The sequence below is a fragment of the Pelodiscus sinensis genome, chromosome 19 (genome assembly GCF_049634645.1).
Source record: "Pelodiscus sinensis isolate JC-2024 chromosome 19, ASM4963464v1, whole genome shotgun sequence".
NCBI lineage: Eukaryota > Metazoa > Chordata > Testudines > Trionychidae > Pelodiscus > Pelodiscus sinensis.
The window spans coordinates 15,663,467-15,776,352 of NC_134729.1; the positions used below are offsets into that span (position 1 = coordinate 15,663,467).

The 112,886-nt window shown below is 55.8% G+C and overlaps 4 protein-coding genes across 8 annotated transcripts; 1 reads left to right on the forward strand and 3 right to left on the reverse strand.

Moving 5' to 3' along the window:
• Window positions 1-17,393: 17,393 nt before the first annotated feature.
• C2CD4C (C2 calcium dependent domain containing 4C) lies at window positions 17,394-21,158 on the reverse strand. The gene is made up of 2 exons (XM_075902579.1): window positions 20,954-21,158; window positions 17,394-19,520 (listed from the first exon to the last, which is right to left on the reverse strand). Exon 2 carries the CDS (start codon window positions 19,454-19,456, stop codon window positions 18,164-18,166), a length of 1,293 nt encoding a protein of 430 aa, XP_075758694.1. The 5' UTR covers window positions 19,457-19,520; window positions 20,954-21,158; the 3' UTR covers window positions 17,394-18,163.
• A 13,956-nt stretch (window positions 21,159-35,114) lies between these two features.
• Window positions 35,115-60,423, reverse strand: SHC2 (SHC adaptor protein 2). 5 transcript variants are annotated; one of them, XM_075902582.1, is made up of 14 exons: window positions 60,182-60,423; window positions 50,676-50,846; window positions 46,052-46,122; window positions 44,049-44,109; window positions 43,668-43,787; window positions 42,584-42,637; window positions 41,288-41,339; window positions 40,409-40,535; window positions 39,763-39,937; window positions 38,807-38,873; window positions 37,754-37,909; window positions 37,132-37,433; window positions 36,906-37,040; window positions 35,115-36,354 (listed from the first exon to the last, which is right to left on the reverse strand). In XM_075902582.1, exons 2-13 carry the CDS (start codon window positions 50,841-50,843, stop codon window positions 36,912-36,914), a joined length of 1,482 nt encoding a protein of 493 aa, XP_075758697.1. In that variant the 5' UTR covers window positions 50,844-50,846; window positions 60,182-60,423; the 3' UTR covers window positions 35,115-36,354; window positions 36,906-36,911. The 5 variants fall into 5 exon arrangements, with proteins under 5 accessions (XP_075758697.1, XP_075758699.1, XP_075758698.1 ...); XM_075902584.1 differs by lacking the exon at window positions 60,182-60,423 and adding an exon at window positions 53,225-53,383; XM_075902583.1 differs by lacking the exon at window positions 60,182-60,423 and adding an exon at window positions 53,183-53,339.
• Window positions 60,424-62,799: 2,376 nt separating this feature from the next.
• On the reverse strand, window positions 62,800-68,858 carry CIMAP1D (CIMAP1 family member D). The gene is made up of 4 exons (XM_075903392.1): window positions 68,807-68,858; window positions 66,393-66,524; window positions 64,221-64,334; window positions 62,800-63,655 (listed from the first exon to the last, which is right to left on the reverse strand). The coding sequence occupies exons 1-4, from the start codon at window positions 68,856-68,858 to the stop codon at window positions 63,174-63,176; spliced, it is 780 nt and encodes a 259-aa protein (XP_075759507.1). The 3' UTR covers window positions 62,800-63,173.
• Window positions 68,859-82,818: 13,960 nt separating this feature from the next.
• LOC102462124 (hippocampus abundant transcript 1 protein) lies at window positions 82,819-99,517 on the forward strand. The gene is made up of 12 exons (XM_075902585.1): window positions 82,819-83,159; window positions 87,040-87,135; window positions 88,467-88,529; window positions 90,315-90,442; window positions 90,992-91,106; window positions 91,720-91,938; window positions 92,699-92,812; window positions 93,392-93,463; window positions 93,748-93,860; window positions 94,200-94,297; window positions 95,037-95,200; window positions 95,295-99,517. The coding sequence occupies exons 1-12, from the start codon at window positions 83,076-83,078 to the stop codon at window positions 95,502-95,504; spliced, it is 1,476 nt and encodes a 491-aa protein (XP_075758700.1). The 5' UTR covers window positions 82,819-83,075; the 3' UTR covers window positions 95,505-99,517.
• The last annotated feature ends 13,369 nt before the right edge of the window (window positions 99,518-112,886 follow it).

Sequence of the window (112,886 nt, forward strand, 5' to 3'; positions counted from 1 at the left end):
CCTGTAGTGGGGATTCAATAGGTTCACTCTAGAGAATCAGGCGGGCAGAGACCTCAGGAGATCACCTAGTCCAGGCCCCTGCCCAAAGCAGGACCAACCCCAACTCCATCATCCCAGCAGGGCTTTGTCCAGCCTGGCCTTAAACACCTCGGCTGTGTCTGCACTGGCACGATCTTGTGCAAAGCCTTGCTGCCTGTCTACACTGGCCGCGAGTTCTTGCGCCAGATCACTGGCGTTCTAATGTGTGAAATCAGGGCTTCTTGCGCAAGGACTCTGACGCCCCCGCTCAGGACTAAGCCCTTTTGCGCAACTGTCTAAGTGTAGACAGGCAACATGAACCTCTTGTGGCTAAAATGGCCCTCGGAGCTTTCTTGCGCCAGAGAGCGTCTACACTGGCACGGATGCTCTTGCGCAAAAGCACAGGCCAGTGCAGATTCTCTCTTGTGCAACTACTTTAACGCAAGATCTCTTGTGCTAAAGAGTTTTTGCACAAGATCACACCAGTGTAGACGTAGCCCTCTAGGGATGGAGATTCCACCCCCTCCCCAGGGACCCATCCCAGTGCTTCCCCCCTCCTAGGGAAATCCTGTGTCCTACTATCCAACCTAGAGCTCCCCCACTGCAACTCGAGACCAGTGCTCCTCGTTCTGTCATCTGCCACCGCTGAGAACAGCCTCTCTCCATCCTCCTTGGAACCCCCCTTCCAGGGAGATGAAGGCTGCTGTCAAATCCCCCCTCACTCCTCTTCTGCAGGCTAAATGAGCCCAACTCCCTCAGCCTCTCCTGGTAGGTCATGTGCTCCATCCCCCTCGTCATTTCCCTCGCTCTCTGCTGGATTCTCCCCAATATGTCCACACCCTGTCTGTAATGGGGGGCCCAGACTGGCTGCAGTCTTCTAGAGGGGGCCGAACAGAGGGGAATACTCACTTCACTTGCTGGCACACGGACCCAGGGACTCGCAGACGAACGGGGGCAGCTGACACCCGACATTGCTGCCGAGAGGCCGCCTGGGTTCTTATCCCAGGAGCACCATGGGCATTAGGTACGGTGGGACGTCCCACAGTTTCCAGAGTGACAGCACCCAGTGGCCAGCTGATTGGCCCGTGCTGCATATTTCACCTTGGAGGCTGCCCAAGGAAGATGTCCGGGTAACCCCAGAACCTGCTGCTACTCCAGACCACACCTCACTGTCTGATCGCCAGGCTCCCTCCCCACCCCTGGCCCTTGCCTGTGCACCCCAGGTCTAGCGATTACTCGGAGCTGTGCTCACTCATGGCCACTCTGGACACGTGGACACCAGACCAACTGAGACTCCTAGGCCAGTCTGCCTACGCCCCAGCCCCTCACAGCTAAGGCCAGAGGCAGCACTGTGAATCTTGCCTCTTGCTGAGGAAAGCAAGCCTGAGGCAGGCCAGTTAAAGATCTGGGGAAAAAGGGTTTGTCCTCCAGGGTTTGCTCCGGCAGCACTGGGAAAGCAACTTGCAGCGAGTGTCCCTGGGGATTTTCCTGGCCTGATGCAGTTAGTGCCATCCCTGACCGGTTTGTTTGTCAGGAAATCCGCCTGGTTCTGCACATCACTTGACCTCCTCCAATCCAGTGTCATTCGCGGCATAAGGAGAGAGGGGGGGGGGGGGTGAGCTAATGTCTCTAGCTGGACTCAATTCCCTCGGTGAAAGAGACTTTCAAGACCTGAAGCAGAGCAGAGGAGTGAGAAAGCTTCTCTCGCAGCTACAGAGGTTGGGCCAATAAAAGATATTCCCTCACCAACCTTCGTGTCTCTCTTGCATCACAACAGTTCTCTCACACTCCAGGCCCCGCACAGCTATAACACAGCAAACATCTCAGTGTAACTACTCTAGTCCGTCAAGCCCTGAGCAAGCAAACATGCACCTTCAGAACTTCCCCCGTAAGAGCAATGCCATTCAAATCAACCGGGCGACAGGCCTATGCGACGCTATTGAATCACGTCTCTGCCCACACGCCCCAGCCAGGATCCCCGCACCCCATCGAGTCTCTCCACGCAGCCACCCCGCTAGCGTCTTTGACCCTCGCCACGGACGAGCACTGCTCCAGTGCAGGCTGGATTCCAACGCAGGGAACGTTTCCAGCCCTCGCGCTGAGGCTCGCCAGGCCGAGGGATGTTAGACACACAGCCCGTTCCGCAAGGAATGGGAGATACGTTTTGCAATTGGCTGCCCATCTGTCCTCACGCAACGAAGGTGCCTTGGCCCAGGCTGTGTGAGTAATCTCTGTTTGGGAGCAGGCCACAGGGATGTTACTAGTGAAGGTGCCAGTCGGCAGCACAGAACGAGGTGGCTTCTTCTCTACATACAATTCTTAATGCTCGTACCTACCCTGGCGGCTTCCCATGAACGCTGACGTGCCTCTGTAGCTTGAAGATTCATGAGCAGCCAACTCCGGAATGGACCGAGTCCAGACTGACTTCTGAAGCGGAACAGACTTTTCCAGACGGGCTTCTCCCTCCATTGCGGGCGTGTGCCCAGAATCCCTACGTTCCCTGGCTGTTGCAGTCGGAGAAGGGATTCGTCTTGCCTCGCTGCTCTGAACCCTTCCATGCTGCTGCTCTGGGCTGTGTGGATTGCCACCTCGTGCCTTGTGAAGCAGCCATGCATTGCTGCATTAGCCTTGTGCTGGTTTGGAGTCTCGCGTGCACCGCGCTGGGATGGGAAAGTCAATCGCATTGTGTCCAGAGCCTGAGAAGGGGTGTCAAGACCAGGCAGTGATGCAAGGGGGCCTTGGGGTCTGCCTTGCCAATCGGAGACGCTGTTAGCCTGGTTTCCAGAGACGCCGACCCCCCCCCCAGCCTTAATGGGATCTGTGGGAGTGGACGGTTGCTAAGAATCAGGTCTCCCACCAGGAACCCAAGAACTGACACGACCAAAACGAGCAGCCACTTCTGAAAGCTGGGGCCTGGGTGTCTTCCCAACTGGGCACAGAAGGAATCAGCCAGGAGGAGACCCAAAGAGGCCCTGGCGCCGTCCTGTGCTCAGACTGGGGCTCGCAACCTCTCTGGACTAGTGTATCCCTGGCAGGAGTCTGAGGTCTCTCACCTGCCCCAGCCCACCTAGCGTCTGGTCCAAGCCCTCGGCAGCACAGAGGAGAGGTGAGGCCAGGGCCCTCTGGGCGTGGAGAGGAGACTTTTCCTGAGATGAGGGGGGCGCGTTTGGTGCGGAGAGGCAAGGGGCTGCTGGATGCCAAGGCTGTGGCAGGCGCTGCAGCGGAGAAGGCAGGGCTGCGGAGGAGGGGAGCCAGGGGCTGGAACAAGGCGAGGCAGCGACTGAGGGCGCTGGGTGGACCTGAGAGAAGAGGTTTCCTGCTGCCGGTGCCGGGTGGGATGGGGAAGCCACAGAGGGAGCTCGGTTACTTTTCATCCCTCTGTGAGCATCATCCTCCCGCTGGTCCCTTCGCCTGCATCTCTCCCTCGCCCCACCTGTCCCAGAACTAACCCGCCCCCAGGAACTGGGTCTCCAGGCTCCATGCCCCAGGGCGGGTCGCTAGGCAACAGGATGAAGCTTTACTTGACCCAAGTAATAAGCATCCTTGATGGGCCACCAGGACGGGGGGGGGGGGGAGCTACAATCAATGGCCGTGGACGGGGACAGACCCTTTCCACTGGCTGTCGCCAATCCGACCTTCCAGCAGGTGACTGAACACTGGCCACTCTCCTGCGGTGAGGCTGGAGGGTGGGGGCCAGAGCGGGGGGGGGGGGGGGTTAAGCAGCTGGCAGGCGAATTGACCAGACTCCGCCTTTAGGGACAATGGTCGTGATTGTGTTTCCATAGCCACTGTCCCTGGGCTGGACTCCCTCAATTCAGAGAGCAAAAGCTCTTACCATTTGAACAGCTGTAAATGTGCTGCCGGCCTGTCTTCATCTCCCCTTGAAATAAACAGCAAATCACCTGCAAAGGGTGGAAAACAGGCCCTGGCCTTATGTTAATCCCTAGCTAATTACCGGTGATAATTAGACCATAGGGCTGCTTCAGCGGCTCCATGATTGCCTATTGTTCGCCTGCCAAGAGAGTCTGGGAGCCCTGATTCCTTTGTATCTCAGACGGGGCGGGCGATGCTTTGTGCAGGGAGAGCTTGGACCATAAAACTCCTCCAGTCTCATCTGGAGTGCTCTGAATGTGGACTTTGGGCTGTACCTGCCGACTGTTTCTGAAAGACTCTTTGTAGCTGATCTGTGACCAATACACCCTTCTCTTTCTAGATAGCTGTTAGTGTAGCTACACTGGCAACAAGCATGTGTTTGGGTACCATCTGAAAGACGCATTAGCCTGGGCGGTGACAGGTCTGACCCTGGGAGACTGGGAGAACTTACTTACGTGACAAAGATTTTCCTTAATCACCATCGTATTTGACTTGGGGGTCTGGGTGGCAGGATGAGGCGAGGTCACTTTAAGGCAGGGATGGGCGTTAATTTTTGATGGGGGGGGCCACTCCAAGATTTTGGTAAGTGGTCCACGGTGGCACTTTCCTAGGGAGAGGGTGTGGGGTCTGGGACAGCAGGGGGGTTAGGCGCCGAACCCCCTTAGCACTCGTGTATCTCCCTGTAAGTACCTAAACAGCTTGGAGGGTCTGCGCTCGACCTCGGGCGCTGCAACCGTGTCCTCCCCCAAGGCTGGGTGGGAGAGGGGAGGGTTTGTTTAATGCTTTCCTTCTCCCAGAAATGACAAATTACTAGGTTGGTGGGAATTAGAAAATGGCATTTAGATCACAGACAAACCTCCCTCTTTCCTTCAGCGGCATCTGGGCAGAGCGCTAAACCTGAGGTAGAAGGGAAAAAATAAATCTAATCAACACAAACAAAAATTACGGGCTAGATTACGGGTGAGTTACGGGTGTGACTCAGCAGCGGGCTGGCGCGCACAGACACACACACACTAGTAAAGGAGGAAAAGGCTTTGGACTGAGAGGGTTGCTGGGTTCTCCAGTCTCAGTTAAATATCCTGGAGTCGGATACTGGTGCCTGTGGCTCCCAGGGATGGGGCAAGCCAGTGCGCTCCAGCCCCACTCCTGAGCAGCCCTGTCACCCCACGCTGCTGCCTCTGGGTATGTCTACACTACAAAGTTAGTTCGAACTAACGGACGTTAGTTCGAACTAACTTTAATAGGTGCTACACTAGCGCTCCGCTAGTTCGAATTTGAATCGAACTAGCGGAGCGCTTGGTTCGAACTAGGTAAACCTCATTTTACGAGGACTAACGCCTAGTTCGAACTAGCTAGTTCGAACTAAGGGCTGTGTAGCCCTTTAGTTCGAACTAGTGGGAGGCTAGCCCTCCCCAGGTTTCCCTGGTGGCCACTCTGGCCAACACCAGGGAAACTCTATGCCCCCTTCCCAGCCCCGGACCCCTTAAAGGGGCACGGGCTGGCTACGGTGCCCGTGCCAGGTGCAAGCCTGCCAGCACCCAGCTAGCAGACCCTGCACCTGGCACGGCACAGAGCCACCCACCCGATGCCCCCCAGCCCACCCCCTCTTGCCGGGACCAGGCTGGCGGCTCCCGGGAGCTTGCCCTGGACCGCAAGAGGCGGGCACCTTCCTGGGCTAGTGCGGACATCGTGGACCTCGTCCACGATCTCCGCACTAGGCACAGGAAAGTGGCCATCTAGGGCAGGAGAGCTGCCAGCCTGGCCACCCAGGACCAGGTGTGCATGAAAATCAAGGGGGTCCACTGAGACCCCCGACCCTGAGCCCTGAGCTTACAATGGCCGTCCTGGGTCAGACCAAAGGTCCATCTAGCCCAGTAGCCTGTCTGCCGACAGCGGCCAACCCTAGGGACCCTGGAGGGGATGGACCGAAGACAGTGACCAAGCCATTTGTCTCGTGCCATCCCTCTCCAGCCTTCCACAAACTTTGGGCAGGGACACCACTCCTACCCTCTGGCTAATAGGACTCCATGGACCCAACCTCCATGACTTTATCTCACTTCCCTTTCAACTCTGTTCTAGTTCTAGCCTTCACAGCCTCCTGCAGCAAGGAGTTCCACAGGTTAACTATTTGCTTTGTCAAGAACAACAACTTTCTCTTACTAGTTTCAAGCCTGCTACCCATTCCTTTCCTTTGGTGTCCTCTAGTCCTTCTTTATGGGAACTCAGGAAGAACTTTTATGAATGCACCCTCTCCACCCAACCCCTGCTTTTAGAGACCTCTATCTTGTCCCCTCTCCGTCTCCTCTTTTCTAAGCTGAACAGTCCCAGTCTCTGTAGCCTTTCTTCATCTGGGACCTGTTCCCAACCCCTGATCATGTTAGTTGCCCTCCCCTCTCCCAGCCTCTCTCTTCCCCTCTCCCACCTCCTTTTCCCAGTCTCCCCCAGTTTTTTTCAATAAAGACAGAGTCAATGTTGGAAGAAACGTTATCTTTATTTTGTACATCAATAAGAAGGGGGGCTAGGGAAGGGTAAGTGGAAGGAGGTGAGGGAGGAATGGGGTACGAGCCCCCGATGGGGAGGACTGGGCTGGCTCTGCGGGCTTCTGGGGGTGGAAGCTCTCCTGCAGCCCCCCAATTACTCCCTCTCCCCAGATGGCAGCCTGTGGCAAGTGCAGCCGGGCTGATGGCCGAGTGGTGTGATGTGCCCAGTGTGGGTACTCCGGGCAATCCAAGCCAGAACTTCTTTGCAAGCGGTGCACCCCTTAGAACTGTGTGTCCGGGGTGGGGGTCGGGACCCTTTAAGCGCAGCCCTCGGCTAGCCTGAGACAGCATCTCCATGCTCTAAGTCCTCCTTTTATGCCCTGCCGGCACTGCTTCCGGCCATCCTTAAGCCCTGTTCAGAGTCCACTCAATGTGGACTTACTAGTTCGAACTAGCAAAACGCTAGTTCGAACTAGTTTTTAGTTCTAGATGCGTTAGTTCGAACTAGCTTAGTTCGAATTAACTAATTCGAACTAAGTTAGTTCGAACTAGCGCTGTAGTGTAGACGTACCCTCTGTTACTGGTACCAGCACGAGCCAGAACTGAGCTAGGCTCACAGCCCACCTGGCTCCCAATACACTTGAAATACAGAGCTACAGGGGGAGGGGGGAGAATAGAGCCTGGACCCAGGCCAAGCCAGGACTGAGCCAGGCTGCTAAAAAATCTACTGGTGTTTGGGGGGAAGGGGGGAATGTGTGTAGCCTATGGCATCAGCCTGTACACTTGTGCATATCGGCTAGTGAGCTGCACGGCTCCATCCCCAGGTTGGGCGCCTGCGGTTTCCCACGGCATGGCGGGGGAAGGGGACTGAAGGGCCCAGCCCCAGGAGCGCCATTGCAAGGTGGATGAGCCTGCCTGAGTTACCCCTGGGGGACGCCTGCCCTTCGGCAAGGGGGGCTGCCGGAATTAGCAGGCAGGCTCCTGGAGGAGAGTTAACGAGCGAGGGGGAAGCAGGGTCTAAGCCCTCTGGCCTGCCAGCAAGTCACTGAGGGCCCCCATGGCGTGTGCACAGCGACTGGGTCACAGCCTGCTCCCCACACACCCAGGCCTCCTCCCAGGGCCGGGCTGCGCTGCAGGTCCCACACTTGCTCTGGCCACACCCCTTCAGGCTCTGGGCGGCAGGGTCCCTCTCCCCAGAGCCAGCCCCCTGCCCCGTTGTGGTTACGACCCCTTCCCAGTCCTGCCTGCAAGGGCTCCTGGCTGGGGGGCATCTCCCTGTGCTGGACCCTTTGCCACGGTCTCCCCTGCTCGCCCCAGCTGCTCACCGCACCTGACTCCAGATTGCTCCAGCTCCACTCTGCTGCTGCTCTACCTCTTGCCCCAGGGCTGCTCCTCGGGGTGGCCTGGCTTTGCTGCCCAGCTCAGCCCCTCTCTGTCTGACCCAGGCATCCAGCTCGCACAGAGGATCGGGCTCCTCAGCTCCCTCGTTAGCCTGCCTGCCCTGTCCATCAGGCTGACCTGGAGAACTGGCCTCTCCCCTTTGCCCTTGGGGACTGTCAGTCCAGGGATCTAATACCCCCTTGACCCTGCCCCTTCCTTTTGGGACTGGGAGCCAAGCAGCCAACTCCCACCCCGAGGGGCCAGCAGTCCCCTTGCACCCCGCTGCTGCTCCAGGATGAGACTAGGGCTGTGGACATGCGACTGCTGAGACCCCCCCCCAAGACAGGAGGCGGCAAGGAAGCCAAGAGGCCTGGGTCTGTTTTAGAAATCACTTTATTGCACCAAAAAGGTAACACCGGCTGGAAACAAACATTCCATTAATTGTTTTCCACTCCAAAAAATGCATCATGTTCAATCCACACACAACGATAGATCACAGCAGGCACAGAGCAGGGGGTGGGGCGTGGGCAGCGACGAGAAACACGCTGCTCTCCCCGCTGGCGCCACGGCTCAGAGCCCACCCGGCCACGCTGGGACCGTGCTTGCCAGGCAAGAGGAGCCCTGCGAGGGGACCGAGCGCGCGAGCCGGGACGGGCGACTGACTGGCCAAGGGGAGTGTCTGGGTTTGTCCTCGCTAGTCCCCAGGGCTGTCTCACGAGGCCTGGGGAAGCCAGCTGTGATCTGCAGCACTACAGCGTGGGGGACCCGGACTTCTCATAGAATCCTAGATCTGGAAGGGACCTCGAGAGACCCCCTGGCTGCAGCAGTGCTCACGGGTCCGGAGGAGGGAAAGTGGGGGGCTAGGGAGAGGGAATTGTATCCTGGAAGCCGCCACTTTGGTGAGACAATTCCTAAAGTGCCCCTGCTGGGTTCAGCGTACAAAGTGTTGCTGCATTTGCGCTCCCTTGGGGTTCTCCCCCAGCCCCCTAAAAGCTCAGGACAAGGAGCAAGGCCGAGGTGTGCAGAGCAGCTGCTGTTCTGCGGCCTGGCTGCACTCCGTCCCCTTGAAGGGAAGGGCTGGTCTGCACTAAAGACAACGGCAGCCCCCAGCTACGTCGCTCAGGGGGGTGGAAAACGCCCCCACCCCGCGTGGGATGCAACTGACTGAGGGGCTTGTGCAGACAGCGCTAGGCACTTGGAAGACTTTTCTTCAGCCTCGCTACTGCCTCTCGGGGCAGCGGGCGAGGTAGCGTCACGAGCAGCAGTGCAGGCTGGGGTAAGCCATGGCCACGCTGCGTGGCGCTGTCCCCTCCACTATGGCTGGGCCCCACACGGATGCTGAGCCTGCCACAGGCGGGAGGGGCAGGTGTCCATGTTAAACTCTGAAAGGCCGGGGTCAGTCCTTGACCACTGAGCCAAGCAAGAGCTTAGCATGACCCTGCTGCGCAGCTGCCTGAGCCTGAGCCAGTGCCCCTAAGGGCTGCAAACCTGCGGGAGCAGGTCTAAAAAAGGCCACTCACCCTTCTGTGAAACGTCGGCGTTTCCTCCGCAAGTGTAGGGTGTGTGGGCTGGGGGCGGGGCGGGGCAGGGAGCCCGACAGCGTTTGGTTTGGGTTTTGTTGAAGGGCCACTTCTCAGAGTTTGGAAATCAAATGCAAAGTGTTTACTGCACTTTTAACCCCCCGGCTGGCAACGCTAACCAGCTCGCCGCTCTGCAGGCGCCACGTCCTCTTGGTCAACAAGCGGTTTTGCTTTTGGGAAGAGAAAAGGTTTAGAGGAAAATCTAACCCACCCCTGCTAGAAATAAATCCTGGAGGCTTCGCTGGCCCTCAGGACAGTGCCTTAAGAACCAGGCATCTCAACTGAACGTCTCATGCCTCAGGAGGACTTGAACTGGGGCCGGGGTGGTGCGTGTGGTTGGTCCCTTGGGTGACAATAAAGCCTGTAGAAGAGATCAGCCCAGAGCCGGCCCTTCAGAGATGCCTGCGAGAGGGAGCAGCATTAGTGACTCAGATGCAGGAAGAAGGCGGAAGTGGGATAACACTGTCTGCAGCGGGGGGGGCAGTAACTCCGAGAATTTGGAAATGGTCAAGGGCCACACTCCTCCATGATATGGATGGAGGAGGTGCAGGGGCTGGGGTGGAGAAGCGACTGGGGTGTAAACGAGGGTCTGGGGTCTGGAAAGGAGTTTGGGTGAAGGAGGTGGTTGTGATCTGGAGAAGGGGGCTTGGGGTTTGGGCTGTAAGGGGGGTTGTGATCTGGGGCAGGAGCTTGGGGTGCCATGCATTTCATCCCCATTGCTGGGAGGGCTGCACGGGACCCTGGTAAGTAGCGCTCCAGCACGGAGACCAGAAAGGCAAAAGCAGAGCTGCTGGATGACCCATCTCCCACCCTAATATTCATGCTTTGCCAATTTTTCTTCCAAACCCCAAATTGGGACAAAGTCTAAATCTCAAACTTCATGAACTGAAAAAGTCTAAAGAAGGGAAACAAGGAAAAGTCAAAAGCTTCAGAGTTCGTCTGTAACAGAGAAAAACTGAAAATATAACGAATAGTCTGGTAGCACCTTAAAGACAAACAAAACCTGTCAATGGGATCATGAGTTTTCGTGGGCACAGCCCACTTCTTCAGCTGACCGTATTAGACGTCCAGATCCAAGAATAAATAAGGGCAGGGGAGACAGTTTGGGATAAATGAAACCTTTTGGTAAATTTCTACTTTTTTGGATTGTGACCATTTTATTTGGGTTTTTAGGGGTTTTTTGGCTAGCTTAAATTTCAAAACAAGAAACTGGTTTCAAATCAGAAAAAAATTATTTTCTCACTAAAAAAAAATGTAGCCACAGGACATTTCAGCAACTTCTAAACTTTGTCCCAAGCTGAGGACGTTTGTCCGAAACCGACTTCCCTGGGAAGAGTTTCAGGGAGCCAACATCTTTCAACAAAAAGTCATTCATACAAAGTTCCTGACCAGCTGGAGTCAAAAGGACCCACCTGGGCAGATTTGCAGAGCAGGCAGGGCCTGGCAACATGGGAACAGATGGTTCCCCTTACGCAGCAGGCCCGAAATACCATCGCCGGAGCAGTATGGGCCCGTGTCTGCCAGCCTGAGAAGCCGTGGGCACAGCCACGAAGACTGTAGCAGAAGCACCAAGAGAGCGAGAGCCCAAACCTCCCCACATGCTGTGACCAAAGCCTGAAACCCGCCTCTCCGCACTGCACAGTGGAGAGCCTGCAGCTCTTGCCAGCAGCCTGGGACGCCGCGCGAGGCGGATCAGCGCATGAGTCAAGTGTCACAACACAGAGCGAAGGGAGCAATTAAAAATAACGTCCCACGGCGAGCCGCTGCCAGGCTCCCGTCGGGCCCTGCCTGTCTGTTGTCAGCCGACGCTGCGCAGCTTCCCAAAATGGAACAGCTCGGCCATCGCGTTGCTCTAAGGACAGCGATCCAGGGACACGGCCCCTCAGTGGGAATTCCCGGCTCTGGGAGGGAAGGGGAGAGGGCCAGCAGGGTGTTTTAAAGGGGAGTCATTTGCACCAAATGCCCCGTTGTTTTCTCTGCCAACTTGTAACACTGGGGCCAAATAGTCAGCTGGCCTGTATTGCAGGCAGGTTCACCTTCCCAGCCCCACATGATCCCTGGGACTTTCAGTTCATGGGGGTTGGTTTTCACATTGGGGTGCCCTGCCGCCTCCCGCTCGCAAAGCAGCATAAAAGCCCCCAGATTTACCCTGGTTTAGAGTGACGCCACAGAACGGCACAACATTGCCACATACATGCCAGGCTAACCCAGCTCCTGGCTTAGGTGCAAGCCCAGGTTTTCAGCCCACGTTTGCAAGTTTCAGGGTCCTAGCTCAATTGTGGCGTTTGTTTCGGTAGCAGGTGTAATTAAGGGAGGCAGCTAAAAATTCACCTTTTAACGCACAAAGTGACTTACGCTCTAGAACTTTTACGGTGACTTCCTAGGAGGACTCAAGTACAGCTCGGTCTGCAAAGGATGCATGAGGAGTTCTGGGGCATGCGTGGCTCTCGTTGACTTTAACAGGAGCTAACACTCCTCTGCCCCACAGCTAGGGGGGAGTACTCTAGCCCCGGGAAAATGAGATTTAAAAATAAAATATTCCCCATCTCAGAAAAAACAAAAACCAGATCAGGTCAAATATTTTTAGAAAACAAACGCGGTTTTGAGTCTCCTTTTTTGTGACGTCTTAAATTGCGAAACAAAACAAATCGCTTTGGATGTAAACGAGTGGAAGTTCTCATTTGGAGAAGGGGGCTGTTTGTTTGACTTCTCCCCTTTAAGCGGATGCCTAAATGATAATCGAGCCACATTGTGACTATAGTTGTGGGCGCTCAGGTGTGTCCCGATCACCCCTCCGCCATGACGGATGGATGGTGGAACCAAACCCAAGTGGTGCTGGAACTCCCCGCCCCACGTACCAGGTCCTAATGCCGGGAGGCAAGTCCAGCCCTGGGGGCCAGGAGCTGCCTCCGGGGGGTCAGCTTGCTATCCCATCTCCCCTTCCACATAGAGACTCTTTTGGGCACCTCTGATTCAGATTGTGTCCTGTGCCCCCATGAACTTCGGGGCAGCCTTTCCGTAGGACCAGAGAATGAGACGCCTGGGGCATTGTGTCGAGCTCACAACCTGGCTTTCGGGTGAGCTGCCCCCAGCTATTTTCTACCCAGAAAGATGGGGAACGTTTCTGGGCAAAACTCATTTCTCTGCCCAGAATAGGCCCAGCTGGAACAGAAGCAGAGTCAGAAACTCACGACACACGGTCACTTGCAAAATGGCCATTTGGTAGAGTTCTGCTGGGAAACGGGGCGTGCACACACACTCGCGCACGCACGCATGTACACACACACACGCATGTACACACGCACGCATGTACACACGCACGCATGTACACACACTTTTACACTAACCCCTCTTCCAGCTCCATTGCCTTGTCATCCATGGAACCAGAAAGTGCAGGAGAGTTTGTCCTACCCCGGACCAGGGATGTTACGGTTAGATTAATTGGCTAATGGAATTGCAGATTGCATTGACTCTTCGATTAGTCGAGAAGGGCACCTCCGCCTTTGAAGTGCAGCAACAGCCCCAGATATCACCAGTGTAACACACAGCTCCCCTCACGGACCCGCCCCATGCTGCTGCCTCTGCTGCAGAGTGACAGCAGCTCCTGTCTGGAGGGAAAGCGGGGCGCAGGGGGCCTGAGCTCTCAGACCTGGGGTGAGCCAAAACTGAGCCAGGCTGCCTGCCCGTCTGGGTCCTGCTACCCTTTAAATGCAGAGCTGCCCAGCCTGGCCCTGGCAAGGGCGGAGGTTGGGGTAGATGCGGGTCGTCTGTAGCATTGCCCTGTACGCGTTTGTTTAGCAGTCAATCGACTGCTCTGTTCCAGCCCGACTCCGAAGGGGCTCGGCAGGTCACTCGGGGCATCAGGGGTCCAGTGGGGCTAACAAATGCAGCTTTCCAGAGCCTGCAGCTTTGTCCGAAATTCCCCAGCCCCCTTGTGACTCCAAAGCTCTAAGTTCGCGGCCTCCCTTCAAAGCCCCATTCGCATTCCCGGCTGCGCCCAGGGAAGCGCACATGCCTGCACTCCGCAGAGGGGGTCGGAATCCCATTGCAAAGCAAAGAACGACTTGTTAATTATTCGCGTTTGTTGCAAGTTATTAGAAAATGAATAAATATGCCAGGAAGTCTCCTAGCCACGCTCATTAAACATCACTCTAAGTAAAGAGAACACACATCAATAAAGGAAATGCCTTCGTCAGTAAACAAATTAATTAGCCTTTGATTACTAGGCATTCCTCTCATTGAAAGGCTGGAGTGGCTGAAGCACAGCGCAGTGGGCAGTGTCTGCTGGCCAGTCTCAGCAGTGGGGCTGACTTAGCTCTATGGAGCAGTGACCCCTATTCCCCCCCTTTTGTGCCTTTAAAGACGCGAGCTGAGCTGCAATTCAAGAATTTTCTCATGAGATGAGCCACACAGACCGGTCCCCTGGCCAAGAGCCCTGGGCAGGTCACGTCACAGGTCGCCTGGTCCTTGCACCCGGAGCCCCACCGCAGCAAATGGGCATCTTTCCATTCACAGCAGGGAATTCTGGATTGGGCACCACACACAGAGCTCTACTTAGCTCCTAGAGCTGGAAGGGACCTCGAGAGTCAGAGTCCAGCACCCTGCCCTCACAGCAGGACCAAGCACCATCCCTGACAGATCTGCCCCACGTCCCTCAATGGCCCCCTCAAGGATGGAACTCACAACCCGGGGTTTAAGCAAGCCAATGCTCAAACCACTGAGCTAGCCTGCCCACCGCAAAGTTTTTGGAGCAGTTAGGATGGTCCCCCCCTAGGGTTGCCAGAAGATTTCAGAAAAAATGCCGAACCAAAAAAAAACCAAAAAAAAACCCCATGGGCCCTTTAAAAACCACATGGTGACGCTTTTTGGCCCTAACAGGCGGCCGCCCGCCACCTTGCCTCCCTGCGCCAGGCTGGACAGCTCCCCAGCAGAACCCGGTAAGCACCAGGGATGCCAGGCTGCCGCCGTATTGAGCCGGAGAGCCCGGGATTTTCTCCTCCTGGCTGGGGAAAAATACAAAATAAAAATCAGAAAGCACCGGACGTGTTCAGTATTTTCTGAATTATTTTACCAGACAGGAGGTGAAGTTACAGACTGTCCAGCTCAATACCGGACACCGGGCAACCCTAACCCTCCTCCCCCACCAAGGCAAGGGCAGCATCCTGCATCCGCTGAATTAGATGGGCAAGTCCTCACAAAAAGGGCCCGATCCTGAAGTTCATGTCTGAGTTAATTAATAATGCCGGGGGGGGGGGGGGGGGGGAAACTGAGGCATGAAGCAGGGACGTGGCTGGTCTGTGGCCACTCAGCAGGCCTGGGCAGGAGCTGGAAACAGAGCACTGTCGGCAGCTGTCCCACTGGCACAAACCCCAAGTTCCCGCTGACGCATCAATGAAACTTTTGCCTGGGTAAGAACCAGACCAGGGCTCCAGCAATCAGCCCCCCAAGGAAGCTTTTCCTAAGTAACCATGAGAACCAAGCCTTCCTCCATCCTGCCGCAGCCCCAGCCCCAGCTAGCCGACTGCAGGATGCTTCCTGCTTTGCATGCCCCACACACCACTGTCACGCACACAGAGGGGACCTCTCCAGAGAGCAAGAGGCTTGCAACAAATCCACCCGAAAGGAGGAGGCAGCTGCATAGCGTAATCCTGCACCACTGAAGTCAACGGGAATGTTCTCATCGATTTCCAGGAGCATCAAGCCCATGCCGTGCCCAGCTCTTTCTGAAATGGATCAGAAGAGGCAGCAGCTGTGCTAATTTACCCCCTAAAGGTCTCAGGGCTAGGACAGGGGTTGAGGGTTTTTTGCGAGGGTGTCTGTTTTATTCCTCTGTTTTGTTTAAAAAAAATAAAATTACAAGCTTGAAAAACATAATCAGTAACAATCATATCAATATAACGGCGAAAAAACCCATGCAACTACTGAGCTATTAAAAACCATACCTTGGGTATCTCCAAAACCATATTTACAGACAGAAGTAAAATACAGTGGGAAATAGCGGCTTTGAATATAAATAGCTTACACTGAAACTTCTGCAGCTGCCATCTGCTGCGTAGTATAGGAAAGTAACATCAAACGAGCCAAGAAAGGGGGATACAAGAAAAGGAACAGTGATCAACATGTGCTCATGTGTGTGCTGGCATGTGCACAAATGCATGTATGTGCATGCGTGTGAGGAGGGGGTGGGGATGTTTGCTCCTACAACACCTCCCCCCCGGAAAAAGAAAACATGCAGCGAACCTGAAGCCACATTCAGATCACAGAGAAGGACAAAGAAGAGCGGCGTCTGGTTTTCCCTGCCCCAAACACTCCCCCACCCCATAGGCTGCCTTCCTAGCTCTGCTGACGGCTCGTTCCAGAACCGCAGGGGGAAGGAGGAGGTGGGGGAGGGGGAACCAGTGTGCTCCCTAATACAAAACTTAAGGGGAGAAAGGAACCGAGAACCCCCGCGAGCCCCCTCCTCAGCCACTGCCTAATTTCCCTGCACGCCAGCCCTGGGAAGGGGAAGGGGTTTCTCTGCACACGGCAGGAGCTCCGATTTCCCTGGCCAAGGCTGGAGAGATGGGCTCCCCCTCGCCACCAGACTATTGTCTCATTTGATTATTCTAATCAGTCTGCAGCAACAGAGAAACAGAATGGTAATGGGATGGGTGGGGAGGGCAGACACGCTCCCACCCCACCCCACCGGCTGTGTGTCAGGCCAGCGTCCGGGTGCAGAGCCAGGGAAGAGCTGGGGGGCTGATGCAAGGATTGGTCCCCGTTTTACGATTGCCAAGGGAGCCGCTGGGTTTCCCCCTGGTGCTTCTCGAGTGGCTGGAATGGTGCGGAGCCCCTGTTGTCTGTGTCCCTGCACCCCATCTCCTACACACGAGGAATGCGCCGGCGAAGGCCGCCAACGAACCCAGAGGCCGTTCATGCAGCATCACCACAACGGCAGCTGCTGGGGGAAGGTTTCTGCCCTCCCAGCGCAGGTTCTAAGCCAAGAGGATGAGCCCCCCCCCCCCCCCCACACACACACACACCCTGCAGCACCTCCCGCCACGCTGGGCTCAGGCCAGGACACAGCCAAGTGGGTTTGGAGTTTGCACGCGGGAGATTTCTCTCCCGACAGCAGTCAGACCAGTTTGGGCCAGGCTCAGAGCCAGGTTCCACCACCCGGAACGGGCCCTGGGGCTGTTGCTTCCTGCAGGCCTTGCTTTGTGCTGCTCTGCAGGCGATCCCAGAGGGTAACACGCCAGCGTCCCTGCCGGGGGAGAAGCTGGTCCTAGCCGGCAGGTGCGTGCGTTCCTGCTAAGGGCCGTGGGGTTAGGTTAAATACCAGTGCTGCTTTGACACAGTCTACCAGACTGCTCCCCCGCCCCCCGCAGTGTGGAGGACATGAGGTTTCCCAGAAGTAGCTGTGGCAGCTGCTGGAAGCAAAATCTCCTGGATCAGAGGGAAGAGGCTGCCACTGCAGAGGGGAGACATCACTTCCCCAAGCTGGCCCCTTCCCCCGAGACCAGGGAGCCCCCCCCCGGGATCTGACACGCTGGAGCCGGGGGAGGAAAGTGGCCTCTGGCGCACGAGTCTGATCCAAAGGGCAGACCCTCACGGAGCTCAGAGCGGGTGCAGCGGGAGCTTTTCACGTGCACTGGGTATTAGACGCTCCCTCCGGCAACCGGGCCCGGGGGAACGGGGGGGGGGGGGATGCTTTCATGCCGTAGCCAGGTGGGCCTGTGGGGTAGGGCGACACCAGGCACAGTGGGGCCACCACAACCCTTCACAAATCATGAGCTAGGCCTCAAAAAAGAGCCATGAGTGATTGATACAAGAGCGGCCAGGCCGGGTCAGACCAGCAGCCCCTCTGCCGACAGTGGCCAATGCCGGGTGCTCCAGAGGGAGGGAGCAGAGCAGGGAACCATCCAGCGATCCCTCCCCAGACGCCCATTCCCAGCTTCTAGCAAATCATTTAAGGGCTGCATTTGTGGCTCGTTGTATTTGTCTGCTGAGCCGCTCGAGTCTCACCCGCAGGCTCGGCTCCGCAGTCGGCGGGCTGGCCAGGCCGGACTGACGCCATCCCCACACTCCCGGAGCCGGAGCCTGCCGAGAGCCAGCAACGCGGCGGGTGGTGCAGCGCCCTGGCCCACGGCCCCTGCCCACTCGCTGCCTTTCAGCCCTGAGGAGACGTCCGAGATGGCGAGGCGCCCCGGAGCGGCCGTCTCCCCGGCTCCGGAAAGGCCCAGCATGCTCATGCCGCAGACACGGCCCGCAAAGGGGCCCAGTGGGGATTCAGCCCCGGTCTCCCAGCGCTAGGCTCCGTCCCTGCCACATCAACTCCCACCCCGGGTCGTGGGGCAGAGGAGGCCTGACCACGGCACCAGCGACCCGCACACCCATGCCAGGCCTGAGCCCACTGGGGACAGCTGCACAGGTCACTGGGAAACCCACTGGCAAAGCAAGTGGCAGAGAGGAGGGGCTGAGCCCTCAGGCCTCCCTCGCGTGAGGCGTCGTCAGGCGGCCCACAACGCTACCCGCCCCCCCAGCACGGCCCCAGAGAACGGAGGCCACGAGCCTCATCCCCACGACTTCCTAGTGAAGAGCATGCGACCCCCCAGTGCTCGCAGCCTCCTGCGGAGACACAGGGCAGCCACCGCCCCAGCCACGCCCATGCCAGGAAGCACCCCCCTTCGCCAGCAAGAGACCCATTCTGGGGGAGTCGGAGGAGTTCCCCCCCAAGCCTGGGATGGACGGGCCACGACCTTGAGGAGGACCCCTGGCCCCTCATGGTGGCCTCTGGTCCCTCCCCCACACCTCCCTGCCCATCCCCTCCCCGCAGGGCGGCGGAAGAGGGGCTTACAAGAAGGGCAGCAGGGAGGTGAGCGGCAGCTCCCTCTCGCCCAGCAGCGTGTCCCGCTTCAGGCTGCTGCCCTTGTTGACCACCTTGACCTTGAGGGCCATCTTCTTGGCGTGGCCGGCGCCCAGGCAGTCGAAGAAGAAGTCCTCGTTGAAGACGGGGGTGCGGCTGTTCTTGATGATGGTGCTGCGCTGCTTCTGCACCTTGCCCGGGTTCAGGCAGAGGGAGACGCAGCAGTTGATGCTGCGCACGTCGCAGAGCTTGTCGAAGAGCCCCTCGGCCGCGACCACCCGCACCCGCAGCCGGGCGTTGGCGGGGTCGTACTCGGCCGCCAGCCGCACGCTGCCGCCCTTGCTCAGCCGCAGGGTGTGCTCCTTGTGCAGGCGGTCCGCCTCCAGCGGCGGCAGGGCCGGGGCGCCGCCCGCGGGGGACGTGGCCCCCCGGGCGCGCCGCTGCGAGCTGGGGCTGGTGTCGGCCGAGCTGTCGTCGGTGGAGAGGGAGCTGTTCCGGGCCACTGAGTGCTTGAGCTTGATGACCTTGGTCTGGCTGTCCTGGCTGAAGATTTTGAGCAGGGAGACGGAGCGGGAGAGCAGCGGGGAGCTGAAGGGCGAGGACTCGGCCGAGGAGCAGGTGTCGCTCTCGCCGCCGCTGAAGTAGCGGTAGGGGTTCATCAGGGACATGCCGATGTCGGAGGGGGCCAGGTGGGCGCTCTCCCCGTTCACCTTGGCCCCGCTGGCCCCCGCCTTGCGCTGGGCGCCGGGAGAGGAGGCCGGCGACTGGCACAGGCTGCCGTGCTCACTGTGGAAGAGGGACTCCTTGCGACGGGTGTGGGGGCTCTCCAGGAGGGTGGCGAAGCCGTAGGAGGTCTGGGCCTTGGGCACGTAGGGCAGGGACATGGCCGTCTGCGCCTGGGGGTCGGCGTTGGTGCTGAAGTCCTCCTCGGAGGCCCACTCGTCGGCGCTCTCGATCTGGATGACGTGCCGGCTGGCGGCCTTCAGCAGGTTCTTGCTCTCCGAGGCGGCCTTGACCGGCAGCCGGGGGCTGCGCTGGGGCTTGCGGGCCAGCAGGTTCTGCTCCGAGGCAGAGGTGCCCAGGCTGGGCTTGGCCTTGCCCTCCGCCCCCTCGGCCTCGGGCGGCGCCGGCACCAGCTTGGGGGGGATGAAGAAATCCGGGATCTTGTCGGGGGTCAGCACGTTGCTGTACAGGGGGCCCTTGGACGACTTGTCGCCCGCGTCCCCGGCCCGGGCAGCCCCGTTCTCCGCCGAGCCCCGGATCCGCTCCAGGAGCCACATGCTGCTGCTCCGCGAGGGAGGGGAGGAGCGGGGGGGGGGCGTTTGGGGCCCCGTCACTCACCCTCTGTAAGAAACAAGCAAAGGCCCAGGGGCCGTCACGCCCAGGGTCAGAAACAGTCTCCAGGGACAGGGCCGGGACAGCAAAGAAGTTACCCCCCATCCGTCAGTGGACTTGGGGGGCATTGGGCTCACTATGGAGTCAGGGGGATTGGGGACCCCACCCTTCAGGGGGCTGCGGGGGGCCACCTCCCTGTGTGGTGTGGGGGTGCAGGGGCACCTGCCAGCCCCCCCTTGCGGGGGCTCAGAGGGGGGCTGCCCCCAGAGCTGCCTCTACCCACTGCCCCATCTCCCCGCTGCACCCTGCAGGGCGCCCCCCTGCGCAGCGTCTGGCTCGCCCAGCCCCCCAACTTCGGCCGACCCTGCTAGAGGCGGCGCCGCTCCTGGCCGCCCGGAGACACTAGCCTGGGGGGGTCTCCCCAGTCCTCTGCGCCTGGCTCTGACACGCTCCCTGCCCCGCATCGGACTGGGGGACGCGCCGCCACGGGGCCCTTCAACTTCTGTCCCGCGGCAGAGCGCCCGGGGCCGGGCCCGGCTCGATCCCCGGCGGAGGGAGGGACGCACCGAGAGCCAAGCAGGTCCTGGAGCATGTGGCCCGCGCCCCTCTCCTGCCCTCGGGGGCACCGGGCGGTCTCTGGCCCCGCCCCGTCGGCCGGGGCGCCCGGAGACTGCGGGGCCGACCCGGGTTGGGGTCCCCGCTCCCCACCCGGCAGCCCCGGCCCCAGACTGCCTGGCGCGCTCCCCGACGGGCACCTGTGGGACGGCTCCGCGCCAGCCCGGCCTCCGACTAACTTCGGGGGGCAGGACCCCCCCGCGCGGGGTGCTACGAAGGAAACGGACCCCGCGCAGTTACGCCAGCCGGCGTCGCGGGGCTCTTCTGCACCGGGGCGCCCCCAGACCCGCGCGGATCGGACCCCAATGGGGGGAGCCGGGCGGGTCGATCGGACCCCAATGGGGGGAGCCGGGCGGGTCGATCGGACCCCAATGGGGGGAGCCGGGCGCCCCCAGAGCCGCGCGGATCGGACCCCAATGGGGGGAGCCGGGCGGGTCGATCGGACCCCAATGGGGGGAGCCGGGCGCCCCCAGACCCGCGCGGATCGGACCCCAATGGGGGGAGCCGGGCGCCCCCAGACCCGCGCGGATCGGACCCCAATGGGGGGAGCCGGGCGCCCCCAGACCCGCGCGGATCGGACCCCAATGGGAGGAAGCCGGGCGCCCCCAGACCCGCGCGGATCGGACCCCAATTTGGGGGGGGGCCGGGCGCCCCTAGACCCGCGCGGATCGGACCCCAATGGGAGGAAGCCGGGCGCCCCCAGACCCGCGCGGATCGGACCCCAATGGGAGGGAGCCGGGCGCCCCCAGACCCGCGCGGATCGGACCCCAATTTGGGGGGGGGCCGGGCGCCCCTAGACCCGCGCGCAGCGACCCCCAGCTGCCTACCTGCCGGCGGGGAAGTCAGCAGGCAGAGCCGGAGGGGCGGCGGCGGCTCCGCGGCTGGCTCGGGGCTGGCACTGAGGGTGCCCGAGCCCCGCCGCCTCCTTTTATACCCGCCCCGCTGCCACAATTCATTCATTACGGGCGCGAGAAACCTCCCCAGCCCAGACCGCAGCGAGCGGAGCCGTATTCCTCCTAACACAGCTGCCCCCGGCTTTTTCGGCTTCTCCCCACCTCGCCACGCGCTCCACAGCGCAGCCGGCGTCCGGGTCCCCGGCTCCCGCTGCCTGCAGGCGTGGGGCCTGCTGGAGGGCAGGTAGAGAGCCAGCGCCCCGGGAAATGGGAACCCTCCTTTCCTAGGGACCGGAGAGCCAAGGGGCCGGGGTAACAGGTCCCAGGGTGCAGGGCAGGGGAGAATTCAGCGGGACCCTCTCCCCTGCGCCCAGCGCTCCCCTCTGGCGGGAGGCCGTGGCCGGGCATGGACGTGCAGAGGTGCCAGCCAGCAGCCAGACAACCCCCCCCCCCCCAATCTGGCCTTGCTCTGAAGAAATGAGCAGCAGGATGAGGGCCCAGATTTAGGAGTCAGGGACTCCTGGGGGCCAGTCCCAACTCTGCTACTGGCTCCCTGTGGGGCCTTTGCTGAGTCACCCACCTTCCTTCCCCATCTGCAAAATAGGGTTAATAAATCTCCGCTCGGACTTGGGGGCTTTTCCAGCGTCCCTTCCCTCCCCCCGTGCCTAGAGGTGCCAGGACACCGGTGTTCCCTGAGCGCTGGGCATGGCCCAGCCATTGTGCAGCTGCTCAGGGGAGATTCCAATGCTGCCCAGCTGATTAGCAGCGCCCTCAGCCAGCTGTGTGTTTCTAGTAGTGGTGCACGTCCACACATGCCTCGGTGCACATGGAAAAATTCATTCTGCACCCGGATGGAAAAGCTTAGAGGGAACCTTGTGGGACAGATGAGTCCTTTAGATGCTCGGACCAGACAGGATTAGGGGTCAGCCCAGGAGCAGATTTGGAGACAGGCAATCGAGGCCCAAAGCCTGGAATCTGCACCTTGTATCTGAACACTGTGGCTGTGTCTAGACTGGCAAGTTTTTCCGCAAAATCATCTGCTTTTGTGGAAAAACTTGCCAGCTGTCTACACTGGCCACTTGAATTTCTGCAAAAGCACTGACGATCTCATGTAAGATTGTCAGTGCTTGTGCGGAAATACTATGCTGCTCCCGTTCAGGCAAAAGTCTTTTTCCAAAAAACTTTTGCATAAAAGGGCCAGTGTAGACAGCAGAGATTTGTTTTCCGCAAAAAAGCCCCGATCGCGAAAATGGCGATCGGGCTTTTTTGCGGAGAAGTGCTTTTGCGGAAAAGTATCCTGCCGATCTAGACGCGCTTTTCTGAAAATTCTTTTAACGGAAAACTTTTCCGTTAAAAGCACTTCCGGAAAATCATGCCACTGTAGACGTAGCCTCACTGTGCTGGGGGTCCCATTGAATTCATGGACGCCTGGGCCTGTGCCATGCATTCCAAGGACGCCTGGGCCTGTGCCATGCATTCCAAGGACGCCTGGGCCTGGGCCATGCATTCCAAGCGGTGGGGGGGAGCGTAACATCCCCTCCAAACACTCCAGCTAATCCGAGTGCTTCACAAAACTCAACAGCCCTCCAAGGGCCCGGCCTCAGCACTCAAGGACCCGCCAAGTGCCTTAAGTGGCTCGCTCGTGCAGATGGCAGCGCAGGGTGGGAAGCAAAGCACGTGCTGCCTTTGGCTCCGGTCAGGCAGGAATCCCCCGAGAAGGGCAGGGGCTGCCGTGGCAGGAGGAGGTCTCACTGGGCTCGCTCGGGGAAATACCACCCAGCTGGCAGGAGGGCACAAAGAACAGGGCTTGGTTTAACGATGTAGTGCTGCTAAAAAGGGGCCAGCGACGGGTGCAGCGAGCGTGCTTCCCCCACCCGCTCTCTGCCCCCTGCGGCGTTGGGAGGGGGAGATTCTGCGCAGCACCCAAAGGGCTCAGAGCCCATCCTGCATCAGTGGTTTACAGCCAGCCATGTCACTGACGGCTTGTGAAGTGGGCTCACACGGGGAGCACAGACAGGACCTGGGGCGCATTAATGGCAGGTTGCGGGTGAGATGGCCCCTGGGTCACACCAGCTTTGAAACCAGGCTCCAAAACTGACCCTAGCAATTTGTCATACCTGGCAGGGGGCAGTCTTACCTAGTGGCCAGAGCAGGAGTCAGGGGCCAAGATGGGCCACAGGGCAAACAGCGAGTCCAGTGTCAGGAGGCCAGGCCGGGGCGCATCACCAGGCAGCCAAGCGGCAGGAGCAGGAGAAGCAGGAAAACCACTTCAGTGCCAGGCAAACAGGTAGAAGCCAGAGTACAGCTCAGAGCCCCGGCGTAGGGGGAAGAGGCAACAGGGCTCTGGAAAGAAAAATCAGGCCTCACCCCCGTACCAGGATTCCTGGAGGGCGTCAAAGCACATGGGCAGGGGGAGCCAGTGCACTTGGACTCAGGGCTGTCCCTAGTCAGGGGGCAGGGCCTGGGACAATTCCCCCTCCATCCCAGGCCCTGACCGTCCCCCCGCCTCTTCCTGCCCCTGCACGTGCGAGCCGTGCGCTGTCAAGAAAGCAAACAGCATGTTAGCAGCCCTGGGGAAAGAACTAGAGAACGAGACAGAAAATATCCTTGTCCCAGTGTATAAACCCTGACACCCTACACCCTGATTTCCTGCGTGCAGCTCTGGGCTCCCCATTTTCAAAAGCAAAAGGTCCAGAGAAGGGCACCAGAAACAAGCAGGGAAGTAGAGCAGCTTCCATAGAAAGGTTGAGTCTATTCAGCTCAGAAAGGAATGCCATTGTGAATGGCCTGGGGAAAGTCAATAGAGACGTGCATGACGCAAGAACTAGCGGTCATGCAATGCAATGAATAGGCAGCAGGTTAAGTGAACAAAAGGCAGTATTCACACAGCGCACAGTCAATCTGTGGAACTCCCTGCCAGGGGATGTTGTAAAGGCCAAATGTATGACTAGCTGCACAAAAGAACTAGGGCAGCTCCGAGGACAGATCCATCAATGGCTACTAGCCAAGATGTCTAGGGACTCAGCCCCATGCTTTGGGTGTCCCCAAACCTCTGACTGCAGCGACAAAACTCGCTGGGACAGGGCGAGAGAGGCCCGGTTCTGCTGGATCTCTGGCGCACAGGGTACTGGGCTAGATGGACCATTGGCCTGGCCCCGTCTGGCCAGTCTCATGTCTAATATGGAAGGGAAAGTCACGTGTTCTTGTGCTGAATCAGCCTAGAGCTGTTCTCAGCTGCCTCCAGTCTCTTCCAAGTATTGCATTAGGCCAGTGAGATTGTCATTACCCCCAGCGTGGCAGAAGGATGCCTTGGGGAGGGGTGGATTCAGACTAAACGTGGGCTGGGTGAGTCCACAGAATCCTCCACAGGAATCTCTCAGGGCTCCCAGACCGGCCTTCCACCCTCCCTTCTCCAGCTTGCCAGCAAGATGGCTGGGGCCAAGGAGGACCCAATCCTGTGGGATTCTGGGCACCTCCAGCGATGCTCAGAGCATCCTGCCCTCCCCTTGAAGCCTCTGAAAACTGAAGGCACCCAGCATGTTGCAGAACTGGACTCCAAATGAGCCCATCTGTGGTCCGGATGAACCCAGATCAGTCACATCCCTGAGGGACCCAGGAGCCCTTCAACCTCACCCACCCCTTCCCCTTTCATCTCCCGTGTCACGTTACTGGATCTTGAGGGGAGCAGCCAGATCACTGATGCACCCATAGGTGGGGGTGTTGGCCCCAAGAATGGTATAGATGGGGGCCATGTGAGGTATTGAATAGAAGCTTACTGTCTGCTGATCCTGTGTACGCTATTTATGTGAGTGTAGAATGTCTGTGTGTGTGGGTAGGGATCTGTAATCTGTGTGGAAACTGAATATTTCTCTGAATGTGGTTGAGCAGTGGGCAGAGCCTGGCCTGTGGACATGCTAATTAGCGAGGCCCTGTGGACAATGGCTCTCAATGGGCCAAGGACACACCTAAAGCAGGAGGGCGGCCTAAGAGCTGCAGCAGAGAGGTTGACGGCCAGCTGACCGGCTGCGGCCAAGGAGAGGCCAGGAAGGATGTATAAAGAGGCCATGTGGAGGACTCCATAGTGTTCTCAGCTCAGCACTTCATCGCAGAGGCAGCATTGCAGGGATCGAAGAGCTGGAAAGACCTGTGGACCCATCCTGATCCTGGGATGCACAACAAGAACTTTTAAACCAGCAGCTGTAACATCTCTGCGAGAGCCTGCATTGAGAACTGGGAGATTCGGTGCATGTAATGTATGATTCTTTACCAACCTCACTCTCAGGCTTTTCTTTCTTGTGATAATAAACCTTTATTTGTTAGATGCTAAAGGGTTGGCCCAGCGTGGTTTGTTGGTAGGGTCCAAAGGGTAAATTGACCAGGGATCTGTGGCTGGTTTCTTGGAACCGGACAGAACTTGTTCGGGGTAGGTGTGATTGGGTGCTAGGACCCCCCAGCTGTGTATGAGGCCCGGGGCCATCTGGGGCACGGATATTGCTGGGGTGTCAGAGGGGTTTTGCTCTGTGGGACTGGTTTGTGGCCTGTTCAGAAAGGTCTCCAGTCTGGGGGCTGTAAGGAGCCCGGGATTTGAGCAATTCACCCTGAGCGGACGCCCTCAGCTGTGCCCAGACACGGCCCAGTCCGTCACATCCCGTACAAGCTATTTTGATCAGCAAAAAGCCCCTCCCCCCCAACACCTCCTGCAAGCGAGCCGCCGCTCCGGGGTAGAACAAACCTGTGTGATTTATGAGGTGTCTTCGCACGTTGTACCGCATGACAGCGGAACCAGCCTAACGAGCCGCAGACCTTTCACACAAGCAGCGGGACGGAGGTTCGTGCTCTCTCTCTGGTGTCACGCGAAGATGCTCAGCCTAATTGGCAGCCAGCAGCCAGGAGACGTCTCCGGGGGAAGGATTCAGCTCAGCACCAGGTGCCATTGGTTTGGCAAAGGGTAAATTTGCTGGAAAATGCTTTTAAACCGACCTGTGAGGCCAGCGACCGGCGTCGGCTGAAAAGCAAATGGAGACGGCTTTCCGAAAGAGGAACCAGTTCATTTCAAAATACCGGTTTGACTAGAGTTGGAGCTACCTCTAGATTGCAAAAACTAAAAGGGTGAAACCAGCCCAACAAACCCCAAGCTAATGGAACCTCCAGTAAAAAAACCTGTTTTCTTTTGGGCCTTGTGCCCCAGACAGACAGTCAGTGGATGGTGCCTGGATCCCCTCAGAGATTCAGTGCTAGCCCCACAGGTCAGCCCCAACGACAGAAGACTCTCAGAGCTACAAATGCCCGAGTTATGAACTGACCAGTCAAGCCTGCGCCCAGAACTACACAAGCAGGCGGCAGCGGAGACACCCAAAAACCTCAAATCCAGCACAGTCCGGTTGAACCTCTCTAGTGGGCACCCTGGGGCTCTAACCGGCACCGAACCAGAGAATGTGCCCGACCACAGGAGGTTAATATTGTCTAGCAGCATCCCCAGCACTTCCACTGCTTACTGGGCTCGGAGGAGACATTTTGGGTAAATTGGAGCTAAACAAGAGCACAGAGCACTGAGAGCCAGGGCTGGTGGCTGTAAACAAACTTTATGGGACTGAGGGAAACTTGGCCATGCCCATGATAAGTGGCCATCTGGCAAACTCAGATCCTGCCGGACCACGGATGTTGCCGGACCAGAGAGGTTCAACCTGTACTGTGTTAAATATCAACTACTAAAAACTAGAGGGAAAGCAGCATTTTTCTTCTGCACAGGAAAAGCAAACAAAGCTTCCCCATGGAGGATCAGAAATGGGGGGCCCAGCACTTTGACTGAGGAGGGGTGACCCCTGCGAGACCCGTCAGCGGTTTGGAGACATGGGCCTGGCAGCCCATATACAGGCCCAGTCCTTGGGGGCAGCCAAACGACACCAAATGAAACTAATGGGCAGCAGGTTTAAAACAAATAAAAGGAAGCTCTTCTTCACACAGCGCACAGTTAATCTGTGGAACTCCTTGCCTGAGGAGGTTGTGAAGGCTAGGACTAGAACAGGGTTTAAAAGAGAACTAGATAAATTCATGGAGGTTAAGTCCGTAAATGGCTATTAGCCAGGCTGGGTAAGGAATGGTGTCCCCAGCCTCTGTGTGTCAGAGGGTAGAGATGGATGGCAGGAGAAAGATCGCTTGATCATTACCTGTTCGGTTCACTCCCGCTGGGGCACCTGGCATTGGCCACTGTCGGCAGACCCAGTCTGGCCATTCTTACGTTCTTAGGAGGTAAACTGAGGTAGTCGCCTCAGGTGCCAGACTGGGGAGGGGGGATGCCATTGGGACCCAGAGGGTTGAAAATTGTGTCTGCTGCTGGTGGAGATGTATTGTCTCTGTTCTAGATGCACAGAGATGGTGGAGAAGAGTAGGACAGGAAGGCGGCAGAATTGAGACCTTTCAAAGTTTTGGCCCCAGCGAGGGGGCATGGGGGCGTCATTTGAGCTCCCCGCCTCAGGTGCCAAAATGTTGCGGGCCGGCCCTGGGGGCAGCATGTGGGAGGCAGATCAGCAGGGGCAAATCTCTTACCGCAGCTGCAGGTAAGTCCCAAATCCAGTCTATGGGGAATGTAACTTGGCCCCAACAGATCCAGGGAATGGGGAAGCTGTCCAGCTGAGCACTGGAACAGCCTTTTTAAGCTGAGCGTCCGGCTAGTGGCACGGGGGGCTCCGGATTCTGCCTCTCCGTGGGGAAAGAAGCTCTGTTTTCAGGGCCTGAGGCTTGTCCTGGGAAGCCTTGAAACTCAAACCCAGCTCGCGACCTTTTCCCCTGCCCCAGAACATTTGAAATGTCGCCAGAGAAGCTAGTTGGGGTCAGGGAGCCCCACAACACAAGTGGGGGCACCTAAGCAATTGTGCACAGTCCCCTGCCGGAAGGAGCCGCTTGCCTTCGTCCTCTTGAGCCAGCATATGGAGATCCTATTCAGAGCAGGACTCGGTCTGGAGCCTGGGCAGCCGGCTAGCGAGTGGCTGCATAAACGGACTCAGTGTCACTCAGTGAAACAACTCGTCTCCCAGCGACTCCCTGCCCGGGAAGCTGCGTGGAAAAGCAGCTCTGGATGGATGCTCCAGCCGTGGCCCGTGGCTGTGGAGTGATTCCCATGGGGCGGGGCTGATGGCTGGTTGGAACCCTACAGGCACTGGGAACAGACGCCAAGGACCAGCCAGCCTGAGTCGATCTTTCAGCCACTAAAACGATGGCTTAGGAGTGAGAAAACAGCAGTATCCTCAGCTAGTATCAGAGCCCGGAATTTAGCCCTAATGTAACATGGGGCAGGGGGGTGCTTACCAATAACAAGGCAGCTGGTAAGTATCCAACCAAGTAGCTGGTGTGCAAAAGACAGAGGAGGAGAGTGAGTTGGTGATACGACCCCTTGGGTTGATTTCTTACCAATTCTTTTTATTTAACTGAAAAAAATCCCACGTTTTACAAAAGCAATTATTTGGGGTTTTTTACTGGGGGGTTTTCAACCTGAAGTTTGGACCACACAAGCACGTGAACACACTTCTTATGTTCATTCAATCCATTACATTGGGCAGACTAATTGAATTATTAACCTAAACACATCCAAGTGTGAGCGTTACTCTGTTAAAGCAAAGCAATGTAGTGGCAGATTCAAGCGGAGTGCCCCAAGGATCGCTTCTAGGGCCGGTTTGTTCAACATCTTTATTGACCTGGCTGAGGGGATGGATTGCACCCTCAGCAAGTTTGCGGATGACACTAAGCTGGGGGAGAGGTAGATACGCTGGAGGGTAGGGATCGGGTCCAGAGTGACCTAGAGAAATTGGAGGATTGGGCCCAGAGAAATCTGCTGAAGTTCAGCAAGGACAAGTGCAGAATCCTGCACTTGGAATGGAAGAATCCCAAGCACTGTTACAGGCTGGGGACCAACTAGCAGTTCAGCAGAAAAGGACCCGGGGGTGGCAGTGGCTGAGAAGCTGGATATGAGTCAACAGCAGGTCCTTGTAGCCAAGAAGGCTAATGGCATATTGGGGTGCATGAGGAGGAGCATTGCCAGCAGATCCAGAGACGTGATTATTCCTCTTTACTCGGCACTGATGAGGCCACATCTGGAATACCGCATCTGGTGCTGGGCTCCCCACTATAGAAAGGATGTGGATGTATTGGAGAGGGTCCAGTGAGAGCAACCAAAATGCTGAGGGGGCTGGACCACGTGGCCTACAAGGAGAGACTGAGGGATTTGGGATTGTTTAGTCTGCAGAAGAGCAGAGCGAGGGGGGATTTGAGAGCAACCTTCAACTTCCTGAAGGGAGGTTCCAAAGAGGCTGGCTGTTCTCAGGAGTGCAAATGACAGAACAAGGAGCAATGGGCTCAAGTTGCAGTGGGGGAGGGCTAGGTTGGATATTAGGAAAAACGATTTCCGTGGGCAGGCGGGGAAGCGCTGGGCTGGGTTCCCTAGGGAGGGGGTGGAGTCTCCAACCCTAGAGGTGTTTAAGTCCTGGCTTGGCAAAACCCTGGCTGGGCTGATTGAGTTGGGCTGGTCCTGCCTTGGGCAGGGGGCTGGACTGGATGACTCCTGAGGGCTCTCCAGCCCTGGGATTCTCTAACTCTAGGCGTGCTGCGTTTGTTCTATACTGCGGTGCTGCCGTGATAGAAAGCACAACCTTAACTAGCTTCCACATTCAGTCTTCTTGCTTTGTCCACTTGTTTTTATGTCTGTCTTCCATCCCTCCCTAGTCGCCCTGGTATTTACCCAGACAATGTTGATGGTTTTTTGCACAGATCGTCACCTGTTTTTAATATTTGTAATGAGCACGGATACATTCCCGGGAAGTGGTCAGGGACAAGTTGAGCGATACATTCCCCAGAAGCCCCAGGGACAAGCTGAGCAGCAGACAGGCCCGCGGGCCATGCCCTGGGGCCAGTATTGCCTGTTTGCACTTAATTATGAATTTTGAGATATTTGGTGCAATTCTTAAAACCTTGGCTCCTGGAGTCGAGAGGAGGGGAGACTCGCAGCCATTTTCGTTTTTACAGAGGAGGAGAATTGCCCTTGTCTGCAAGCTTTTCTCGGCTGCCCATAAACCTGAAAGGCCACAATTCTGGAAGATAAATTCAACCACCCCAAAGTTCCCATTTTGAAATCTCATGATTTTGAGAGGGGTCCAACTCCTGATTTCTGTGTCCTTGGGGGGATGCCAGGTTCAGACAGAGGAAGAACAATGGGTTAATTCAGATGGAATCTGCCATTCAAAGCTTGCCAGGTGCTCAGACTCTATAGCGAAGGGCACCAGGCTATGCATGGCAGACTGCTAGAAGGCCGTGTAGGGGGACAGACAGACACTGGGGAACAAAACTCAAGAGGAAGCTGGGAAGAGTGGGGTAGGAAGGGAGACTCTGGCCCAGCCAGGGGCTAATCAGCCTCTCCCAGCTGTTTGCCACATGTCAGGGGTGCAATGTTGCTGGCCTGAGTCCCCAGCCAGCTGGACAGAACAGCTCTGAGAGGCGGAGCCAGCCCAGTCATCTCAGTGGGGTGTTAACTCTGCCTTGCTACTAGTGGGATTAACCATTTAACTGCTGCTAATTTTAGTAAATTATACAGGTAATGTGCTTAGCCCATCTTCCCAGCTGGACTCTCATGCTTCCCCAGCTGCCAAAGATGCCAGCAGCCCTACCCCAGCATCCAGCATCAAAACCCCCCTCCCTGCACAAGTACTGATGCGCCCCTCTGGCCTGGTGCTACAAAGCCCTTTGTCAGATCAAAACTGAAGATGTGCAGAGACATAAAATAAATTGAATTGAACAGCAAAGTGCTCCCGAGGCTGCTGTACCAATTGCATGAGTCAGGTCCCTGTTTAACTCCATTTTATGCGTTGAATTAAGACTGCCGCAGGATTTCCTGCCTGTCTCATTAGGGGCTCTGCCGAATCCGGGGACGCTGCTGAAGGATTTAAGTACAGCTGGCCCCGGTGCATAGCCAAGGAATTCGTGGATCCTCTTGTCTGGCCACCGGCACAACACAAGCTGTGGACTAAGCATGCCAGAGCCTCTGCTGGGAGTCAGAACTGGGCTAATGTCTCGGGGCAGCTGTGACGTAGTGGGGGTACCTGGCTGGTTTCTATGCTGCGGGCTCTGGGGTAACCCCCACTGGCTGCCGTGGGTACCACCCATGGAGAGGAACAAAGGGAGGTGGATGCTGCCCTGGCTGGGGGGCAGGGCTGGGAGAGGTAGAGTTAGTTCCTGGCTGGAAGGCAGGGAAGAAGGAGCTGGGGAGGGGGGCTGGGACTCCCCTATCGCAAGGGGGGCACTGAGGCCTCTTAGCCCCAGTTCCTGTAACCAGATTACATCTGTGCTGCGCTGTGCTGGAGGAACAATAAACAACCTCCATTCTACTGGCTGGTGAAGTCTGTTCATGCCAATTCGGGGGTGCAGGAGACGGGAAAATCCCAACGCGCCGTCACAGCAGCTCGCCTCCCCATGGCACCGCCGTCACTTTCTGAGTTAAACAAGGAGCCCTGGGCAGCTTGCAGGCAAACCGATTTACCTGCCTCTGCCACGTCCACTCCGTGCACCTGGCCAAGTGGGTCTTTGCCCACGTAAGGCTGGCACCAGCCCCCTCGCTGATTTTGTGGACACAGATTGACACCCCCTGTTTCTGGCATTACTTCATCAGCTTGTAGGGCCTGATCCAAAGCCTTCCATTGACTTCGCTGAGCTGTGGATCAGACCGTTAGTGCTTCTGCTCCTACGCTGGCGCCTTTGCTGGCCTGGGGTCTGTACAGAATCAGACACTGGAACGGGAAGGGACCTCGAGAGGCCAGGTCCAGCCCCCTGCCCCCATGGCAGGACAAAGCACCATCTAGACCACAGGTGGGCAGTAATTTTGGATGGGTGGGGGCTGTTGTACTCCCCCCCCCCCCGGCAGCTGTTGAGCCCCTGGGGCTTTCAAAATGCTTCCCCAGACCCGCATGTATAGTACTTTGGCTGTTGTCCTAAACCCACGGGCCTCTCACTGGGGCAGTGCGGCCTAGTGGCCAGAGTCAATAGCACGTGCTCCCCCTCGCTGGGCCAATAGCAACAGGTTCAGGCCCCATGGGGCCCCGGGCCCCCCTACTCCACCGGGTCCCAGCCCAGGTAGCAGTGGCACGGCCCCCTGCTCGCTCAGCGGGGAATCCATCCGCAACCCACTGAGCACTCGGGATCCCATCTCCCGCCCCGGGCTGCTTCCTACCAGCCTCCTCCGGACGCCTTCCAGGGTCCCTCCTCCAGCTCCCTGGCAGCACCGCGGGCGTCTCGCTGGCTGCTCTCCAGGTCTGGTCCCTCTGGCGGTTCACCTCCAGCAGCCCTGGCTGGGCCTCCTTCCTCCCTGCCAGCCGGCCCAAACCGAGCCTCTGGCCAGGCCTTTATACCTGGGCTGCCGTCCGAGCCTGGAGGGATTTCCTCAGCCAGCTGAGCCCAGTTAGGCCTGGCTTCCCCAGGACGGGGCCAACTCACGGCTTTGGTAAGTGGCCAAGAGCTGCACTTCTCCACGGAGGGGGTGCAGGTCTGGGATGGAGGCGGGCTGCCGAAGGGAGCTCAGAGTAGGTGCCAGGGCTGCACGCAAGGGTGTGGGGTTTGAGGGGGAGCTTGGGTGATGGAGAGGGTTGTGACTCAGGGCTGGGGATTGGGGTGCAGGGTCCAGGAGGGGCAGGCGAGGATTCTGGCCTGAGGGAGGGATGTAGGAGGGGGAGGCTTAGCACGCTGCCCCGCCCCCAGCATAATCTCAGATTCCATTGGCTGGAACTGGCCAAATGGGAACAGAGGTTGAGCGGGGGCAGGGAAGTCAGCAAACTACTCCCCCCCCCCCCCCCGCACAAGGAGCAGCTAGCCGCTTGGAGCAGCCTGGGGCTTCCTGCCTGAGGGTCCCAGCGAGGCATCTTGCCCACCCCGACTAGCCCACAGATACGCGTACTCACGTGGAAACGTCAGGGGTTAGCGAACCACAGAGCCAGCGAGTCCGTGTCGGTAACAGTGAAAGCTCAGTTGTAAATCCCCAAGCCCCTTCTCTGGGCAAATAAGGAAATCAACTTTATTTCAAGCAGATCCTCAGTTCTCGGCTTCTCTGTCGGTTTCACAATAGAGCAGCAAATTCCTGGCGGGGGTGTGTCACGGATCCCATGCTTCAAACAACAGGTCACGCTGCTTGAGCGCTGGCACCCGCAAGAGGAGGATCGCACACCAGGGCTCCTTGGGAGCCGTGTGCTTGGGCAGCCACCCAGGAGAGATTCAGGTGCCACCCAGCTGATTAGCAGAGCGCCCACAGCCGGCAGCAGGTGTTTCTACTGATGGTGCACATCTGCACATGCCTTGGTGCACAGAACAAATCTTATTCTGCTCATGGATGGAAAAAGTTAGAGGGAACATTGTCAGACAGTCCAAACCAGGACTGGACACTGCAAGAGGCTCTCTCATGAGATTCGAAGCCCTGCTTGGCAAAGAGGAGAAATTCATCTTAAGCAACCAAACTTGCAAGTGCTTATTCATCTCCAACTTAGCCCACCATTAACCCTCTTGGTTACTGCTTCCCAAGCTGGCGTGGGCTACAGAGATGCAGGTATATTGTGAAGCAATTAATCCCTTAAAAAATCCCCCATGCATCAGATTACAGCATCCCTATGAGTCGAAAGGTCTGCGCTATGCAGACCCAGCAGTAATTGGTAGACGGCACCGGCTTTCTTTCTGCGGTGACAGAAGAAAGTGCGGCTTTCGCAGCCTTTTCATGCCTCTGCTATAGAGGGACGATGCAATTATCTTGGCAACCGCATTACGATACTGCAAAAAATAGAATCGGAGATGGAAGTGGCTCGTCCCCACTTGTGCTCAGCGATAGATGGAAAATTACCTGTGCATCACTGGGCTTTGTTAGCTCCTTCATTCAGGGCCTCGCCACACTTACCTCGCTGGAGCACCAGCCGCTTCCCCAAATGGTGCTTTATTGACTTGCTCCCCACCCACAGAGCGAGGCAGGGCTGACTCCTGCCATTCGCATTCAGGGGCTGCTGTTATTAAGAGTGAGATTTGCCCGGCGTTGCTCAGGTCCTTCACTCAATTCTTTTGGGGTTGGGTTTTTTAAAGGGAAAAAAAAGGAGGAAATATCCAGGCTCCATTGAAATCATTGCTCTGGGGCAGGGCTGGGGTGGAGGGTTCAAGCGCAGGCTGCCCCGTGGAGAGAGGGCAGCCCCGGCCCTCTCCCCCCGCAGCAGCTTGGGGACAGGTGAGAAGCGCTGTGCCGGGCAAGATGCACCGGGCTCGTTCTGCCTCTGCGAATGAGCTACGGCCCTGGGGGGGGCTTCCCGCTGGCCCACCTGCCGGGTTTCCGTCCCCAGTTGGATGCGACTGTTTAACTAGCGATGAATGGCAGCCCAGAGTAGGCAGAGCCAGCCGCGGCTGCGTGGACACGAGGCCCTGCACACGGCGAGGGAGCGAGCCAGGCTAGGAAATACCGCGTACGTGTGTCCCCGCCCCACCCTTGGCTCGCACCCACATCCTGGGAGTCGTTGCCCCCAAGCCTGCAGCAGGAATAAGAGTGAAGGCTGGCGTGCGCTGGAGGACGAAGGAAGGAATCAGACGCGCTGCTTAGTGGGGAGGGGAGGGTCGTCTGGCCCCCCCCACCTGAGGCTGTAAGAGCAGCCGCAGGGAACCCAGTGGCACAGGGACGCGTGAGCCTGGAGGGGGCTGAGCACGTCCTTGAGCCAGGCGCCCTTGGAGACCGAGCCGGGGAGGTCTAGTCCAGGCAGTGGTGGTGCCAGCTCCCCCTTCCTGCCAGTGGGTCCCCTCCCGGGGCAAGAGGGTGGGTTGCCGCCCGTGGCTTGGCTGAGGGCTGGCGCTAGCCCGGGGGGAGCGGCGTGGGCAGGTGGGCACAGCCGCAGTCATGGTGCCGTGTGCGCGGCAGCTCCAAGGGAAGGAGAAGTCACCACAACTGAGCAGCTCGAGAGCCTAGGCCATACCGGGGGGCAGGGACGGGGCGGGGGTGGTAGCGCTGCAGGAGCGGAGCAGAGGCCAGTGTCTCTGTTCGTCTCCCCGCAGGGCCCGCGCTGCCCCGGGCTCTGTCACGCCGAGGCAAGAAGAGGCTCAGGCCGGGGACTTATCTCCACCTTTAATTAGAAACGTATCCAAATCTGCGAGCCCGCCCTGGGCCTGGGGCCACGTGCCACGCCTTGGACAGAGGCCTGGGGGCGGGTCAAAAGGCTGCAGGTGGCTGGGGGAAGTCCCGCCGTGGCTCCCCCTGGGCCGGTAAACTCTTGCTACAGAGCCCGAGAGGAGCCAGCTCCCCAAGCGGGAGAAGGCCCCTTCCTGCGGTCCTCCCTCGGCACGCCGGCGGGGGGGTGGGCAGGAGGGGCTGGAGCTTCCAAAGGGCCGGGCGGCACCACCTGGCAGGAGCGGCTGGGCTCGGAGGTCGTGGCCACAGCTTGCCAGCTCCACCAGCCAAAGCAGCAAGCCCCGGGCCCCCACACCTGGCTGAGGCTTGTCGCCCCCAGGCGGCTGGGTGGGAGAGGTGCCCCGGCCTCGCCCCAGGGCCGGACGCGTCCCCGTCCCGCTGCGCTACATGGAGCGCTGAGAAGCTGGATGCCAGGCCGCTGACGCCAGGACAGGATCGCCGCCCCGGCTGCCCGGTACTGTAATGGGGGGTGGGGGGAGCATTGGGCCGGCTTCAGAGAACGAGGAAGTGGCTCCTATTTTCTTTGCTAATGGGAAGGAGGCCTAGTGCTTCTGACACCCCCCAGGCCACACCAAAGGGGGTTCCCTCCGTCTCTGCAGGGCTCCAGCAACGGACGCTAACCGCTGAGTTGGATGCCACTTAGCCCTCCGAACGCCAGATCAACCTGAGCTCACTCCTCCCCGCAGCACCCTGCAATGTCATCCTCCCCATTTTACAGATGGGGAAACTGAGGCACAGAGCGGCAAAGCGACTTGCCCAAGGTCACCCAGCAAGTCAGCAGCAGAGGTGGAGGCAAAGAACCCAGGAGTCCTGGCAGCCAGTGTTGTGCGTAGGTCACCAGCCCACCCTCCTCTCCTCGCTGTGGTGAAAGAGGCTCCTGCTTCGTTTCCTTTAATTAGCGTCTTGTCGGAGTCGTGGGGGGCAGGTCCGATGCGCTGCACGTGCTCCTGGTGGGGCGCACGCAGCACAGAGCCGAGCGCAGTCTGTGCCTCCGGGGCCCTTGGCGGGCGAGCACCAGGCCACGTCCCGATCTGTGTCTCCTCAGCACCTGCGCAATAAACACAGAGGCTCCGTCCCAGGCCGGAGGGAGAGAGGAAGAGTCCGGTGGCTCGTGGCAGCAGCCGGCAGCTCAGAGGGAAGGAGGGGACGCAGCAGCAGCCTGCAGGGGAGAGCGAGAGGCGGCAAGTGACCCAGGGCGGGAGGAGAGCGAGGGGGGAATGGGCCGCCCCCCCTGTGGCAGCGAGACCACGACTGGGCAAAGGCCATGCCACAGGCACGGCACAGGCGACCTGGGAACAGCAGCCCCAGAGGCGAGTGCCAGCCACCCACGGGCAAGCGGGGGGAACGCAGGGAGGGGCAGCCAGGCCGCGAGCGGAGGAGGGGAAGGGGATGCCCCAGGAAAGAGAGAGGGTGACGGGCACTGGGTGGAGAAGGGAAGCGGGGGGCAGAAAGGGGCTTGCAGGCAGGGAGCAGAGCGTCCGAGGCCCAGCTCCTGCCTCTCGGCCCAGGTGGGGCAGAGCACAGAGCCGGCCTCCCCAGGAAACCCCCCATGCCAGAGACCCCCCTTCGCCCCACCCACCCAAGGGGAGCTGGGTTCTGGGCCTGGACACCTGCCCAGAGGGGGCCGATTCCGCACTGCCCTGCCTGGGGAGAGAGTCCGGCGCCTGGGCTCCGGCCTGCCCCCCGTAAGCCGCTGCCGAGGGGACCCACCCGCCGTCACGGCTTCTTCTGCACCACCTGCCGCAGGTGCAGCTCGCTCTCGGCCGCCAGGATGGGCTGCTCGCTCTGCAGGTGGTGGGTGATCAGGTGACTGATGCTCTCAAACAGGACGTCCTTGGTCCTCACCTGGTGGGACACAGCGGGGCGGGCGTGAGTCCCAGAAGCCGCCCTGCACTGCTGCGAGCGGGGGCCCCCCCAGGAGGCAACAGCCCCTTACCACGCCCTCGGGGTCCACCAGCAGCAGATGCTTGGGCTGCCCGCCGTGCATGCCCGTCAGCACGTACTGCCCCGGGTTGGTGAGGCTGTCCCGCACCAGGAAGTCCCCGTCCACCCGCAGCAGCTTCTCGGCATCTCGCCGGCTCATCTTCCCGTGGTACCAGGGCTCCTGCTTCAGCTGCTCCTCCGTGGGGGCGACGGGAGCCTTCCGGGTGGGCGGGCTGGGCCACTGGTCCTCAAAGGGCGGGCTGGCCCCCCCGGCCACCGAGCACTCATGCAGCTTGAGGGCGTCCTCGAAAGGCCCTGGGGAAGCCAAGCACATCAGGCAAGGAGGGGACCGCGCCCGTCCCAGGAGCTCCCGTCGCCAGCCAGGTCTGGGGAGAATTCCCCACCGCTGGCCCGGGGGTGGCTCTTCCCAGGCCTTGATCCAAAGCAAAGGAAAGTCCCCGCTCTCCTGTTCCAGGGAGGATCTTACACTGAGCCCGTCACCCTGGCCTTGAGCACCGTCCAACATGCACCCAGCACCACGGCTAGTGTCTGCCGTTTGGTCTCCAGCCCTTTCTCCCAGGGGTGACTGAACCTTGCCCCATTCTCTCCAAAGCCGGGCAAAGCTGCCGTCTTACTCATGTCAAAGAGATCCTTCGGGGGGCTCTCCTCCGGCCTCCGCGCGTCCGCCTCCCAGCCGTCCAGGCACTGCGTGTTGACGTACATGTGCTCCTCGTAGTCGCGGCACGCCAGGGGCTGGCTGTCTGCCTGCAGGTAGCCGTCGCAGGACTGGCCTGGAAGACACAACCGTGTGTTGTGGGGCACGCCGGCAGGGTCTGTGCCAACACACCCAGGAGCTGGGCCTGTCACTCCAGGGTCCTCCCTATGATCTGTCTTCTGGTGCCTTGGCCAGGCCAGTTGTACCAGCGGGTAGAGCCCTGCATGGACACAACATTTGTATCCCCATAAGCAGAAAGATGCCGTGGACGGCTGCCCAGACGGCTGCTGAGCCGCCGGTTTGCAGGGTTCTAGGTGCGGCATTTGTATCCGTCACCACACGAACGCGCCGTGGCTGGAGGCCTCCGCTCCTGCCGACGTGCTACCCACGGACGTACAGCGGGTCCCTGTGGGTTTGCAGGGCTCTACCAATCGGCCCCACCACTTCCCTGCTTGGGTGATTTCCACCTAAAGCCCCTCTCCCTGCGCCATGCAGCCTGACCTTCCCCTGCTCACCCCCTGGCTCCTCCCCTTCGGGTCAGCCTCTCCGGGTATCACTCTCCTACGCCAACCTCCCTGCTTCCCGGCGCCTCCCCGGAGCCGGCCCTGTCACCCTGTCTCGCTAGGAGAGGAGGAGGAAACCGAAATCACCTCCCATGGGAGCAGCTGCTGCCACGTCCGGGGAGACTCTGAGACTCGTTGGGGACCAGACCCTCCCCCCCATAGCTCCCCGGCCTCCCTGCGGCGATGCAGTGGAAGGGTCAGCTGACACAAGGCTCCGACTGGTGCCAGAGGGTCGGTCACGCCCCACATGGGTCTCATCTCACTCCCCCGGTAGCTGAGCAGCTGGGGCCACTGATGCCCCCTCCGAGGATCCCTCCCCCCAGCCATCCGCGGCGCGTTGGGCCGTGCAGTCCCGTGCCCGCAGGAACGTCAGGCCCTGGGTTAAACTGGGCTCCGGCGGCAGCACGTACCCTGAGTGTCGCTGTCCCAGTGGGAGCCCGCGTGGCTGCTGTGGTCTCTCCTGGCAGGAAACCCAGCCTGAAACAGAAGGGTCAGAGCTCGCTCCAGGCCCACGCAGGATGCGGGCGGGCTCCCTCCAGGCGTGGGGAAGGGCTGAGCATGTGGCAGGGTGGGGGGCGAGGACAGCAGTGCCCCAGCTCTGCTCCCTGCCGCCTGCCCTTGCTGGTGAACGGAGCCTGGGAGGTCACTGCTCACAGCCGCACGGACAGGGGCAGCCCCCCCCACACTGACAGTCCACAAGCCCAGGGGTCAGAGCCACGAACCCCACTGCCCTCCCCCTGGCGGGGCACGTCACGTAAGAGATCCGGGGGTGCCATGGGCCGGGCGCAGCTCAGCCCCTTGTTCCCTGCTGCGGGGGCTGGGACCGGTCACGTGCCGGAGCAGGGGTGGCCCCGTGGCCCATCCGGGCAGCCGCAGTCAGGCCACGAGGCGCTTTGCTGGCCTTGACCGTCCATGGGCACCGCCCCCGCCGCTCCCATTGGCCGGGAACCAAGAACCGCAGCCAATGGGAGCAGCGGGGGCGGTGCCTGCGGATGGCCAGCCAGAAAAACGCCTGGTGGCCTGACCCAGGCTGCCCAGCTGGGCCGTGTGCTCCCGTCCCGGGATAGCGGACCTAGTGGCCCTTCCGGCCGCAGGCTCGATGGCCCCGTGACTCTGTGGCTGGAGGTTTTGGCAGAAGCCCGGGGGGGGGGGGGGACAGGACACCCCAGAGTGGTCAGGGCTGCCCCGATGGACACGGCTCCGCCCCGGGACTGGCCCCACGCCAGGCACTGACCCGGGGACAAGAACCCGTCTGGTCTGCAGCTGCCAGGCCCAGGGAGAAGGCTCAAGACTCAGCACAGGGGAGGTTCGAGGGCAGCCGTGGGGGGCGGCGCTGGGCATGGGGCGGGCTGACTGCAGGAGTCACCTGGCTGAAGTGAGCCGCGCCCGAGGGCTGCGGGTGGCCCAGCAACGCCCCGTGCCTGAGCCGCGAGTCGACGAGTCCCCCTGGGGGAGGCTCCTTCCCCGGGATGCTGTTGTAGTAATCGTGCTCGGCCAGCTCCTCTTCATCCCCCCACGCGGACTCCTCAGGCCCCAGGACCCTGCGCCCCAGAGAATGTGGGAGTTAGACGCCACGGCCACGCACAGCCCTGGTGTCCCGGCACCTAGCACCCCAGGGCGCTGGAGCACCTGGCAGCCAGGCCCGGAGCACCCCCAGACCTGGCACCTAGGGCCTGGCAGCACCTCGCCCCGACCCATGGCTATGGTGACAGAAGCACAGCCGGGCACAGCAGCCCCCAGAGCCAGTGTCGCGCGGAGCAGGCCACAGGGCCTGTCTCGTGACGCGGGGAACAGGGACACCCCACAGCCCCTCTGGGGGCTGGCAGCCTCAGGTGGGGCCTGTCCGAGTAGGAGAGCCCTGGGGGGGCAGTAGGCCGTGCTGGGTGCCCGCCGGGGTGTGGGCTGGGGGGATGTGGGGTGGGAGGCTGCGGGAAGATGGCTGGGTGGGGCCGCCAGGGTGCGGCGAGGGGGCGCGGAGCTGCGTGAAACGGGCCCATCTCTCGCCCCCCTACCTGTCCGGCGGCACCACCACCTTGGGGGGGCTGTGGAGATACTGCTTGAAGCGCAGCTCGAAGGCCTGCCCCACTGTGCTGATGACGCTCTGCGCCAGCCCCTCGCAGCACTCCAGGATGTGGCACGCTGCCCGCGGGGAGAGAGACCCGTCAGCAGGGCCGTGCGCCAGGCCCCCGGGCCACCTCCCATGCTGAGCCAGACGGGCTGCCTGTCAGCAGGGGCCCCAGGGCTGGAGCGGAGCCCCCTTGCCTCTGAACACAGGGGGGCTGGATCTAGCAAATGGCTCCAGCGCCGCCACCGCCCTCCTCATCCTCTTCAGCGAGCCAGACGGCCGGGCCCCAGCTCGCGCTAAGCCCCCGGCTCCCACGGCTCCCCCCGAACACCCCTGAGCCGCCTCCCCTTCCCTGCCTGCCCCGGGGACCTGCCCCCAGCCCGGGGGGGGAGGAAGCTTTGGGCAGCAGGCCCTCCAGGCGGGGCTGTCGGAAGCAGGGAAGCCCCTGTGAGAAGCACCCAAAGATCCAGGGCAAGGAGACTGCGGGGGGGGGGGGGATCAGTGCTCAGCCTAAGGCGCAAAGAAGGGCCCGGAAGAGCAGGAAGCTCCGACACGCTTGTTTGGACGTTCCCCGGATTTCCAGCCGGCCGCTGGGCCCCGGAAGGGCCGGCACTGGGAAGGTCGCCCGCCCACAGGGCTGGGCCATGGAAAAGCAGCCACCGCGGGGGCAGCTGAGTGGGCAGAGAGGGTGCCCTGTAAGGCCCCGTCCTGCCAGCGATGAGCCCCCCCTGCAAGAGGCCCGGGTGGGGGGAACCCTCCTCCATACTGTGGGCCAATGTGGGTCTCCCATGTAGCCTCGATCCTCCCCCCCAGCAGCCCCGCTCACCTCTCTGGTTAATGGGATCCTTCGCCACGTAGGCCACGTAGTCTGTGGTGTCCTGCACGGAGAGAGGGGGTCGGGGGAGGGGGGTTTGTGGCCATGGCGCCCGTGGGCTTTCGGCAGAGCCACGAACCTGGCTACAAGCATTAATGCATCCGCCCCCTTCAGCCGCAGGCGGCCTGGGTGTGGGGGTCCCAGCTCAGCTTCAGGGGGCTGCAGAGACCACCAGGGCTAGCGGTGCTGGGACTCACCCCGCAAGCCCCAGGCAATGGAGCCGGAGCTGTAAGGGACCAGCTCCCTGCGGCTGGCTGGGGGAGGGCTGCCCTCTAGTGGCTGCAGCCCCACGAGGAGATAAAGGACCTACTGCCCCCGGCAGCTGCAGGAGCTCCCCTTTGGGCAGCACAGGAGCAGGGCTCCAGGCCCCGATCCCTGAGGGTGTGCGCGGGGGGAGGGGGATGGAATTTCCTTGCAGCCTCTGGCTCCGTGAAGGGGGCAGAGCAGCGAGCTGGGCCACGGGATCCAGCAACGGGCTCGTGTTCAGCGACCCGCTCTGGCGAGTCAGGTTCGGCCGGGCAGCTCACTGCTTCGTGGGCAGGGGCCGATGCTCCTCTGTGGGAGAGCCCGGGGCAATCCAGTCCCCCTCCGCCCCTTTCGCTGGCTCCCCAGGGCCTGTCCCTGCTGCCTTGTTCTCCACGGGGCCGGGAGCTGTTGCAGCTGGGAGAGGCAAGGCGGGACCCGAGCCATCAGGGTAGGAAGCATGTGGAGGGGGAGAGGAGCTGCCTCCCCTGCCACGGGGGTTACCACCTCTGAAATGCAAGATCCTGGCAGCCCCCCCGCCCACCCCGGCCAGGCAGGCCTGTCATCACCCCAACCACAAGGCAACTGCAGCGCCGGAGACAGCAGGACCCTCGGCTCTCGCGGGCCGGGGCGGTGGGCTGGCAGGCAGGGGGCTGCCGCACTCACGGCCGTTCTCAGTGGGAACACGGCAGCGTCCTTCGTGGGCGCAGGGCGTTTCCCGGGCGCTGTTTCCCCCCCCCCCCCCCCCCCGTTGGGAGTCGCGCAAACCTGGTTCTGGCAAATCCGTAGCAAACGGCTTGGCCCCGCTGGTCAGATGCCCGTCAGGCCCCTGCCGCTCCCGGGGCCCAGGCCTGAGGCCCCACTGACACTGGGACTCAGTCAGAGGCAAACCCGGGTGTGGGGAGAGAGGGGGATGGAACGGGCAGTGGGGGCGGGGGGGGAAGGGATGCAGAAGGGAGAAGGGCTGGGAGGAGCTCGCGTCCCCCCCCCGAGGGTGGCTCTTACCGTGTCCCCCCCCGAGGCGAAGGAGATGGACTGCATGTGGTGGTTAGCGATGATCTGCGGGGGACAGAGGCGGGCGTTATGGATCTTTGCCGAAGCTGCGGGGAGGCTCCGGAACGGCTCCGTGGGGCGTGGCCGGGGAAAGGGGATTCCCAGGGGGAGGCCGGCTGGGTCGAGCGGCAGCAGCGACACTCAAATTCACCACCCCGGCTGGCCTGGGGCATCTGAGCTGCAGCACGTCCCGCGCACCCTCCTGCCCCGCTGGCGAGCGTCTTGCCAGTGCAGACGTGCCCCCCCCCCGATCACACCCAGGAATCCCCCACACCCAGCCTATAGCCGCCCTGTGCAGCCTGACCAGCTTGCCTGATGGTTTAAAGGGGACAAAGCACCATGGGAGATTGCACAGCGTAGCCTAGTGGTTGGAGCCCAGGGCTGGCAGCTGGGCCTATGGGCGTTCTAACCCCGACCCGGACACTAGCTCCCTGGCCCACGCAGAACTCAGGGTTACCCTTGTGCTCGGAGGATAAGCAAGGATGCTGCTTCCTCCTCTCCCCCCACAGCTAGTGACCCCCAAATTCGGGGGGGCCTGATGTGGGTGTCGGTCACCTCTCTACAGGGACAGGGGTTGGGTGCCCGTGTCACCCCCGAGTGGACTCTGCGTTTGGGGGAATGACGCTGGACTTGCAGCAGTGAAGCTGAGAGCAGCAGAATTTTGCCCCGGATCCGAACCAGGGAGCCGGTTTCTCGTGTTCCCCGTGCCTGGGGGTGGAGCTGTGGAGGACGGTCGGGGGATGCCCAGGGAGGATGAGATGAAGCTGAGCAAAGGGGGGGGGCGTGTGGAGGCTGAACGGCACCGGCCGTCCCGAGCTGTCGGCGTGGAACGGTCCCTGCCGGCGCCCCACCGCTTGGGACACGGAGCACCGGCGATGGGCCCTCCTGGGGCGAGCCGGGGAGGCCCGACAGCTCTGCCGCTGCAGAGCCCCAGAAGCAGGCCCAGCTCAGAGCAGTCTCAAGGCTGCTCCAAGGCCCGCTAGGGGCCGCGCAGCTCCCCAGAGCCCGGCGGGGGCGCGATGGCGCGGGGACTCACCTGCCGGGTGGTGGGGATCATGAGGTTGAGCCCGTCGATGGAGATGTTGACGGCGATGCTCATCCCGGCGAAGCGCAGGTTGCTCTTGCCCAGGATGGAGAAGAGGGCTCGGTTGGGCGCCTGGGGAGGGAGAAAGGGCTGAGGGTGGGCGCTGCGCTCGGCTGGCCCGGCGGGGCCACGGGGCAGCAGGAGGGGGACAGCGCAGGAAGCTTCTGCAGCTTGCCAGCGCGCACCGGGAAGGTGCTGGGGAGACTCCCAGGGAACCGGGCCTGAGGATCCCAGGGGCGAGCCCCCAGGGCCGGTGCCATGGCCACGTCTGCACGGGGTCTGCCAAGCCGAGTCGGCATCGTCAGATGAGGAAACTGAGGCACGGTTACCCACCTTCTTCTTCCAGGCCCCTTTCACCCCAGGCACCGCCTCGTACAGTCTGTTGATGGCTTCCCTGCGAGCAGAGAATCAAGCAGGCTGGGTCAGCGGGACTCGCTCCCCCCTTCCCCCTCCCCGCTGCTAAAACACTGCTCCTGGGACTGTCTGGGGGGCCCTAGGGTCAGGCCAGCTGGGGCAGGGACGAAGGGGAGGCTGCTGGTGCGGGGTGGGGGAGGGCAGCACGGCTGTGTCTCTGCCCAGGGCTTTAATAATTCAACACCAGGCACTTTGTGCTCAGGCTCCTCCCTCTGAGCCGCAATCGGCTCCCCCCCCCCCCACAGGGCCCCAGGCCACAGAGCAGCTGTAGGGAGGGAGTCATGGGGGGGCTGGGGGGGGGCTATTTGCCAGGCCGGTTCCTCCCCCGGCAGGAGATGGCGAGATGAGGGTGCCTGTGACGCGCTGGCAGGAGATCGCCTGGGGGGGTCCCCCAGAGGGATGGACGACCCCCCCCGACGCTGCCCCTGCGAGCACGTGTCCTTCCCTAGCCGGGGTACTTCTGCTACTGGGACCCCATCCCCGCGGGGCAGGGCCTGGCCCAGCAAAGCCGAGGCAGAAAGCCCCCGCTCCGCGCGCTGTGCTCCCACCCGCGGCCTCGGCAGAGGGAGACGCCTCGGGCTGGGCGTGGGACGTGCCTGGCCCCGGGGCCCTTCCCAAGGCGGCCGGGTTAGCAAGCGAAGCCGGGTCGGAGCCGCCAAACCGGCCCTTTGGCCCAGGATCCAGCTGCCAGCCCCGGGGAGGCTGCGCTCCACCCAGCGTCTGCACGGACCCAGTGGCCTCCGCGGGGACCCAGGCCTACCCTGCCCCCGGGCGGTGTTCCTCGGGCCACGGCTCAGAGAGCTCTTAGGGGCCCGGCCCAGGCTCTCTCCTGGGGCGTCTGCTCAGCACAGGCGGCATCTGTCCTGCTTGCCGGGCGCCCGGACCCAGCGTAGGGGGATGTGGGGCTCCCCCTAAGGGCAGCACTTTTGCAGCCTGGGCTGGTGGCTCGGAGCCGGAGGGCTCCTTCCACGGCTCCCCGGGCCCACGGAGCCCACGCGCCCGAGAGAAACGTCTCCTGGGACCTCAGCCCTGGGACTCGGACGGACGCTGCAGCCTCCTCGCGTGCGCCCCCGCGCCTCCTGCCTCTGCTGGCCCCCGACACCGGCCGTGGGACTCTGCTCTCCCGCCTCCTTCCCTCTCCCCGTCCTCGTCCTCGCTATCGATCTGCCCGTGGCTGCCCTCCCTGCAGCAGCCGCCGCCTCTGCAGTCCCCCCCCCCCCCACCTGCCTGGTTTGCAGACGGAGCCGCTGCAGCAGAATCTGCCTCCTTCACCCCGTCCCTGTACCCGCCGGGGGCGTTGTATTGGGAATGCAGGACAGGGACTCGTGGCTGGTCGGGGGGGGGGGGGGGGGAGGGACGACTGGGCCACGGCTCAATGTGGGCGCCAGAGGTCAGATGAGCTGTCCTTAGGCCTATGCTCTCTGCCGTGGCTCGGCGTGGGTGCCACAGGTGGGACAGGCTGCCTGTAGGGACAGGCTGCCTGTAGGGACATGTTCTGTGCCGTGGCATGGCTGGCACAGCGTGGGTGCCGGGGGGGGGGGGGGGGGGAAGAGAAGGGACAGGCCACCCATAGGGACACACACTCTGCCATGGCTCAGCATGGGTGGTCGGGGGGGGCGCCCATAGGGACACGCTCTCTGCCACGGCTCGGCGTGGGTGCTGGGGGGGGCGTCCATAGGGACACGCTCTCTGCTGTGGCTCGGCGTGGGTGCTGGGGGGGACGCCCATAGGGACACGCTCTCTGCCGTGGCTCGGCGTGGGTGCCGGTGGTCAGTCGGGCAGGTCAGCTGGGCTGCAAGCTCTGAGACACCTGCAGTGCGGGAGAGGGGGGTGGGGGGAATGGACCCACCCCCTGGACTGTCTCCACCTTGATTCCCTGGAGCGCTGGTGGTTTCCGGGGCCGGGCGCTGCGGGGCCCTTACCTGGTGACCTGCGTCCGCGTGTTGAAGTCCAGGGAGCGCATGGAGCGCAGCACTTCAATGCAGCCCATGTACTGCAAGAGGAAGGGGTCGCACGTCAGGCCGGCTCCCCCCCCCAGCTCACAGGAGGTGACCGGAGACCCAGCCAGCCCACCCCAACCTGGCTGCACCCCCCTGGCCCCTAGTGGGAAGCAGGGAAGGGAGGCTCCCTGCAGCCCAGACCCTGCCTCCACGTGCTGCCGGTGGGACCTGCCCCCGTGGCGGGGAGTGGCCCCGGAGCCCAGCAGCACAGCTGGGCCAAAGCTGCACCTGCACGGCCGGGACGGGCCCGCGGCACCGGGAGCCCAACTCAGCGGGTGCCGGCGGCAGGGCCAGAAATAGCAGCAGAGGGTCGGGCTTGGGCTGCCACCCGGCTCTGGATCCAGCAAGGGGTGGGGGCGCCCCCAGAGCGGGGAGCAGGCGTCCCCAAGGCGCCATGTCCGGGAGCACGGCTCCAGAAGGGACTCCCCCCCTTCGCCCGCCTGGCCTCACGCAGAGCCGGGGTGGAGCGGGCAGGGCAGGAGCAGCAGAGGGGACGAAGGGCCGGACTGGAGACCGGGGACCACGCAGGCCTGCGGCTGGGGGACAGCCCGGGACGGCGGGGGCGCCGGGAAGGATCCGCGGTGCTGAGCCAGGCTGGCGCAACGCTCCCGTGGTTCTGTGCTGGACGGCGTCCCTAGGACTCCGTGACCCTGGCAGGTCCCACCAGCCGCTGGAGCCGGCCACAGAGCGCGGGGGAGCCGAGCCCAGCGGACGTGCCAGGCCAAGCCGCAGGCAGAACTCGCTGTGCGGAGGGACCAAGCCCCAAAGGGGTCGAGGAGGCTGGGGCCAGGCAGAAGGGGGCCAGGCTGACAGCTCTGCAGCCCCACGGCTCTGCACCGAGCAGCCCGCTCCAGGGCAGGGTGCCCAGGCACCGCCCCCGACAGGCATCAGAGGGTGCCCCCAGTCAGGGGTAATGGGACTTTGCCTTTGGACCGCTCCCTCCAGCCCCTCCCCCCAAGCTTTTTCAAGTAAGTCGGAGCATCCCAAGGGCCCTGCAAATAATCGTCTCCGTCCCCATTTTGCAGGGGAGGGAAGCGGAGGCAAAGAGGCGGCCGGATAAGTGACTTGCCCTAGGTTGCCTGGCAAGGCAGTGGCAGAGCTAGCGCTGCCAGCTGAATTAAGGACTCCTGGGAGCTGGTCCGGCCTGGGACAGAGGAGGATCCCGATTCCTTCTGGCCTTACATCGTGTCAGTCTCTGACTGGGCCAGGCCCCTTCTCCCCCGAGCTCTCCCCCACAGGGATCGCAGCTGCTGCCAGCCTACAGCCTCCCCTCCCCTTTTAGCGCAGACTCAGGCCTTCCCTTCAACGGGCACTCACGCTATCCCCTTTCCATGGCTTTGCTCCCTGTTCTATGCTGCAGTACCGAGGCTCTATTCCACCCCAGAGGTGGCTGCATTTCTGTGGTGGGCAAAGAGAGCTGTGCTTTGGGACCCTGGGTGAGGAAAGGGGCTGTTCCCAATGCAAGCTTCTCCTGTGTCCCCAGCACCAGGCCCCTCTCTGCCTGCTGCCTCCTGTTGCTCCTGCAGTAACTGCCAGCACTGAAGGAGTTAACCTCTGTGGATGCTCTTAGTCCTGCCCCACACACATCAAACCTCTGCAGCTGATCTCTGGCCTGGCAGGGGGAGGAGAGACCGAGGCCAGCCAGGGATGTGCTGCCCTGCAAGGAGCCAAGTGCCCGCAGCAAATTCCAGCCTGTCAGTCCCACAAGCACCAGCCCTGGAGCCTGGCGCCCCCAGAATCTCAGCGCTTTCGGGGTGACTCCTTTGGGAAGCGGGGACTTATTACCGTGCCCCTTTCGCAGGTGGCAAACTGAGGCACGGCAGGAAATTTCTCCCCAAATCCAGCAGCAACTCGGATGCAGAGGTCAGAATAGAATCAGAGTCCCTTCCCCCCAGCCCTGTGCTCTAACCACTAGACCCACTCACCCTGCTGGGACGGGAAGCCAGGACTCCTGCTCCCCACTAGACCCTGAACAATCTGGAGGGGTGGGCCACATTAGAGGCATCCCACCAAGCCACCCACGGGAGGCGGGAGCGGGCCTAGATCCAAACTTCACCGCTGGCCCGTTCCCAGCATGGGCCCCTGTTCCTCCCGTGAAGGCTGGAGGGCTTGAACTCAGATCCCACAGGGCTGGAGCTTGATAAACTTCCCCCTCCTCCACTGCCCTGGGGGGAGGGGGGGCAGAAGGGAGAGACTGTGCTGGTGGGGCCAGGCCAGCCCCACGGCCAGTTAGTGGCCCCAGAGACGCTGGGAACAGGACGGACTTGGGAACCTTTCCCTTCCCTTCCAAGTTCAGTCTAATTTGGTCAATTTCACACTCGGAGGACTTTAAAACCAGCGACTGTTGTGGTTCCATGGGAGTGTTGTGGTGAGTTGTAGGGTCCTGGCCCACAGAGGCGCTGTGTGTGGCGGGGGAGGGGGTCACAAGGTTATGTGGGGGGAGTTGTGGTCTTGCTGCCCTTCCTGCTGCCTTCAGAGCCGGGCCCCCGGCCAGCACTGCAACCAGCACTCTCCAGCTGGCAGCACAGAAGTGAGGGTGGCAACACCCTGACCTCCCAGAATAGCCCAGTGATCCCCTGCAGCCCCCTTTTGGGCCAGACACGCGGGTCTCCCCCTGGAAGCGGCAGCACACGCAGGGCCAAACGGCACGCTCCGCGGTGCGTGGCTGTGAATCTGGGCGGGCCCCAGTCCTCCGCCCCAGGCCTGTCCAGAAAGATCCCTTGTGCCGTGGCAACAGACCCTCCCAGCTGGAGACCGACCTTCCCAGCCCCGGCCTTCTGCCGTCTCGACGCGTTCGCATGTGCTGGCCCCGACCCTGCGCGCGTCGCCGGGCGCTCTCGCCTCTCCCGCGGGCTTTGCGCTGGCTGGGCAGGCGCACGCGAGTTCCGCACGGGCACTGAAATAGCAGCAGTAGGGCTCAGGCGGAGACTCGGGCTGGCCACGGAGCTCACACCAGGGTCGGGTGGCTCCAGAGCCCGACCTGCCTGAACACCTTAGAGCCTGGGCCCGGGCGTGCACCGTTCTGGGGGCCCAGCAGGCTGGGGAGGGAAGCCCCGTCGTTTGCCGCTCTCAGCCCCCCGGCAGCGGGAGCCGGGCGTGAGGCGCCCAGCAGCGGTGGGAGGCCCTTGGGGAATATACGCTGGGAGCCGGGCAAACAAGGCTGCCGGAGCATGGACAGGCCAGATGCCTCAGACCCTGCTGGGGGGCCGCGTGCTTTTCAGGTGGTGGGGGAGATCTGGCTCCTTTCTAAACAACCCCTCCAGCCCGATTCTGCCCGCGGCGGGGTCAGCGGTCACACCCGGGCGCGCGAGGGGGAGATGGCTCCCGCCTCGGCCAGCCCCGCCGGGCCTCTTTCGCCCACGGGCCGGGCAGGCTCCCCCTGGCTCCCAGCACCCCGGGCCCTGAAATCAGAGTCGTCGTGTCAGGACCCAGCCGCAGGCCCAGTGGGACACGCACCCCCGGCCCCTCAAGCCACACGCAGGCCTCAGTGTTAAGACCTGCAGTCCCAGGGCGTGGGGGGTCTCACTGGTGTCACCGCCCCACAGTGCTTCCTGGGGCGGGTGGGGGGGCAGAAATGATACAAGGCAGAGCCCTTTGGAAACCAAAGCTCAAACCAGCCCATCACCATGGTAGCTGAACCCCTCCCCACCTCCGAGGGAGTTCTCACAATCCCCTGGAAGGCGGGGCTATTACCCCCTCCCCTCCCCACCACGTACAGCCAGGGAAACTGAGGCAAAGCTAAACTAAGCGACTCACCCCTGGAGTCTGTAGCGGAGCAGGGAAACGAACCCAGCTCCCCAAGTCCCCTGGGCCCTCGTCCCTCAGCCAAGCCGCCCACACAACTTTGGAGACACTTGAAGGCAGACTCTGCCCTGACCAGCAGCTCGGCCGAAGTCAACGCTGTGGTGTCAAGCCAGCCTGAAGGAGAACAGGAGCCCGGGGGACCGTGGCTGATGCTGGCCTGGGAGTCGGGGAGCTGGGCTCTGCTCCTGGCTTCACCCCAGTTCCACTGTGCAACCCTCCCTGCTTTGTGCCTCAGTTTCTCCATTCCTGGCTCCGGGGAGGCGTTAATACCCCACCCCCCAATTCTAGGACTCAGTTCATCAAGTTGTGCCTGGAGACCCCTGCCCAGCGAAGGACGAGGGCTCAGTGCTGCGGGTTTTAAACCAGGGCCAATTGGCCGGCCGGGGCCAGGTTTCCCCCAAAGGGCTCAGCCCGTAGATAAGTCCCAGCTGACGGGGCGGAGCGGCGGCCGCCTTTGGCGATGCAACACCAACCCCTCCCCAGGCCGGGTGACAGCTGGGCTGTGGGGCCTTGAACAAAGAGAACTTGAAGGAGCGAGACCCTCGCGACTCTGGGGATCAAGCAGGGGAAGCCCCCAAACCTCCCTCCCCCCATGGCCGGGGGCACCTGGCCCCTTCCCAGCTGCCAGCTCCTAGCGAGAGGCGCCCGGGCAGCGCAGCCCCCGTTCAGCGCCCGCTGGCTCAGCGCGGGAGCCAGAGCCAGGTGGGCCCGAGGGGCGGGGAGGCTGGAGAAACAGGCTTACCCTGACGATGTAGGAGACCCCCGGTCCCAGGACCCGCTCGTCCGGATGGAGCCAGCCTTGCGCCGGCTTGTTGATGAAGCTGCCTTTCCGGTTCCATTCCTCGCCGGCCAGCTTGACCCCCTCGACCCGAGCCGCCTTCCTGCCGCCCCCGCCTCGGAACCGGCTCATCACCTGCAGGGAGCAGGGAGAGTGGCAGACCGGCTCGCAGGCGCTCAGGACAGCGGCCAGGCCGGAGGAGGGCCCCCCAGCCTCTCCGGGGCCCCCCGGCTTGGCCGGGGCCGACAGGTCCTTGCTGGCGCTGGAGGGGCTGCGGCTCAGGAAGCCGGAGGGGCTGGAGAACTTCCACTGGGGGATCCTGGGGATGAGCATGCAGAAGGTGGTCCCGGGCTCCTGCTCCTCCGGCAAGCGGGCGTCGCCCAGCGGCGGGCAAGGCTGTGCCAGGGCGGCAGGCGCCGAGGGGGCCGGGGCGGCGGCCGCCACCTGGCTGCTCATGGCTGGGTCCTCCGAGGGGGTCACTGAGCCATTGCGAAAGCGGCCATACTTGGGCTCCGGGAGCATGCCCTGCCGCTGCCTGCCTGGCTAAGTGCTTTTAGAGTGCCGGCCGGGCGTGCTCTGCGCCGCGCCCGCTCGCTGGCCTGCCCCTCCGGCCCCCACCCCCCGCCTCCCGGGGGAGGCTCCGCTCACACAATGATGTCATGATGCTATTGCTCAGCAGCAGTGCTGCCGCAGGCCTGGCCGGCTCGGCTCCCCCCGCCGCACACGGCATCTGTCAGCACTGGACAGAGGCAGAGCAGTCGGCCAACAGGCCGAGGGAGGAGTCCCTGTCGCACGCAGCCTCTGGGGGTGGCTCTGCCCGCTCGGCAGGTCCTGGGGTAACGGGCTTCGTCTTCCAGCTTCCCCTCCCACCCAGGGACCCTGCCAGGGCTGGGGCTCGCCAGCCACCGGCACTAGCAAGCTAGCCTGATGGCCTTCCCCTGCACCCCCTTGTCTCTGCCAAGCAACGGGACCCCCCGGAGCCCGCAGGAGGGGGAAGGAACGGGGAGCCCACCCCCAGGGATTATAGAGCCGCTTCATGAAACCCGACGGACTGTTCCAATCAGCTAGTCCGACCTCCTGCAGGTCGCTCGCCAGAGACGGTCACCTGGCGCTTCGTGCAGGAGCCCAGCCGTTTGTGGATGAGCTCGAGAGAATGTTACCAAGCCGTGGGGACCTGGGAGAGGGCCCCCCCCCAACCAGCCAGGGACCTGGGAGAGGGCCCCCCCCCCAACCAGCCAGGGACCTGGGAGAGGGGCTCCCCCCAACCAGCCAGGGACCTGGGAGAGGGCCCCCCCCCCCAACCAGCCAGGGACCTGGGAGAGGGCCCCCCCCCAACCAGCCAGGGACCTGGGAGAGGGCCCCCCCCCCAACCAGCCAGGGACCTGGGAGAGGGGCCCCCCCCAACCAGCCAGGGACCGGACAGGCACTAGTTCTCCAGCCAGTAGGGAAGGGACTAGAGAATGAATCAGCCACTGACGGCATTTTGCAGCAATTGACGAGATAATGTCAGGACAGCTGTGGGTCAGATTCTGCCCCCAGTTACATCCCGTGCAACCGGCTCACTGTGGGCCCCTTCGCCTGCTCAGCGGCTCACCCACCTGGAGGAGCTGCCACGAACGGCTTGGGCCTTGCCTGGGCTTTTTCTGTTAAGTGTCTGGGATGGACCCCGACCTCTGTGGGGAACGAGCCTCTTGCTGGGGCCCACGGGTGCCACCCAGCACCGTCAGGGGGCACCGCTAGAGAATTCGGCCCCACGTGTCTCCTGGGAGATGGCAGTTCCCCACGGCAGCCTCCCGTCGCCGGCTGCCCACACACCCACCCGAGCGACACCGTCGCAGGGTCTAGCCACAGCCACAGGGGCTCCCTCGCCCGCCCAGCCACGGACGTGACACGCGCCAGCACGGGGATGTCAGTAGCGCTTAGCAAGCCAATCGCTGGCATGTCCATCGACCAGTCGATAAGGGGATTCGCCACAGCGCTGCTTCTCCGCTGCACTAAACCGCCAGGCTCTTACGCTGGTTACAAAGCAGAGCCGCAGCATCGGGGACCCAGCCTGAGCCAGGACTGCTCAGCCCCACTCGCCCCCTTTCCCCTGCTACCCCCCACAGAGACAGTGCTGGGGGGAGCCACTTTTTCAGCAAGCTCCCCCCAGCACCGGCTCCTGCTCCCCCCTTGCTGCCTCTGATAGAAGAGACGGCAACTAGTCGAGTCACTAGCATGGTTCTGGGCCAAATCCGACGGGCTCTGCACTAGAGGACAAAGGGCCACGCGCTCACCAGCGCCTCCCTCTGGCCAGGCAGGGAACCAGCTCCCTGCATCAGAGCGCCCTCTGCTGGTCAGGATCCCAGTCTCTGGCACAGGTCTGCTGCCGTTCAGCCCCTTGGCCCTTCCCTCCTAGTACTGGCCTAGGTCAGTGCCCCTGCTCTCTGGGTCCTCCCCTCCCTCAGGACCCCCAATTCCCCCACACCCACCTTGCCTCAGTGACCCACTGCCAGGCATCATCACACCCCTGCCTCAGGGGAACTGCAGCCTGAAACAGCCACTCATCATAGGTAAGGGCGGGTGGACCTGCTGCCACCTAGCAGCCCTAATCCCCTCAGGCCCTGCAGCCCAAGAGCCGAGCCAGGCCAGGCCTCTCATTTCCCCAGCATCCAAGACCCAAGTGGAGCAACCAGGAGTCTGTCTCCTGCCTCCAGGAGCCCTTATTTATACAGCACCAGCTGGGCCCTCATTGGCTGTACCTGCCCCAGCTGTGGGCTCCACCCCCTCAGCCTTCTCCCAGGGCTGGGTTTTAGCCCTTAAAGGGCCAGAGCAGACGCCCCGGCACAGGGACACAGCTCAGACATCAGGGACGGTAACGCACATAAACCAGTACGCCAGGGCTGGGCACAGGATGGATTCACAGAGCGGCACTGTGATCTTTTCAGTTTTGTTTTCTACCCCTCTGCTGATGGTCCCTAATGTCGTGGTCGCCTTTTTGACCAGCGCAGACACAAACCAGTGGGGGAACACGTCGGCCTCCCTGGACCTTCAGCCATGGATTGGAAAGTGCCACAAGAGCACTTCGAAGCCCGGTTACAAAGGGAGACAGCGGAACTGGAATTCATTTGCAAATCCAACACTCTCTCTCCATTTCGGATGGAATACAGCTCTCCGCTGGCTAGCGCACTACAAAGGCAATTTCCCCTGCTTCCCGTCACCGCAGTGTTCATGCATCTTAAATACACTGATGAATTTAGCTTCACACCAGCCATGAGATGTGAGGAAGTGATATCCCCATGGTATGAACGGGCAACCAAGAAACAGAGAAATTAAGTGACTTGCCCAAGGTCATGCAGGTCTTCTGTGGCAGAACTGGGAACTGAACCTAGATTTCCCAAGCCTCTTCCTCACAAGCCTGTCCAGTCTTTGCACAGGGTGTGGGGGAGGGCGTGAAAACAGACGAGTCACTTTCATTCCTATTCGCTGTCACTCTCCAGCAATGGTGCTCTGATGCCCTGTTTGCCTGGCAGAGGGATGTTTACCTCTTTCACAAAGCTGTTTCCAGCTGGCGTCACGCACACGTCCCCGTGGCCTGGGGCTCTGTGAAGCGGTGGGTGTCACCGAGCCCGTGTTTTGGTTCCAATTTGGCCATATGGTGCCACCCCTTAAACAAATTGAAATCTAATTATTTTCCCAATCCACCTAGGAGCTTCCTCTGCAGACGATGATGAAAGGGAGACAGGCAACCGACAGAACCTGCTAGGCTCGCTAACTCCCCTCCCCCGCCAAGAAAGAGGCGTGGGGGGAGCAGATAGATGATATCGCTAATGACACATGAATTAAGAATCAAAGCCTTGTTTTCAAACTCCACATTGCATGTGCCAGCGTCTCTGTTTTCTGCTTCTCCTCTCTGCCTCTTTCTCTCTCTTCCAGGCAGGTGATGGGACGAAAGCCAGTAATTGCTCTGAGTGCGATCAATAAATCAAGGTAATAGAATTACATTTGCTGTTGCCATATTAAGAAATGCTTCTCTCTCCTTGGTTCTAGTTGTTTTCTTTTCTTAACCAACCTCCAAAGCCTGGAAGGGAGAAGGGCTCTGATGTTCTTTAAAGCTCCAAATGTGCTTCAAAGGGTTGAGTCGGGGTGTGGGGGAAGGGGTCATATGCTCTGCTAGAAGTGATTCCAGATCCGTTCAGGCATTTGCTAGTGTGCAGCTGACTCTGTTTTCCTCCGTGTCTGTTAGCTAAGCGAGATCAGGACTTGGCTGGAAGACCTCCACGGAAAGCCCAGGGACATGGAGTAGGCACTGCTGCATTTGAAGCTGCTTCTTCTAGCTGACTTCCTCTCGTAAACTGTTTTGCAGTGTTGTCCTGCTGCCATTCAGTCCTTGCCATGTTCCAGCCTGCATGGAGTAACCCTTAGCTTGTTGCCTGCTTCGAGCAGAGGCAGAGGTGCAGAGAGGCTTAGCTGGGGGTGACAGTAACTTACAGGTACTGTTGTATTGCTCCCCCGCGGGGGGCTCAGAGCAGGGCTTGGGGTGTGTGATATCACAGCACCTGTAAGAAACTCAAGTGTGGAGTGGCATGTGGGGGGCTCAGGACAGGGGTTTGGGGGGTGGATGTGGGTCAGGACAGAGGGGGAATGTGGAGGGTGCAGGAGTCAGGAGGGGCCCAGGGCCGAGGGTTGGGAGGTGAGTGGAGGGGGGCAGGAATCGGGGCGGGGAGCATGGGGGGCTCAGGGCAGGGGGCTGGGGAGGAGTGCAAGGGAACCAGGGGACCCTCAAGGGAGGCCAGGGGGCTGAAGCCCTCCCCCAGTTCCTACTGATGGCTTGCTACTTGCTGCCCCCTTCCGCCACTGTCCGGGAGCAGAGCAATGCCCACGGCGGGGGTCCCTGGCTGCTCTGCCCCCTCCCCGCACCAGGCGGGGGCGCCGGGCACTTTCCTCGCCCCCCCCCCGACAGTGATGGGCGGGGAGCAGCAAGCCACAAACAGCAGCAGTCGGAATGGGGGGAGGCCAACCCCCCCGGTCTCCCTAAAGGGCACGGGGGGAGGGGGAGAGGGTCAGGCCTGGGCGCCCTCAGCCAGCTGCTCTCACCTCTGGGCCCAGGGAGTGTGATTCACGGGGACTGGCCAAGCGGGGCCTGGCTCCCAGGGCCCGTGGGAATAAGCTGCTCCCGCACAGAACCGTGGCAGGGCCGTCGGCTCGGCCGGGCCGCAGGGTCACCAGCCTCCAGGGCCGGCCTGGACTCCCCAGGCACCGCAGACTCTCCAACGGAAGATTCTGTCGTGCGATGAAACCTCCAGGAATGCGTCCAGCCAGACCCGGCGACTCCCCTGCGCAGGGGCAGGGCGATTGCCCAAGGGGCCTGGGGCAGCGAGCTGGGCTCCCGGGGCTGCTCTGTTGCCTGCAGGCCGCGTGCATTATCCCGAGCCAGGGCTCGCTGCTTCGCCAGGCTGGCCCCGCCCGGGCTGGAAGCTCCTTTTCCTGGCGTGATCCCGGGAGACGCGGGCTGCTCTCCTCAGCACAGTCCCTGGCGGCTGAGGGATTATTTCATCTCAGCTTCAATCAGCCCTGGGCCCCAGAGACTTACGGAGCAGCTGGGGCCTTCCCAGGCTCCGGCAGCCCCAGCTACTGTGTGTGGCAGAGCCTGGAGAATAAGGTCTGATCTCGGCCTCCTCCAGCCAAGCAGCCCGGCTCCGTTCACGCCAGCAGAGGCCTCTGCCCCTCTGCAACCCCGAGCCCACAGCTCCACTCCCCTGCCCCACCCCGCACCTGCTCCGCCCAGAGGGAAGCTGCTGCTCCCACCCTCTTCTGGCCCCGCTGGGGGCACAGGATAAGGGGGCCAGCGCCTCTCCGGGGCTGGCAGTCATTGCAGGGGCTCAGGCGGACACTGGCTGCCCCTCCCGAGAGCGTCCTGGAGCAAGGGGCTGTTCTGCGCTGCTGGGAATTCACTGGGGGAGGCAGCCCCTTGGCACCGGCAGCACAGGGGTTAATTCCCCGCTGGGACTGCGCCCTGGCTCTATCCTCAGCTGGAATTTGATGCCTTGGCGCAGGGCACGTACGCACACTCACGCACACTCACACACACACGCACACACACGCACGCACACGCACGCACACGCCCTGCTCAAGGCCACTGCACTGTTGCCAGCACTCGCCTGAGCTCCAAGCCTCCAGCCCCAGGTCCCTGAGCCCTGCCCTGGGGGGCGCTCGGAGCCAGTGTTCCCTGGAAGCTGAGCGCTTGGGCAGCCGCCCAGGAGTGATTCTGGTGCCACCCAGCTGATTAGCAGCGCGCCCACAGCTCCACTGCTGCCAGCTTGTGTTTCTACTGGTGGTGCACATCAGTGCACGTCTCAGCGCACAGAACACAAGTTTTCCCACCCATGGCTGGAAAAAATTAGAGGCAACTCTGCTCGGAGCCCGGCCAGTCCTGCTCCCGTCCTCAATGCTGATCTCCAGCCTATGCAGGAAGGGCCGTTCCGGGGTCCTCTGGGCAGATCTCTGCTCTCCACCCTGGCTGCTGCAGAGACGACCCAGCGACCAGAGGCGGCTCTTGCTAGAAGCTGAACATGGAAACAGCTGCCTGGCTGCCTCGGGGCCGGTGGGAAATGATTTGCCATCAAAGAGCCACCCAAAGGGGAACAACGGGTCTCTTTGATCTGGCTGCAGCTGGGTTCAGTCTGCGGGGGGTTCCCAGAATGAAAGCGAGGGCCCAGCGGGCCGGGTGGCAGCGTTTCACGGGGGAGCCCGGCGGGAGCACCGGACAGTCCACAGGAAATGGGATTTACGGTTTCTTACACACTCAGAGGCAAGAAGGAGAAGAGACGAATTGGTTGGTTTCGTGCACAGGCCTGGCCTAGCTGGGAATCGTTAGCCAGAGAAGGCCTAGGGACCGACACGGCTGGAACAGCCCCCCATGGGACAGATGATGGAGCGCAGCAACGTTAGCCACACGGCTCTGCCCCCTTGCCGCCTGCCAAGGAGCCTGCTCAGCCCTCTCAGCATGCCAGTCCTCACCAAGCCAGGAGGACAAGGGGAGGGCTTAGTGAGCAGAGGCCTTGCACTGGGGAGCTGGGTTCATTCCTGGCTCCTTGGAGGATTTACACCGTTTCTGTCGGCTCAGGTGTGACACGTCCCCAGCCGCCCTATACCCACAGCCGCTAGCTGGGCACAGTGCACAGGTGCCTTGCACCAGGACAGCCTCTTCCCCTTTCCACCGAGGATCCATGGAACCGGCGTGAAACACCTGCAGGCTGGCAGGGCTGCAGCCGCGCTTGGCACCGCGTGAATAACGCCGGCGTCATTGGAGCAGAGAAACAAGGTGGCCACTTTCTGTCCATTCCTGGGGCCCTGTCTCCGTAGCGTTTCAGCTGCACGCGAGCGCGACTAGGCTTGGTGCAGGCCGGGCCTCTGGGCTGAGCCATGCCTCAGGAATCTGCCAGCCCGAGTGTCGCCAGGGCTGGCAAGAGTGCGGAGAAATCGGTCGGGGCCCTGCCCTTCTCTCCTCTCCTCAGCTTCGTGTTGCTGGCGCCTTCCTGGCAGGGGAGCCCAAAGGTCCAGCATTCGCCCCGACGGCCCCCAGCTGAGGAGGGATTGTGTGAGAAGCCTTCTGTTGCTCAGAGCTGGAGCAGGGGAACTGGGCTAGTGCCATGGGTCGGGGGCTACTCCAGCTGGGCCGGGCAGGGTCTGGCACACAACGCTGCCGGGCGCCAGTTAACCAGCTACCAGCCAGCACCACCCGGGACGGGCGATTCTTACCGGGGAACTGGTTGGCTTCCCTAGAACACCCAGACATAGGTAGGGTCCAGAGCAGTCCTGGCTGGGGCCGGCCCACAACATTTTGGCACTTGAGGCTCAAATGATGCCTCCATGCCCCCTGGCTTGGGCCAAAACTTTGAAAGGTCCCAATTCTGCCTCCTGCCTGTTCTGTCTCTTGTGCCCTCCTCCCTCCACACAGCGCCCCCAGCTCTGCGCATCTAGCGCAGCGAGAATCCATCTGCACCAGCAGCGACACAATTTTCGACACTCTGGGTCCTAGTGGCCCCCCCACACAGTCTGGCACCTCGCGGCCCTGCGCCCGGGTACCCGGCCCCTCTGGGAACCCCCGGAGAGGGACACGCACAATCTGACCATCTCGTGGTGGGTGCGTAGCTGTCCGTGCTGCCTGGCCCAGCTTCCGCTGGCGCCTGAAACTGCTGCTCCCCTGTCGTGCTCGGAAGCTCAGTTCTGCAAGTGGAAGGGGCCTTCGTGCCACCCAGCCGCCACGAGAAGGGGGCCTGGGCTCCAGGGTGGGGTGGGCAGAGGACGTGGCCCCCCTTGCACTTGGCTGGCCAAGGTCAGCCCCAGGCGTGGGGTAGGTTGACTTGCTCCAGGGAGGCACAGAGGATCTGCTTGCAAAGAGCAGCCTGGGTGTAAACGCCCACCTCTTTCTGCAGCTCGTCGCTGGCGGAAGGAAGGGGGAACCCTGGTGGCAGCCAGCTCACGGGGAAAGGTCACGGAGCTGTTTGTTCTCAAAGGGGCTCAGACGTTCCCCTCGTCCTGGGCTCTGTGTGTGTGGGCGGGGCGGGTTGTGTGCTGAGGAACACAGAGTGTGTGTGTGTGGGCGGGGCGGGTTGTGTGCTGAGGAACACGGCGTGTGTGTGTGGGCGGGGCGGGTTGTGTGTGGCAGTGGGAGTGGGAGGTGTGCAATGGTGGTGGTGTGTGTGGGGGGGGGGTGTCGCTGTTGTGTGGTGTCAGCCCGGGTTGCTGTGTGACTGGATAAAGTGCTGAGAAGCCTGGATGGAAGGGGCTGCTGAGAGACACAGTCTGGTGGATTTGCATTATGTTCTTGCATCTCTCAAGGCCCTTGCTGCCAAAATGCAGCCAGCTCTGGGATGGAACACAGCCACCATTCAACATGGCTACAAAGCAGCCTGTTTCATCTATGCTCTTTCCAGATGTGGTTATTAAAACAGAATAGAAGAATAGCAGAAGTACACTCCGATCTCATGCTCAGAGGTTTCTTGTTCGTTCTGCCTCCACGCCCCTTAGCACTGAGACCTGGAAGTGAGTCCGAATGTAGAAGGGGGCCGGGGTGGGGGGGGGGGGAGTGGACAGGCACAATGTGATCCTGTCCAAACGGGAGCTGGGCCAGGACACCCAGGCTAAGAACAGCTCCCTCTACGGCCCTTCTGGAGCGGGGGTCACTCCGGAGCTCCACAGCAGAACCCCAGTCCCTTGTGAAATCAACACAGCCCACGTGGCAGAGCGAGCACCCACGCAGAGCACGACTGGGCCTGACTCTGCTTTGCTTGCAAACTGACCGGTCTGAAGCAGAGAGTCTCCAGGCCTCATAACTTTTCCCTTTCGTCTGGAATGAGTTTGAGCGTGGCATGTGTGCACCGACACACACACATACACACACACACACACGCATGCGCACACACGCACGCAGATACACACACACACACGCACGCATGCACAGGGGCAATTCACCAGCTAGGACTTACCCCTCTTCCCAGAAGCCAGTCTCCCTCTTGCAGCACCCACCGCGCTCTCCCAGGAAGGGCTGCTGAGCGCCAGGGCTGCCGTGTTCTCCAGCAACCCTCTGACTCGAGTTGAGCTGCGAGTTTGTCCGCGGCGCTCACCACATCCTCTGGGCTCTCAGCTCACAGAGTGGCTCCCCTACCTGCTTGTTTCTCTCTGTGGCCCGCAGATGCAGGCGGGAGGTTAATGTTTATTGATCGAGGGGAAAATAAACATGCGAGAGGGCAGAGGGAGGGCGTTTCTATTTATTTATTCCAGGTCGCCTGGAGTGGAACCGGCCCCCCTCCCCAGGCAGAGGCCCAGGGGAAACTCAGCAGATGTAACTTCTTAGAAAGAAACCAGCGAATGATTAATCTGCGCCGCCTGGTAGGAATCTGAGCCCCCCCAGCAGCGTGATCGCAGCTCAGCCTCCCGTGGTCCGCTGCCACCCGAGGGCAAGAGCAGCCGACGCAGCTGGAAAGGCCTCGGGCCTGGCGAGAGCTGCTTGCTCTGGAGAGGTTTTGGAGCGGAAGGGAAGAGAAGTTGCTCTTCCATCCCCAGCACATTCTTACCCTAAACAGCTGTTCTTGGAAAGAGCTTCAGGTCAGAGTTGATCTCTACTCTGGCCTGGGTCTACACCTTCTTCAGAGTTCTTTGTATCCCAGTAGGGTAGGCCAGGTAGTTTCAAAGGCTTCCCCCAGGGCAGGGACCCTTAGTTCTGCCTCCCCCATCTCCATGGAAAAATACCAGGTTCAAGATGGATCCCAGTAGCAGGTGGCCTGGTCACATGTCTTTCTAGGACCAACCACAGTTTGGGCTTACAGGACAAACACGCCCATTCACAGGTTGTTGGTTTGAGCACTGAGTCATTAAGTACCGGAAGTGTCACTAATGGCCCTCGTCAGCACATTTAGAATTACAAGCAGATCCGCACTTGTATTTCTGACGTCCCGGACGTGCACAAACGCCGGATATACAGATCCAGCAGACTGTGCTACACGATGCATTGCGAATCATGCATATTCGTATTCCTAAGCCAATTTTCATTAAGCCTGGGGGCGTGACACCCCTCCTTTGTTCCCAAGTGGGGTGATAAACTGCCGGCCTCGGTCCATCAGTCCAGTCCAACTACCCCTTGCCCACCAGGCTCAGGGCCGGCTCTGGGATCGGGCGTTTTCAGGCAGTGCCTGGGTGCTTCTCACATGCCTAGATCTGAACCCAGGGCCGGGCTCACTCGGGCCGGCAGCCCTGGGCCAGCCCACTCCTGGTTTTGTGCCTGTGACCCACGGGTCCCAGGCGAGAGAATCAGAGCCCGGGTTTGGGTTTGACTCCTCGCGCGGGGGGGGGGGGGGGGGGGGCACCACTGACCTCTGCTGATGCTATTGCTGCTCCCCGACCAGAACCCCCGCCCTGAGGTGCGGAGCTCTGCCCAGACAGAGGTCGCCCCTCGTGTCCCCTTTGGCGCTGGTCGCTCTATGGGCGAGGCCAGCAGCAGGCCAGCCCCACGTCGGCGATAGGAAGATTATCCCTCTCGGAGGGTCCCTCAGGACTCTCCTCGGCGCAGGTCTATGGGGCTGCCTTCGCAGCTCCATCAGCCTCGCGGCCTCCTGGGAGCAACGTCCCTGATCCCAGCCGGGGAGCTGACCCCCCGCCTCCCACCATTGACAGACGGTGCAGGGGCCACAGGCGCCCGAGTGCTCACCGGGCTTGGCGGCTCCGGGAGGGCTAGAGGACAGGCCACCGCCAGGGCGCGGGCGGAGAGCTGCCCGGCTGCATTTCACCCTGTTGTCTCGCACTGGGGAGTGTTTATCCTGGGCCCGACGGCCGTCTCTCCCCTCGTGGCGTTATCGGTGCTGCTCGGGTACCACGCGGGCCCAAGCCCCGGGGGGGCGGGGTTACAAAAAGAAGCGATTTCGTTCAGCAGGGACCGGGGCTGTCTGGCAAGGGCCCCCCTGCAGTGCTGCAAGCCCCAAAGCAGAGGCCTGGTCAGGCCCAATGACCGGGGGAGGGGCAAAGAGGGGCAACTGCCCCAGGGCCCAGCGCTTCTAAGGGACCCAGGGCGGCGGCTGCCCCTACTGAGGCAGCGGTGACACCGGAGCCTTCGCCCCTTTCAATGACGCTGAGCCCTGCGCAGCGCGCTCCGGGCACCTCTAAGGGCTGTGGGGCACGGGCTGCCTCCGGCCCTGCCCCTTCCAGCTGGGCCCCCCACAGAGCTGGCCTCCCCGACCTCGCCCAGGTGCCCGGCCTGGCTGCTGGCTCCCCTGGGCCTGGCACTGCCCTAGGACCTGAGAGGACCCTGACTAGACACAGCCAGAGGGTAACCCCCCCGGGTCACTGCCCTAGGCGGGGGACGGGCAGAACGAAGCAGCTGTAATAAATGACGGGGAAGCGAATGTGGCCGCTGAACCTAGACGAATACCAGGCAGGAGTAGGAAGAGGCGCCTCTTTCCTTTTCAGCCCCCCTCCCCGGCCTGCACGGTGAGGGGTAACATCCTCCCTCGGCCCGACCCCTGGGGGGAGAGGGGCTTTCAGACCACGCCGCGCTCGTCTCCAGCGCCTGGCTGCGAACAAACCCCTCTTGGAAATTCCGCCTTGCTGGCCTGTTTATTAAAGAGACGTCGGGTGCCCGAGTGGGAAGGCGGGAGCCGCGTTTGCGGAGGCTGCTGCAGAATCAAAGCACCCCAGAGGCTGGAGGGGAAAACTCTGCGCTTTGCCACGGGGCTTGGACTGTCCCAGATTTAAATACACGTAAAAGCAACAAATAGCCTTGCAGCCCCTTCGGAACGTCTCGCCGCTGGAGCACCCCGTGCTTACAAGTTCTCCCAGGGCCGCTTAGCCGGCGCGGGCGGCTCAGAACAGCAACACGGCCTGGGGCAAAGAGAAGAGCTCCCAGTCTGAGTCCCTGGAGAGCCAGCCTACCCAGGGACGTCAAGGCCCGTCACGCTGGCCCCAGGGAATTGCTGCTCTGCCGCCTGGTCACTGCGAAACATCCTCAATGAGAGGCGTGACAAAGTCGGAGTGCCGGACGCCCAGGGAGTGAGCCGGGGCTCTGGCCCAGTGGGCGGTCACCTTTTCAGGGCTGTGCACCCCAGGCCCCGGGGTCTGGAGAGCGGCCCCCGGCAGGCTGTGTCGCCCCCGCATGGAGAAGGCAGGTGACCGGTGCAGGTAAGTGTTGGGATCCGTCCTGTTGTAATGGGCTGGGCCCGGCGTTTGGGACAGATCCTCAGAAAAGCCCCTGCGTTTGTCCCGCCCTGAGATGGTGACACGAGGGCGGGACGTTTGGCTGGGGACCCGGGAGCCCAGCAGCGAGGGGAGGGCATAGCTGTTGGGGGCCGGGCCGAGGTCCACCCGGCGGTACGGGGTACGAGATCCCAAGGTGAAAGCCGGCGGCCTGCGCTGGGTGACAGGTGGGACTTGCTCTGGCCTGTACCTGCCTGGCCCGGGGGTCTGTGGCTGCGCTGAAGGAGACACGGCATTAATCACTGCAGCTGGACGCTGCCAGGAACGGGCGCTCACGCCCAGCTCTGCGCCACGGCACCCTGACCACGCTGGCCATGGCTTGCTGCCGGTGCGGAGTCTGGGCTTTCCCAGGCCAGCATGCACTACCGCTCGGGTCTCCCGCCTGCGCGGGGGGCCACTCTGTTGCACCAGGCAAGGCCTTTTGGCTCTGCCCAGCCGTGTCCGATCCAGGGAGGGGCCAGCAGCCCTACCAGGGCAGGCGCCCCAATGAGCAGCAGAAGCCAGCCCCGTGGTGACAGCTGCTTGGAGCCCATTGCTGGCTCTGGTTGACCCTTGGAAGCAGCCTCAGCCCAGGGTGAACGGACCAGGAAGGATTCTCACCCTCCGGGGGTCCCGCTAGCGGAGTAGCTTGCCCTGAGGATGAACAGAAGCCCAGGAGCTGCCAAACCAGCCCTACACTCAATTTAAAAGCAACCCCAAGAGAGGCTGATGCTACCAAACCAGCCACACTGGGCTCCCCCCCTCCCCCCACCCAGTGGGGGCTTTTGAGGCTCTTCCACTCACCGGGGGTCTTTGATCTCGCCAGCATGGAGTAGGACGGGCCCCCGCTTCTGCCAAATCGAGTGAGTTGCGGGTCCACATAATAGCAGGGACCTGGGCTTGAATCTTTCACGTACACTGACAACAGAAGGGGAAAGCGTCAGGAGATCCGGCCACGAGGTGGCTGGGAGGCGAGGACAGCTCCTTCTGCAAGGGGTGGGTCGGATTCGTGCCTAATGTCACTTCCGCGGGGCTGTACCAGGGATGAATTTGGTCACAGGCCTTTAGGCCCCATCTTAATTTGATTGTGCATCCCTGCGAGGCCCTGTTCTGACCCCTTGCACTGGTGCAATCCGCTGATTTACACGGAGTCACTCGGGATGTACACCGACCTGAGATTAGATTCTGGGCCCGACTAGGGGTGACTGGAGTAAATAAACTGCCTGGAGTCCCACTCGTGTACACAGGCATAAACCAAGAAGGGCCCTCACGCCGGGGGAATTGCACCGGGATAACAGGCACATCTAGAGAGCTGGGCCTCTCACCACTTGCAAGCCACATGGAGCGCTTGCTAGGGCTGCAGGAAGAGTCAGGGACCGCCACGCAGGAGACCGGGGTCTAGCTCTGCACCTGCTGCTCAGGATCTTAGAGAATCCGTTTCCTCCGCTGTCCCCTGGGGAGAAAGCTCCGGCCCCGTTCTTTGAGGCCAACAGCTGAGGAGTGCCCAGCCCGGCACGCGGCCACACCTCTCCTGGGCACGAGCAGTCACAGCCCCCACGCGCCAGGAGGGCGACACCTTTGCCAAGTGTCCAGACGCTGGAGAAGGCCAGCGGGGCAAGGCCTGGGCAGCAGCACAGCTACGCTCTGAGTGAGTGGCAGAAGCCCCAGCCGGTGTCCAGCAGCAGCCCTGACAGAATGGGAAGGGGACGTCGTTCGTCCGGGTCTAATTGCAACCCCTAGGTTTGATTCTGAGAAGGCTGCGCTTCTGGCCTCTCAGCTCTAGCTCCCTGGGTCGCCCTGCGGCGGCTTGCTCTGGAAAGCAAGAGCAGTCAGGTATCCCGTGGGCCCTGCGCTCCCAACCTGGTCAGATGAGGAGACGATGCAACTTCAAAGCTGCCCCGTCCCTGCAAGCTCATGGGAACAGCAAAACTGTGCACAAGCGCAAAGCACAAAGGAGCTGCACACAAGCAGCTCTCCTAGACGCACACACACGGGCATTACACACACTGAGATGACACAAATCCACTCACGGGTGGTACACACCCAACACAAACCCACACATAGGCAATACGCACCAGCACAGAGAACATGAACCCATATATGGGCATTTCCCTTACACAGATACACAAAGCCACACACTGGAGGGATTACGCACCCAGACAGGACACAAACCCACACTTGGAGGGTACACACTTGCACACTGGGGTACACAAACCCACACATGTGCATTACACACCCAACACAAGCACACATAGGCAATACACACCGACACAAAGAACATAAACCCATATATGGGCATTACCCATATACAGATACACAAATACACACACTAGAGGGATTACGCACCCAGACAGGACACAAACCCACACGTGAATTACACACCCAACACAAACCCCCACATAGGCAATACACACCTAGACAGAAACCATAAACCCATATTTGGGCATTACCCATATACAGATACACAACTACACACACTAGAGGGATTGCGCACACAGACAGGGCACAAATCCACACTTGGAGTGTACACAAACCCACACATATGCGTTACACACCCAATACAAACCCCCACATAGGCAATACACACTGACACAGAGAACATAAACCCATATATGGGCATTACCCTTACACAGATACACAAATCCACACACTAGAGGGCTTGCGCACACAAACCCACACTTGGAGGGCACACACACATAGCAGGGTACACAAACACAGGACCCAAACACATACTGGCAATAGATACACGTGGAAAGGAGGCGCACACACGTGGGTGGGGGGGGGTGCACTCCCACAGACTGGTCTTGGACTCTGTGCCTGAGAAGATGCGCTGGGGAAGGGCAGGGAGGTGCGCGGAGTGACTCTGGCTACCGGAGTGGAGGGAATTTTGTGTGAGGGGGACTGGGAAGAGTTGAGAGCGACATTGTTCTGACCCGGGTTGTATTAGCCACCGGGGAGCGGTTCACACAAACTTACCACCATCGTTGAGCCTTCCGTGAAAGGAGTAAGCCGGGCTGGCTAATCTGGTGTAGTCATGGTTGACAAATCCAATGGTTGGAGGCAGACGGTACCGTCCTGGCCCAGGGCCTGGCACAAACCAACCCAAAGTATGTGGGTTAGTATGTCAGACAGCCAGGCTGTCGGTTAGCGCACCCTAGTGCTTAGGCAACAAGGGCCTGGCATTCCTGCATGCTACCCCGACTCGGCCACTGCCCACGGACACCACTGAGTTAACCACGCTGTGCCTCCATTCACCACCTCTAACGCCGCCACCGCGAGCACCACCTATCCTCCGGGGGCCTGGCCAGCAGAATGATTTAGTGTGCACGACGTACGCCAAGAGGCTCGGACACCAAAGGTGCTAGAGCCACACGATTATATTACTTCCGTGAGGTGACTTCCGACTGTTGGGCCACGGCTGCTTTGCCACTGAAAGAAAGAAAGAAGGAAGGGGAAAGATACAGAGAGCGCAAATCTGCCGGAGAGCTCCCGTTCCATGGATGTGTGTGTGTGCGTGTGAGTGTGTGTGGTGCAGCACACGCAAATCTGCCGGAGAGCTCCCGTTCCATGGATGTGTGAGGTGTGTGTGTGTGTGTGTGTGTGTGTGTGTGTGTGTGGTGCAGCGCACGCAAATCTGCCGTAGAGCTCCCGTTCCATGGATGTGTGAGGTGTGTGTGTGTGTGTGTGTGTGTGTGTGTGTGTGTGTGTGTGTGGTGCAGCGCACGCAAATCTGCTGTAGAGCTCCCGTTCCATGGAGCAATGTGTGTGTGTGTGTGTGGTGCAGCGCACGCAAATCTGCCGGAGAGCTCCCGTTCCATGGAGCAATGTGTGTGTGTGTGTGTGTGTGTGGTGCAGAGCGCGCAAATCTGCCGGAGAGCTCCCGTTCCATGGATGTGTGAGTGTGTGTGTGTGTGTGTGTGGTGCAGCGCACGCAAATCTGCCGGAGAGCTCCCGTTCCATGGAGCAATGTGTGTGTGAGTGTGTGTGTGTGGTGCAGCGCACGCAAATCTGCCGGAGAGCTCCCGTTCCATGGAGCAATGTGTGTGTGAGTGTGTGTGTGTGTGTGTGTGGTGCAGAGCGCGCAAATCTGCCGGAGAGCTCCCGTTCCATGGAGCAATGTGTGTGTGTGGAGGAGGGGGAGATGTTGTGTGGGGTTTGTGTGTGGCTCTCTGGACTGGTAGAGGTGGTGGAAGGAGCCCTGAGGAGGGTACACTGAGGGAAGGGCCTGCTGCACTATGCTGTGCCAGAAGAAGGTGCTACCAGGCAGGCATGCCCAATTAGACGTGCGTTGAAACTCCCCAGCTGCTGCCAGCTACTCTGAAGCTAGCTCAGGTCCATGTGCAGGAGTGGCGGTCCTGCCCTGTGTTGCCAGATAGCCATGCTCTAAGACAAGGAGGGTGCAGTGTCGGGATGCACGGGGTACCCCGTCAGAAGGCGGCAGACAGAATTCCAGCAGCGGATACACACACGCTTACAGAAGCAGCAGTAGAACTAAAGCGCCTTTTGTAAGTCGTTCCTCACAACGCCTGAGGCTCCTAGTGCGAGACAAGTGAAGCGACAGCGCTAAGGAAAGGGCTGCCTGAATCCAGAGCAGCGTAATGAACAGACGTGATACCGCTCCAAGGCCTCTCATCAGTTCCTCTTTCCGGCAGTGGTTTCTAACTATTTAGCACTTAAAGGACACTTGACATCTTCCCAGCAGCTCTGAGCAGACATTTCAGGTTCACTATATAACCCGCCCCTGCTATGAGGTAGGTCAGTGTTATATTCCCCTCGTTGCACAAATGGGGAAACTGAGGCACAGAGCAGTTAAGGAATTTGCCCCAGGCCAGCCACACTGTAGTTTGGCATAAGCAGGGTTTTATTTTGGGCCCATCTCAGAAATAAACATATCCAGACATTTCAGGATCTTTATAACTGGAAACAACAACAACCCCACCTCCAATGTGATTCTGTAAAGGAGCAATTCTCAGGTGGGTTGCTAGGCTGCCTGCTGGGAGATCAATTGCTATCCCCCACTATTTTATTACGTAAATTGCAGTCATTACAAGAATAATCCCTCACTTCTATATAGCCCCGTTCATCCGCAGATTTCCAGGTGCTTCGCAAAGGAGGTCAAAATCATTATCCCTGTTTTATAGATGGGGAAACCGAGGCACGGTAGCCCCTCTGCGTCAGTTAGATCATCTCCCCATTGTGCTAAGGGCTGTTCAAAGGTTCAGGAAATGACAGTTCTTCTGAGGATATGTATTGTTTGCAGTGGCACCTAAAGATCAAGGCCACGCAGTGCTAAGCACTGTCCAGACACATCATAAAAAGACAGGCCTGCCCCCAGTTGCCGACTCTCTCACCCCACACCAGAAGGAGCTGCAGCTTCACCGCAAACATACCGGTTTCTTGAGCAGCAATGGCAGGTGCCTTCCTGCGCCCTGTCTCTGCCATCCCGGATACAGCTCGGAGGCACAAACGGAACCGATCCGTTCTCGGGCTGGACTCCCTTCCCTGGCTCTCCCTTTCCCCGCTGGGGAACTACTGCTGAGCCACAGTGCACATGAGGACAGGCGGGGATCTCTGTCAGCTCTGATGCGGGCGAGAAAAGGCCTTTGCAGCGGGATGTTCTCAGAATTGCACAGCGAGAGATGTCTGCTGGCGCCCTGCTGCGGGAAGCGTTAGTCTATCAGCCGAGCTGACAGCCACTGGTCACTTGACACAAAGAGCCCTCACCGAAAGCAGACACCCGTGGAGGAGGGACCGGGGTGGGTGATGCTGTAAACGTATCCCCCACACAAGCTTCACCATAGCCCCAGGAAAGTGATGCAAGATTGATGCCCACTTAGCAACCCCGCAGATCCACGGCAGAGACAACAGCGCTTCCCTGCTCGCTGGAGCCTGACGTCTCTTCTTCCCCAGCTGCTCTCTGAGGGGGTCAGGACACTTTAGATTCTGATGAGCACAGCCAGCAAGGGCAGGGTTGCCTGGTGTGCCGAGAAATCGACACCCGCCCAGCAGGGTTAGGTTGCTGGCCGTCCGCTGGATGCTTCTGGGACTTGGCAAGCGTCAGAGCGGCTGGTGCCTGGGGCAGAGGCTGGCCCTTTGCCTTCGTGAGGTGTGGGGTGGGCACTGCACCCCTTGCCCAGGCAGGATTGCTGAGGGTGGGGAGCCCCAGACCCTGCCCTATGTCAGGGGAGCAGAGTGCCAAGCCAACGGCGCAGGCAGGAGAGTTCATGCGGGTGCAATAAGGGCTCCATTCTGCCCCCGCGGCAGTTGCTGGTCATTTTGGTGTCACCAGCAGCTGAAACGACATCAGCGAAATGCCTTGCAAAGGGAAAGACCCGGGGCCAAACTCCCCGCTGCCCTCAGCCCCGGGGCTCCTTTGCACCAGGGCAAAGTGGGATGAAATGCTGATTCTGAGTGTGCCAAGGATGCAGCAAAGAGAATCGGCACCTAGGCCAGGTTGGGAAAGGGCGGCTGGCAGAGAGCAGAGCACAACGGAGGGCCCGGTGACGCAGCGACCACAGACCTGCGCCGCCGGCCTGGATCAGACTGCAGGGCTACAAAATTACCATGGAGACAGTCAGGGTTGTGCTGGAGCCTGGCTTCTGAGACCCTGCCTGGCAGGAGGGTCCCTGCTCGCCTCAGCCAGCTGGTTCTGCGTTTTATTCCATCTGATCCTGCCCTGGGGTGTGGGCTGTCCAGGCAGCCTGTCTGCAGGCCGGATGCTTGACACCAGCTGTCCAACATGCCAGGGCGGTTGCTCATTTTAAAACCCCTGAAGCATCCCCGAATTGAGCGTCACTGAGATACTACAGGTAACGAGCAGCTGGGCCAGATACAAGAGCATCCTGGCCGCACCTTATGGAACCACATTAAACCTCATGGAATGCAGGTTCAGAATTTGAGAGTCCATTGTCGTGAAAATGCCAGTGTGCCTGTGGAACCCTATGGCACCTCGTTAGGAGAAGGGACATGATTAACTCTTCGAGGCTATTAGGGACGTCAGAGGAATTGGGGGGGCAGTGTGAGCAAAGTGTATTTCCTTGGAAATACATGGGGGTGGAGGAAATGAAAATGACCCACCTGGAATGCAGCCTTTTGAAGCAGAGACCCATTGCCGCTCGTCACGGGAAGTTCAAAGACGCCCCCGGCGTCGGAAGGGTGGACAAAACTCTTCTGGCCTGGGCTAGCTCTCAGACGAGGGTTTGCTGAACTTACACTGGAGGAAAATCCCCGAGTGGGGTTTGGAAGTAGGTCCACGTTGGAGGAGGGGCTCTCTGGTTAGCTTAGTGGTGTGTGTGGGCAGGTTCTTCTATCGGGCTTAATGTGTTTTCTCCGTAGTGATTCTACCTGGAGATTTCCTGGTCAGAAGGGAGACAGAGAGAAACGTGTCTCCGCCCAAGGGAGGCGAGGGCCGTGACAGCCCAAAGGGGGAGAACGCGAGCAGGGCTAGTGGTGGTCTAAGGAGAGATGGTGGATGGAAAGCTGCTCTTGTGGTGATGTTCTGACTGCCTTCCACATGCCGTCCAGGGACAACAGCAAAGCCCCATGCAAATGCTTCTGTCTTGCAGGGGTCTGCATTCACTGTGGACAGCTTTGAGAGCGGCAGTGGGAGAATGGGAATGTTCCAGCAGCTCTCCCTTCCCCCCAACCACAAAAGTACCGAATAACCATGGCAACAACATCCCACCTTGATTAGCGCATCTGGGGCCCACGGACTGGATGGGCACCGAGGGCTCCCCCAAGAAATGGGGTCCCTCCGCCAGGGAGCTGCAGCTGGACCGCCTGCCTGCCTGCATGACTAGTCCCCTGCATTGCCAGGGCTTGGACTCGGTGGTGGGGAGGCAAGAAGCAAGGCAGCAGGTAGGTCCATCCCTCTCCACGCATGACTCACCACCTGCAGCCAATTCCCACGGGCAGGCTTTATTGTCAGCTGCTAATTTTAAAGCAGCACATTTAGTCACTCCAGGCAGCCAGCCAATGGGAATGTGGCTCAGATGCTGCTGCGACCCCCCTGACCCCTCCCCACAAATAGAGCCTTCCCCAACAACAGCCAAAACCCAAGCCCACTCCCCTCGTTTCTCCGCAGAGAGGCAGAGGCAGCTCAGAAGAGCATCGCTACCCTGCAGGGAATCTGGCCTCTCGCGCTACTGAGGGGCTCTGCAGAGAAGCAAACGCTGGGCCCACCCCATTTTGTAATGCCCCCTATGGCTTTATACCAGGGAAGGCTCCCAACACACCGTTCCACAGCGTCACAGTCCGTTTTCATTGCTCCAGCCGTGCAAGGCGACCTGCAAGTAGCTACACTCCTCTAGGACATGCTTGGTAAGGACCTGGCTGTGCCAGTGCCCTGGGCTAAAACAGACTCGCACCCACTCTGCTATGTGTTGCTGCTACCAGCTAACCAGGTGTCCGTTAGCACTAGCAGAGGGCGGTCCCCATTGTTGGGCTCTGAGTGGTCAAGAGGACCCAGATGTAGTGACTTGCCCAATCGCAGCGAGAGCCAGACCCTGCCTAAATAGGGTGGACAGACATCCGGATTTTGACCTGACAGTGCCCAGTCCGAACTACTGACCCGACACCCAATGTCCAATTGCTGTGGATGGGGAAGGGAGGGTGTATGCACATGCACGCACAGCCAGGGACAGGGAGAGGAGAAAGAGCCCTGAGTAGGGGAGAGAGATGAGGCAGGGCCATGTTCTCAGGGGGAAGAGGTGGAACGGGGAGATTCCAGCATTCTTGCTGAAGTGTCTGGTTTTTAACTATTACAAATTGGCAGCCCAATGCCTAAAAGAACCCAGAACTTCAGACTCCCGGGTGTGCTCTACCCACTGTTGGTTTGCTATCAAGAGCCAAGAGAGTTAACGATGGTATAACCTCTTTCACCGTCAAATACCAAAATGGGAGGGGGGTCTCCAGAGATTCTGGTTTATTCCGTTTTTTGGTAAGTGCCCAAACTTTGATCCTCAGTTTTTTGTTCTTTCTTGTGGTTTGATCAATAAATCAAAACAAGCATTTATGTTGAAATTGTGTAATTGAGCAAAAGAAACTTAATTAAACCCCATTGAAGTCTCTCTCCTTTTGGTGGCAAAATCTCAATCTCTTACTTTTGCCAACAGTTTTTCTCTGGGGCAAAGGACAGGGTTAATGTTGTTCCTGGTGTTTGAATGCTAGTCACCTCACCTGTTCTAAGACACAGAGGGACACAAGGTGGAGGCGAGAAAAGGTGGCGGAATTCTGCTTTTCTTGATATTCTTAGAGCAGTGGGCTGCTGGCAAGTCATGAATGGATGCTTCAGTCTGGCAGCAGGCTGGACACAACACCTCTTGCTTGCACCCTGGCTCACATTCTAAAGTAACAGTAATGTCAGCCAGCCAGATCCTCTCTTGCAGACAGCGCTGAGGCCTAGTTACAGCTGATCTCAGGAGCCAATGAAAAGCCGAGAAAGTCAGAGATGAGATAGGAGCAGTGTTCCCTGTAAGCTCTGTGCTTGGACAGCCACCCAGGAGAGATTTAGGGGCTACCCAGCTCATTGGCAGAGCACCCACAGCCAGCAGTATGTGTTTCCATTGGTGGTGCACATCCACACATACCTCAGTGCACATAAAATTTATTCCACACATGGATGGAAAAAAATTAGAGGGGACATTGGATAGGAGGACAAACAGTTGGGCAAAAAGTAACACAAAAAGCGGTGCTGACAACAGGACTCAGATGAAAAACAATGACCCTTAAACAAGAACCAGGCTTCTTGGGGAGAAAGTCTTTCGGATGGGTCCCTTCCTGCTGTCATGGGCTCAGGAAAGATGAGATGAGCTGGGACAAAGGTGAGATGATTTGTCAAAGTCTCCTTTTAAGGCCCCCCAAAAGGGGAGACCTAGTTCATCTCAGTATTTTGTCCAGCAATTAAATCCATTTGACTTCACTCCAACCTTTTTTTGTCTAACCTTAACGCAGTCCTTGAACCAGAGCAGTAGACTGTTTGCTTCGGACTTATTTACTCTTGCCGTCTGGTTTCCTTGCACTGCTTAGAACATTCATTATTGAAAATATCTTGACCTACTTTTCATGGTTAATCCCTAAGCAGGCAAAAGTTATAGACTTAATTGTTACAACGCCACAGGGCACTCACCCTCCCTTCATTGGATGGCACCTTGTAGGAGGTTTAATGCGAGTGTCCAGGCCAAATTCCAGCATGGGCTAATTTCACCCTCCTTCCTAACAGGTTCCCTATGGTTTCGAAATACAGCTTCTGCTTTATTGCCCCTATCTAAAAATGCTTCTGCGGGTCTGAATTGCTGGCACGGAACAGCTCCCCTGGTAGTTTGTGCTAATGGGTGACTATAAAGTGCTTTGGCATCCTTCTGCATGATAAACAGAAAGAGCTATTACTGTTTCCTGTCCTGGAGCGGGGGTGGGCAGGGTCCATTATATGGAGAAATGGATCCAGAACTAAGACACAGAGGGACCCTCTTATTCCTACATAACCCCACTGAAGTCAAGGTGGAAATCGGCCCCAAACGCTGAGCAGACCCTGTCTCAGTGCAATAAACTAAGCTGAGTACACACTGTTAAAACAACCAGGGTCCAGATGCTCCAAAATGACGATGATGTCTAAGGCAGTAGCACCAAAAGGTTCTCATTGAAATCAGGGCCCATTGTGCCAGCTACCTCGCAGACCCAGAACAAGACTGACTTTCGGTACCAAAGAGCCTGCAATTTTAACACGCAAAAAGGGAGGGGGGAACAGTTGCAGAGAGGTGGAACGACTTGTCAGAAGAACCCAGGTTTCCTGACTCCCAGGCAATGCTCCACCTGCTAGACCATGCTGCCTCACTACAACAAACGCAAATGCTTCAGGCCAGATTTTCAAGTGCTCCGTGCACCCACAGCTCCCAGTTACGCCCTCCCTGAGAAGGACTGGGTTTTCAAAAGGGCACAGCATCCAGCCGGCTTTTGAGCAGTTGTGGTCCCCTCATCACGGCAGCTTTGCTGAATATGGGGGGGTCTTGGTTGTGTGGGTGCTTAAGGAACTTCTGAAAATCCCAGCCCAAAGTACCTGCATCTTGCTCTAGCCCTGGTCCGGAAGCAAGGCCGAAGGGCGCCCCCTAGAGGCAGACGGTTCCGCTTCAGCGTGATGCTGCTGACATTTTATCTGTGGCTTTCACTTCTCTGGAAATCCTGGAGGCTGTGGGGAGTGGGAGTGAGAAGGATAACGCCTCGGTGAGAAGCTTCAGAGGGGGAGCCAAGTTAGTCTGTAACTGGAAAAACTTAAAACAACAACCAATAGTCCTGCAGCACCTTAAAGACGAACAAAACCTGTCGATGGGAGCATGAGCTTTCGTGGGCACAGCCCGCTTCTTCAGATGAATGGAGTTATTAAAGGTCCAGTTCCAAAATAAATAGGGGGGGAAGGAAGGGGGAAAAGGGGGGGAAAGTCAATTAGAGTGTTCATGTTACACAGAGCTGATAGAGATGGGGCAAAACCTCCCACATCCTAATGGCTGAGCACACGACCTCCCACATCCTAATGACTTAAAAAACCAAGCAATGGGAACTTAAGCACAATCTGCACCTTCTCTAACAGCTTCCTGTAACATGAACACTCTGATTGACTTTCCTCCCCTCTTCCCCTTCCTCCACCCCCCCTCCCATCCCTATTTATTTTAGCCGGGATGAGAGTTCCTAAAGCACAAGGGTTTCTAGCCAGGGTGCCAAGCAGCCTGTTTTTAAGCCATAAGATACTTTCTTTCCTTACCCTTTGCCTATCTTGTCTATTTAGTTTGTACACTTTTCTGCGCAGGGCCTGTCTCTCATTATGCGTCTGTGCAGTGCCTCCCACAACGAGGCCCTGGTCCCAGTTGGGTTTCTAGGTGATAATTTCCCACATTGTGCACAGCACTGACTGGCACTGCATGCAGATGCCGAGCACTGATATTGGGGAGATCAGCAGCAGAACTCCAAAAGGCCAGTTTCCTGCTCAGAGCAGGGCTACTGTGAAAAGCAACCCTGGTGCATTCTTATGCAAGAAACCTGCCCTCTGCGTGTGTCTACTGACAGCCATCGGTGGCAACCAGTGACAAAAATGCCTATTTACTGAATGCAAAAGCAGCAGCACACTAGACTAGGAATCACAAATGGACAAAAGGAATTAACCCCACTGCAAAGCCCTATCTCTGCAGGGTGGATTTTACCTGCCTCTAACAGACACCCAACGGGGCCATCACATTTACTCTTTGGCAACACTTGAAGAGCTTGTCATGCTATAAACCCTCACCGAATCACACTGAAAACTGATTTTTGCTCCCCCCTGCTGTGCAGAATCAACATGGCTAAGGGAGAGAGAAAGGGGTTACTGTGCATCTTCAACAGAAGTGGTTAGTTAGTTCTATGAGAAGTGACTGCGCACTTGCACGGGTATCACTGAGGGTCCGATTTGGCCTGTGGAAGCTTGGCATGTAAAAGGTTAACCGGTTAACCAATAAGTTGATAGGTTATCTGTTCTGGTTAACAGTTAAACTGCTGTGGGCTGAGGGTCTGGAGGCTGGTGGGGCCGGTTATTCAATTCGTATTTTTAGAAGTTTTTTACATTCCTAGCAGAAACGTTGTTACATGTGACAAGAGGAGGAAAGACACCAGCAGGAATCACAGATCCCAGGCTGAGCATGTGAGGCTGGCAATTAGAAACACTTTGTTCCTTGCAAAACTGAACCTATCTGAGGCAGCTTACAGGATCTGCCGACAAGGGGTTCTGGGGTCGGCAGATCCCCGTCTAGACTGCCGCGCTGTGCTGACAAACAGCTGATCGGCACAGCGTGGCGGCCATTTTTATTTAAATGAAGCGGCGATTATTTAAATCGCTGCTTCATTTCCCTTTTTCGAGTAAACTAATCTACATGGCTCTGTTGACAGAGCCATGTAGTTTAGATGTACTCTAAGGCTATGTCTACATTGGCAGGATTTTGCGCAAATACTTTTAACGCAAGAGTTTTTGCGTTAAAGTATTTGCGCAAGAGAGCATCTACACTGGCATGTGCTTTTACGCAAGAGATGTGCTTTTGCGCAAAAGCATCCGTGCCAGTGTAGACGCTCTCTTGCGCAAGAAAGCTCCGATGGCCATTTTAGCCATCGGGCTTTATTCCGCAAGAAATTCATGTTGCCTGTCTACACTGGCCTCTTGCACAAGAACAGTTGCGCAAAAGGACTTATTCCTGAGCGGGAGCATCATAGTTCTTGCGCAAGAAGCCCTGATTTCATACATTAGAACGTCAGTGTTCTTGCGCAAGTACTCCCCGCCAGTGTAAGCAGGCAGCATGTTTTTGCGCAAAAGCGCCAATGTAGACACAGCCTAAGGGTACATCTACACAGCAACATTATTTCTAAACAACTAACATTATTTTGAAATAACTTAGTCCACATCTACAAGAGGCACTTATTTTGAAATAATGTAGGAATACTGTCAAGCTGGAGGACTTCTTACTCCGACTCCTGTAACCCTCGTACAAGGAGTAAGGGAAGTCAAAGGAAGAGTGCTCTATTTTGAAACAAGTGCTGTGTAGACACTCCTAATTATTTCAAAATAAACTACACAATTGATGTAGCTCAATTTGCATAACTTATTTGGAGTTAAGTCCTGCTGTGTAGACACACCCTAAGAGACAATCCATCCCCCAAAATGCTGACAGTGTAAATAGGAAGACAGACAAAGGGCAGGAGAGGAAAGAAAACAGAGACCAGAAAAGTGATGTGACTTACCACATATCCCACAGCAGTTCAGTAGCTGAGCCAGGAACTGAACCCAGATCTCTGCATTCTATTTGAATGTCCTATCTACTAGCTTTCATTGCCTCAGAGACATGCATGCCAGAGCCTTTATACTCCTGGGCTACATCTACACTGCATGAATTTCTGAAAATGCTTTTAACGGAAAAGTTTTCTGTTAAAAGCATTTTCGGAAAAGCACCGTTAGATTGGCAGGATGCTTTTCCGCAAAAGTACTTTTTGAGGAAAAGCGTCCGTGGCCAATCGCCATTTTCGCGATCGGGGCTTTTTTGCGGCAAACAGTACTGTGCTGTCTACACTGGCCCTTTCAGGCAAAAGTCTTTCGGAAAAAGACTTTTGCCCAAATGGGAGCAGCATAGTATTTATGGAAAATCACTGACGATCTTACATAAGATCGTCAGTGCTTTTCCGGAAATTCAAGCGGCCAGTGTAGATAGCTGGCAAGTTTTTGCGGAAAAACTTGCCAGTCTAGACACAGCCCTGGGGTGGAGGTATTAAGACCTACCTGTCCACTTGCAAGGTGAATCAAAAGAATTTCTCTGCATCTCTATTTAGAGTCCTAGATTCTGATGCTTTGTTTACCAAAGCCTGCATTTTGAGTTTAAATTGACTGGACTTTTAACTTCTGCAAACCCTTCTCAATAGGTGGGACCTTTTCATAGGAAGCGTGAACTTTTCAGACCCCTTGCCTTTTTGATTATTTCAACACAACAGAAAACAAAGTGCCAGAACTGAAAAGCTGCCCTGACGGATGGGTTTCCTTTTCATCTTTCACAGTTTACAGTATGAGTAGCTTTTTGAAAGGATTCAATTTTTTTTACATCGATGGATAGGATCAATGTTTATTTTTAAACATTTAGTTTGTTTTTATCCATTTAAATGTTCACAGTTGCAGGAGACTATGGAGGGAGGGGACATACAAGAAATATTCAATGACAGCAGATGCTGAGATGCAAAGTTAAAGCCTTAAGAAACATTAAAACCCAAATTAGCAACATCACAAGTCAAAATACTTGGAACATTTTTCAGCAATGTGAATAGTCTCACCACCAATGCAGATGGCAACTTTTCCACACTGTCCTGTTTTGTGCGATTCTTGTCCATGTCCTTCCATGAATCCTCCATAAAGGATCCACCCAACATGCCTTCCTCTTGTTCTTTTTATGTCTCATGGATACCAATGGAGTATACGCGCTGTCCATCTGTTGCCTCTCAGTCTTGCTACATGGCCAGCCCAGCTCCTTTTCTGATACTACATAACTTGGATGATATTGTTGACCACTTCTTGCACGAGAATCATCAATAGTAACATGCTGTAGCTGGCACATCGAAGGCTGTGCCAGTGGAGTGTAAGCTCTGGCAGGTTCTACCAAGCTAGAAGGGTTTCGAGTATGGCCCACGGTGGCGGACTCTGTGTCCACCACCATCCCAAGGACCAGCCTAGCAAAGTACAGAGAGGTTTGTCACCAGAAGTTTGGTCACCAGGTGACAATTTGGCCACAGCAACTACGAATAAGTCAAAATATGCAGAGCAAATCTCCTTAAATCAAACTCTTCTAAGTTCTCAAGCAGTCATTTTCTTACCCTGTCACTCTGTACATTTTGATCATCCTGAAAGGAATTTTTTGTTGTTGTTTGTGTGTGTGTGTGTGTGTGTGTGTGTGTGTGTGTGTGTGTGTGTGTGTGTGTGAATTTTTTGTTGTTGTTTGTGTGTGTGTGTGTGTGTGTGTGTGTGTGTGTGTGTGTGTGTGTGTGTGTGTGGTGAAATTGACATTTACAGCACTGACTGAGAAGAATCTAATTCTTTAAAGCCTAAAGCTGAGAGATCGAGCTAGGATCACATAAGATTTACATCAACTGAGCAATCAGCCCTTAAGATTTGGTTTCTAGTATTGTATCTATCTCACCTTGGCACAACGAACTAAGATGGCATCTTCCTCCACTACCAGGCCAGATACTCATTCATTATTAGAGCAACAGCAATTTCAATCAAAACTAGGTTTTTTCTACAGAATATACAAGTTGGCTACACAGAGCTGAACGTTTTGGCTTTTCTGGTAAGTGGTGATCCAGTGTCCACATTCAAGCAACTAGAATAATGTTCTAACAACCAGCTTCTCCACCCTGTGACTGCATCACCCCTGGATGTCTCTCCGATGTGTATCAGCCTAAAAGGTGAAAGGATGCAGGTATTTGAGGACAGTTTCTTTCCATGTAACAATTAAAACATTGTTAATAATTGATAATATTAAATTATTAACAATTATTTATCTTTTTTTTTTTGCTTGGAATGTTAACCACCCCATTTTAAAGGCAGCCTGATACAGTCATGATAGAGGCCTTGCCAATATGAGTATAATAGTTGTCTTTAACTGATCACAATCTACAAGCATCCTGCACAGGGAACAACTATTTGATAATGGGCTCATTAGTCCAGCAGACAAAGATACAAATGCTCACTGGCGACAAGGTGTACATGTTTAACTGAGAGAAATTAACCACTGGCATGATTTACCAAGGTTATGCTGGATTTGCCATCAGTGGCAATATTTAACAAGGCTAGTTTTTGATTTGTGGTAGTATATGCTCTAAGAATTATTTGAAAGCTCTATGCCTGTTGTTATACAGTAGATCAGACTACTGGAGGATCACAGCAATCCCTTCCGGCATTGGAATCTGACTCTGTGATGAGAGCTTTCTCACCAGGAGTCTGGCTAACGTCACATGGAGGATGAAAGGGGTTCCAGGACTAGACATGTAGATTTAACTGCTCTTCCCACTTGAGGATATAAATCCTCCACCATTTTAAGCTTTGCTGCACTACATTAGCTTTGGGACACATATGCCTCCCTTCGTCACTCTGGCCCCTTGCCCACTGCATCACAAGGCTCGTTGTTGATGTGTTTGTTTAGGCTGAAGGGCAGCTGGGAGGACTTGCTGTTGGCTCTTACTTGTGATCATTTCTAGCACATTGCTTTACAAAAGGCAGAGTGCTGCATATTTCCCTGTCCCGAGGAGCTTATGTAACCTTCTCTAGGACAGTGGGGGTCTTTGTCCCACTCTACCAGATGGTGCAGAAGTTAAGAGCCAATTACAGCTGCCAGCTATTCGTTACTCCTTTAGCTCAAGCTTGTGCTTTTTAATGCTGAAAGTCACAAGTGAAATACCCTCCTGTCAGCTCAAACAGGGTCACTATATTCACAATTGGAGAACAACAGGTTCGCGGAAGGGAAGATCTGAAGACCCAGTAAGAACTGATGAAGGATTTACGGAAGCTGGCGGGGGAGGGAGTTTGATGGGCAACAAGTGGGAGACCATGGCACATACGTAACTGGCCTCAGACCAAGCAAGAGGTTCTGTACAGCCCACAAGTCATTTCCGCATGGAAGGGGGCAGCACCATACATCATACTGTAGTGCAGAGAGAAGAACTGAACTAACTAAAGCCAGGAGGGATCAGGTGGAGCTTAAAGTGAAAAGCTGAGGTAGCTGTCTGGAAGAAGCCATCTTACCTACTCTGAGGAGTTCTATCAATTAGCCCCTTTATGTTTGTACCAAGAGAAGCCACGCAGCAGCTCCCTGACTCCTGCACAGATGGGGGTTGCACACTGGTATCCTCCAGAGCCTACATGGTATAACTAAAATAAACAGTATTTAATGGAGAAGACTACAACTTAGAGGACTGCTCACAGTTTGCAATGCTTCATCTTGACCCAAGTGGGCTGGACCAATAGCCTATAAGGATGGCCTCCCAGCAAGCATTGTTCCATCATTATCTCCATATACAGCACACAACATGCACTGCTCTGTACTGATCCCCTTTTGTGGCACATTAAAATTAGGGCTCCCAGCATGCACTGTTCCATCATCAACTCCATGGGCAGCTCCCAGCGTGCACTGCTCCAGGGCTTCTCAACCCGCAGCCCATGGTGCAGTTTGGGTTTATGTGGGTCTCAACACGTGGCCCACGGGTGGGAGCCAAAACAAAAAAAGTAGTCAATATCATGGGCTTCTCTTGACATGCATTTTAGTAGTTAAATTCCTAGACTGTCATTGCTAATTAAAAGTATGGTCATGGGGTGGGAATCGGGTAAATATTGCATTTGATTAATATCAGCAGAACTGACTTAAATGGCACCTGTGTGTTGTCGTGCTTTAATCTTTGTATTCATGCAGTGTGAAAGAAGCTATTTGCATATATTTGCATGTATATGCAACCACACTTAAGTTGCGCTCTCGGCATGTGCTGTGAGTATCATTGTGGCGCCTGAAGCTTCCAAGTTGAGCAGCCCTGCCCTGCACTGCTCCATCAGCAGCTGTTATGTACAGCTCCCAGCATGCACCGCTCCATCAGCAGCTATATGTACAGCTCCCAGCATGCACCGCTCCATCAGCAGCTGTTATGTACAGCTCCCAGCATGCACCGCTCCATCAGCAGCTGTATGTACAGCTCCCAGCATGCACCGCTCCATCAGCAGCTTTATGTACAGCTCCCAGCATGCACCGCTCCATCAGCAGCTGTATGTACAGCTCCCAGCATGCACCGCTCCATCAGCAGCTGTTATGTACAGCTCCCAGCATGCACCGCTCCATCAGCAGCTGTATGTACAGCTCCCAGCATGCACCGCTCCATCAGCAGCTGTTATGTACAGCTCCCAGCATGCACCGCTCCATCAGCAGCTGTATGTACAGCTCCCAGCATGCACCGCTCCATCAGCAGCTGTATGTACAGCTCCCAGCATGCACCGCTCCATCAGCAGCTGTTATGTACAGCTCCCAGCATGCACCGCTCCATCAGCAGCTGTATGTACAGCTCCCAGCATGCACCGCTCCATCAGCAGCTGTATGTACAGCTCCCAGCATGCACCGCTCCATCAGCAGCTTTATGTCCAGCTCCCAGCATGCACCGCTCCATCAGCAGCTGTATGTACAGCTCCCAGCATGCACTGCTCCATCAATTCCACGGATAGCTCCCAGCATGCACTGCTGTACGCCACCAGGGTGTTCATGTACGGCCTACAGGGCTCCCAGCATGCATCTCTCCAGCCTTTGGGGCTGCCATAGTAGCTGCCGTTCCCAGCATGCACTGCTCCAGTTCCCTCTCCCGCCTCAAATCCCTCATCCAGGTCACTGGCACAACTGGTCTCAGTGGTACAGCCTATAACACCCCCACCCATAAGTGGTACAGTCTTCCCATGCCTAACACATCAGTGACACAGTACAGCTAACCCCGCTTCGGGTCAGTGGTACAATCCTTCCCGTCCCTACAACCTCCCCAGTAGGTTAGTGGAACAGCCCGAGAAAACTGTCTAATCTGAGCGACCGTTATTGACGGTTATCCGATAATTCCACTTCCCCCCCCCGCCTATCTATAGTCTAGTCCAATCAGAGGCCCAAGGCTGCCTGACGCGCCGGTGAGGCTGAGCCAATCCTGAGAGGGGGTGGAGAAAACGAGGCTGTGCTGGGAGCCCTCCCATCCCGCTCGCCGAATGGGGCAGAGCGAAAGCTGGCGCGGAGCTCTGCGATAGGCAGTCCGAAATGATCGACGGCCAGGACAATCAAATAGCGCGTCTGAGTCGTGGTGGGCGTGGCCAACGGCGAACGGGCCGGAATCAGAAGCAGCCGGGGGCGGGCTCAGTCGCTCGCGATGGGGTGAGGCGGCTGCGCGCGCAGCGGGCGCGGCTGTGAGGCGGAGGCGCTGACAGGCGGCGCCGGGCCGGGCCCGTGGGAGCTGAGCTGAGCGGACGGAGCGGGCCGCCGCCGGCGGGAGCAGGTCCCGGAGGCCCTGAGTCCTTCCCCCCCGGGCTCCGTCCGGCCCGGCCCCCGGGGGGAGGATGGGGCAGCGGCGGAACCCGGGCGGCAGCAGCAGGGGCCCGGCCGCACCATGACCGGCGAGAAGAAGAAGAAGAAGCGGCTCAACCGCAGCGTCCTGCTGGCCAAGAAAATCATCATCCGCGACGGGGCCAGCGTGAGTGCGCCCGGGGGGGACACCGGCGGGGGGGGCGAGCGGAGGAGTGGGGGGGGCGGACAGGGCACCGGCTGGGGGGGGGTGGGAGAGGGGCGCCGGGCACGGGGGGGCTGGGGGGGCGGGTGGGAGAGGGGCGCCGGGCACGGGGGGGCTGGGGGGGCGGGTGGGAGAGGGGCGCCGGGCACGGGGGGGGGCTGGGGGGGCGGGTGGGAGAGGGGCGCGGGGGGCTGGGGGGGCGGGTGGGAGAGGGGCGCCGGGCACGGGGGGGGGCAGAGGGGGAGGCATTTGCACTAGCTGATTTGCCAGGCCCATTTGCGCGGCATTCCTCTTGCTGGCTGGTGCAATCGCCCCCGCGCCCCAGGTGTCGTTGATCCCTGTGTCCGTGCCAGGGAAACTATTTTGGGTTGGGGGCCATTGACCCACAGAAAAATCAGTCGGGGGGGGGGCACGTACCTGTGAGAAGCGGGGGGGGGGGGGGAATCCACTGGCCTGGCCCCTACGTGAGGGGGAGGGGAAAAGAGAGGTACTGGCTTTGCTCACCTCGCGCCCCAGCCCCTACTTGGAGGGCAGTGAGGCTCAGGGCTCACCCCCAAAACTGGAGGAACACTTCTGGGGAACTGGGATTAGTAGATTTTTGTGGAGTCCTGTAAGCTCTAGGTTGGAGCCAAAACTGGGGTTCAGTGTGCAGGAGGGGACTGCTAGGTTGTGGGATCTGGCCAGGAGGTAGGGTACAAAAGCAGGGTGGGAGTGTGGGTCTGTCACAGCTCCTGAGAGAGGCGCAGGTGCTCCATGTGGCCTTCCACTTGTGGGCACTGCTCCCTCCCCCTCACTGGCCACAATTCCAGGTCAGTGGGAGCAACGGGGATGGAGCCTGTAAATGAGCACAGGGACAGAGCATCTCTTCACTGAAGTTCCCAGAGCTCTGCCCTTTTCCTCCTTGGTAGGCATAGCCTGCAGGCCCGACACAGCCTGCAGTTTACCTTGATCTAGGCTACAAGGCTCAGAGCCACCTCCTGACCCCACTCTGAGCTGGCCAGATCCAGGCAAGCTGAAGACCATAAGTTCCCCATTTCTGCCCTAAGTGATGGGCAAGTAATAGGCAGCCCTGGCCTAGTTTCTGCTGTGCAGGGTGTGAATCCCAGATTGCAGCTGTGCTCTGGACAGCATCAGTCTGGTGTGGAGATGCAGGTGGGAGCCAAGAGTGCTTCTTGCACTTTTCACTCTGGGGCCATCTTAAATGTGGGAAGGCACAGCTATGATCTAATTTGGAGCCATTCTATGAAGATCTGAACCTTGGATGTCACCAATGTGGTGGTTCCAGTGGAATGACATGCACCCAATCCAGCTGATTGCTGTGTAGGTTGACACTTTGGTTGGCATTTGTAGATGGTCTTCAGGATTTTGGACCTTCCATTAAGAAGTGTTTTTGAAATAGGGATCTCTTTCCCATCATGCTGGCCCTCATAGAGGCCAAGATATTAAATTGTGGTCTTCTCTCCCATGCTGGTTCTCATGGGAACCAAGCAGTCATTTCCATAAAGTGAATCCTTGTTTCTGAGGCACCCATCAAAATGTTTCAAATGGCAGTTATAGCACTGTCCTGGGGGACAGTCTGTTTGAGTACAGTGATCTCGCAATATATTTGAAGCAGATTAACCATTTTCCTATGTCATCAGAGTTGCTAAACTGGTTTGGGCTAGCCAAAACAGAAAATATTTAAGTTGGAAACAACTCAAACCTGAACTTTACTTGTGTTCTTTCAAATCTGTATGGTTTGAACTTGGATGTTGGGGTTTATGCTTTTGGTGCTGAATGTCCCAAGTTCAATGCCCCCACTCACAACGGTGATTTATTTGGCCAGAACTCGTTACAGTAATATGGTTTTAAAATAATTTTGTAATTTAGTGCTAGACAGAAAAAAGGGGCTTGCAACAATCATATTGGGACAAATAGTTAATTGTGGTTAATTGCCATTTTTCCAACATGGTAGTTACAGCATGGACTGTGCAAGCATTATACACTGGGCCCTATACAAATTCTTGTTACAGAGAGTTGCATACTGCCTGAAACGGCTTACCTGTTGCCTGGAGTGCATAACCTCTGCATGAATTGGGAGAATACATGGTTTTTGTTTAGATCTGAGGGTCAAAAAGATCCACATGCAGCGTTTTGGTTGGACAGGTATAAGGAAAGGATGTGAGGGGGAAAGGGGAGAGAGGGAGAGGGGGAGGGGGGGGGGGAGAGAGAGAGAACACTTTCTGTGACAAAAGTATCTCTCTCTTCCTACCAAGACAGCGTGATGGGATAGGGGAGTTAAATAGCCATGCAACTAGCACTTTTCTCCAACGTTGTTGGCATAATGCTACCTTCACATTTTGTAGCAACAGAAGAAAGGTTTGTGCAGAATAAAAATAACTTCACTTAATGACCATATTGTCCTTAGGTATTCCCAGTTTTGAAGGATATTTGTCTTTGAATGAGATTTACAACCTAGTTAAAGAAAGTTCTGAAACTGACAGAACAACCAGGGTTTCAATATACTTGTCTTCTCTTGCTGTGTTTACAGCTATATTAAGCTGTAGCTCTCTTAAAATAATTCTACCTCATGTTTGGGTAACAGTATGCTATAAATTCCAGCATACTTTTCACACTATTCCACAAATAAACTAAATGGGAACTTAGGAAGCATGTTAGTCTACTGTAGAATAGGGATGCACTAGTGTAGTAGATTAACCAATAAGCAAAAGCTTATAGGTTAATGCTATAGACTACATGTATCTTCCCCCTCCCTCTCAACAGCCTGTCTCAGTCCTGGCTTGCAATGGGCCCAGGACCTATTCCCGCTGCAGCTCTGCATTTAAAGTGTTGCTAGGAGGTAGACGGGCAAACAGCTTGGCTCAGTTCCAACTCACACTGGGTCCAGGAACTCAGACCATCGCACCCCCCCCTAACAGGGGCTGCTGCCACTCCTATATCAGAGGCAGCAGCAAAGCGTGAGGGAGCCAGTCCATGAGGGGAGAGCTGTTTTTAACCTGGCTCCTCTCATGGACCAGCCCTGCCTGGCACTCCATGTTGCTGCCTCTGAAACAGAGGCAGCAGTGCGGAGTGGCAAGGGGCTCCTTGGGAATGAAGCCAGAGCACAGTGACTGCCGGACCCATCCCCAGGGACTATCCGAGAAGAATTCATGAGGTTACTCAATTATTCAATTAACTGATATTTAACATCCCTACTCTAGAAAAAACATACAAGGACTGACATTTTCCACAGCTGACAGGAGATTCTGACTTGCATCTCCCATGAAGTTGAATAGAAATTGCATCTAAACTTCTTAGGTGCTTTTGAACACTTTAAACAGCTTGGTTTAATCACAGATGTATTTTATAGTGCATCAGGGCTGGTCTTGGTGATAGCAGAGCTTTGTGATGTGTGCAAGGTGCACTGAAAAGAAATCCCCTCTTGTGAAAGGAACACTGTGCCTTGGAGTGATTGGCCTGTGCAGTTCCCAGACATAGCTGAGTGCAGCTCTGTGTGCTTTCTATTATCCCTTGTGACTCCTGTTCTCCACAAGCCTATGACCTTGCAGATACACCCTACACAACAAAGGAAAACCTGGGTCAGTAGCTGAGATTTAGTACTCAAGGAGATGTTTATTCTGTAACTAATTCCAGTGTTAGCATTTGCAGGGAAATTGGTTGTCCCTCAAGAACTAAAGGGAAGACTTTCAGAGGCACAAAGGGCATTTAGCTGCCCCACTCCCATTGAAAATCATAATTTGGGAATCTACCTGTCCTTTATGCCTTTGAAAATCTCCTGCTATAGTGTTATCAGTTTGTGCTCAAAACCATCTTTCAGGGTATTAACACATTTTTTTTCTTTCAGCGACAGGGGATTGGAGAGCCCAGTGTGTACCATGCAGTGGTGGTTATTTTCCTGGAATTTTTTGCCTGGGGGTTACTCACGACCCCTATGTTAACGGTGAGTTACTGACTTGTGCTGAGGCTAACATTGCTGAGATTGAGGATTTCTGTGAAGATCTGTGTGCAGTTTGGGTCTGAAGCAGAATCTATAAACTACAGTATTCTAGTTGTAGAACTCCTTCTTGGAAAGTACTTTATATATGGGAATTGCTGCAGCCACATCTTGATTGGAACATGGCAATTATTTAAAAGCATGTAAGAACATTGCTTAACAATTTAGGACAGATACCGAAGAATATATTATTTGAAATGGAATGGAGGATCCAATGACCAACTTTTGCACCTGTGCTGAGACATTGGTTTAATATTGATGTAGAGATAGCATTGTCTCTGAATTATCAGCACCACTCCCTGCTTTGTCAAATTGTTGGAAGGGCTCAATCTTTCTGATCTGGAACCTTGCCAAGATCTCAGTTTGGAGTGACAGACTGTGATGTAGCCATGTTGGTCCTAGGATCTGAGACAAGGTGAGAGACAAGATAAAATGACTTGCTGGACAAACCTCTGGTAGAAGACAGAGCTTATGCTCAGCTGTTCTTCATATCTGGCCTAGAAGAGCTGTATGTAAGCTTGAAAGTTTTTCTCTTTCACCAACTTCAGTTGGTGAAAATAAAATATATTACCTCACCTATCTTGTTCCTGTGATGACCGATATAGGTGACAAAGGAAATGTTACAACAAAACCAAGAACTAAGGGGTAGATTTATCAAAAACTAGAATTCCCAATTCAGTTATTTGTCCTGAATTTGACTTAAGTGACTGGAAACCTCCAAGTTGGCAGCTTCAAGAGGGTTTCTCAGTTTTCAGAACTTATTTTCAGCAGCTGGTATGACTAGTCACATTAGAATTTAATGTACCGTGCTCATTTCTGGGATCTAAGTAATCTGTTACAAAGAAGTTCTTGTTCTCAAAAGAAGTACGTTTAATAGTATGAAAAGTAAGTCAAGTAGATGAGGGATACAAAAACAGGAAGATGGTGAGTACTTGTTGAGGAGAAATGGGGATTAGGCAGATGGAGCAGTGGTGGAGAAATGTTTGTCTGAAAATGGTCTCATAGTGTTAGAGAAACGTGGCCACAAGCTCACTGCCTCCCCAAATCCAACACAGTCACTCATAGTGTGTACCAAGGAGAAGTGGCTGCTGATGGCATAAATAACAGTAGGGCTCCATATACTTTGTTAGCAAAGCATGCATCTGTGGTGACTGTGGCCCGGGAATAGGAGTGTCAGTGCTGTGGGCAAACTTAGGCTGCAGGCTTATTTCATCTCTTGGCCTTGAACAGCAGACCATCGTGACAGATCTGTAAAATAGTTGACTTGGTCTCCACAGGTGTTACACCGGACTTTTCCTCAGCATACATTCCTGATGAATGGCCTGATCCATGGGGTTAAGGTAAGGAATTCTTTCCTTCCATGTTAAAGAACCAATGCTGTAGAACCACGGTGGCCAGGCCATTTACCATTGGGCTTTGTTCCAATCTGAGCAATGGAAAGTCATCCTAATCAGAGTGCGGTTTAGTGTGGTTAGTCTAATCTACAGTGAGCAAGTGGACACATTATTGGCAAGCACAGCAGATGGGCAGTCCTGTTTTCATGCCCAGTTGATTCTGTATGCTCACCCATTTAGGTATTTTCTTCCTGAATAGAACTAATAGTTTGCTGGATAGCTCAAGAAACCTAAACCCCTTACTGTGCTTGCAGCTAATAACATTCCAAAACAGCACAAATACCCTCGTGACCAGATTCTAGATAGGGGTGGGCAAGATACGGCCTGCAGGCCAATATGCAGACCACTCCACTGGGACCCACGGGCACAAAGCAGCCCATGCCACTTTGAGTGGCGCAAGCTGCTCCTTATGACTCTCTGTTCTGGGTGCCTGTTTTCAGCCAATAGGAGCTGAGAGATTTTGCTGGGGGATGGGAGCATGTGCAAAGTCTCTCCCCCCCTTGCAGAGAGCCCTAGAGAGCCCTTTTGAGTGATTTAGGGCTGCTGTCAGGCATTGAACCTGCCTTAGGGTCCTGCAGGGCTGCATGCCAGGAGCAGCGTTGGTAAGGTCCTCCTGGCCAGAGCCTGCCTCTGGCATCCATCCTCTCCCTGCATCCTAACTTCCTGCCCCAGGACCCCACCAAAACCCCCTCTACCTTCCCTCCTACCTTCCTCCAGGTCACAACCCCCTCCTTCACCCAAACTCCCTCTGACCCCCCTCCCCGCATCCCAGTCCCCTACCCCAAGCTCCCTACTGCATCAACGAGACCCTGCACGCCGTCCACAGAAAAATGCAGCCTGTGACTACTTGAGGTGGTTCCCCCATCAAAATTTGCCTACCCCTGTTCTAGACCATAAGAAAACAAAAAACTGGTAGTTAACTCGAGTAATGGAATTAAAAACAATGTAAGCATAGAAACTCAGCTCTCTCAGGGTATGTCTACACTACCCCGCTAGTTCGAACTAGCGGGGTAATGTATGCATACCGCACTTGCTAATGAAGCCCGGGATTTGAATTTCCCGGGCTTCATTAGCATAAGCGGGGAGCCGCCATTTTTAAATCCCCGCTGCTTCGAACCCCGTGCAGCGCGGCTACACGGGGCTCGAACTAGGTAGTTCGGACTAGGTTCCTATTCCGAACTACCGTTACTCCTCGTGAAACGTACACCTTAAGGAGCTCATTCTCCTGTTTCGTCATGGGCCTGAGAGACTTCTAGATATGGGGAATCACAGGGTCTGAATGGACTTGATCTCTCTTCTGATAGAGGCAGCAAAGGGGGGGAAGCGACTAGTTGAGTCACTATTCGACTACATCCCTACTCTCTTCACATCCAGCAGGTCTCAATGTAAAGCCAGAACTTTCCTTGGACTGCAGCAAATGTTGACATTTTGGAGCTTTGCCAGCATCTTTGCATTGTGGCATGGGCAACTCCCTGCTGTGCAGACAGGCATAGGAAGACCTGAGCACTTAGAGAAAAGAGAAATAATTTCTGAGCATCTAGCCGTTTTAAGTCAGCCATCTAATGAATGCCATGTTTTGATAACCTTGGCTTTTCTTAGAAAACCAGCACCGTGTATGACCTACTCTTGTCATTTGTACTGGTTACATTGCAGTTCTTACTTTCCTATTGACAACCAGAGAAGATGGCAGTGTAATTTGTACCTGATATGAACCCATCTCTCTTCTTCTAGGGTCTGCTGTCCTTTTTAAGTGCCCCACTGATTGGTGCTCTCTCTGATGTCTGGGGCAGGAAGTCCTTTCTTCTCCTCACTGTGTTCTTCACTTGTGCACCAATACCTCTCATGAAGATCAGCCCATGGTTAGTCTGTGCCTGTAATGGAGATGATGTGACGATGCAGTGATATGGGAGGGATCGACCCAGAAGATGAGCAAGCATGTGAAGAGAGGGAATTTGGAGGTGTAGTCATTTAAGAGGGTGGAGTTAGGAGGATCTAGAAGGTCAGTGACTGTGGAGAAGACTGAAAGTGCTTGTATGATGAAGAAAAGGAGCCTAAAGAGGCACCCTTTCCTTGACCCCTCCCCCCCGAGCTTCCTTCCCACGTTGTCCCACCATTGGATTCTAACGCCCGTAAAAAATGCCTTCTCCCATTACTAAACACTGTGTCAGTACTGAGTCACATTGATATTCCCTTTCTGTGCGAGACCAACCGAAAATGGGTCTGGACTGGATTTGCAAGCCATGAAGTGTGAGCAGAAAAGAGCCCAGATGTGTTTCTGAGCACGTCAGGATGAAGTAAAATAAAATAAATTGAAGCAGGGGTGTGGAGAAGACTGTAGTTCAGCAGCATTAAGCTCCTGTGTTGGTCGTGTGGTTCCCTCTAATTCTGACCCTGGGACTATCTTTCAGGTGGTATTTTGCAGTCATTTCCATGTCTGGAGTCTTTGCTGTCACCTTCTCTGTGATTTTTGCCTATGTTGCTGATATTACACAGGAACATGAACGCAGTACAGCTTATGGCTTGGTAAGGACATGCTGCAGCAGTTTATTCCCTAAAGAATTACTCCAGCTCTCCAGAATCCAGAGAGTTGGAGAGGTGGGTGGGGGAGCTTTCATAAGAGGGGCCCATGTGTATTGTACTTTTGCTCTGCTCACAATGCATTGAGTCCATGGCTGATCCCATTCCTAACTCCAGGTGGAGCAACATGTTTAGAAACCAACCCCAGAGCCTGGTGCTGTGAAATCTGAAATCCAGCTGTATTGTCCTTTATAGCCCTTTCTCCAGCTCGTGGCTCTAGTCCATGCTTTTTGTGAACTCGTGTACATTTCCTGACCCAGTTACTGGTGGCATGTTGGCTCCATGCAAACACAAATAGAACAACGGTTGTGCACCTGAGGCTTCTGCTGAACTATTCTTGCATAGTATTATAATAGGATTACTGAAAACTCCTTAAGCATTGGCTGAGATGCCTCTATCACCCATTGTCATGGCCTAGCCTGAACTATCAGGAAATAGTAGCACATTTCTGTGTTGATGTGGTTTGGCTCTTCTAGAGTTAGTGGAGCTGATGGCCTTGGAGTAGAAAAGAGTAGGTACTGGCAAGAAGATGCTAATAACACTTGTATTTACACTGCAGGTGTCAGCCACTTTTGCAGCCAGCCTGGTCACAAGTCCAGCAATTGGTGCATACCTGTCCCAAACCTATGGTGACACACTGGTGGTGGTGCTGGCTTCAGGGGTTGCTCTACTGGATATTGGCTTCATTCTGCTAGCTGTACCAGAATCTCTGCCAGAAGAGATGCGCCCTGTGTCTTGGGGAGCTCCCATCTCTTGGGAACAAGCAGATCCATTTGCAGTAAGTATTTGCTACTTGCTGTTTTTTCACTCTAGTTTAATTTCTAGAGCGATTTCCCCAAGTTCCATGTTGGCTCTTCTAATAGGAGGGTGAAAATAAAGGGAATCACCATGCAAGAGACAAAGGATGTGAATTAAAACATAATTGTATCGGGTGCAAGGATGATGTCTGCCTGTGTCCAGCAGTTCGCCTGTGCTGGAAAATCAGTTCTCAGTGGACATGGCTAAATAATGTCTCAGGCCAGGTCTAAATTTGGGGAGGGAAGTCAATCTAAGATACGTAACTCCAGGTAAGTGAATAGTGTGGCTGGAGTCAACCTACCTTAGGTCGAATTTCTGCGGCATCCCTACTGCAGGAGGTCTTTGGGGGAAACTCTTGTCAACTTCCCTTACTCCTTGTAACCCGGTGAAGTACTAGCACTGACAAGAGTCGGATTAGCAGTTGATTTAGTGAGTCTTTACTAAACCTGCTAATTAGAACTCTGGAAATTGATTTCTGCAGAGTAGCTCTCCTGGTAAGTAGAGATAAGCCCTAAAAACTGCTCTTTGTGTCCCTGAATAAAGATAATATTTTGGTTGAAGTGACTGATGGTTTGAATGTAAATCCTATTGCTTTCCAGATATACTCTGTGTAGTCAGGAAAAACACCTACCTTGTCACTGCTTCTGTTAGCCTGGGGAAGTGCTGCTTGGGTCTAGGGATGTAAAATCCCATTTAATTAGTTAACTCATTAAATGTCCAGTTTGTGTTTTCTCTTCCAGTCTCTCCGCAAAGTGGGTCAGGATTCCACTGTGCTTCTCATCTGCATTACTGTCTTTCTCTCCTACCTGCCTGAAGCCGGCCAGTACTCCAGTTTCTTTCTGTACCTCCGACAGGTCAGTCAGTGGGGTTAGGATACACATTTTGAAATCAAAGGGTTGTAATGCACATTGTACTCAAGCATTTCTTCTATTTCCTTCCTGGGGGAGGCAGCTTCTGCCCAGAGATCCTAGGCTGTGGGAGTTTGCAGCTTGGCTGCACACGAGCAGTCCTGGGTTGCTGGTGCTGACCAGAAGCTAGTTCCCAGTAAGGGTGAAACTGTATCAGTAACCCATTGTCTCTTGTGGACAATGCAGTATTTCCATGAATGCTGGTTAACTGTGCAACCCTAATGTATCTTGTGAATGCAGTCCCCAGGCTAATCACTAGCACCTGCCCTCTATGCTTACCCACCTGGGACAGGGTGGCCATTCACTTAGTTACCTCGTTAGCTCAAGGAACATCCTCCATCTTGTCTCTGTGGAGGCTTTAATGTTCATTTTCCCGTGAGGAGGTGGAGGGTACAGAAGTTTAATGTGTGAGCTACTGGTACTACATATTAGTAAGACTAGAGATTATTCTCATAGTGTGGCTTTTCTCACGTGCAGTACAAAACCCTGTGTCTGAAATAGTGTCCCCTTCTGGTATCTTTGCAGGTCATTGGATTTTCCTCAGAGACTGTGGCAGCCTTTATTGGTGTGGTTGGAATCCTCTCCATATTGGCTCAGGTGAGAACCCATTTTCTGCCCCGTTCTCTGGGTACTACTCGCACGCCCACTGGTCATGAAGATACACCAATATTTGTGTCCTTGAGGATTGTATTGGCAACTGCCAGAATCCCATTGCAAAGCCTTACTTATGCATGTTACATGCTGCAGGACGGCTCACGGGTGTGATGAACCTGGCTGTAAGGAGAGTTGCCTCATTCTTCTACATCACTTTCTTGTGCAGTCATGTTGCCTCCTTTCTCCCAATTGTAGTTTGGTAACATCCCCTCCTTTCCTCTTTCCAGACAGTCGTGTTGGGGATTCTCATGCGTTCAATAGGAAACAAAAATACCATCCTCTTGGGCTTAGGCTTCCAGATTCTACAGCTCGCCTGGTATGGCTTTGGGTCTCAGCCTTGGTAAGATTGGCAATATCAAATAAACAGTTGGCATGTTTCTCACCCCTCCCCTCCTTAGGTAGCTGCTTGTGTCCAAGGCAGTTTTCATTTTGCCACCAGAGGGAGATATTTGTCTGTGATTCCAGCCTTAGCTTGTGATACTCCATCTCTGTGGAAAGCTCTCCTCCTTTCTGCTTAATGCAGCTGTTTTTAATGTGATTCACGGACCCCTGGGGGTCTGCAGACTAGTTAAGACTTCCAAAGCGTCTTCATCTCCATGCAACATTTTTTTAGAGGTCCACAAACAAAAAAAGATTGAAGAGCACTGGTTTAAAGGGCGGCTTTCTTTCTCTCTTGCAGGATGATGTGGGCAGCAGGAGCTGTAGCTGCCATGTCTAGCATCACTTTTCCAGCCATCAGTGCCATGGTATCTAGGAATGCAGATCCCGACCAGCAGGGTATGTCACTCTTGTTGCGTTTGTCTAATGTTTGGATTAAAATTTATCCAGCAGTTATCCTGGCAAGTTTTCTAGCTCTTCTGCATGGTGGGGAAGGAATGCTAGTGGTGCTGTAGGGAATACCCCTGTGGAATTCAGTGAACATCTGAGTGCTCTCTGTGCAGAATTCTGGTATGGCTTCGAAGTTGTATGTATGTCAATCACTTGATGTTAATTGTCTGATGTGGACAACATGAGAACTTTTAATGGGCACCTGTATGCTGTACTGGTTTCCAGGAACTAGTTCACACCATCAGCCTATCAAGACTGGTATTTGCCTTTATCGATACCTGACGTTTGAGAGGGTTTTGTAACATTCCATAGTGCTTAAGTGCAACACTGAACATCTGTGTGTTTGAGGTAGGAAGTTCTTTAACCATCTACCTGCTTTGAGTTTATGCCCTGAATCATGAGATCATATTGCCTCTAATTCATCCTCCTGTGTTCAGCTATAAGAAGTCATCACTTACCTGTACTCATGCTCTGGGAAATGGCAGCTTGACTCTTTAGTTTGTGGGGAGATACAGCTGCACAGGAGCTGAGATCTGTTTTCAAGATTCATTGATTTGTGTGTGTTCACTAGATCTTCTGGATATGGACATAACCCTGTTCTTGGGCATACAGATGTTTTGCCTATAAAAGACATGCTCTTGAGACAGCCAGAGGCTTACATCTTCCCTGTCTTCACTTTTTCTCTCAGGTGTGGTTCAGGGGATGATCACTGGAATTCGGGGGCTCTGTAATGGGCTAGGGCCAGCTCTCTATGGCTTTGTCTTCTATCTGTTCCATGTGGAATTGAATGAAATGGCTGAAGTAGAAACCCTGGGTAAGGCCACGAAGGTCATGGTCAACCCTACTGATGAGGTATCCTATCCAGCTTCATCACTATATTTGTTTGTCTGTATTCTCACTTCAGTGCAACTTACAGCATTAATCATTCCTGTACTTTGCTTTACAGAGTAGCATTATCCCGGGGCCCCCTTTCCTCTTTGGAGCATGCTCGGTCCTGCTGTCGCTCCTAGTGGCCTTGTTCATTCCGGAACACAATCTTGCATTGAGATCGGGCAGCCATAAGAAACACAGCAATGGAGCCCAGACCCACACCCACAGCCCACAGGCTGGAGGATCAGATGGCAAGGAGCCCCTACTGGAGGACAGTAGTGTATGAGTATGGAGGGGAGAACGTGAATCTCTTGCATTTCAGCTCCAAGCCAAGGATGGACTGTATCGACTGGAGTTGGGGTGAGAATCGGGGGACATAATGGACTGTGCCACTAACAGCTAATGAGGGAGGGAAAAATTGTCCTTCAAAGCCAAATACATCCAGATTGTACCATTTGGTGCTGAAGGAAGAAGAGAGACTGCACCATGTGAAGGAATAGTTCTTAAGGAAAACCTGCTTTTGTATGTGAATGGTGAACTTCAGTGTCACCTGCCATATATTCATCTGCCAATGAAAGTGAGGAGCCAGAATTCTATCCCTCTTTTTTCATATACACTGAATGAGCTGACAGCGAGAGAACCGAGGCATCAGTTACATGTCTTTTTCCCCCAATATAATCAGTGCTAGCCTCTGGCCTGCCTGTACTTGATAGGCTAAACTACTTCAGGCTGAGGACTGGGCAGGTATAGAAATCGCAGCCCAAGCCTGTATATTCAGCTCATCTTGAAAATACAAGATGGTCTGGTACACGAATACAGAATAATGAGTGTGTAGAATAGACTAGTCAGTCTGCATCTGAATATATTCTTACTACTTGAGGGTCTGATGAATTTGCCTATTCCAGCCCATATAATAAATCAGGCAATTGTGTTTTAGCACTGTTCTAAAAGAGGTGGCAAAAGTAAAGGTTCAGCTGTCACTCTGCCCTTAACTCACACAGGAGTGTCGAGGTGGTGAAAAGGCAGTTGTGAGTTATGAACTCAGTAAGCTTGAATTTCCTGTTTTGGAACAACTACAGTTACTTGTAGCGTTTTGTCTGCAGTTCCCTCTTCTGGAAGTGGATTGAGAGGTTTCCAAAGAAACCTTTCATGGAACTGGAAGATTAGAAAACGTACTTCTCAGAGTTCAGAGAAATGGCGTCATCCCTGTTATGCCCTTTTATAAAACCATATTAGTTCCCCTAGACTGCTGCTATCTGATAATGGCTGTCTAGAAGTCACAGCTCAGCCATTCTGCTCAATCCATCAGTCTGAAAGGCTGCAGCACAAACACTTACATTATAGTGGACTATAGATTTGAATTCCACTTGGCATTTCTGGACCGTCTACCGGGGACAGCCATCTTACTGAAAAATGACATCTTGGTGTCCTCCACTCTAGGGTTGAGTTAATTTAGAGACGAGCAGTGAAGCCAAGCAAAGGCTCAGATACTGAGTAGTGTGGGAATAATCAAGAGAAACGTGCATGTTTGTTTGAGGGTTGCTTAGTGATATACAGATAGATAAGGGGGCATTCAGAGGAGCAGAAACAATTGTTCGCATCAGTCTGGGAGATCAGTCAGAAGAAATAGGCTTAAGCACTTACAGGGAAAATGTAAATCAAATAGGAGGAGAAACCAGTAAGCCAGTGGACACAAAAGCAATAGAGCTAATGAAAGGGGCTGTGGATTCCTCCACTGGAAATAGTCGAGGCTTGAACTAGAGCAGATGTGATGTGGTAAATCATTGTTCTATGAAGGGAAGTCTTCTGTCCAGTGGCTGTGGTTTGGGATAGTTTACAGCTGGCACAGATTTGTAGTAGGTAACTTAGCTCCCCATTCATTGGGAACTGGAAATCACAGCTAACCTGCTAAGGGCATAACTGCTAGGATGTTGGTGTCACAAATCAAACTTGCAGCAAGGCTCAGACGTGCCATTTACTTCTAAATGAATTTTAAAGCTGGTGAGACATGCCAGATGGGCAGCCCTGGCAACTGAAGTCCTCTGACCCCACACAGATACAGTACGGGGAACGTCTCTACTTAGCCCCGCTAGTGTACCTCACCCTGTCCTGGAGGGACTGCTGCTAGGGAGGTGGGGAGTTCAGGTTCCAGAGCTTATTCGCTTTATGGCCTCTTGTGAGGCTACCAATGTGGGACCAGTTAATGTCAATGGTGTCAACAGTTTGATGTGGACTGAGCTCTACAAAACAAAATTCATGCGATTGAATAGCTGTTGGTCAGTAACAGCTCAGAGTCACTGTTCCCCTAGACAGGGTTAGAGCTAGTGACCTAGTATTCATTCTCCTGATTTAGCCACTGTAAGAAATGGCAATGTTAATTGTGAATTGTATCACCCAAGGCTCCAATCCTGCAGCTGGATCCATCCTCTTATGTTGTGCAAAGACTAGTGAACTTAGAGGAACAATATACGGAAGCAAGAGTTTGCCCACATGAATCCGATTGCAGGGTTAGGGAATAAACTAGCAGAAAGCTTCCCTGAACATGATGGCTCCAGTTTTCTCAAGGCTTATCTTGGCGGTGCCTCAAGAGTCTCCTAATCACAATCAGGAAGATCTGGTACTGTCCATGCACAGCAAAACCAGGTCTTACAGGAAATCACCCCATTTAAATTCCTTCGCTTCCCCCCCCCCCATCTAAAAAATCCTCACTCTGAAGTATAGTGAAGCTACAGATTTCTTTTTAAAAAAAAAATTGAGGACAAGGTAAAACTACTGCCCATTCATACATTTTGTTTTAAAATTGGCTGAGGTGCTTTTCTCCCCCCACATAAAAATGAAAGTAACACTGGTCATACTGAGGCACTGAGGGAAAATATAATTGATGAAACACCACAAAATAAACTGTAAACTTAATATATATTATAAATTATATATTTTTAAAAAAATATTTCCCTTTATTTAATAGCTTATTAAAACTGACATGTTCTGAATCTAATTTCCTTTTAACTATAATTGCTGCCTGTGACTTTTTATTGATCCTTCACTCGATTTAAATAGGGAAACTGCTCTGGCTAGTTCCACTTCTTGGTCCTTAGTAGCACAATGTTGTGATGATTTGAGTTTTCAGCACTGCAGCAAAGCACTTACATTCCTCCAGAGTCTGTACTGACAAATTCAATACATTTTTATAATTGAGTATGTAACAACATATAATACTAAATCTTGGACCCAAATGATATGTTACTTCAAACTATATTTCTTGGCCTAAATCTGTCTGTTTACAAGCAAATCCCTGAAGCAACTAGTTTCGAAGGCTTGGTCTAAAATTGAAAATGGTACCAGTATAACTATTGTCATTGTGGGGCACAGCTGTACTGCTATAAAAGTGCTGTGCTGTTATAATTTCCCTTTCTGTATGGGGAGAAATCACTGTGGCATAGTTAAATCCAGTCTTGTCTACACAAGTCCAAAGTGGCAATGCTGCTGAATTATACACTCTGGAAGCTTGAATGCAGCCTAGTGGCAGGGATATTTGAATTTCATGGGAGACTCCATTAATTATTAAAAGTGCAGCAGATAGAAATTTGTTTGAAAATCCTTTAAAATTACACCTACCTTGTCAGGAAACTGGGGATGGTTTAACTTCACCCACAGACTCCTTCCCCTGGACATGTAGGGAGATGATCCCCTATTCTGCCTTTTGACTGAGAAGGATTTGGCCAGCCTGTAAAGGAGCTAGAATTACAGGACCCAAATGAAGAATGTTGTTATTCTGAAGGGCCGATAATTCTGTCGCACTCCCCATAGAAACTGGAAAAATCTGTAGAGAACATTCATTTTTCAACTAGTTTTCTCAATTTTGTTACTTTATATGAAAAGCTGCATATTTTTAAAAGTACCTTTTTAAAAAAAAAAAAAACCCTGCAGCGTGATCCCAGACACTGGCTGTCCAGCATCACTGTTTCCCAAGTTTGTCAGCTTATTGTCATAAAACACATGAGTAACAGTGGTGAAACTCAATTGTGGCTGAAAACCTTTCACTTCAGTGCCCCTGCTGGTTAAGGGAAAGGTGGCCTTCTGCAGCTCCTGCATTGATGCAGGGGTTTGAATTTAAAAACTGATTTTGTTGGGTTAAAATGCATTAGAACCAGTACCTTCCCACTCTGCTTTAGTTTTACAATTTAGAAACAAAAACACTACTATTTCATTCTGTCTTTCTCTGCACTGGATGGCTGCAAATGTTCTTGATGATCAGGCATGTGGAACAGCAAGTTTTAATAAAGAATGGCAGCACCTCCACTTTTTAAATGAATGGAGTTTGCTATTGTGTGTGACTTTGGTTTGTGTTCTTAGCTAATGAAGAAATGTATTTTGTTTATTTCAATTGTGTTTAGAGCTGGCTAATCTCTCCCACTCATGGGTTATTTATTAAACTGCTACTTTCCTGTTGCAGTAAAATCCTCTTTGCACTCTCACTCTTCTCCTAACCCATGTGAAACAAGATGGCTTTAAAAATCTGTCCCTGTGATGCTTTTGAAGTGGCTGTGCTTCACTTCTAAACTTCTTGATCCTTTGAGGTGTGCTCTAGGAATTAGAACGGAGAACTGCACATCAGCTCTCCTAGCCTCTTTCCTCCTTGCTCTTACTGAGGGCTGATCTACACACACACTTGCATAAATTGAACTATCCAAGCTTCCTAAAACAGACTTAGTTATTTCAGGGCAAGTCTGTGTAGTTCTATTAGTTAAGTGGGTGGTCAGCTAAGGTCAGTAACTAACTTTGATCCTCAAAGTGTCCAGACAATCTGTATCCCTACCGTTTGCATGTAAATCAGCCCTGAGCTGCTGTCCTCTTGAGTGAATGTGCCCTGCCTTTCTTCTACCCCTTTCCTGCCTTGCCACAACTATCGTGAGGCTAAGAAAAACGGAAAAGTGTTTTACAGTCCTCGAATGAAAAGTGCTGCCGTACTCAGTGTAGAAGTACTGCTACTTAATAACTGAGATCCGCACTACGGGTGCGTCTAGACTGGCAAGATGTTGCGCAAAAACTTGCCAGCTGTCTACATTGGCCACTTGAATTTGCGCAAGAGCACTGACTTTGTAATGTACAAAATCAGTGCTTCTTGCTCAAATACTTTCACGCTCCCGCTCGGGGGAAAAAGCCCTCTTACGCAAGAATACGAGGGCCAGTGTAGACAGGGAAGAACTGTTTTGCGCAAAAAAGCCCTGATGGCTAAAATGGCAATCGGGGCTTTCTTGTGCAAAATCGCGTCTAGACTGGCCACGGATGCTTTTGCGCAAAAGCATCTGTGCCAATCTAGACGCGCTTTTGCGGAAATACTTTTAACAGAAACTTTTCTACAAAATCATGCCAGTCTAGACGCAGCCTACAAGTACAAGAAACCACATAAGGTTTGATATAGCAACGGTAGCTGTGGGCAGTGCAGAAATGCTGCAATTATCAAGTGTCCTATCCTGATTAGTATGACTTGTGAATTGCCTCAAATTTGCATTCACTAAGATTCTCCTGTACTTTACAGGCCTCATTGGCAGTTAAGTGTATTTATGTAAGCATCCATCATTCCTGCTTTTGCCTACACTAGATCCACCTACCAGGAGCCTGTTTCTGTGACCAGGTGGTCAAGGCATGTGAAGTCACCAGCTTTCCAAGCTCCCATATCATGTTCTTTTTTCACCAGGCTTAATTTAGATCATGTCCCTTCAAATAATCTTTTTCAGAGTATTTGATGCTGGTGCTAAAGCAAACAATATAATCCTGAGCAATAGTAACAGATGCTCTTGATTTGAAACTGAATGATGAGTGGGGTCCCATAATGGGCAGGAAAGGCAGGTCATATTTTACAGGATGTGCAGCTGCTTGCACTTTTGTGCTAATCTCCTGAAATTACTTTGCAGTATCCTCAGAGAAAGAACCAGATGCTCCACACACATATGATTGGACTGGGGAAAAATTCTCAAAATCCCAGTTGAGTGAGTTTAGACTGAGATTTTAAAAAGACTGAGGTATGTGGCTACCTAAATCCCTTCAATTTCATGGCAGTTAGATAACAAACTTCCTTATTTTCCGATGAAAATTCTAACCTTAACAAAAATGCTTACGGCCATCCACTTTTTTTTTAAACCCTTTCTAGTGAAAATGTCTTGTCTCTTTGACCTAAAATCAAGTTGCCAGATGGCAACCTTGTGTGAATCTCTTGTAGACCATTGCTCATTCCTGGACAGAAATGGCTTTATCTTTACTAGAAAATTGCTCCTTTCCTTAAGGACTCTTAACAGAGTTGATCACGACTTTGGGCTCCTGGCAAAACACCAGTTGATAAGTTGATGTAACCCCTCAAGGTTGAATTCTAACTCTAAGTGAAGACGAGACCTAAGGGCTGATGGCTTGGCAGAAGCAATATGCTGAACGATACAGGCGATTATATTGGCTTTCAGCTTATTTGGCTGACATTAGAGCTACAGGGATAGATACTAGAGGGGCTGCCTGGTTGGGCTTAAGGTAGGGAATGGTAATATTAAAAGGGAGTAAGATAAGACCTGATATAATCCTACATGATTGTTGGGGAGGAGAAACTTTGTTTCCTGGGGAGGAAATTCCTTTCCACCTTCAGATCAAAACTTAAAGTGGCAAGTGGTTTCATGTCTACAGCCTCATTGTTCTCAAGCAAGGTTATTAATATTTTGAATTCCCTTACAGCAACATTGCCCCTTGCCTTTCCTTCGAGAGAGGATTTATGTTGTTGACCCCATTTTCTCTCTCCTAGTAAGCCTTCTCCTTTCTGTGCTATTCCTCAGTAACACACATTTAAAGGAGAAATCAAACCCTTAAATAACCACTGTTCAAAGCAGTACAGAGCTGCTTTGTGAGAGCAGATTCAGTAACATACCAAAAAGAATGAGGTGTAGGTGGGTTTGTGCTACCCTGCTCTCTTACGGCAGGAACAGTTGTGTTCCATCATGGCCAACAAGCAGGGGACTCCATTCAAGCTGTCTCAGCTGAGAATACAAATCTGTTGCAAAACCAACACTGAAGGTTGCTTTGCTGCTACTAGTAAGCTGTGTGAAATCCCAAGATATCTGGAACTAGCCATTCACCTCCCAACTTAGAGCTGGGTAAGAAGTTTCCCAGCGCACCTGGACACTGGTTTGCTTTGGATGATGTGTTGGGACACCCCGGGCCAGTAGGTGGCTTCTGATTTGTGGCCATTTCCACTGTCTTTTGAGGTCTTAATCTGCTGGAAAACACAAAAAAGCAAAATGGTTGGGGGCAACAAACCCAGAGTGACCTGAATCCAAAGAAAAGGACGTGAGACCCCCCCCCCCCCCCCCAGTGACACACTGGCATGTGGGCCTGAGTCCTGGGCAACCTCAGCCCTATTGTGGGAAGTAGCATTACAACCCATCAGCTTTTTATCTTGTACCCAATCTGGCTGGTCCTCATTAAGGGTCTATGTGGGAATTGTGAACACCCTTTTCTATTGTGCTAAGATCTTTGCTATGCAAACCTTCACAAGAGACTGACTGCAGTAGAGGTAATAAGAGCATGTCTTCACTACGGACTGGATTGATGGGCAGCAGTCGATCCAGTGGGGGTTGATTTAGCACATCTAGTACAGATATGATGAATCAACCACCAAGTGCTCTCCTGTATACTCCAGTTCTCCACCAAAACGAGAAGAGTCAGCGGAGTCAATGGCAGAGCATCCGCTGTCGACTTACCACTGTGAAGATACCCAGTAAGCAGATCTACAACTATGTTATTCACGGAGCTGAAGTTGTGTAGCTTAGGTCAATGACAAGGCCTAACAGTTCTCCTACCAGTGTTCCAGTTCCTTGGGGCTGCCAGCACTCCAGCTGGGTGCCAGTGGTGTCTGAGCATCGCAGATTGCAATCTAATAGTCTCTTCACTGTGGATTTGCCTCTTCACCTCTTCCTGTTCGGGTTGTCTTGAGTTTGGTTTCCAGCAAGAGCCCTGCTGCTCTGGGCAATTGGAAAGACGAGGGTCATCAGTTTCCAAGAAAACAAGCTTTGAAACTAGCTTTAAAAAATCAGCAGTCCCTTGGTTGTAATCCCAAGAGTCTCTTGCTCCTTGGAGTCTGGCAGCAGCATCTGCCACTTCCTCCTGACCTAGTCGCCCTCCCTGATAGGCTCCCTCTTTCTCCTCTCTTCTTGCTTTGGGAGCAGTGTGCGATTACTCAGCAAAGATTCAAATGCCACCCAGCTGATTAGCAGAACTAGGTCTTCTACCAGCGATGGACATTTGTACAGCCCTCAGTGCACATCCAATGTATTCCACCCACGGATGGGAAAAAAATCCCCCCATGAATGGAGAAGATTCGAGGCAACATGATTTGGGAGCCCTCTTCTGTTCCCTGACCCACACCCCTCTATCCTATGTAGTATGGGGGTGATTGATCCCCACCCTGCCCTGAATTAGAGGCTGGGCTTGCTTAACTCAAGAGCAGCTGAATCCGAACCATAGCATCCCTTAAGCACATAACCTCTCTGGGGCACTTTGGGAGAGGTATCATGCCGATGGAAACACAGGGCCCCTGACCTGGAAGTGAAAATGACAAACGAGGTTCGTGCACAGCAGATGAAGTCTTACACTTACCTTCCCATATGGACAAGCACCATAGAAGCAACTGTCCGACCACATTGCGTCAGAGTAGCACTGGGCCCGCACAGCATGGGCTAGCGTGGAAGAGGAGAGAGTGGTGGGGCTACTGCACAGACATAAGTGTTGAGAGAGGGCCTATTAATAGTTGTGCCACTGACTCTGTGACCTTGGGCATGTCACTGCAACCCTTTACCCCTGCTTGCTCCCTGTTCTAGAGTGATTCCAGCCAGGAACCCTGGAGCTGGAAATTCCCTAGTTTCTTCTGTTAATTCCCGCTCTAACAGCCAGGCTCTGCCCTTTAAGGGAGTCTAGACTGACTCCAGGAAGTGTGGTATGTGAAAGTCCAATTACCCTTATTTTCAACTACAATGTAAATCCCAGATTAGAGAGAAGATTCCACGGCTGTTTGAGCTTCTGCTTGTCATTAATCTTCCCTGCAGTGAGTATTAAAAGTGACAAATACCCTCTGATTTTCTCTGCGTGGTTTTGACTTGCGATCGAGCTGACATTTCAGCTAACTGGGGTTAGTCTGTTGGGTTTCTCTCAAGCTTTGAGGTTCCACATGCAGAGCCCAGGCCAGCTGGGACACTGAGCTGCCCTATTACAGATTCCGTCACTTCTGCTTTCTGAATTCAACCTCTGTGTGAAACCTGAAGCCACAGGTCAGAGAACAGAAAATGTCCTGGGTGCAGAAGCTATTAAACTGCGCTCTCTAACCAAGACCTACAACTATTCAAGCCAGGTGCATCGTCTCTGTAATGCAGTAGCACCACGAGGCCTGGGTGAGGTCCAGGGCCACATTGTGCTGCTCGGTAGGAGTTTCGCACCCAGAGTGCAGCATGGACCGTGGCACGGATGTACTTGTGAGGACAGCTGCCAAGTGCGTGAGCAACGCTGGTGTCCTCTCCTAAGCAGCATTGGGGGGCGACCTAATGAAGAGAGGAGCAGAGGTGTGAAGGGCTATGAAGATGAGGGCAAGTGGCTAGATGTGACGGGGACCTGGTGGAGGTATTCAAAGGGGAGTGGTGATGCGCTCACGGACATGTTCATGGACAGTGATTGTAGCAGCCATTTTGAATGGACTGAGGCAGGTGGAGCGGATGTCGGGCTAGCAAAGAGGCATTTACTGTAGCTGAGGTATGACAAGATCTCAAGTGTTATGGCAGGAAAGGCTACTTAGCAGGGCTGGGCAAGGGAAGAGTGTAGTGGGTGTTGGCCTTGAGATTACAGACCTGTGTTTCCTATTAGTGATTTCTCATCCCCAGCACGGTGGGTGACGGCACTAGGCATTCCAAAGAGCTCTGAGGATAAATAGGAATCTGTCCTTGCATCTCCCAGAAGTAGCAACAGCGAGCCGGGAAATGGATTTGCTAACACAGGATGGAAGGGAACATTAAAAGCCATTAATCATTCTGCACACAATCCAATTCCAGGCTGTTTACAGAGGCCTTCCTTTGCCATCAGGAGAAAAGTAAACTGTCAAAGGTCTATTATTATGCAACCAGCCAATAGAAAAGAATAATCTTATCTGCCAAAAGCCCCCTGCATTGAGAGTTCTCTGCTGGGAAGTCACTACAGCCCTTTCCAGTCTCTATAAGAACCCTCTGGGCCAAGAGTCTCCTTCTGCTGTCGAGCTTTGTGATGGGGAAATATTCCTTCTGGGGAGGCCTCCATAGAGAGCCACTCCCTGTTGCTTCCTGGAGCTACTGCAGTGACTGGACTGCAGCTCTCGGAGCACCCAAGGTCCCGGAATAGTGATCAATGGTTCACAGTCATGCTGGAAGGACAGAACAAGTGGGGTCCCACGGGGATCAGTTTTGGGTCTGATTCTGTTCAATAGCTTCATCAGCAACGTAGATGATGGCAGAGAGAGTACGCTTATGAAGTTTGCAGAAGATACCAACCTGGGAGGGGTTGCAACTACTTTAGAGGACAGAGTCGTCATTCAAGATGATCTTGACACACTGGAGAAATGGTCGGAGGTAAATAGGATAACGTTTAATAAGGACAAATGCAAAGTCCTCCACTTAAGAAGGAACAGTCAGTGTCTCAGACACAAAATGGGACGTGACTGGGAAGGAGTACTGCAGAAAGGGATCTAGGGGTCATTTAGACCACAAATTAAATGTCAGCTGTGTGACACTCCCCTTTCCCCCCCCCCCCCCATCCCCAAAAACCCCAAACGATTCTGGGCTGCATTAACAGGAGTGTTGTGAGCAAGACAGGAGGAGTCATTCTTCCGCTCTACTCTGCGCTGATTGGGCCTCAACTGCAGTATTGTGTCCAGGTCTGGACACCGCATTTCAAGAAAAATGTGAAGAAATTGGAGAGGGTCCGGAGAAGATCAACAAGAATGATTGCTTGAAAACGTGATCTGTGAGGGAAGACTGAAAGAATTGGGTTTGTTTGGAAAGAGAAGAGAGGGGACATAACAGCTTTCAAGTACCTAAATGGGTGTTACGGGGTGAGGGAGAAAAATTATTCTCCTTGACTTCTGATGATAGGACAAAAAGCAATGGGCTTAAATTGTAGCAAGGGAGACTTAGGTTCCTAACTTGGTTAAGCACTGGAATAAATTGGCTGTGGAATCGTCATTAGTGGAGGTGTTTATCTAGCTACTCTTAAATAGTTATCAGGGTTAATTTGGATGGTGCTTAGTCCTACCATGAGGGCAGGGACTGGACTGAACTCGAGGTCCCTTCCAGTTCTAGGATTCTGAGTTCCAAGCGGTCACAAGACCAAGCATCAGCACTGAGGACAGGGACTGAGGCTAGGACCATCTCTGTGCATGGTTGTGTGTGAGGAGGTCAAGGGAAATTCCTCGTAATGTTGCCAACTCCAGACACCTCCCACCCATAGCTCATTACTGACCTTCATAAAAACTCTTGCCTGCTACCCCCTCCTTCCTCGATGAGTAGGGCCCTACCAACTTCACAGCCATGCCAAAAGTGTCCCGGGGTGTGAAATCTGGCCTTGTGCATGCTTTTACCCTGCACTGTACAGATTTCGGGGGGAGACCAGTGTTTCTCAAATTGACTCAACAGGGAGTTGCAAAAGGGTCCCAAAGTTATTTTAGGAGGGTGATGGTATTGTCACCCTTTTGTGCTGCCTTCAGAGCTGGGCAACTAGAGATCGGTTGTAATGTTCGCTGGCTTCTCAGCTCTGAAGGCAGCACCATGCCAACAGAAGTAGGGGTGGAAATACCTGTGTCACCCTTACTTCTCTACTGCTGCTTTCAGAGTGGCCACAGAGTGCAGGTTGCTGACTGAGGGCCCAGCTCTGCAGGCAGCAGTGCAGAAGTAAAGGGTGGCAACACCATCCCAAGCCATCCTTCTGTGCAGCTGCTGGCGGTAGCTCTGCCTTCAGAGCTGGATTCCTGGCCAGCAGCTGCTGCTCTCCAGCTGCCCAGAAGTAAGGGTAGCAGTTCCACAACCTCCATACAATAGTCATGTGATTTTCCCATCTTCTCTCTCTCCCCTTCTCCCCCCCCCCCCCCACACAACTCCTCCTTACGTCAGGACCCCTACAATTACAGCACCGTGAAATTTCATATTCAGATATCTGAAATAATGACATTTACCATTTTTTAAATCCCATGACCATAAAATTGACCAAAGTAGATCATGAATTTGGTAGGGCCCTATCCACGAGCAGCTACTGTCCTGTATATAAATGCTCTTTGCTTGCCCACAGGGAACTGAGATCCTGTTTGGTCCCTTTCCCTTCCTGCCTTAAGGATGCATCTTTGCAGCCTCAGCACTTCTGGAGAGTTGCATACTTGAGTGACCGGACCAATTCTTCCTGCCCAAGGCCACCTCCTCAGCCGCGACAATGGGAAGGTCACCTTCAGGTTCCTTATCGCCTGCTCCCTGTGTTGCTCTTTTGATAGCCAGACTGACAGGAAGTGAGAGCTCGGGGATAAAGCTGCATTTGTTTGCTTGGGAGATGCATTCAGATGCTCGAGCTGGTACCACTCAGTGGCTCAGCCTCTGCCACTGTGGGCCACATACGCAGCTCAGTTATGGGGCCACATCCACACAGGCCCCCTGATGGGGGGCAGGGAAAGGGCAACTGCCTAGGGACTCAGTGACTCAAAAAGGGCTACTGCAATAGCTGGAGCCCCTGGCCTTGAAATCACTGGGGGAGCCCTGGTGTGTTGCAGGCTGTGCTAGGGGCTGCCCTGTTCAAGCTCCAGCAAATCCCCCTCTTGCTGAGGCAGAGGGGTAACTCAATGGCATACGGTTCCAGGTGCCCCGAAAGAGCCTCACGACAGGTACCAAGACTGGAGCCTCTCACTCAGTTTGGTTTCTTCTTCTGCCTAGCTGAGCTGTTGAAGCATTCAAGGCAGGCAGGTCCTCTTGTGACCTGATCCAAACCTCGAGTGTGCAATGGCAACAGTGAACTCTGACCCACGGCGGCATGCACAGACAAGGCTTCGGGTCTCGTCTGCAGGCTGCTCTGAAGGGTACAGACATGAGTGCAGTGTTGTCGGGAAGCACCTGTAGCTCTGGTTTTGATCTCTGGCTCCTGTGCTGGTTCCTAGCTCTGCTTTCTGGAAGCACTTTGGGATAAAGCTGCCAGACCCGCAGGCTGCCTCTCACAGGCAGAGCACGCTCAGGGTGGGGTCCGCAAACCCCCATGTCCCGTCCAAACAGAAGTGGGTGTCAGGGAAGACAATTGTCCAAAAGGAGATGATTTTCCTTTGGAGGAATTGTGCCTTTTTGGTAAATGCTTCATAAGAACGGCCGTACTGGTCCAGACCAAAGGTCCATCTAGCCCAGTAGCCTGTCTGCCGACAGTGGCCAGCACCAGATGCCCCAGAGAGGGTGGACAGAAGACAATGATCAAGAGATTTGTCTCCTGCCATCTCTCTCCAGCCTCTGACAAACAGAGGCCAGGGACACCAATTCTGTCCCCTGGCTAATAGCCTTTTATGGACCTAACCTCCATGAAATTATCTAGCTTCTCTTTAAACTCTGTTATAGTCCTAGCCTTCACAGCCTCCTCCGGCGAGGAGTTCCACAGGTTGACTATACGCTGTGTGAAGAAGAGCTTTTTATTAGTTTTAAACCTGCTACCCATTAATTTCATTTGGTGTCCTCTAGTTCTTCTATTATGGGAACTAATAAATAACTTTTTTTTTATCCGCCCTCTCCACACCACTCATGATTTTATATACCTCTATCATATCCCCGCTCAGTCTCCTCTGAAAAGTCCCAGTCGCTTTAACCTCTCCTCATATGGAACCCATTCCAAACCCCTAATCATTTTAGTTGCCCTTTTCTGAACCCTTTCCAAGGCCAAAATATCTTTTTTGAGGTGAGGAGACCACATCTGTACACAGTATTCAAGATGTGGGCGTCCCATAGTTTTATACAGGGGCAGTAAGATATTCTGGGTCTTATTTTCTATCCCTTGCTTAACAATTCCTAGCATCCTATTTGCCTTTTTGACTGCCGCTGCACACTGCGTGGAAGTTTTCAGAGAACTATCCACGATAACTCCAAGATCTTTCCTGATTTGTCATAGCCAAATTAGCCCCCCTCATACTGTACGTATAGTTGGGGTTATTTTTCCCGATGTGCATTACTTTACAGTTATCCACATTAAATTTCATTTGCCATTTTGTTGCCCAATCACTCAGTTTGGTGAGATCTTCTTGGAGTCCCTCACAGTCTGCTTCTGTCTTGACTATCCTAAACAGTTTTGTATCATCTGCAAACTTTACCACCTCAGGGTATGTCTACACTACCCCGCTAGTTCGAACTAGCGGGGTAATGTAGACATACCGCACTTGCAAATGAAGCCCGGGATTTGAATTTCCTGAGCTTCATTTGCATAAGCGGGGAGCCGCCATTTTTAAAACCCCGCTGGTTCGAACCCCGTGCAGCGCGGCTATATGGGGCTCGAACTAGGTAGTTCGGACTAGGTGTACCAGTAGTTCGGAATAGGAAGCCTAGTCCGAACTACCTAGTTCGAGCCCCATGTAGCCGCGCTGCACGGAGTTCGAACCAGCGGGGTTTTAAAAATGGCGGCTCCCCGCTTATGCAAATGAAGCCCGGGAAATTCAAATCCCGGGCTTCATTTGCAAGTGCGGTATGCCTACATTACCCCGCTAGTTCGAACTAGCGGGGTAGTGTAGACATACCCTCACTGCTTACCCCTTTCTCCAGATCATTTATGAATAAGTTGAAAAGGATTGGTCCTAGGACTGACCCTTAGGGGACACCACTAGTTACCCCTCTCCATTCTGAAAATTTACCATTTATTCCTACCCTTTGTTTCCTGTCTTTTAACCAGTTCTCAATCCAAGAAGGGACCTTCCCTCTTATCCCGTGGCCATGTAATTTACACAAGAGCCTTTGGTGCGAGAGGATACTGCAACATCCTCTGGGAGGAGGGTCCCAACTACGGGATGCTTTCCCTCTGCTCCCATTGAATGCTCTGTTCCCTTGAGACTTTCATCCTCCTTAAGAGCACTGGGGCTCTCAGACAGGAGGTGGGACAGTACTACAGTGTCCCAGAAAGTCTCATCCACCTCGCTCTCTACCTCCCTTAGCTCCTCCAGTTCAGCCACCCTGTCCTCCAAAGCCCGAACTCGGTCTCTGAGGGTCAGGAGCTCCTTGCAACGGGTGTACACATATGCCACCCGCCCATAGGGCAGGTAATCATACATGTGACACTCCCACTCTGCTGCTGGGCTTCTGTCTCCATTTTTTTATGAATAAGTTTAAGTACAAACTGGGCTTATTAAATCTCTGGAATATAGATTATTCTAAGAGTTATGTTTTAAAGAAGGTCAGGAGTCACTAGCGCCCTCTAACCTCCCTCTCCAAACTCCCTGTTAGCCGCTCCTGTTCGCAAGCTCCCTGGTCGCTGACTCACAGGCTTCTCAAGCCTTGGTAGCTTCCAAAGGCTTCTTTGGACGTTCCTGTGGGCAAACAGCATCACGCCCGTCGGGTAATGGAAAGAGGGCAGCATGGAGGCAGGAAACAGCAGGCAGCCCCTGAGGGGCGACTGGACCGCCAGTCAGGATCTTGCAGAAGTGATCCTGAAGGCCATCTGGGGAAAGCTCTCTGAGCCCCCCAGTGTCTATAGCTGGGAAACGCACGTTTATCCAGCTAGACAACTGTTTATCTCAGTTACACTGCACCAGGCCTGTGGATAAGGGACTTTACGGCGGGGAAGAAACTCCCCTCGGGCCTGTGGCAGAGAAGAGAACTGAATGCATGGTGATGTCCACGCCACCGGGCACCTTTCTAAGGGATGAACGTGAACTTGGACAGCACAAACTGTGGCATTAAGGGACTGTAGGAACGCTGCCCTCCCTGTCTCCACTGCCAGGAACTAAGATCTTCCAGGGATCTAGATTGGAGGCCCTGGATGTTTAGTGGATCCAGGCTCATTCAGTCATCTCTGCCCTGGCCAGGAGCAACTCCTTGTACCAAGAGTGATGGAGAAAGGAGCGCTCCCCCAGGAATCCCCCTGCTACATCTCTAGGTGGAGAGCAAAGGGGGACAAAATAGGCCATGTTGTGGTAGAGGTTTGATAGGGACCTACCCAGTTGGGAGGAGGAGGTGGGTGGTGCATTTCTAGAGTAATTGAAATACCCGATTGCCAAGGCCTGGTAGCAACGGGGGACTGTAACCACCCAGAGAGTTGCTGGAAAAGGTAATAGAGCAAAGCCCAAAATCTCCAATTACTTCACATTTCAGAAGGTGAAGGAAGGAACAGAGGACAGCAATTTAAGACTTGGTTCCAACAGGAAGGAATTGGTTTGAACCTGAAGATCGAAAGCAATTAGAATGAATGTGATCATAAAATGATAATTACTTGATTCTGAGGAGAGAGCGGTGGAATAAAGACAATGGACTTCAAAAAAGCAGATTGTAATTAAATCAGAACTGGCGCATTTTCTTCCCAAGGGGCCTACATGGGAGTCCAAAGAATTCAGGAAAGCTAGCAGTTTCTCAAGTATTAAAAGTGCAACAGCAAACTGTTCTGATGCAAAGGAAAGACAAGAATAGTGAAAAGCTACTATGGCTCCATCGGGCTCTTTAATGCCCTGCAACTCGAAAAGGACTCCTACAACACGTGGCAGCGCAGAGGAAGGAATTGCTACAAAAGTATAGCACAAGCGTATAGGAACGAACTCCGAAGGGATAAGGCACAAAATGAGAAACTGAGCAAGGATCAGAAAAATCCACAAGGAGAGGCTCTTTAGGTGCAGGAGGAAGACGCAGGAAAGTGCTTAGCAAGGAAGAAGAGCTAATGGACAACAGCAAGAAGGCGGAGCTGTTTAATGCCTATTTTGCACCAGTTTTCACTCGGAAGATAAATGGTGTTTTGGATGATGGAGAAGCTTCAGAGGCCTTTCCCGTCACAAACGGCGTCAAGCAAGGGTGTGTGCTGGCACCGACCCTGTTCAGCATAATGTTTTCAGCCATGCTGTCAGACGCCTTTCAGAACAGTTCCCTGGGAATCAGACTGAGATACAGGACCAATGGGAAACTGTTTAACCTGCGAAGACTCCAGGCTGTCACCAAGATAAAGGAGACTGTGTTACGAGATCTCCTTTTTGCTGATGACTGCGCCCTGAATGCTGGATCAGAGCAGGAAATGCAAGCCAGCATGGACAAATTTGCAGCAGCATGCGACAACTTCGGCCTTCTCATCAACACAAAGAAAACCGAAGTGATGCACCAGCCAGCTCCAAAAGCTCAGCATCAAGTGCCCACCATCACAGTGAAGGGACAAAAGCTGCAAGCAGTGGACCAATTTACATATCTTGGCAGCACCCTCTCCTGCTCAGTGACAATTGACATCGAGGTCAACTGCAGAGTCGCCAAGGCAAGCTCTGCATTCGGCAGACTGCTGACCAAAGTGTGGGACCGCCGTGGAATAAGCCTTGCTACAAAGCTTAAAGTCTATCGAGCAGTAGTGTTAACTACCCTGATGTACACCAGTGAGACTTGGACTGTATACAGGAGGCACGCTAGGCAACTGAACCACTTCCACACGATTTGCC

What these genes read in the sequence shown, in the direction of transcription:
- LOC102462124 (XM_075902585.1), top strand. Translation starts at nt 83,076, where the DNA reads ATGACCGGCGAGAAGAAGAAGAAGAAGCGGCTCAACCGCAGCGTCCTG. An exon ending in GCAGTACAGCTTATGGCTTG is followed by an intron (nt 91,107 to 91,719) that starts GTAAGGACATGC and finishes TTTACACTGCAG; the next exon opens with GTGTCAGCCACTTTTGCAGC. An exon ending in TCCTCTCCATATTGGCTCAG is followed by an intron (nt 93,464 to 93,747) that starts GTGAGAACCCAT and finishes TCCTCTTTCCAG; the next exon opens with ACAGTCGTGTTGGGGATTCT.
- C2CD4C (XM_075902579.1), bottom strand. Translation starts at nt 19,456, where the DNA reads ATGTGGCTCCTGGAGCGGATCCGGGGCTCGGCGGAGAACGGGGCTGCC.
- SHC2 (XM_075902581.1), bottom strand. Translation starts at nt 51,233, where the DNA reads ATGCTCCCGGAGCCCAAGTATGGCCGCTTTCGCAATGGCTCAGTGACC. An exon ending in GGGTCTCCTACATCGTCAGG is followed by an intron (nt 46,123 to 50,675) that starts GTAAGCCTGTTT and finishes TTCCTCTTGCAG; the next exon opens with TACATGGGCTGCATTGAAGT. An exon ending in GAAGGATCTCTTTGACATGA is followed by an intron (nt 37,434 to 37,753) that starts GTAAGACGGCAG and finishes TGGCTTCCCCAG; the next exon opens with GGCCTTTCGAGGACGCCCTC.
- CIMAP1D (XM_075903392.1), bottom strand. Translation starts at nt 68,858, where the DNA reads ATGGCAGAGACAGGGCGCAGGAAGGCACCTGCCATTGCTGCTCAAGAA. An exon ending in CATTGCTGCTCAAGAAACCG is followed by an intron (nt 66,525 to 68,806) that starts GTATGTTTGCGG and finishes CTAACCCACATA; the next exon opens with CTTTGGGTTGGTTTGTGCCA. An exon ending in GGCGAGATCAAAGACCCCCG is followed by an intron (nt 63,656 to 64,220) that starts GTGAGTGGAAGA and finishes TGTCTCCTTCAG; the next exon opens with CGCAGCCACAGACCCCCGGG.